At 36.2% G+C, this 121,896-nt stretch overlaps 2 protein-coding genes, 5 non-coding genes and 2 pseudogenes across 9 annotated transcripts; 5 read left to right on the forward strand and 4 right to left on the reverse strand.

Moving 5' to 3' along the window:
- The first annotated feature begins 11,605 nt into the window (after positions 1–11,605).
- Positions 11,606–82,836, forward strand: LOC124359072 (N-acetyl-D-glucosamine kinase). Of its 3 annotated transcripts, XM_046811482.1 has the most exons (9): positions 11,606–12,005; positions 40,732–40,816; positions 46,353–46,451; positions 59,009–59,150; positions 71,043–71,153; positions 74,362–74,491; positions 77,517–77,691; positions 78,524–78,799; positions 82,546–82,836. In XM_046811482.1, exons 1-8 carry the CDS (start codon positions 11,974–11,976, stop codon positions 78,788–78,790), a joined length of 1,041 nt encoding a protein of 346 aa, XP_046667438.1. In that variant the 5' UTR covers positions 11,606–11,973; the 3' UTR covers positions 78,791–78,799; positions 82,546–82,836. The 3 variants fall into 3 exon arrangements, with proteins under 3 accessions (XP_046667438.1, XP_046667437.1, XP_046667439.1); XM_046811481.1 differs by lacking the exon at positions 82,546–82,836 and having other exon boundaries at positions 78,524–79,411; XM_046811483.1 differs by lacking the exons at positions 11,606–12,005; positions 82,546–82,836 and adding an exon at positions 32,827–33,118 and having other exon boundaries at positions 78,524–79,411.
- A 17,859-nt stretch (positions 82,837–100,695) lies between these two features.
- LOC124361560 lies at positions 100,696–100,814 on the forward strand. The gene has a single exon (XR_006922319.1). It is a non-coding gene; the product is annotated as a 5S ribosomal RNA (ribosomal RNA).
- A 433-nt stretch (positions 100,815–101,247) lies between these two features.
- Positions 101,248–101,453, reverse strand: LOC124361613 (annotated as a pseudogene).
- A 552-nt stretch (positions 101,454–102,005) lies between these two features.
- Positions 102,006–102,566, reverse strand: LOC124360969. The gene has a single exon (XM_046815005.1). The coding sequence runs from the start codon at positions 102,564–102,566 to the stop codon at positions 102,006–102,008; it is 561 nt and encodes a 186-aa protein (XP_046670961.1).
- Positions 102,567–112,691: 10,125 nt separating this feature from the next.
- On the forward strand, positions 112,692–112,814 carry LOC124361644. Its single transcript, XR_006922386.1, has one exon. It is a non-coding gene; the product is annotated as a U5 spliceosomal RNA (small nuclear RNA).
- A 174-nt stretch (positions 112,815–112,988) lies between these two features.
- Positions 112,989–113,205, reverse strand: LOC124361624. The gene has a single exon (XR_006922369.1). It is a non-coding gene; the product is annotated as a small nucleolar RNA U3 (small nucleolar RNA).
- Positions 113,206–113,714: 509 nt separating this feature from the next.
- LOC124361599 lies at positions 113,715–113,876 on the forward strand. Its single transcript, XR_006922351.1, has one exon. It is a non-coding gene; the product is annotated as a U1 spliceosomal RNA (small nuclear RNA).
- Positions 113,877–114,243: 367 nt separating this feature from the next.
- Positions 114,244–114,362, forward strand: LOC124361606. The gene has a single exon (XR_006922358.1). It is a non-coding gene; the product is annotated as a 5S ribosomal RNA (ribosomal RNA).
- Positions 114,363–114,795: 433 nt separating this feature from the next.
- LOC124361610 lies at positions 114,796–114,978 on the reverse strand (annotated as a pseudogene).
- Positions 114,979–121,896: the final 6,918 nt, after the last annotated feature.

Raw genomic sequence — 121,896 nt, forward strand, 5'->3', positions numbered from 1 at the left:
TTCCAATTTTAATGTCAATGCGACATTCCATGATTTTTTGAACTGATGTTCTAAAGTAATTAAAATCACGATCCCTCCTTTCCTAAAGTACTGTAGGTAATAAAAGATTTATGATCCACATTTGAAAATAGGGGTTACTCATAAAAAGGAGCAACAAAACATATATGTGGGAATACTTTACATGTAATAGTTGATATCACTTAATATGAAAGTCCCAATATGAATTCTATTATTCATTCTCGTAATATTACTCTAATTATCATCGATACCGTTAGAAAAAGTAATATAATCGAGGGTATAATCCTTTACCAGAGGGATATATCTGCTAGAAGTAAGATGGACAGAAGTCGACCAAACATTTTTTTACATTAACTAGTTAGGAAGAAACCTTTGCGGATTAATATACTTCATCCTTAGCTACCAATGCCTCATCCATAAGTTGTTTATCACAGTGTTAAGTTCATAAACTAATAATGTATCTTCAAGTTGTAGCCTCATGTGAAATGTATTTGATGTTTCTATAATATATTCCTTTAATCATGAAAAAATAGTTAGGCATGATTCTATAGAGGATATTTTACACGTAAGCAATAGTAATACTTATGGGCGTAACCTTGAGATATTTTTGTGAGTACCATTCTACGGATTTTTGTGTAGTGTTAAGTATATGTAGCTGTTCCATTGTGCAGATGATTTTACTATACGCCTAATAGTGCATACGATAAAAAATTATAATCTAGTTTCTTACTGCAGATGGTTACGAGTAATTATTTAAGGGCAGGTACTGAAAAATTATTTTCTGTAATAAATGACAAGTCAAAAACTGTAATTTTCATACTTCATCTGTTTCATTTCTATAAACCTAATTTTGAAATTTAATTAAAATTAAATATGAAACAAAAATGCCGCAGAGAAAAATTCTATACTGTGTGACAGTGAACTATTTTTGCCTAAAATACGAGCCTAAATTGTTTACAAAATTATTTGTTGTAATTGTTTTTTACATTTGAGTTAATTAAACTAAAAAAAAGAAGATTCCATTTCCGTGAAGCTATTAAATGAAAATAAATGCTTTTAATTATGGATTCATATACAAATAATATAGTTTTAATTATATGTAGAAACATGTTTCATTGAGTTTTTCACGATTGGGTTAAGTTTGAACTGTTAATGCTCAGTGAATACCCTTAACTAGACTATGAGTAGACTAGATCTTTCATTGGTATGGACGCCCAGTACTCAATACCTGTACAAATAAAAATGACACAGCAAAGATACTAGGACTAATTGTGTATAAAAACCATAATTACATTTTACCTTCCGTAATATTCCAAAAATCGACTCAGAATCGACGAGAATTTTATGTTTTTTTAAATATATATTTAGCAGTGCGTTAATTAAATTTACAAACATATTAACTGAAAGAATAAACTGAAATAGAATAAATGAAGGATATGATTTAATTTATTATTTTAATAGGTGATATATAGAACAAATTAAGAAGCAAAGTCATGAGTGAAAATTATTACACAAATATGACAATGCGTATGAGAGGGAGGAGTTCTAAGTCTATTAGCCTTGTTAGTCGGGAGCATTATTATGTAATATTAAGTCTATGGTAATTTTTAAGAGAAAAGTAGCCATATTTGATTATTATATTATTTAATCGTTCATTGGAAATTGCAAAACAATCGTAGATAGTAGCTTATAAGAGGCAGCGTCACAAAAATCCAGATAACAACTATTATATTTATGATTGAATTGAATATGTAAAAGATAAATACCCTTTTTTGCTGGTTGAATGCTAGGGGGTGCTAATTCAGTGACTGAGCCATGTCCATGCGCTGAATAAGCAACCCCCTTGGAACAGAGGGGGGTGTTAATTCAGGGCCTCGACCATGTTCATGCGCTGATTTAAGCACCCCTTGTAGCCGGGGGGTGCTAATTCCGTGCCTGGTCCGTGTCCGTGCGCTGAATTAGCACCCCCTGCCGTGACGTCAGAGCCCGAGGGGGTGCTTATTCCAGGGGGTGCTAAAGCAGCGTCCCCATCAGGGTTGGGCAATACTTAGCTAAGGACCTCAAAACATAAACACCTGAGGATAATTTGGCGCAACCATTGTCACTGTGGCATTTCCATGTCAACCCTCGATCTAGGTGTATTTCTCTGAATGTAGTGTTGTAAACTCCTTCCAGAAATGAATCTGCTAACATGACGGCAGGGCCACGTTCTGAGTCAGCCGTCCGCAGAGCAAAGTTCATGACATTCGATTTGTTGTGTTTGTTTTGAGATCGAGGCTGTTAAAATGTTGACGAACGCAATTGACGATTTCAACAAAAGCCTGTTCTACCGAAAGATATTTTGATTTGCCACTGAAACAGAGTCGTATCATCAGCATACTGCCCGATTTCTCCAAGCAGTATTGATGAACCAATGTCATTGACATATATGAGAAACAGAATTGGGCGGAGAATAGATCCCTGCGGGACCCCATAGATCAACTAAATTGTATTTGAAAATTGAATTCAAATTTGGTTAACTTGAGTTCTGTCATTAGAAATTATCTAAGCCACAAGTATGGCACGCCTCGAATGCCTTGTGATTCTAGTTTTTCAAGCAGAGTTTTGTGGTCAACACATTCGAATGCCTTTGAAAAGTCGAGAAACGCACCTAAGGTGATATTTCGATTTTCTAATCCCTCTACAACCAAGTCGGCCATACTAACAACAATGTGTATAGTAGATTTACATTTCCTGGACCCAAACTAATCATTTGAAAGTTATGTTTATTCAAATACTGCAGCGTTCTTGTCAAAAATATATTTTTTTCAAAATTTGGATAAAAAGTAGCAAAATTGAGAAATACCTATAGTTGTTTGTTGAACTGGGATCATCCTTTTTAGAAATTGGAGTATTTTCGCTGTTTCAAGGAGTGAGGGAAAACTCCTTATTGAAAAGGTCGAGGACTTGGCTCACAGGCCACAGACGCGAAGAATCTGAACTCGTTTGTCATCAAAGTCATCACCCATAAGTTTATAGCCTTTTTTAATTTTAATTTCTTTACAATGATTTTCTTTATCGTTGATGATGCCCGATACAGCTTTAGAAACTTGTTTTAAAGAATTTATTGATTTAGAGACATCATACGTTTTCGCTGCTTGGATAATTTTTTCGTAGGTTTATTATACTTTAAAAAAATTTGAAATTTTCTTTAGAGGTATTTTTGTTGATTCTGGAGAAAATTTGAGTTTTTCTCTCGAAACCAAAATGCCTTTAGTGATCCACAGATTCACTGTGATTCACCTTTTTGGACAGCATATATTTAGATGAAAAAGCAGGACATCGTGAAACGTTTTAATCGTTGTTCTACGGATTGAGTTAAATTTAGACAGTTCCATTTTTCTTTGGAAACGCAAATGTTGAGAGGAGCAATGTTTTTAGGCGTTATGTCTCTTATTGTTTTGATAATTTTGGGCTCTCTTAATTCGGATCTCTTTTCACTAATTATAACCTCTTGGCCATAGTGGTCCGAGATTGCTGTGTTAACCACGGACACTGCGATATTTGTTAGGTTTGAAATTACATTGTCCATGGCTGTCTTAGTTGTTGCAGTTACTCGCGTGGGAGTCATGATCAACAACTCAAGGCCAAAAGTTGTCAACAAATTGTTAAAATTTTGTGGTTTGATGTTTGTTGTACATTGCGTTAATGTTGAAGTCACTCGTCAGGACGAATTCTTGTCGTTGGTAGGTCAGGTCTGTAAGTAAGGATTCCAATTTTCAAAAAATATTTATTCGTTTCCGCTGGGAGACCTATAGATTCCAATGGTAACAAATTTTGAGTTGCCTGATTGAAGATTGATATCAACTGCTTCGGAATCTCGTTCGACTGTTTCCTGAATTGAAAATATGGAAAATGAAAATTGATTTTTCAAAAATTTTGCTACGCCTGCTCCTTTGGAGTAGTGTCTACAAAATACGTTAGCCAATTTGTAATTTGGAATTTTTCAGAGATGAAGGTTCCAACCGTTTACGGTCACAACAAGAACATCTGTTTTTTTATCTTCACACATCAGTTGGATCACATGGTGGTGGCCGATTGGAAATTTTGGTGAAGCAGTCGTAGTTTTGGAGTAACCATCAATTTATTTCGTCGACTGCAAGCGGGATCCCTAAAAAAGGCGATAAATGTATAATAGTTGGGAATTGCGGTACAATGACGGCCTTCGTATATGTGATATGCTCCTGTCTGGCAGCCGACTCCCCCAGGGCAGCAGCGGGCACTGCAGGAAGTGTGATGGATGAGAGGACTCTCCAAGGTGGCGGCAGCGGCGTGGGTATGGGTCCCGCGGTCATAGGAGGGGAGGGACTATACGCTGCAAGGCTTTCCTTGATCATCCCCGCCAGTAGCCACTTGCCCCGCATAGAAAAATGTTGACCGTGTTTCGTGAAAAACCTCCGGCCGATTCCATCAAAGTTCAGTACCCAGACGTTGTATCGGACAGCCAGTTCTTCAATAAAGGCATTCACGAGCACGGTCTGATCATGAATGGGGTTATCAATCGTGGCGGTAAGCTAGAGTGGAGAGAACGAGGTTCGAGTTCCCCGGTTTGACTTGATATGCAGCGATGTATTCCTCTAGATGGCGGTAGATGTTGCGCTGCTCGCCGACTGCCATGTCGTTGGTGCCGACGATCAGCATCTCGCAGCAGGGGCCGGGCTCCGGTGATGTTTGATCTAGACTCACAACATCAAGCAGACGTGCGCCGGGCATGCACATGCCGTTAACCGAGGTCATAGAGCCGGTTAAAGTTTGTACGGGCCCAGCTATGTCGCGTGTATAGCTGTCACCTCTGACACTAACATATTTAAAGCGGAGGACGAAAGTTCGGGATGTCTTTAGTTTCTTGGGGTTTATGCTTCGTTTTCTGTTAGAGTTGTGATTTTTTGAATTAAGTCGGTTGGGGAGTTTAGGTAGTTGATAAAACAAACACAATTTAACAAAATATTTAAAATAAAGAGTAATCATTTTTACTTATCTTATGAAAACATTGAACAAATCAATGTGCTTTTCAAAGAATACATTAGATTTGTAAGTATCAATACACACATTTATTAAAAGAAGATATTACCTGTTTTTTTTATTATCTGAATATAAAATTTGTTTATGATTTTAAAACAGAAATTTCGATGATTTTATAGTACATTTAGAGAAAAAAGTCCATGAATATCTTGATGAAAATAATTGATACTATTAAAACAGTTGTTTTTCTCCTTAATTATTAACGCTAAGTCGAATTATAGATAATAAAACTTGCTTTTCTGTTAAATATATTAAATTCTCTAATTCAAATTAATAAAAGAATTAACTGAAATAAAATCAATCAGACTGGAACAAAATAATTTTGAAAAATCATGATTCTGAATACATTTAAGAACATGTTTGCTACATTAAATTCCTTTAATAAAACAATTTCCGTATTAAAATAGTCAAAGTTGTCCAATGTAATAAGAGCGTAAAAAAATGAAATCTCTACATTTTTTTTAAATTTCTAGCATACAAGGGATGTGTTCAAAATAATATAAAAGAATTCACTGAATTACTAAAATGTGTTAAACAACAGTTACTACAAACTTCTTTGTAATGAAGAATATTTAGAGCTTATTAGTTCAATTTACGAGGCGTATTCAGAAAGTAAGTACCGTTTTATTCTACTAATATATTAACAAAATAAAGAAGATATGTTAAAAAAATCTAAACTTACGTTATTATTTGTCCAGTGGTCCAAAGTGCTTTGTGATATCTAATTTATGTACTCAGATCTTCGTCATGCCTTTATCGTCCTGGCTGGTAACTAAACTTTTCGATGTCTTTGATTAATAGCTTTTCCTGTAGGATTTTCTGAAAACTGTTAATATTAAATGATTCTCTATAAATGCACGAGTATTTAGATTCTCCACTTCAACTCGATTTCCCGCTACGAAAATTCAAACCATCTGAAGTTCGCTCAGTTATAACTCACAATCTCAATCCCCATAAGTCTCCTGGCTACAACTCTTATTACTGGAAGCATACGGAAAGAACTTCCAAGAAAAGCTATTATATTCTTAACATTATTATTTAATGTCATTAAATAAGAACACATGCCCGTTCAATTTAAAAGAGCCCAGCTAATTGTCATCCCAAAACCAGGGAAGCCCCTCACCCAGCTGACCTCATACAGACCAATAAACCTCTTACATATTATTTCAAAACTGTTTGAAAAGCTTCTTCTGAAGAGACTCAAATACTTAATCGGTGAAGATTCTATAGTTCCTGCTCATCAATTTGGTTTTAGGCGAAAACATGGCACAATACAACAAGTCCATAGAATAGTTGAAATGATACAGGAGTGCTTAGAAAATAAAAGTTATTGTTCGGCTACCTTTTTAGATATCAGTCAAACGTTTAATAAGGTGTGGCATACTGGTCTATTACACACAGTTAAGAAGTTTTTGCCTCACTCTGTTTTTTTCCAATAATAAAATCGTATCTTTCAAACCGATCTTTTCAAATAAAATACCATGATGTTCTTACTCAGCTACATTAAATAGAATCTAGAGTTCCTCAAGGAAGTGTACTTTGGTCCATTTTTATACTTACTATATACTGCTGACCTCCCAGAAAATGAACATACTCGAATTGCAACTGTCGCAGATGATACTGCAATTCTGTCGGTCCATAAAGATTGTGTTCGAGCATCTCATTACTTACAACAGAGCTTAGATGCAATTGCTAATTGGTTTAAGACATGGAGAATCAAAATTAACGAAAATAAATCAGCTCAAATAACGTTTACATTAAATCAAAATTTTTGTCCTCCAATTACATTGAATGACGTTCATTTACCCCAGGTAACTGAAGTAAATTATTTGGGCAGTTGACGAAATATTCCAAGAGAACAGACGTTTCACTATGACAATGCTATCTGACGATATCCAACAAATTTCACGCACTCTTTTGTACGGAATTGTTACATACCGCTTAGGTTATCGCAAGCTGTGTTTGCGATGGGTTCCAAAAATGCTCACTGACGTACACAAAACCAAGAGACTCGAAAGTGCTTTGACTTTTCTTACACGGTACAGTGATGATAGTGAGGATTTTTAAACAATATTGTGATAGATGATGAAACTTGGGTCCAGCATGCCACACTAGAATGCAAACAGCAATCAATGGAGTGGCGACATACGCAATCTCTGAAGAAACTAAAATTCAAGACGACAATGTCTGCAAAACACGTCATGTGCACTGTCTTTTGAGATCGGAAAGGTGTTTTGCTGATTGAATTTCTCCCAAGAAGTGAAACCTGTGGCAAGGTATTGCGAAAATAACCTTAAGAAAACTAAGGCAGGAAATTCTAAATAAACGCAGATGAACGCCCAGAAACGGAATTGTGTTGCTCCATGACAATGCTCGGCCCCATACCACTGGTGACACTCAAACATTGGTTCGACAATTTCGTTAGGAGCAGTTTGATCACCCGCCCTACAGCCCGGACTTGGTACCGTCTGACTACCACTTGTTCCTGCACATGAAGTGCCAGCTAGGCGGCCAACGCTTTGAAAGCGACGATGAAGTGAAAACTGCCGTCTAATCATGGCTACATTTGTTGGCGGGAACTTAAGACAAATTGGTCACCCGGTATGACAAGTGTTTGAACATCGGTGGAAACTATGTCGAAAAATAGTTTAAGGTTTGGGCTTTCATGGAGAAATAAAATTGTGATGAGAAACATTGTTTCACTTATTTTTTAACGGTAATTACGTTCTGAACAAACCTCGTATATGCCAGTAAAAACTGAGTTAAGACGTATGCTTCAAAAATACAATACACTAACAGATGAAAAGGAGCAACTTATTGAAGATATTTCAGAATTCGTTTTGAAAGATAATGGAAGTAAGATAAAAATCCAACAGTTAGAATATTTCCATAAATTATTTATGAATGTTTGTAATGGTGTTGGTACTATGACGTACTTGAGATTTTTGTGAGTATCAGGTTTTGTCAATAAAAGTCTTCTACTCCCAAATGAAACCTTTTTTCCAAAACAGGTATTAATTTATTTAATATTTTATGTGAGTATGAGGAAGAAAGATGGTGTTTATAGTAAGCATATTACTACTATTAATAACAACTCTATTTAATTTTTTACAACCACTTAAATCTTACATGAAATAAAATAAGATAGATTTTTTAATTAAATATATATATATATATATATATATATATATATATATATATATATAAGTAGATATGAATATGCCGATCATGAGACACTTTCGGGGCCATATCAGATCCAAGATTTGTATACATTTTGAGGCAAATTTAACAAGAGATACCAAATTAAGGGGAAATAAAAAATTCCTAAAAAAATGTTGAAAAACAACACATTATTCTTTGGCTAAACAAAAAACTGTTTTCAAGCAACTTTTCAGGCTAATATGTTAAAATACAATCATAACAGCATTGTAACATACTGTACTCGGGTAATTTTCCAAGGAATCATTGGCAAAACTTTTTAAATCTACTAAAAATAATTTTTTTTATCACAAATGCTTGTGTTTATATTTTTACAACTGTGATAAATAGAAACGATTTTAAAACTCCTCTAAAATGCCCAATAATCTTACAAGTTTCTTCTAAATCTCCAAAGGTTAATTTTTGTAATGTTTGATTTCACATAATTCAACGTTTTTTCATCTAATTCACACCCAGTAACATCTTGTAATTATTTATGCAAACAATTAAAAATGTTCCTAACTATAGTGATCACATCTTGTTTTACAATTCGAGCACCTTTTCTAACTTAAGATACAACATTTCTTACAGTTGGGAGATCCAGTAGCGTAGCTACCTTGGGTGGCACCCGGTGCGGAAGTTCGAGGTGTCACCCCATCGAAAGTAAAAAGTAAAAAGTGAGAGTATGGGACGGGGAATCCCCCACGACAGTGTCAGACTCTTTTGCGGGAATCCCCGAATTATACATAGACCTGAGCTAGTGCTAGTGGAAGAATCCCCAAAAAATAAATAGTTGTGCTAGCGATTTATTTTTTGTTTGTTTGTACATTGTTTATTAAAGTTGAAAGACAGGATGGGTGTCACCATGGGGTGCCCCCCCCCGCCCCCTTTGCTACGCCACTGGGTAGATCTTCCCCAAAATCTCAGGGGGAGGGGGAGGGAGAGAGAGGGGGAGGGAGAGGGAGGGAGAGGGAGGGTGAGGGAGGGAGAGGGAGAGAGAGGCCTTTATTGGTCTAAAAACGCAACATCCAGTGGTTGTGTTAGGTGGGTACTGTTTGGCGGGAGACATACGAAACTAATATTGTTTTCTCTACACTTTTCAAAAATACTGACATTTAAGTGGCTCGATAGGTTATCCGCAATCACAACTGTTTTTCCTTGTGATTTCCTAAGCCGTGGCAGGCACAAACTCTCAAACCATTCATTGAAAGCTGGTCCGTCAAACCACCCAGACTTTGTGCTCAAATAACGAGTGTTTTTTGGCCCTCCTTCAGTCCAAACGTCCCACATCTGTGTTCGTTTATACACAAAGAAAGGTGGCAATATTTCACCTGCCGCACTGCCGCAAATCATAAAGAGGTGCTTGATTTGGAAAAATTACAAAGTTTTTCAGGATATTTAGTGCCACGGTGACAAATAACTTTCTTCTTTAAAGGATCATCTCACAAATTGGTCTCAACTAGATTCCAAATATTTTCAAGTGGCACGTCTTTGACAACTTCTTGCAAGTTTTTAATATAATCCTGAAGGATCTCTTCAGTAACTGCAGCTCGGATTCTTTTTATGTTAGATGCCATGCGCTCTTTCAATCTTGGGTAACGTTTCAAGAAATGTTTCATCCACTCAAGGCCAGGCTTGTTCCCTTGAAAATCTTTAATTACACGGCTAGTTCTCTCTAAGTAACTTCTTACGACATACCTGAGATCTTCCGTAGTTATCGGAAAGCCAAAATCACTGAATGTTTCAATGTATGACACAAAGGATTCCTCTTCATCCCTTGAAAATATTGTGGATTTCCCTACTTGTTTGGTATGTTTCTGTTTAAGTTTGTTTAAAATTGTTCGTCTTGGTATATTGAAGTGTTCTGCAGCTCGACGATGGCTGTAAAAACCATCCCTTATTGCTTGCAAACATTCCTCTAACTGCTCTAGTAAATAATATGCATAGCGTCGAGCTCAAAGTTTTCGTTTGTAAGCTCGAACCATCTGAAAAACAAACAAGCTCTAATATAGTAAGCAGAGGGATAAATGTTTTTAAAACTTATCTTGATAATTACACAGAGACTTGTAACAGATATGCATATATACATTTTTTATCATATCCTAAAAATACAAGCTAAACATTGCTGAAAACAAGTGAGATCTTAGTATGCGATAACTTTGCCCCACTCTTGTTGCTGGGGCAAATTTACCCCATTTTCAGCAGAAACATAACCTAGGAAACTAAAAAATGTAAGTTAGAAAACACACTTGGTAGGAAGTGTTTTGCGATGTAATTTTGTTTACAAATAGTTACCCTACATAAATAAACACTTTGGCTTACCTTTTCATGTGTGAAAACGTGTTGAAAACACCACTTTTTATAAAAGTAAAATCACAGCAAATGTTGGTATAACTTTTCCAAACACGTAAATCAACTCCAATATAGCAGAATGGTCTGAAAATGATTTGGCATTGCTAGTGGTGCTACCTACCGGTTAAGCTAGAAACAACGGGCTGCCAGTTCATTGAATTTCCACCAGGTTGTGCGGTAATTATTTTCGTCACTGGGGTAAAGTAACCACCTGAGGTTTACAGTACTTATATATATTTTTTCGGGATAATATATACTGCCGGGATAGTACCAATATGAAATAGAAATAATATACTTCAAACCAATAATGTAGCCTACTATAGTAAAGTGAGCACAAAGGAATTTTGTTAATTAACATTGACAAATACCTTGTTAAAAACTTGAGTATTTTCACTAAAATACATAATTTATACTTCTAAACATACTTTTTTTTATCTTTGGTAGAAAAACTAGCAAGTAAATCTATTCTGAATTAAACTAGTCAATTAGTTTATGGTCTACTATTGTGATATCTTAAGGTTTTCACTATTAGCAAATGAACAAGTTTACATCTTTACTTTAATGTATAAATAACTAGTTGTCAGTTGATTAAATTTAATAGTAGTCCAAAAACTAGCAAGTAAATCTATTCTGAATTAAACTAGTCAATTAGTTTATGGTCTACTATTGTGATATCTTAAGGTTTTCACTACTAGCAAATGAACAAGTTTACATCTTTACTTTAATGTATAAATAACTAGTTGTCAGTTGATCAAATTTAATAGTAGTCCAATGTTACAAGTGTAAGCTATAGCAAAAACGCTATAGATTGTAAACGCAAAGTATTTCATATTACTAACGTTACTAATGGTTCAACTACGACTAGTCAAATCAACCGACTAGTCAACTACTTTGGGCACAAATCGAACAAACAGGTAGTCGACTAGTCGGTTAGCCCAGCACTATATAATAGGATTGAGTATAAGTTGAACTTCAAACTTGTAGTGAACAGTGGACTGTGTGTTTGCTGATAGGTCGATTCTTAGATTGGTTGCTAGAGAACGGTACAACACGTCAGTGACAACAAAACCACGCCGACACCATAGCTGTCAGGACGGTGTCATATTTCTATTGTATATTTTTTCTTGATTGTATTGGAAACGTTCACTATGTTTTAGATTTAGCTACAATGAATATTTAATTTTATTTCGTGTGTATGAGAAAAACTCTGAATATTAAATATCAGTTCTTAACTTATTTTTTACAATATTTTACTCAGATACAGTTCTGTGTTCCTTATCTGGAAATTTCTCTATTGAATCTCGTGTGTTGTTTAATTACAATTATAGCTAAGCACTATACACAATGTCAGATGCAATTTACGGTGGAATCGAAGGGTAAGTATGTCTTTGGTGAATTTTCTCATGTATTCAATATTAGACTACATTTTTACAATATTTTGAAATGCAGAAGATAAGCAAAATAGGCTAAATGTTTCTTTGCCAAAAACTTCAATAGTGCACAACTAAGGGGAGACTTTAATAAGGGGCCTACACTTCTTATTGGAATGTTATTATCGTAGCCTACAATTGTAATGTATTCACAAAATGCATTATAATATTTTGATATTATGTAATAATCGTACGCAACAAGAGTAATATTACATTAAAATTTTAATAACATAAATATAACAATAACATTACAAAATAACAAAACCAACTATGGCCTAGACCTACATATCAGAAAAACATTACAAGGGTAGGGTGCGATAAGCGGACCCGGTATGTTATATATCGAAACTGACAACCGATATTAGATATTACTTAATCATAACCATCGATATAATCAATCAATACTGATTCATTATTTTGAACAATTAACTTAAATAATCTGTATCAACAGCTGTAAACAATTTCAAATAATACACGTAAGGTAATATTTCAATTTTAGATAAGTAACATTTTTGATTATTAAAAATGGCAGTCAATTTTAGAAAACTAAACAAAGTTGCTTTGAAAGATAAGACATGTGTTTCGTGGCTTCAACATGTTGGACTCGTACTGAAAACCCCATTATGTGAAATTTGTGGGAAGGAAACAACTGTAACTGTGAGAGGAGCAAATATGGTCATCTTCAGTTTTCCTAATTTTGGTTATAATAATTTGTTCGATCACTGTAAATATTAAATTCATATTTTAATTTAAAAAATATGATTACTATTGAGGACTATTAATAATATACTTTTATATCGACTGATACTAGGATTTGAGATGCGAATATTAGGTATCGATGATTACATTCTTCAATATAAATAACCGGGTCCGCTTATCGTACCCTACCCCATTACAATATTTGCAACTTGCCCAGATAGCAGTGAGCAACCACTTTTGTGAAATGGAGGTAAAGATTCTCTACATGGTTAACCAGGACCTAAACCCACATGTTCATCTATAAATTAATATTTCACATAATTTCCTCATATTGATCGCCATTTTCAAATTTTCCAAAAATTAGTTATTTCTTGCTGTTTATTGTTTATTTTAAAAATTACTGTAAATATAAATTATATTATGCCAAGTTAAATTATTGTAAAATTGAATTATTCATTTGGATAAAAACAATCCAGTTGATAAAAATAATAATTAGTGTAGGCTACTTATTAAAATCTACCCTAATCTTAAATTTAAAAGATAATATTTAGATTTCTTAAGATTAAAACTATAGTGAAGAATAAAACTCAATCCTATATACTACAATCATGAAGTTGAAGATTTTTATATTTCCATTGATCATGAGAAATTGAAATAGGAAACATCAAATCTAACATATTATTCTACAGAATCGTATGTATATTCGTAATGTATTCTTATAGCATAGCCTAAGTAAAAGCGATCTCTACTTCACAATCTAAAAATTCTTTTAGTGTATAAAAATGGATTAGTTTGTAGCCAATTGAGTATATTAGACTGTTCCAGTCACACATCCCATACAGGATAATTCTGTGGAGACACTCTTCTGCAGTTAGTAGGATCTTGTTGAATCAAAAGATTTTAAGAACAACGTGTAGAGAAGCACCAAGATCGTTGCACACTATTGTTCATACACACTAAAATATTAACCGTCATCTTTATATATAGGCCTTACATATATGTTTTAGCTAAAAAAACTAACTTGCAATTATTTTCCACCAGGCTTGATATCCACGTTATCCTACACTTGTTATTCAGTTCTTTTATTGAATTTTCTACTGTTTTTATCAATTATTAATTTGACATTACAATTTATTTACCTTAACATATGACTTAAAATAAAAAATTATAATCACATTGTAAACAATAAACAGACAAGGAGTAATTAATTTTTGGAAAATTTGAAAATAATGATGAATATGAGATTGAAAGTTCTTGGGAAGTGGTCATAGAAGTTAAGGAGTGGAATACCAACATACTGTTCAGCAAACCATCTTTGTGATTGTATAATATAAGCTAAAGTTGGCCTTATTTTTTATTTTAATGTGTTATTCTTGTTAATATATTATAATTCTTGCCATGTACGATTATTACCTAATGTTGAACTATGATAATATATTGAACTGTTCAATAATAACAATTAAATAATGTGTTTGGCTGCTTATTTGTCTCCCAATTTACCAGGAACATGATTAAACTTGATCTTCCACAACGTATGCTGGCAAAGATAAACTAAACTGGTATCAAATTTTCAATAAACTTCATGAAACTGCCAGAAACAATTCAGTAACAGTTTTTAAACTTCTTTTTAATCTTACTCAGCAGTGATCAATTCTGGCTGGTTTATACCTTCCAGGTGAACCCACCACTGGGTACAGCAAAAACCGATGTGTCACTTCAATCTGGGCAACCTTATGGATGTCCAGGAGCAGCACATCAATCCGGAGTTCATGGACAATTCGATAGGTCTAGTCTACTAACTATGTCATTTAACTATGTCTAACGATGTCATTTAACTAACTAAATGTTTGTATACGCACATACATTTTTGAAATTTCAATTTCAATTCACTTAAGTTGCACATCAGTTTTTTTTTCTCTTAGGACAAGAAACTTATTAATTGCACGTAGTCCTATAAGAACCTTTGCGCTGCTTCTAGAGTGATTATATATTCAGGATGGGTGAGGTTAGGGAGTAGGGGCTGCCTCCTATCGAGATCCATGAGGAAGAATTAGGGCACTACAACTTTAAGTCATATCTCCTCAGAAGATGGGGAGGCCAGCTCTGAACCAGCCTCTCCAGTCAAATTAGTCAAAAAAGGGTTAGCATGCCCTTGTTGAGGCTTGCAAGAACCTCGGAGGTTAGGGAACAAACCCCACCAACTCCAACAGTCATCTCCCATAGTAATTACCTTAATTACCTCCACCTTAGTCGATGACCAGTACAACTGGATAGACAGCGTCAAAGTAAAATGAATTTTAGAATATTTACAATATTTACATTTTTACATGGCGCCAGGGCTTATGATAGTGCATCGAAGAACTCCCCGACTGAATAAAAGGGCCTACACAATAGCCAGCTTTTAAGTTGGGTTTCAAAGTGAGGAGGGTTGAGTTCTTTGAGATTATCTGGAAGGGCATTATACATGCAAAGCGCTAAGCTAGGATAGCAGTTCTTCTTCTTACTAAGCCTACAAAAAGGTACATCCAGATGGTGCTTCTTCCTGGTGTTGTAGGTATGGAGTTCGTTTCTTTCAGCAAAGTCTGAGATGTTAAGTTTTAAATTGGTCAGGCAGGAAAGGATGTACTGACCATAGACTGTGAGAATTTTAAGACTCACAAAGATAGGCCTACAGCTATCCAGAAACCCTGGAGGCGAGATGACACGAAGAGCTTTCTTTTGGAGGAGAAGAATATCCTTACATCCAGCAGCATGGCCCCATATGTGCAGCCCATAGCTGATATGGCTGTGGAACATGGCGAAGTAAACTGTCAAAAGATACTTATTAGTCAGCATAGGTTTCAGTCTCCGCAGTAGATGCAGGGCTCTAGAGAGTCTGATGCATACACTATTCGTATGGCTCCTCCATGTAAGCCCTGGGTCAAGAATAAATCCCAGGAGCTTAACTTCGCTCAGGCCAAAATTGTTGTCAGATCTGGAAAGAGTGCACATCATCTCCTGGGTTTTCCCCTCGTTCAGGCACAAGCCATTCGCGGCAAACCATTCCTTTGCGCTGGTAAATGTTTGTAGAGCAGCGAGCCTGGCGTTTTCTGGTGTGTATCGCTACGAGCAAAGATGGAGGTATCATCTGCAAACAGAAGCATGTCACCCAGCTGGCTGATGTCATTAATTGTAATTAGAAATAGGACTGGGCCAATGACCGAACCCTGAGGAACACCATATTTCACTGCTTGAGGTTGGGAATGCGCTCCGCCGGTGCACAGGATCTGTTTTCTGTCTGTGAAGTAGGACCTAAAAACCTGTAAAACCATTCCATCAACACCATAGGCTCTCAGTTTATCCAGCAGTTGACTATGCGGAACACAATCAAACGCCTTGCTTAAGTCGGCCAGAACAAGTGCAGTTGAATCACCAGCCTCGAAGCTCTCTAGGACCTGGCTAACCAAACTCAGAACCGCTGTCACAGTAGATCTATTCTTCCTGAATCCATGTTGAGATTCAGAGAAGAGATTTTCATGTTCAAAGTAGTTTACAATTTGACCTTTGATCACAGACTCATAAACCTTGGCGAAAACTGGTATCACCGATATCGGCCTATAACTCCCCATAGCCTCCGGGTCACCCTTCTTGAAGACCGGTACGGTTCTAGATACTTTAAGTGACTCAGGGAAAGCTCCACAGCTCATACAGGCGTTAAGAACAAAACTCAAAGGATAGGCTATAGCATCGATGACATGCTTCAACATAACTACATTCATTCCGTAGATGTCCTGGCTCTGAGAGCTCTTAAAGTTTTGTACAATTTGTAATATTTGCTTAGGTGTTACTGGGGACCAGCTCGAGAGATTGGTAGTAGGCCTATTAGACTGTGGTACGGAACCTGTGCACCCAGGCAAAAGCGAATTGGCATTGGTGTTGTTGGTTGCAGCAGAATTTACGATTTTGTCAACTTCGTTTAAGAGAAACAAATTAAATTCATCCGGACTGGCACTGCATTTGGATTCAGATTTTTTCTTATAAGTACTATTTACTAGATTCCATGCTGCCTTACAAGGATTTTTAGCCGTCTCGATTGCTTGCATATTGGAACGTTTCTTTGCTGCATCCACACTACTTCTGTATTGTCCTTTGGTTCTAAGGTACAAGGAGTAAAGCCTATTTTTCTCAGTGATGTCCTGGGTAACCTTAAACCCATCATGAAATGCAATAACCAATTTTCTAAGATTAGCGAGGTCTGCAGTATACCATGATTTATCAGCTTGCTTAGGCCTAAGCTTACCAGCCCTAGATTTAGGCAAGATCTTGCTTGGAAAGTACTTATTGAAAATGTCACTAAAGATCGTGAAAAAGTTAGCAAATGCTTTTTCAGCATCCTCTGTACTTAGCCTAATCACATCATTCCAATCGACCTTCAATAAAGCTTCCCTGAAAACAGGTAAATTCTCATCTTTTATGATTCTAACTGACTTAATATAGTTGTCACACCATGCAGGATTATTATTATCAGCACTCACCCTTCCAGATGAAAGACTCATAACCAGAGGACAGTGATCAGCAATCACAGGGTCTTCAACGCTGACTGAGTAATCCCAGGAACTGATTGTGGTTGCAATCGTATCGAGACAGTTTGTACCTCGGGTTGGCTGACGATTCGCCACAAATAGGCCGTGGCTCTTGAGTACGAAGTCAAAGTTTTTTCCCAGGGCAACATCAGAACCAATGGGGAGATTGAAGTCTCCCCCCAACACTATTTCACTTTGGAATTTTTTAGATATCCACATTAAGCACTTATCTAGCACATTGAAGAAGTTTTCGGAGCATCCATTTGGAGACCTGTAGGCTGAGATAATTATTAGATTTCTTTCTTTTATTTCGACTGCACACAGTTCGATGTCGAGTTCCACACAGAAGTCACTTAGGTCGATAGGGTGTACAGTTAGGCTGCAATTCGAATAGATTGCCACACCACCGTTCTTGTGATCCGTACGATAGTAACCACTGGCCAGGGTCAGCGACTGAACTGAGCTGTAAAACTGGGCTTCGCTTTCAGTCAGCCAATGTTCACTCACACAGAGAATATCTGCACCAACTTTGTCAACAAAAAGAGACACCAAGTTCAATTTAGTCCTTAGGCACTGGACGTTGACATAAACTAACTTTATATTATTAACTAGGCCTATCTTAGCCTGTTTACACTCTAGGCCTGTATTGCTTATTTCTAGGCCTAAACACTGTTTGCTTTTGGAAGAAGGATTTTGTGTTAGGCTCTCACTTCTGGCCTTATTCTTTTGTATCAATATTTTTTGTAATAGCTCAAAAAATGAGCTTACAATGAGGCAGATTCAAAACCTTTGCATCAACGTTCACCAGAGTGGTAGAGTGCACCCTTAATATATTAATATGGTAAAAAAATGTAATTTAGTGACGAAATGTATCCCTAAAAATTTCACAACTTGTGTATTATTACTAAACCCCTTATAAAAATTATCATTTCTTAATTTAAAGCGTAATGTATGAGTTTTATCTCGGTTTAACAACAAACCGTGAGTAAGGAAAGTTTTTTTCTAATTTGTCAATGACATCTTTGTTGTCAAGTACTATAAATCACTTAACATTTTTCACCTAATTAGAGCAGTTGTATCATCTTTATATAAAAAGAGGCTACAAACTTCTTTAGGGAGGTAATTTAACAGATAATTGACAAAGAAAATGAATAATAATGGTCCTAAAATTAATCCTTGGGGTACACCATGTTTACATGTGCCCAATTAGAACAATATTTTCCTGATTTATTAGTAATAACTGGCCTCTGTTTATGGTTAAATAAATAAGAATGTAGTTGTGCAAGAGCTGTATACCTTTGACACCCATTCTTCTTAACTTTGACAGCAACGGTGTATGGTTTACACAGTCAAAAGCCTTAGATAAGTCACAGAAAATGCCTGCAGTATAACAGTGTACTCATCCAAGGTCTCAATGGTAATGTTTACGAAAGAGAACAGAGCTGCTTCTGTACTAAAATCTTTCCTAAAACCATACTGCTCTTCGCATAATTTGTTATTAGATTCTAAAAAGTTAAAAAGTCTACTATGGATAGTTTTTTTATAGATTTTTGAAATGAACTTAGAAGAGAAATTGTTTATTTCACTAAGTGAACCCTTATTATGTATTGGGTGAATTTCTGATAACTTTAATGGATCAGGAAAGCTTCCTTCACATAAGGACTTCTTTACAATTTCACTTAGTACATCAGAGATTGTATCAACAGACCTTTTAAGTACCTTATTAGGGATCTCATCCCATCCACTTGCATTTCTGTTGCTCAGATTTAAAATTATATCTTTTACCTCAGTTTTGTTAGTGGGTGAAAAAACTTGTAGCTCAATGTCATCTTGTTCACATGTAAGATATTGTGAAGGGGATAACGTGGCAGGAACTTTTAATATCTTAACTATATTTTTATATTGATTATTAAAAAGTTTAGCTGTATATATAGGATCATCTATCCCCTAACATTAATCTTTAATTTAATATAATTGTTACTGATTTTATTAAGACATAGTTCATCTTTAATTACATTCCACATTGTATTAGTTTTGTTTTTAGAATCTATTATATCAGAACTATTACAAGATTTCTTCGCTTCCATAACCACCTTATTGAACACTTTTTTAATATTTTTTTACATAACTTAGAAATAAAGAATCTCTACAGTACTTCGATTGATATGAAGCCTTTTTTTATGTTCAGAGGATTTTATGATTCCCTAAGTAATCCATTCCTTTGTTTTTCTCCTTTGCTTGGAAGAAATAGCCCTGTCAGGAAAACATACATCAAGAGAAAGCTTGATTACAGATAAAAATCTTTTATGATTCTCAAAACAGACTTGTCAAGAATCAAGTATTCCATATATCAGGGTAGTCTATCCTCAAATGAGGGAACTTTTTTATTGGAAATAATCTTTTTTTAAGATATAAGTTATTTTTTATATTGTTGCCTTTAGGCCACTGAACAACTAAAGCATTACTATCAGACAAACCTCAACCTCAGATCAATATTTATATAGCCCTTGTGCGTATAGTTTATACTTGTTAACATATTATCAATACATGTTTTAGAGGTCTTAGTAATTCTTGTAGGTTGCCTTACATTTAGTGAAAAACCTGAATTAATGATTAGGTTCTCAAAGTACTTTTCAGTATAGTCAACCAGCAATACATTTATATTGATATCTGCTGGAATAATTACTTGTTTTTGAAGAGTTTCATTTTGTAAACAATTTAAAAGGGCCCTGAATTTACTTAAAAAACAATTTAGTGTCACAATTCCTAGGGATTATATGTAGAAACTAATAGTAGATTTAAACTTTCTATTTCTACAAAAGGTCCTTCAAAACTTAATTGTTCAATAAAAATATTTAAATCATTCCTTACTTTTATAAGAGGGAAAGATTTATGGACGAAACTGCAAGAACTACCCCATTTCTAAAAAAGACCATCCCCCAATCTAAAGTTGGATATTTTGTTTAACTTAGACAAAAATATTCACAAAGTACAAACAGAATCCAAAGATGGATTTTTTTTCTGTGTTGTAACATTCAACGTATTAAAAGTAAGTTTGAAAGTTTGTAAATAATAATTAAAAGCTTTAGTGCAATCAAAATTATTTGTTTGAATGAGCGTAATGTTGATGAGGAAAATAAATGTGTTTTAAAAAGGCTGTTGCAGAATCTTTTAAGTTTTTTGAAAGATTAATTTTGCAACTACTATTTACAGGAATATAAAACCTAAGAAATAATGATCCATTATTATCACTATTACTACTATCACAAGAAGATAATACAGAAATGTTACAATCTTCATCATAACTATCATTTACACAATGAGCTATTGAGAGATTTAGTGCTTCAACAATACTTGGACCATTAATCCTTAACCTTTTGAGAGCAAAGACTGACTTTCAACACTGACACTAGACATTTGGGGTATCTGTAAAGTTAAATCATCTTGAGTTGAACTGCTATCTGCCGCTATCTCCTCCAGTTGAACTCTCCTTCAGTTTTTAGCTGTAAGTAGTGGAGGAAATGCACTCATCTGTTCAAAGTCCTGAGCAAGATTTGCAAAACTGAAACTACTAAAATCTTCTTGAAGATTCTTAATGAATTGTGAGTTGAAATCTTACAATGTTTTCAGTAAAAACCTCAGTAGGAATCATATTTTGTACACATCCCATCGGTGTGCATTTGAGTACTTTAAACTTCCTTGCCTTGAAGTCATCTGTCAGCTGTATGAAGGTCTCTTTATAAGCAGTTTTTACAGTTCACTGTAGTAATTAGGCTTAGTTACAAGACTATTAATAATCAGCAGCCTTGTCCACAGAAGCCTGGTATGTCAAATTTTCACTGAGTAGGTCCAAAGAAAATGGTGTACCAAAATGCTTTCTGAACAAAAGAGCAACTATAGCACTCATGTGTCTATCATTATTAAAGTCTCTGGATGTAGAGTGAGTAAAAGCATGACACTCATTATATTTTGAGTTGTTAATAGTCCATATCCCCCTCAACAATGTTACAGTTTTTAGGATGGCTTTCAAATCCATCAAAGTTTGAAGGTTGTTTCCTACATTTTTCATGTTTGGAATTTGTAGTCATAATCTTTTCTAAATTTCGAGATTTTTCCTATACTACCACTAGGAAAGAGCATTTAAAATTACATATTACGCTAATTTTGATTTGCCTCTTTTGTTTAAGTGGAGGCCATGAGCAGTATAATAAAACCTCTTGAAACTACTCAAATTCATTAGGAAGACATCATCTAGCATGTTTGTTAACTCAGTAATGTAGCTTTTGACAAGTCTCAAATCTTTTTTTCTGCGCTCCTTAGATCTTTGTTATATCTAATTGAAACTGTAGTGGTAAAGACAGGCCTGGTGTTACTAAGATGTTGCAGTTTGATTTCCAAGTTATATCCTGAAAATGTCCACTTAGAATATCATTACTTTCTCCTAAGAGAATTACTGCACCAGTATCATCCCATAAAGAAGAAGCTTCAACACCATGCTCCAAATTTTTACCTGCCACTGCACCACACTGAACTATTTGAAAGGAAACCATCCTACATGGGCAGAAAAGTCTTCCAACTATCTTTCTGAAGATATAAAAATGCTACATTGTCAGAGACTGAAGACAGCACTGATCAAATGGCTCCTTTACCAGATATAATGTTAAATATAAGTTCTTTAGCAATATCCTCTTTCAACTCCTTGTATTGTTTATTATATGTTAAGTAGGTAATAACACTTCCGAATTACTTCTGAGTCCCTTATTTCAAGAGCACCAAAGCATCCTTCAAAATCAAAGGTCTTACAATCTGTCCGAGCCGATATCTCTCTCACCAACCATTCCACAAATATAAGGAAGTATATACCGCATTCAATGCCATTTCTCTGCTGTGGACAGTTCACTACATTGAAAGAACATGGCCCAAATGAACAAATATAATACTACTACAGCTTTGTGAATACAACTTAAGCCTGACTCAGATTATAGTTCTTGATTGAATCAATATAATAAAATGTTTTGTCTGCCCTGATATAAAACAGTAAGCTCCATTGAGAACCACTGACCTACATTGCTCCTTTAGAATAATTAATTGGACTAAAAATGTAAGATTTACTTATCATTTCAGGTTCATGAAATAGGTTTTTTTATTACATTATTTGGAAGGAGGAATCGAAATACAATAAAATTGAGTCATCAAGAAATTGACTTAAATCCATTTATTTGCCAAGAGTGTATTGTGTAAATTAAAATTTACACAATTTTCATGTAGGCTTAGATTACAGTTCTTTGTATTAAAGTTTTTGTTAACATTATTCAATTGTGCTATTTGTAGTTTTAGGGCAGTTTCCAAGGACTTGAAGTTATTTATTTGGCTCGTATAATTGATCTTTTCTTTATCTGCAATTTGTTTTAGTTGATCAATCCTGTTGTTAAAAATACTATTTTCCTTCCTTAACTGGCTTACTTCATTGTTTAAAGTAATCATACTGTCATTGAGTTAATTGATTGTATTTTATTTATCTTTAACATCTTCAATATAATTGCCTTAATAGTGTCCTTGTATTTTTTACATCCACCTCAACATCTGCCTCCAGACAGACAGACAGTTCAAGTCTCTAACCGCAGTGATTTTTTTTTGTAAAGCCTTTTCGATGTCACTACACTTAGTTCCTAATTCTTTATTCTGTGTTTGTAATCATCAATTATTTGTTATTACTGTGTCATTGTATTCTTCAAGAATGTTAGTAATTGTAAAATATTTAACTGCCAAAACATACTGTGCAACTCACAGCCACTCTTACCTCCAGCTGACTACCAAATCATTTTTATCAACAATGAAAAGCTCTGTCTACCGTTTAAGGGAATTTCATTGGAACATTCAGCCATGGATTATTAAATTTCCTGCAATGCTTTATTAAATTTAAATTTGTTTGTTTCAGGTTTTCTAAACTTAGCTTTATTTTTGAGATAAAAACACAGGTCAGATGATTTTAGTTTTGCCAATTCATGAGTGCCATAAAATTCAACATTGTAAAATGTGTTTTTATCTTGGTCTGTAATATCTGTTATTTTAGCAGGTTTAGGTGGAAACCCCTTTACTTTTGCAAATACCCTGTCTCCAGCAACAAAAACGATTTCATTGTCATTTTTCATTTTTAATGTGATTTTCAGTGGTTTTTTAATTTCCAAAAAGAATTAAATAAAAAGCACTCCATGTTTGAAATAGGCATTAAAATATGGTTTTATGTATAATTTTAAATTTATTTATTTGTTTTTTATTATTGTTATTATTATTTTTTATTTATTTTTTAAATTTCCCAACTGAACAAAAAGTTATTGCTCTCTCTGAGGATCGTGAACTGGGGATCCCAGTGCCAGTAAATATGCACTCAACCAGTTCAGCTGTCACACTGATGATATGAGATTAGAAATAAGAATGTCTTTGGGCTCAACCATGTCTGTTCATATATACATGTATAGTGTCAGTTTATACTACCTCAATGAAATTTACTAAATTACTGTTGTAAACTTTCAAAAAAACAACTACAAAAAAAAAAATAAAAAAAAAAAATAAAATAAAAACTAATGGATCCAGTATGATCAATTTCTTATTTACAAAACAATTATGTGGAATTGTGTATACTATTTTGAACAGCAGTAGTGAACAGACACAGATGTAAGTAGTCCTATGTTTTCACTGATTTAGTTTAAAACAGTTTATTTTCAAATATGTGGCACTTTGAGAACTTTCATTTTATGTGATTTAGTTTCTAAAGAAAGGCAAAGTTTCATATTAAGCATAATTAAAAATTAGCAAAAAATGAACCTAACTGCAGAGTTTTGCACTTTTTGAATTTTACAAGCATCACCCCCCCCCCCCCCCCCCCGAGATACTATTTTTGTATGTAGGGTAACAGTAGTAAAACACTGACAATATAAGTAACTGCATGATCTGCAGCTTTGCGGAATCTAGAGGCATATTTCTAAATCTGTACAGACCTCTCAGTCTACCCAAGGCACACTGTGTTACATATGTTACATGGTCACTAAAAGTGAGGTCTGAATCCAGTATGACACCCAAAGTTTTCACTTTGTCACACACTGCCAGATTACTGCCACACAGCCTGATCTGTAGATCAGTCTCGCCGAGGGTCTGTAAAATAGTGTTTGAGGGCACGTGAAGAACTGTGCACTTGTCTGTGTTCAGCTTAAGGCCATTAGTCACTGACCACAGCCTCACACTGAGTAAATCAGAGTTTATTTGACCAACCTGTCCGGGTCATATGACAAGTGCAACTGACAATCATCTGCGAATAAATGAGGAATACAATTATACTGCACACACCTGGGAAAGTCAGAAGTGTACAGATTGAACAAAATTGGACCAGTACAGCAGCCTTGGGTATCACCTTGCTGTCTGGCAAGCAGCAATGATGAATTACTAACAATTCTGGTTATCAGCTGTCTGCCACTAAGGTATAAACAAGTATTCAGTTTAAGATATTTTGTCCAAAACCATAGTAATTCATCTTAGCCACCAGCGTATCATGACTGATAAGAGTCAAAAGCTCGTGAATAGTCAAGCAAAACAACAGACCTTACTCTACCTCTGTCCTTTTCATCCACCAGATCAGTAAACATGTTTGTGAGGGCAGTGCAGGTACTATGGTTTTAAAAAAAATTCAGATTGCAATGATGGCAATATATCATTCGTTTTTATATGTGTGCTTATCTGGTGAACTACTATTTTCTCTAGAACTTTTGGTATAGCTGGAAGGATTGATATAGGCCTCCGATGCTTGACACTTGTAGGGGTCGACACTTTAGGCAACGGGTGTGAATAATACTGGTTTTCCAATTTGTAGGAAAACTCCCAGTTTTAAGAGATGTATTGATTAAATGGGTCACCGCTTCAGAATAAAAGGTCGCAGCTTTTAACATATTTGTTGAAATACCGTCAATGCCGCAGTAGATTTTATCTCATTCATTGCTAATTTTACTTCATTGTTCGTCATTAAACATGGAATTCTTTATCAATACTATCCATTTTAGTTGTAATCCTAGGTTTCGTTGCTGACTTCACCGTTATTCACCATTCTAACAAAAAACTCGTTTTTTTTTTTTTTTTTTGCGTTGGGGTATTGGGGTGGATTCACAGATCCTCACACGTCAACCTGAGCTTACTGTGTGCCCCTTTGATGTTAGAGGGGTAAGCCTATCTTTGTGCCCTTAATTAGGCTAAGAAGCTTTTCCCCGATACTAGCATCTGGTTCGTCGCCTGGTTGTTTATCACCGAAAAGAGCCCTTCTCCTTGCTCCCAGTCTCTCACAGTCCAGTATTATGTGTTTTGCAGTCTCTTCAGACTTATTGCAGAGTCTACACTCCGAGTCCTCATTTCGTAAACCTAGAGTGTTTAGGTGTTTCCTGAAGTGGCCGTGTCCAGTGATCAAGGCAATCACTTGCTTAACCTGATCCCTGCCCAGCCCCATCAGCCATCTGGTGAAGCTGGAGCTAGAATCAGCAAGCAGTCTTTTGCCGAGTGCTTGTCCTTGGTGACTCTGCCACCGCAAGCGTTGTGTCTTCCTGGACCATTTGTTTATACTTTGATAAGCAGCTGACTTGCTTATACCACAACTCGGTTCTGGACCGGTGTATGGCATGCTTGCTCCGCTTTTGGCAAGCCTATCGGCGCATTCGTTGCCACCTATGCCTGTATGGCCCGGTACCCAACCAAGACGTACAAAGTTGCGTGATCCAAGCTTGCAGAGAGTGTTGAAGCACTCCCACACAAGCCTGGATGAAATGCTGTTGGAGTCAAGAGCTTTAAGAGCTGCCTGACTGTCTGACATTATGCAGATGTTCTTTCCCTGGTACCCCCTGGTGAGGCCTAGGTTGGCACAGGCCAGGATACCATAGATTTCGGCTTGAAATATGGAGCAGTTCCGTCCCAAACTGCCGCAAAGGGCAGTTCTAGGGGATTGACTAAACACTCCATATCCGATTCTGCCCTTAATAAGCGAGCCATCCGTGTACCAGACAAAGCTCTTTCTTATTGTTGTGATGTTATCTTGCGATTTCCACTCATCTCTGGAGTAGAAGTCAACAGAGAATGGCTTATTGAATACGAACTCCGTTCTCATTATGTCTGAGACCATTTCGAGAGTAGCGTTTGGGTTTACAGCTTCAGTGATGGTGCCGTGGCCCGTTTTAGACGTTCCATTCCTCCACAAGTCAGCAACCATCAGCCGATAAGCTGACTTACGCGCTTCAGCTTTTATATAGACATCAAGAGGCAGAAAACCTAAAGACACCTCGAGGGTCGCTGAGGGACTGCTCCTAAATGCTCCGGTTGCAAAGATTGTGCCAAGCCTTTGTAAGCTTTCGAGCTTGGCTTTAGCAGTTACCTGATTCACCTTTGTCCACCAGACTAATGAACCATAAGTGATTTGAGGCCTTACAACTGCTTTGTAAAGCCATAGTGCTATATGGGGTTTTATGCCCCATGAAATTCCTGCAAGTCTCCTGGACGTCATGAGCGCCAATTTGCTTTGTGCAGGATATTGTTAAGATGATCATTCCACGTAAGCTTATGGTCTAGAGTCAGTCCTAAATATTTGACTGTCTTTGACCACTCAAGCTGCGTGGATGCGAGTTTCAGCCTGGAAAGAGACTCTAGGTTCTTTTTCCTAGTGAATGGTACAACTACTGTCTTAGAGGGATTTACTTTCAGTCCCTCTCCATGACACCAGTTGTGTACATGTTGAAGGTTGGTATTCATGATATCAACAACAACATTTGTATGTTTTCCCTGTACCGTAAGGACTATGTCGTCTGCATATCCTTGGACATAGATTCCATTGTTAGTAAGGTCCTCAAGTAGACCATCTACTACTAGATTCCACAGTAGAGGTGACAGGATGCCTCCTTGAGGGCATCCCCTTGTGGGTGCGATCACAAGGGATTCTTCATTGAGATCGGCCCTGATCCGTCTGGAGCACAGCATGGCCCTAAGCCACCTGCACAGAGCTGGCTCGAGGCCACGTCGCTGTGCTCCACTTACCATCGCAGTGAATTTAGCATTGTCAAAAGCTCCTTCAATGTCTATAAAGGTGCACAATGCCAATTCCTTGGCGGACAGGCTATCCTCAATCCTACTGACTAGTTGGTGCAGTGATGATTCACAGGATTTGCCTTGCTGGTATGCGTGTTGGTTGCGATGAAGGGGAGTGTCTGAGAGAACTCCCTTTCTCAGGTGCCTCTCAACCAGTCTTTCTAATGTTTTCAGTAGAAACGAAGATAAACTGATGGGACGAAAAGATTTAGGGACAGAATAGTCCGCTCTCCCTTTTTTAGGGATAAAGACCACCCTGTTGAGACGCCAGACTTGTGGTATGTACCCATAAGCTAGGCTCACCCTGAATAGTTCACATAGAAGGGTGAGGAGATTCCCCGGCCCTTGTTGAAGCAGGGCCGGAAAGATTCCATCCCCTCCTGCAGATTTGAAAGGGGCAAATTTGGAAATTGCCCATTTGGCTTTAGAGAGAGTGACAATCCTTCTGGCAATGGCCCAGCTACCACGATAAGCTCTTGGCCATGAGCCTGCCTCATGGTTACCAGACGTTCCAGTGTCGTCATTCTCAAAGATGCAATCAGGGAAGTGAGTCTCAAGGAGAAGTTTGAGGCTGTCACTAGACCCGGAAGTATATTGACCTCCCTGGGACCTTAAAGATCCCAAGTGACCGGTTGGACCTGAGGCTAGTAAACGTTGCAGTCTAGCTGCCGCGCTTAATTCATTTACCTCCTGTGTAAACTGCCTCCAGGAACTTTGTTTTGCCTTTTTGATTGCTAGGCTGTATTCTGTTAGAGCTCTATGATAGGACTCCCAGATACGGCTCCTTTTGCATTGATTGTGCAGCTTCCTAATGTTAGCCCTTTTGCGAGCGAGGTCTGCAGTCCACCACTTAGTATTAGTTCGACTCTTCCCCCATCGCAATGGACAATTGTCGTGGAAGCTATTGATTATAGCATTCTGCAGGTCAGAAGCTATCTGATCTATGTCTGTGAAGCATCGCACCCTTCCGCCTACTGATCCCAACTGTGACTGAAGGTCAGACTTATATCCCAACCAGTCAGTCCTCCTGGGATTGCGATAGAGGACTTCTGCAGCTTCATCTTGCAAGTTGAAGCGGATATACCTGTGATCTCATAATGAGGCCTCTTCGCTTACGTGCCAATTATCAACCATTCCAAGTATACCTTGTGTGCAGATTGTTATATCAATAACTTCCTGTCTAATTCGTGTTACGAACTAGACAGGAGGTGGTTACCAATATTACATATAAATAGGTCCCTACTTAGAAGAAATTGTAAAAGTGCCTCACCTCTGGGGTTAGTGTTGGTGCTGCCCCATCCAGCAGAGTGATGGGTGTTGGCGTCACAACCTAGAAGTAGTTGTTGATGTCTGGCTTGTGCTTCTTCCACCAGGAGCTCTAGGTCTCTTGATGGAGGGAGTTCCCTGGCATCATATGGCAAGTATACGGAGCCTACAATTGTGCTCTGTACTATGCCTCCATTCTTCCAGGTCAGTGTGCCCACAGTGAGATCTCTGGAGCAGAATTCGTTGAGGGTTAGAAAATCCAAGCCTCTCTTCAACAGGATGCAGGTCCTGACATTCCTTAGAGAGGTACAGTAAATTAACTTACCTTTGGTTTCATTTAGGCCCGCCACTCTCCCTTGGTGAAGCCATGGTTCTTGAATTAATGCCAGATCAAATCCCTCCTGGAGGAAGAACTGGCAGAAGGCTGCCGAAGCAGCCCTACTGTGCTGTAGGTTGATTTGTAGGACTCGTGGCATTGTACTTGACTGTCGAGGAGACAATTGAGACCTGCCAGAGTCCTAGGTTGGCTCTACAGTTGGAAGCCTTCACAGCCTTGTAGCAGACCTCGTCCAGGAAACAGACGAATCCGTAATCTTTCGGATTTGGCTTGGATGGAAGGATTTTCCACTCGTTTACATTTAGGTTGGGATTCTGCTTTTTAAACATTTCAAGTACCTTTTCAGGTGTCTTCTTCAGAAGCTTCGGGTGAGCTCTGAAAAACACCCTAGTGGACCTCAAGATGTCCTTACGCAGACCCACTCTCAGAGAGATGTCGTCTCCCAGAGGTTTTATTCTTAGAACTACTTCTTCCAGCCAACATTTGGTGTGCTCGTTGATGCAGGAAGCAATTAAAACACCTTTCTCTAGGTAGGTGCCCGCAAACGATGGAACGGAACCATCCTCCAGGGGTTGGATTTCTTCCATAATTGTGTCCTCGATGGCTTCTCCTTGCTCTGCACTAAGCTTCGCCTCCGAGTAGCCTTCGAGGGCTATGGCCATTTTGATCGCCGCGACCTCTCTGTAGGTAGCCTTGGATGTGCTACCAGAGGCCTCGGGATCGTGGGCCTCCGGCTTTTGGGTTACCCTCCTAGCCTTCTTTGCGGGCCCCTCCCCCGCCTTGGTGCCCGGAGTTCAGACCTCCAGCCGTTCTAGGTTATTTTTCTTCTTTTTCCCCCTCCTCCACTTGGAAGGGTCAAAAGCTTCACCCTTTTCAAGAAGTTTAGCCTTTAGTGCTTCTCTCCTTTGAGCAGTGGTGAGATTAGGCCTCTTCATTCTGAGGTTGCCGAGTTGCTCTGTGGCATCATCCAGCGTACCTGTAGACATGGGAGTGCTTGGGTTGTTGAGGAGCTGATCTTCTACATCTTGAAAGGCTTTTGCTTCCTCAGCGCTTGTACTACCTTCCTCAGATAAAGCCTTGCCATGTATGGGAGCTTCAGTGTGCATTGGAACCTCCTCTGTTCCTGAGGCACTTCGTTGAGGAGAAGGTAGGGATGTTGGCATAACAACCTCTTGAGTTGTGTTACCAGGTGATGGTGTATGCGAGGTAGCTTCAGGAGCTACCTCAGCAGGAAGAGGTAGGTTAGAAACAGCTTCAGGAGCTGTTTCTAGGGTTGGTTGGTTTTGGTTTTTGTTTTTGTTTTTCATCATGATGTTCCCACGAGTAGCTAGGGAATGGAAGGTCGACCCAGACAGAGCCCCGCATGCCTGGGTAAGCTGCTTTAAACTGGAGGGTCGCCGGTATCCAGAGTCCGCATAGTACAAACTGGTTTGCCACCAGCCATTCAGCCCTGGCCTATGCTGTTCCACCGTGGCTTGGCCCCTAGTGGGAGAACTGAAAGGAGAACTAAATCGAAGGGTTAAGGAAGTTTACCTCAGATAGAAGAGAGTGAAGAAGAAAGATAGGCTGACACAAAGAAAAGTGTGCCAGCCATAGGCCTCCAGAACAAGAAGCGAAGGGATCTGGAGCATTAGCTAGGGTACCTCGGGGTCGCCACTACCCGTACGGCCTTATTTTACTCGTTTATTTTACCAATTGTCATTAGGAGATAGGAAACTTCCATTGCCAACGATATCACATTCTTTTAAACACTTCCAAAAGTGTCAGGGGCTTTTAGAATAAGTCCATTCAACTCATTTCTAATGCACTTGTAGTTTTGCCAGTCTTTAACATCTCTTGTTTTCCAATACTTGTTTCCTAATTTATTTTTCAATTTGGTCAGCCGTACAATTTCACTGTTTCTTCAAGGTGCTCTTCTATTGTCACTCTCTTGCGAACGATTGGAGCATTTTCGTCAAAAACCTTATTTATGTAATAAATGTATGAAAGTAATAAATATTTATATGCAATCGATAACCTGCATCTGCCCGACACTGCTCCATTGCATTTCTTTTATTTTAGATATCGTTTTGTTAACATAAAACCTGGAGAAATCTCTATAAGAAATCAATTTAGGACCAATCTTATCTTTCCTTATGTTAACTACACAATACACTAGCTTGTTGTCCACTATCTTCACACCTCTGAGGTTGGTAATGTCTGATGCATCAATAATACCATTCCTCTCGATTTCAACTGACCTGTCCACTATGATGTGCTCTAACAAAGTGGCTCTTTTGGGCTCATTCATGTATTAATTGAGTTGCATTCGATTCTCTCAAGAGTCACCTTAAAAACTTAGTCTTGATGTCTGACCGCATATCTAATATTAGTGTCACCCAAAAATAAGACATTGTTCACCTCGACTGCAAGAACAACAAAAATATACTGAAAAAAGGCTGCAAGAGGGACAACACAAATATACTCCATATCAGGGTCGATATCGCCTGATAAGAAATATTGCTCAAACACAACAACTCACTTGATATAGATAATGACACCACCGCATATCCTGTCACCATCACAATCAGCATAGTAATTGCGGTCGGATCGCAGCATAGTATAACGTGGCATAGCGTAGTTGTCAGAAGGAGTGAGAATTGGTATAGAAGATATTAAAGATAGCTAGATATAGGAATATTTTCTAAACTGTTTAGAAAATCGGTGGCTTATTAGGAACTAGCTTATCTTCTGCATAGTGAAAGTTAATTTTGTAAGTATTGTATTTTGGGAATTTTAATTATTGTATTCTTATATTAAAAATAAATAGTAATTAGATTATTTGATAAATTGATTTATAAAAATGACATTAACCATAGATTTGAATTAAGTTAGATATTTTTTAACAAACGAGAACATATCTTTACTATAAAACTAGACTAAAAAACACCAGTATTGCTTTAATATGATCACCATCTGAAAATTAAATCTATGTAGACTATTGTTCCAAAACTACGTATAGTTTTTGGACAGTGAGTTTTAAAATTTAAACTAATTTAAATACAACTTGTGTACAGTATTTGATGAGTATTTGCTTTAAGATATATGAACCAATTGAACTTAAAATATCCTTGCAGTCAAGATAGAAAAATGTTAAAGTGTTGATTTAAAATTATGTAGGCACCACTTATAAAGGTTAAAACTAGAGAGAAACACATTTTTTATTTATAATTGGGATGTGGTTATATATGCCATCATGTATCAGACATCAAATTATAGGGTAAGATAAAAATTTGATGCATAACAATACCTTTAGAATACGTTTCTCTTTGATATGTGAGATCCAAATTCTTTGTATGACTGTTATTGTTGTGTAAGTCATAGAAAGTGTGTCTAATTGTCAATGGTTCAGATTTTTGTCAGTTTTTGTAAGTGAAAGTGAAAGTGTCAGCCTGTGTGAAATAGGTTAGATAGTAGACTAAAGTGTGACATTAGTTTAGTACTAGTTGACATCAAGTCTTTAAGGTTGATTTCTTAAATGCTGTAAAGTTGATTTCTTAAATGACAGTTACATTTCAATACTACTTAAATGACAGTTAAATTATCTCAATACCACTTGCTTGAAATATTTGTTATTGCTAAAGAAATAATCAGTCTCATCTGTTAAAAGAAATGGTTTTAATTTTTAATCACTATTTGCGTTTATATCTTTGTCCTGTTTTTAAGCAAGACCAGGTTACAAAGGGTTATCTGGTTCATGACATGGTTTTGATTATTTAGCCTAACTAGCATTTGAACAATAAACATTACATCAGCTTTCACTATTGTTTAATTTTATCTGTAGTGTACTTAATAATATTATTACATTTTGAGAAATGATTAGAATGCTATTATTTCTATGTAATGTGAATGGTTTGGGATAATTTGTTTATGGTGGTTTACTTCAAATCTTTACTTGGAAATCAAAATTTATATAAGAATATTGATAAGTTTCCTTGTGGTAATTGTTTCACCACTATACTGTCAAATTACAATTACAAGCAGGTCTGAACTGGACCAAGAGTTGTGGTTTGGAATGTGAGAGGAATGCAGTGGCCAAGGCCGTTGTAAGTTGATTACTTAAGGACATAATTCACAATATTAATAGCTGTTAAACCCAGTATATCCTGGAAAATTGACAAGTCTTCATCAAAATATTAGTACTGCATGGCTTATTTATATTGCTCTAGATATTTATTGTGAGAAATATTATTATCCAGCCTATCCAGCTGAACAGTTCTAAAATAAATTTAATTAAATTTGTGATGTTGCTCTAAAAATTTCAAAAGAGTACCATGTTGTACTTAGTGATGGGAGAATCAAATACAGAATTGAATAGTATTCGAATTTCTCCCGGGGTATTCACATATTAGAATATCTCAAAAATAAATTCAAATATTTTTTAAATGAATACAATTTTTCTGGAAGAATTGAATTCAAAATATACTTGTATTTACAGGGTGTTCACAAAAGGGTGTCACAAACTTCTGTGCGTGATAGTAAAACTGAATCACAAAATGTGTTGCTAAGCGCAAATCTTGATAATGGCTGGGCCGATTCGGTTCATTCTTTTTGTAAAATGTCCATTGAAATCCAAGGAAGGTTTTAATGAAGAAAAAGTTAAGAAAAGTTACCTGGAATATTTTGGAATTCAGAAAAAATTTTAGTTTTTACGTTTCATAATTCAAATTAAACTGGCACTAAACAGCTGTTGACAGCTATAGTTCGACAAACTTTCTGAAACATCTGTTTACATTTAAATTATATCAATAATAAGTAAACAGTGTTTGATCGGCAGATTGTAAATAAAACATTAATATATAAATTTTACTCCAGATTACGCCAGTGACAAATTAAAATCATCTAATGCATTAAATACTGTTATAAAACTAACTGTAATGAACTAAGTTATGGATGTTATCACATAAGTTACCTTAAACTGGTGGGCTTCCTTGACATTATGATATTACATTTTAACAATGGCTTATGGAAAAACAGAGAAATGTACACTAACATGCTTCAACGATTCATTCTTTCCCTGGCTACAGTCCAAAACATAAGTGTAGCGCAAAACTTTAATAACGTTTATTTTGGAATATTGCAAAACCTTAATAAGGTTTCACTCTTATACCGAAAGTACATAGTAAGTAGGTAGGACTTCCCCCTAGGTTGTAATAGGCTTTTCAGTCCTACTTATGTGTGTATTTTCTTCATCAGGATAAGGCAGACACAACTATGTCAACACGATTTTTACCAAAATAGATTTCCAAGAACTAGATAATCGAACGTATATAGTATTTTGATCGAGGCAATGTGGCAAACTAAACTGTAACATAGTACGTAAGTGAATTTAAACGGTCTTAAGTAGGCACTTTTTAGCCGAAGTAGACATCTCGGTCCTACGTAAGTATATATATTTTTTCTTCGTCAGAACAACAAGACAAACTCTACTATGGTACTGGAAATATGTTAGACCTGAAATATATGACAAGGACTGGAAACATACACTTTTTGACCAAAGTAAGTTTCCGAGACCTGTGTGATCCGAGATTTGTGTTTTCTTGATCGGGATGACAAGGCAGATTCAGCTGTGATATTATGTATATAATTAATTAGAACCAGAAATGCTCCTACACGTGCCAAACATGATATAATAATTAAGTTAAACTCCGATACTATTTTCCATGAACTTAAAATAATATCTACCTGATGTGTGCCTACTAACGTTTTAAAATTTTTATATGACTCCCATCATATTACATCATAATTGCTTTTACTAAGTAATATAAGGATTTTCGGTTCTAAAGATTGCGTGCGAAGCCGCGGGTAACAGCTAGTTTCAAATAAAAATGTCATAAAAATATAGGTTGAGAAATTTTTTTGTTTAGCAGCTAGCTGCCATTTTTCTGTAAAAAAAAAAATTAATATCTCGAGTAAATTATTTTAATTAAAAATGTTCCCTCCTTTTCAAAGGGGGGATAGAAGGGGGTAAATTTACATTTTCAAATTGAAACCCCATTATGTCCTTTTATATTTAAATAAAAAAAAAACACATTGACAATAAGAAAACATCTCTATGACGTCTTTAGCAAATGTTATGGGCAAATAACACAAATAATAATCTGTTGGGACAATGCTAATATCTTGTGAATATCAACACAATGCATGCGTGATATATTTCAGGAAGACTTGGTGGTGCCCTTTTCAAAAGCGGGAGGAGGTTAAATTTTTTATACTTCCAAAAGGTAATAAGTATGGTGAAGGTTATACATCGATATCTCAATCCGTTTGGAATATATCCAGGTGTATCAGGACGTAATTTACACCCTTTATATGGACTCTGAACAGAATAATTAAGTGGAGACTTATAATTTGAAATAAATAATCACAAATTTTCAAACTTGAAAAATGTATAATTGTAAAGTTCTTCAATTAATAAATATTTGTAAACAATAAAGTAAAAGAGAACGTTTTTTTTCATGTTGTTGTGTAAAAACAATATGTGTGAGGTTTTTAGCTTTTATATATTTCTTCTATCATTGGTGACAAGACCTGCAGTAGAAAAGAATCTTTCAGGTGGGACTGAAATAGCAGGTAAACAAATATATTTTTTTCTGAAGTTCATAAATCATTGGTATGACATATTTGTAGAAGGCACAAAAAGCAAAGGATTTCTCACATTTTTGCCACGGGCAGTTCAAAATAACCAAGAAACAACAGATTGGGGAAAGGAAGTATTACAAGTCTAGACTTGTCTGTTAGAAGTTCTCAACACAAATAAAGTATTCGTATACAAGTATTCGAATGCAAGGGTGTTTTTGAGTACACAGTATTCGGTTCTCCCATCACTAGCTGTACTAATCTCTTATTAACTTTAAAATGTCCTGTTCTTTTATTCACTATACGTGTTAGCCTAATATAATTAACTGATATCAAAATGCAACCACAATTCTATTTTGATATTATCATAATCATTAAATTATAAAAATATTTAATAAAATTAAAATTAACTTATGTTTTTATAAGTTGGCTCAGTATATTTTATTATTTTTTATTTTGTTAATTATCAAAATAAAAAATAAAGTTAAAATTAGCTCTTATGTGTTTTTTTTAAATTATATTAGTATGTTTTTCCCCCTAAGACATTTGAATTCCTACAGTCTTCTCCCTCCATAAAGTTCTTGGGTGTTTGGTTTGAACGAACCCTTTCTTGGCAACTTCATGTAACGAACCTGTTGCTTAACACCAATTCTGCTCTTTTTGCTATAAGAATTTTAAAACCAACCTGTAGCAGAGAGGTTCTTATTGATGTATACCGAGGCTGCTGTGGGAGCCTACTTTGTTATGGCATCACAATATGGAGGGTCATCTATTCTACTGGAAAAGTTACTCGAAAGTCTAGAAAAAGAATCTGAGAGTATTTTTTGGTTTAAGTCCTTGACGTTCTTGCAATATCATTTTTCAACCAAACAGTATTCTTACCGTGTTTTCGTTTTACATTCCTATTGGGCTCTATAGTTGGTTGGGTCTCATGGTCATTAACAGTACTACTGGTCGGACATTATTGGTCAGTGGTTGAAGGGGTGTGAGTAAATGGAAGTAGTAATATGATTGGGGCTGGGAATTCTAATGTTAAATAAGAGGATCGGAGGGGTTTGATGGTATCTGTGTACTGGAGCTGAAAGGTCTCCTTGTTAGACGTTATTGGTTAATTGGTGAACCAGTTAGGTATAAAGGTGATGGGACCACCTGTATGCTTTGAGCTGTAAGTGTTATTGAATGAGTGTCATTAGTTAAATGGTAAAGCAGGTAGGTGTAGAGGTGATCAGACCACCTGTATGCTTTGAGCTGTGAGTGTTATTGAGTGAGTGTCATTAGTTAAATGGTAAAGCAGGTAGGTGTAGAGGTGATCAGACCACCTGTATGCTTTGAGCTGTGAGTGTTATTGAGTGAGTGTCATTAGTTAAATGGTAAAGCAGGTAGGTGTAGAGGTGATCAGACCACCTGTATGCTTTGAGCTGTGAGTGTTATTGAGTGAATGTCATTAGTTAAATGGTAAAGCAGGTAGGTGTAGAGGTGATCAGACCACCTGTATGCTTTGAGCTGTGAGTGTTATTGAGTGAGTGTCATTAGTTAAATGGTAAAGCAGGTAGGTGTAGAGGTGATCAGACCACCTGTATGCTTTGAGCTGTGAGTGTTATTGAGTGAGTGTCATTAGTTAAATGGTAAAGCAGGTAGGTGTAGAGGTGATCAGACCACCTGTATGCTTTGAGCTGTGAGTGTTATTGAGTGAGTGTCATTAGTTAAATGGTAAAGCAGGTAGGTGTAGAGGTGATCAGACCACCTGTATGCTTGAGCTGTGAGTGTTATTGAGTGAGTGTCATTAGTTAAATGGTAAAGCAGGTAGGTGTAGAGGTGATCAGACCACCTGCATGTTTGGAACTTTTGAGTTTTACTGAGTAGTTGTCATTGGCCAAGGCTAAATATACAGGAAAATTTTCCAAAATTACCTGATGGGTGGCACCTTTTCTATGGTCAAAACTGTTTTCTTCTGCTTTTTCCTTTAATTTTCAATAAATTTTAATGTAGAAAACTAATCTATAAACTAGATGATAGGATTTGGTGTATTGAAGCAGAACATTTTATTTAAAATATCAAAATTATTGTACACCTATTTAAAATGTGAAAATTGCAGATAATCATTTTGTGGACAGTAAATTTTTACGCATTTTTAAATTTTATCTTTTAAAATATTTTGATCAGAATCCATTTTTTCATTATTTTCAGTATATCTCTTACCAGCTATGCGTAAATACTGCACCACGCCTCTCGGCAGTTCTTGATTCTTGTGTAGCACAAACTTTACAAATGCAATAAATAGCAATCTTTATCGGTACATATTAGGCATCTACCTTGACACTCGGTTAGAGATAGCAGCCTAATAGCCAAAAAATGTCCGAGGCCTTTCATTTACATAACAAAATATTATACAGGAAGAATAAGTGATCAACATTACAAGCAGTACAATAAGTAGTGCTTGTGAGTTCTATTTTTAATTTTTGGTCTGAGGAATCGACATGTACTGATGTACTTATGTTCTTATGAGGAGGTGTACAGACCTAGGTTATATAAGGGATGTTTCTGTATCGAACTTGAACAGTACACAAGTACATAAATTACAATTAATGAAGCTGTAGTCTTGGGCTTTAACAACAACAAAATTGTTGTAATTAGGGTCAGTTAGTGGTAATGTTATAGTGATTTGAAATTGTTTCTTATCATATATTGCTGGAACTAGAATGTTACAGTTATTGAGGTGGTAGGGTGGGGACAGGAGACAGGAGTTCGAAAGCTAAACCGTACCATGTGCTATTGAGAGAAATAATTTTATTGTCATGAAATGCGATTCTGATTGAACTGTAAAATCAATCTTAATTTTAAATATCTATGGAGGTTTTGGGTTCTGGAGACCGTGATTGGAGAAAATGTAAAAATATCCCAGATATTTCCATCATTTCAATAATTGCAATAAGCAGATTTCGACAAAATTGACATAAAATTTTATATATTTTTATAATACAATATTTAGTTGTGAAATTATACTAATTTTTATTACAACAATCTAATTTTGTCATTCAGGCAGACATACTTTCTACATTATAAAGTGCTCAAGATTTGATTAGTCTGAATATACTAAGTTGAAGATTAATGATGATTCTAAAGTGACCTTATAGAGCTCAGTAGCAATCATGGATATTTTGAAGGCAACTGAACCAAATCTACTTATGATAGTTGTATATTTACTTAGCATGTAATTTGCAGTCTATTGGGATTCTTTTCATATAAATGAAAATAAATTATTTACTATACATTTTTCAGAAACAATATTGCAGGTTAAAGAAATTATTTCATAGTGGGAATTAAAAATACAGGTATGTAGAAAAATAATTAAAGAGATAAGGTCAATAAAACAGAAAAGAAATGTTACTTTTAGCATTATTGCATTTTGCCAAAACCCATTTCTCATAGAACATACCTTGATTCACAGACTAACAGCCCAAATCTACCTGTTCAATTAAAAAGTAACAGCTTTAAGAACAACAACACTCCACTGTCTAGCTTCAGTTTGATGTAGCGTTATCATTAATAATGCTTTAACTTACTAATTGTAATATTTACATGTCTAATATTTAAATTATTGGTTAAATGTAATGAAACCTATAACTCAAGGACTGGAAAAATGTATCTTCTGTCTGTCTATCTGCCTAAGCAAAGAATATATTTATAGTATAAAATTTAAATAAAAAATTAACTTAACTTAAAACATTTTTTACACTTATAATTTTGACTCTTAGTCCAGATGTCACATGTCATAGTATGTCTAATACAGAGCCAGTCATGTCATCAAAGCATTCAATATCATGTTGTTTACTAATTTATAAAACTATATATAACTGAAAATGGAAAGTTGTTTGATATAAAATGTAAAATAATTTGAGTCAAAAATATTTTGTGTGAACAAAAACATCAAGCTGCTGTGTGAGCATATACACCGTTACTATCAACGAAAAATCAAAATCATTTATTTGTTTTTTGTTTTTGGTTAGATAGTTTTTTTATCAATAACAATATTTTGCATTTCACATTCAGTACTGAAGGGACAGGTAGCGTAAAGTGATGACACTAGTAATATCAGACACTGCGCCATGCTGCTTGGTCGCTAAAGTAACCTAGCTAGATGACCTAACAGTTGTGAAAAAGTGTAAGTGAAAAATCATTTACTAATCAAATAGAATACTTTTATTTCAAATTTCAAAGTTACCATACAATGTGAATTGCCATAGCTAACAATAAAAAATTATGAGATGGATAATGTAATTTCAATAATAAGAGAGTTTCCTGGTTCTTGGACAGGCGTGCAATGGAACAGTCAACTGCATTTCACCAGTATTTAAGTAATGTGCTATGTGACTTTCAAGAACTGTTGATGCCAGAATATGTTGTGTGGCTGCGGTGGTGTGGCAATGACACACAGTTAAGCGATAAATACAGGAAATAACAAAAAAAGGATTCTGATTGTTCTGTTCAACCGATTTCAAAAGTAAAATTTCAAAATTTACAGTTCACAAAATGGACTACCTGCAAATTTCTATTTTCAAATTTAAATAGAAGTACCGCACAATAATAGAGTTTTACTGAGTAGTTTGCCATTGGTTAATTGGTGGACTAGTTAGGTAATAGAGGTGATCGGATCACCTTTATGCTTGGATCTAAGAGTTTTACTTAGTGGTTGTTATTGGATATTTGGTGGATCAATTAATCAGAAATCAGAAGAAATCAGAAGTTTTAAGTACAGAGTTGAGGCACATATATGATTGGAGCTGTTCTATTGTTCTATTCAGTTTTACTCTGTGTTTCATCATTGAAATTATACGTTGTAATTTAGCCATGTATTACTAGTATTAGAATCAAGTCTATTTATGTTAGTAGGTCCATATTAGCAAAGACATGTCAGAGTATAAATTACTTGTTAGTGGTTTGTATTATTACAAAAAGTTATAATGTTTATGAAGGACTGTACTCTTCTCACTACCACACAAGCTAAATCCTTTAAAAAAATTAAATATAGCTAGTATTCAGAATATATTGTATTATCTAATCCTAGCGTTGAATATTGCAGAGGTGCCAGCAATTCCTGTGCCGTCCTTTACAATGCCCAAGGAGAGGAATTGGCACTTGTTAGAGGACCACACACTAACCACTGGGTAAAATTTATTAAATACTCTTAGTCTTAGTTTATTGGATCTAATATTGTTTCAAATTCAAATATTTTTATATTATTGATAAAAATGTTTGTTTATATTTCTAAAAACACATATCCCTACTACTCCCATTGTTTACATAGTGAGTGACTATGCCACCAAATACATGAATCTTCTACTAAGAGAGTTATTAGTAAGTACCATTGATATGTGTAGAGTGAATTGATGACCTACTCACATCGCTTCATTGGGTTTTGTCCGAAGAGATAATTACTATTAACTTTTAAAGAGTTAGTGGGATACCATGTCACTTCCTGCTGCTTTTGAGGATCTGATAAGAAATTTATTTCTGTAACAGTTTCACAACATGAAGATTTGTTTGACTTTTATGTTCATGAGCTAAATAAAATTTGATATTTTGTATTATTTTTGTAAAAGATAACACAATTTTCCAGTAATTAAAATTTATCATTAGGTGTAAAGTAACAACACTTTGAAATAGTATAAATACTTCACAATTTAAAACAATTATCAGCTGAATACAAGATTTGTATGATTAAAAGTGAAAGAAATAATTATTAATATATGTATAAAAGTTTAGGTCAAAAAGAATTATATTCTAAAGGAAGTGTGAATTTTAATTGATCCAAAATCATTGTTTAATATTTTATCTTTATGTTTTTTATGTACTGTATAATGTTTCATAAGCGTTGGGTTCTTCTTGTTTATGTACTTGTTTTAATAATGTGAAGTTTTTAAAGGTATGAATTGTTTCTAATGCATGTTTGGCAATAGCTTATTTTTGAGTTTGTCCGTATTTATTATATCTTTCGTGTCCTTTAAATTTTTTTTAATGGTTCTTTAGGACCTGGCCAATGTAAAGCTTATCACAATGTTCACAGTTAATTTTGTTAATTCCACATTTTTTCATCTAAAATTTTATCTTTTGGATTTCCAATTAGATTATTTATCTTATTAATTGTTGTGCACAAAGTTATGTTCAACATTTTTTATAAATACTTTTTTTATTTCTTTAAAAAATGGATCATAACTCATGGATTGCCAGTTTTGCTTTCTTTCTTGTTCACTTTTTAAAGTAGTTCTTTATGTTTTTGATAAATTCTTCTTTAGTTTTTTTAATAAGCAGTCACTTAATTTAGTTGAGTATCCATTGAAAACTGCAACACTTTTTATATTCCTTAGTACTTTCATATACTTATCGTTTTTAAAGGTGTAAGTAATCTATTAATCATGGTGTGGAAAGCAGCTCTTTTTTGGGAGGGTGGATGGTTCAAATCGTGTGGTAGGTATCTGTTGTTTTGCAAATGAGTTTCCTGTAAATGTCACATTTTATGTCGCCATTATTGCTTTTTACTAATACATCTAAAAATGGCAATGATGAATTTGTTTCAATTTCACAAGTAAATTTTAGTCATGTTTTTTGTGTGTTTAATTCAGAATTTTCTAGGACAATGTTTGCAATAAAACATGATAAAGGGTTTCTCCTGTTGTTTCTTCAATCTGTTGATAAAACTGATTTTCAAATTGAAAAGTGGATTGAGACATGCATAAATCAGTTAACATTATGTATTCCTTAATTTCATCTTGTTTTAAATCGATTGATATTAATCATTCCTTGATAATATTTAATGTATATTTCATAGGGACATTAGGATACAAAGAAGTAATGTCAAATGAAACTAAATATTCTTCACTGGTAATTTTAATAAATTTTGTCATGTTGATAAACTGATTTCTGTCTCTAACAGTAAAACTTGGAGGTGCTGAGGCCCTCCTCTCCCCCACTTACCGTTACCAATGAAAACAACGAAATCATTGCTTATTACTAACTTTACCGATACAGTCATTAACTTCCACTCATCACTGTCATCCGTGCGTCATCGTCTCTGAGATAATGTATTTTTTGTTTGTCCATCTTCATTTGTTTTTACCGTGTTTGATTTAAATGCGTGCTAAGACAGCTTATTCTAGAATTTTTGTGTGATTCTGATTAAATGTTATACTTTAAATTATGTATAGACTGTCAAGTTTTTATTTTTTAGTTAAAGTTTCCTTTAGTTCATTTCTGTTTTTATTTATTTATTTTTCATTAACATATAGCATTTCTTATTTTATTATTAATACTTTGTACATTCTAGATTTGAACTGGACAGCACGCACAGACTTTGTTCTATGTGCTGTCAATTTTCATGCTTTAACATGTACAAGTGTTGGAAATTTGTTTTTGAAAATAAAATTTATTTGAGTTTGAGTTTGAGTTTGTGCAAATTTTTTAAATGACCATTTGTATAATAAGTAAGTGGGAGAGTTAATACATGATACTATTGGTCTCATTTTTTTTCTTGGCTTATGGATCTTAGGTAAGCAATATAAACGTGGTAAACATGAATTTGAAACTGTTCGTTTTCTGCATAATACTTCGTTCATGAGCAATTTGATATTCTTTACAAGTAATGATCATCAGTTTAACGAATTAATTAAGAGGATTTTTAGTGGTTTTAATATGAAGACCTTCTGAAAGCATTTCTTGACCTTGACTGTTCTGCATATTTGATGTTGAAAGTTGTGTGAAAAAATTAAAATTATTGGACAATAATGTGTTTTCTTTTATAAAAATAATAGAAAATAATTTTTCCAATAAGAAGAGCTACTCTTTCAATAACATTTAATAGTTTATGTTTTCAAAATTTAATAAAAGAAAGTAAAATATAAAATACACCAATACAATCATACTTTGAATGTCAGAAATTAGTCGAATTGTTAACACATATACAGGCAAGAACACCAATGTTCAAACATATGGACAATGCACAGGGGAATTAAACTATAATAAAGACTTACATGTATTACACATCCAGTACAAACATATATTCATAATTTAATATATCTTAAAAAAGGTTTACTTGCAATTGTAAGAGAAGTTTAAGGATTTATTTGTAAGTGTATTGGCATAAGAAGCTTATGTTATCTAGTGAAATTGTCAATATTGTTGTTATACCACAACAATGTTATTATTAGGATTTAATGATCTGCTGTTCTATGGTTATCAGTTGAGCCAGGTGATATCTTATCAGTGCTTCATGTTTAACCAATTGAAGTTGAACACTGTAATTCATGCACTGCCAACACTAAACACAAAATATTGGTGTTGGTTATAAAAGAGTAGAGAAACTTTATTCGTGAACATCAAGTTCAGAACAGGGGCCATTCAAAAAATAAATTACAAGCAATGACCAATATGTTGTGGAATCACAAAGGATGCATGTCTTGTTTGGTACCCATGGATATTGTTATCCTTTGTGAATTTGTCTTGTAAGATTGTAAGATTACATCTCATATCCAAATTAACAATAGTCATGATCCTTGATAACTAGTCCCAGGAGGTTTGGACTTTACTTTATGTTTTGTGCTTTGTTTTTTCCATTAAAACTTTACTTTATGTGTCATTTCTTACTTATTTTGATCTTATAAATCAAATAGTGAAGTTTAAGTAATTTTTGGATACCCAGTATATAAAAATCATTTGAAACAAAAATACCATAGACAAAAATGTACTGTTGGGATTTTGGGAAAATTGAAATAAAAAAATCATTAGTATTAGTCATATATGTGTGTGTTTTTTAATATATGTATATTTATAAATGTAAGGAGTGCATATGTTTTTCGTTAGAACATTTGAGTATTGCATTTGAGTATGACCATTAGAAGTAAGAATTAGATATTTTAATCCTGTAATCTTCTTGTAAATAAAAATGAATCACTAAATGTGTACAGCTCCTCGTGGGCCACCCACATGGAGCCCAATCCTTGTGGGCAACCCATTTAGGTGGCCCACAAGGAGCTTGTCTAAATATGTTTGCTAAGCATAAAACTCTTAGTAAAATTCTGCTAGTTAAAAGTAGTATAAACATTCACTGAAGATTAATTCTTATGAAAAAGAAAATTGGAAAATTTTATGAAATATTTTTAAATTTGGGAAAAAATAATAATATTTATTAAAATAATTAAAATATAACTGACACTAAACACCAGCTGTTGACACTTTTAGTCGTAGTTCATCAAAGGGACTGAAATATTTTATTGACATTTATAGTCTTCAAAATAACAAGATTTTCTTAATACATTTTTTATATTTATTGTTGTGCTCATAGTCTATCCAGATAAGAAAATTTTAGGTCATAGTTAAAATATATTTTTAGCTTGTAAATTTTAGAACATATTAAATATACAGAGCTCAATCAGTAATACAGGGTAAGTCAGAAATATGGTAAAATATTTTAAGACGTGATTGTAGAGCTAAAAATAAGAAAAACATGTAATATAAAGGTAGGTCCGGAAACGCTTCATTAGTGAGTAATGGCTGGCGAAAGATTTTGCTTTGTTTTCAGTTAACCTGGTGAAATTAAGTGATTCTGAAATGTTTTGTTCTTACTTTTTAACTCAAATAAGGTGGATTTATAAGGAAAATCACCTGAAAAATCAAATAAAAAGTATGAAATTTTCCAAAAATCTAATAACAAAAATACCGTTTTAAATGTTTGATGTTAAATAACATTGTTAAATGGCCAATAACAAATTGTTTTTCCTAATACAGATTGTAGAGAATTTAATTTAATTAGTATGACTTTTTCTCAAAAACTGTTCACACTACAACCTCTAGAGTGGTTTTATTTGATTTTTCAGGTGATTTTCTTAAAAATCCACCTTATTTGAGTTAAAAAGTAAGAACGAAACATTTCAGAATCACTTAATTTCACCAGAAAACAAAGCAGAATCTTTCGCCAGCCATTACTCACTAATGGAGCATTTCCGGACCTACCTTTATATAAAATTTTTTCTTATTTTTATCTCTACAATCACGTCTTAAAATATTTTACCATATTTCTAACTCACCCTGTATAATACACATAGCAAAGACAAAGTTACTATCAAACTTTAATTTTTTGTATTGCCCCAGTAGTAAATAAATTAATAATAAATTAAAACCACCAAATAATGCATTGCAAATACTATTTTATCAGTGTTATACAATCCACAAAGCTTAATGCTTAAAGTTTAATAAACAAAACTGTTAATGCTTGCATATAAGATATTTGAAACTGATTGGTATTGGTGACATTGTGATATGGCATTTTTACAGTGGTTTAAGGAAAAAAACAGAAGAATGGACACTGACAAGCCTCAATGAGTCATTCTTTTCCAAACTGCAGTCTGAAAAACAGTAAGACTTTTATCATGCAAAACATATTATAAACAGAGGGTAAATTTCTCTACCCTAGAGCGAACTGCCTTTCTATTTTTGTAGGAGGCTGGCTACTGCACTAACAGGAGGCCCATTGAGATAAGATAAACTGACACAACAATACAACAAGGAGAAGGTTACTCTTGTTGAGTAAGTGTTTCTCTAATAATCCTATCGAAAACATACAAAAGAGTAAGTGATATTAGGTATGATGCATAAGGACAAAAAAACTTGCAGCATAAAAATATGTTTGTTATACTTTGTATTATCTTTTAGCTTCTGGGTATGGACGGGTGCCATGAAAGGATCCATAACCTGATTGTTGCTGCTCTCAAACAAGCCAACCTGCCTCCAGACACAACTTTAAGAACTTTAGTAGGTAAAATTTATATTTTCTTGAATATATTAATTTATTAATACATAATTATTAGTTTACTGCTCTTAACTCAAGCTCAACCAAAGAATTTTTGTAAAATATGAATGACATTTAAATTACACTAAGGTAATTGTCTTCAAAAAATATTTACCCCTCCCCAAAACATGAATGTCGTAAGAGATAAGTGATAGATCTTTAACCCCTTCACTGCGGCTCTATACTGAGTGATCGGAAGTAGTCTAAAACCGGCAGAGCTGATACAACAAACGATTTTTGTATAAATAAGTCATCCGAATGAACAAAGATTTCAGAGTAACTATAATTTTTTTTTTAACTTTTAAATATGGTGTACTCTTTTACTGCTATCTTAAACATATATCACAGCTTGAGGGTAACAGTGAATTAGTTTTTAATGCGGATGATTGAAATTTTAACCCTTTACTCCTCTGACGTCCTCCTTTGATAGGCTAAAATGAGTAATGGATGAAATAAAAAAAATTACCAAAAGGAGTAAAAAATTAAAATCTTTAAAATCTCTGACAACAATTTTTATATACATTTGAAAGCTTAATAAAAAAGGACTACGTGTTCTTAAGTCAATATTTCAGTACTTTTTAAAATCAATTGTCTTATTTCCTCACTATGGCAGACTCAATATTGTCTGCCATTTGGACAACAGTAACAAACTAGATGGTTGCTCAACAAATATGCCCCTCTCACAAGATAAATATGACCACAGTATGCAGTATACAAGGAATGGCCAGTATAATGTGGCGGCATATTCTGACAGCAAAGCGATGCGTGTGCGACGCGACCTTGAGCCAGTGGCTTCTAACAGGTGGCTACTGCGATCTGGTTGTAAAATCAGATTACAAGTGAATGCGAGCACAAGTCTGGTAAACAATGTTACAGACTACCTTGGTAAACATTGTCACAAAATTAACAAATCATTTTATAAACAAGGATATCAATTGGCATTTAAAACATCGAACAACCTTGGACTTTTAATCAAAAACAAAAGCAATTCAACAAACCAAAATCAAAATTTAAAATTCAACAATAGTGGAGTATACAAATTAAATTGCAACGATTGTCAATCCCACTATATTGGACAAACCGGCCGATCATTCAAAATTAGATTTAATGAACACATAAAAGCATTGAAAACATCATCAAGTTCAAAATATGCAGACCATTTAAATAACACCGGCCATACATACACTAACATCGAAAACAATCTTGAAATTTTACACACAAGCAAAAAAAGTTGCTTATTATCCACTTTGGAACATTTTAAAATTTACAAAAGTGCCAAAATTAATCATAATATATTATTAAATGACAAAGACTTTCTAACAAAAAATTTATTATTCGATAGACTCTTAAACAATATACAATGATCTCACATAAAATTAAATACAACAAATTTAGCCACCAAGGTAGTAAAAAACACATGACAAATTGATTTTAATTATTTATTTTATAATTAACTTAACCTCATTCGTACCTGAAGATGGAATCAATGATTCCGAAATGTACATAGTGTAATAAAAATAAAAAGTTAAAAAGTGTTAAAAGTTTATTTATATTATGTTAATTATAACAATACTGACGTTGACAAAATGTTTTTTTTTTAAATACACAATCTCTTATTGTCACGGTCAATATACCCTCCTTCTCTATGCCTACAAGGCTCCATGCGAATTTTCCATTGTTGGAAACAGTGCTGGATGTCATCTTCTGTCAGCTCCTTCAGTACACATGGTGCTTTGTCTTTTACAATTTCCACAGACTCAAATCTTGTCCCTTTTAATGCAGATTTCACCTTAGGGAACAGGTAGAAGTCACATGGTGCAAGATCTGGTGAATAAGATGGATTTTCTAACATTGGAATGCTGTACTTGGATAGGAAACTCTTGACAGATAACGCAGAATGAGCTGAGGCGTTGTCTTGGTTTATCCTTCCACACTTAAGTGTTTTTTTTTTTCTTATTCTTTGATGTTGTTTAGAAAGTAACTCAAGGTAGTAATATTGATTAATTTTTTGACCTTCAGGAACCCAGTGAGGGTACACATCCCCAAGGATATATATAAAAAAACCATCATTGCTTTAAATTTTGACTTGCTCATTCAAGCTTTTTTGGCTCTCGGTGAAGTTGGACTCTTTGAGTGCATGGATTGGTGTTTTGTTTCCGAATCATAAGTTAAAAAACCACGTTTAGTCACATGTTATTATTGTTTGTAAAAAGTTTGGGTTGTTATCAATTGCGTACAAAGTTTTAATACAAACATTTTTGTAAGCTTCTTGTTCTTTAAATGTTAGAATATTAGGCATCATTTTGGCACACACTTTTTTAATGTCAAAATTGTTATGTAAAATTTGCCATACACATTCTTTATCAATACGGTACCTACAGTTTGACCAATTGCACGAATAGTTAATCGATGGTCTGACCGAATCAAATTACCGACTTTTTCAACATTTTCCTTCATTTTTAATGTTTAAGGGTGACCCGGCCGCAAATCTTCAACGTCTTCTCTGCCTTTCTTTAAAATGCTTAAACCATTCAAAATCGGGTGCCCGCAATAAACATTCACCGCCATACACTTCTTTTAGTAAATTGTAAGTTTCAGTAGCAGTTTTTCCAATTTTAAAGTGAAATTTCACAATAATTTGTTGCTGTACTATTACACTAATTATTTTATCTGGCAAAACAAAAACCAGCAATAACACAAATGTAGGTCCTGACTAAACAGTGTTTTTTACAGAAGCAAGACTAGCTGCATACTAAAGAGAAAAGTTTACACTAAACAGCGGTTGATACTTGCCTCCTTAATCCGCAGCAGCATCAGTCTCTTATTTAATATCCACACCTTGTATAACACAAGAAAAAATTATACTAAAAACAATCTTGAATTTTATGTTAAAAAGCCCTTTTACATAGTCTAACTAATAATGGCTAACCTTTAGCACTAAAAATATGCCTTTGACACATTAAACGTTATTTGTTATAAATAATGTTCTGTAGTAAATATAAGATGAAAAGCGGTGTAGTGGCAAATTTTCCAGTGTTTGAATGTTAGGTACATTTGAATAATTATAAGGAAATTTGAATTTATATGACTTACCAGAAATCCTACAATTGCTATGAGCATAATTTGGATGTATGTAAGCTCATGGAATAACACTGAGCCTTCAGGAAGTTTACATTAACTAATACTGAAAATTATAGGAAAAATTAAATTAAGAAGTAGTGATCTTATTTTTATGGATTTAAATAATTTATTTTACAATACAGGTTCATCAAAAAATAATGCCTAAATTTTACATAACTGTCATAAAAAAACTATTAAAGGTAATTTAAAGGTTGTAGTCTTAAAATGTGCGGAAAGAAATAATTTTTTTTTCATACCTTAGTATGTTTCAATGTGAGCACCGTTCAGCACCCTGCAGATATCAAGTCTGTAGTCAACTTCCTGCCACGTGCGTCCAATCATATCTGGCGTAACAGTTAAGATTGCGGAAGAAATTCGCTCCCGAAGGTGGTCCAAATCCCGAATCTTTTCTGCGTAAACTGTATTTTTTATGTACCCCCAGAAAAAGAAATCCAAAGGGGTAAGATCAGGACTTCTAGGAGGCCATGAAATGGGGGCTGCTCTACCAATCCAACCGTTTGGGAAGCGTGCGTTTAGTGCAGCGCGTACCTCGCGATGGTAGTGAGGTGGAGCCCCATCTTGCATAAAAATGATTCGCTGTCCAGTCTGTTGTTCGATATCGTCTAATTGGGGGAACACAAACAGTTCAAGCATGTCCAGGTAAACTAGACCTGTAATGGTTTTTTCTACAAAAAAGAAAGGTCCAATAACTTTGTCATGAAATAACGCGCACCACACATTGAGTTTGGAAGAATCACGCACATACTCGTGGATTTCGTTTGGCTTTTGCGATCCCCATACACGGCAATTGTGACGATTTACACATCCATTTATGTGAAACGTAGCTTCATCACTAAACAACACTCTCTGTAGAAAATTTGGATTATCATCAATTTCATTTAACATAAAACTTGCAAATTCAGTTCGTTTAGGGCGGTCGGTAGGTTTTATTTGCTGTTTTATCTGAATTTTATACGCATGAAGTCTTAGCCGTTTGTGCAGTACATTTTGTATTGTTGTTTTTGGAATGTTTAGTTGAAGACTTCGTCGAGCAATGGATTTTTTTGGGCTCCTAACACAAGATTGCCGGATACGCTCAACATTCTCTTCTGATGTTCTTGGTCGGCCTGGTCTAGATTTTTTGCCGACGGTCCCTGTTTCCCTAAACTGGCTAAACCATCGAACGATAGCTTTGTTATCAGGTGCTGTTTGACCCGGATATGTTCTCCGAAAGAGCCGCTGTACACTGACAATTGACTGACTCTGCGTACCAAATCACGCACTGTGCTTTTTGTTGCACGGTCAACATCGTACTGAGCGGCGGTGCGTCTGTGGCCGGCTGACCTTGACGATTGCACAGCTTGTCTGCGCATCACAAAGACAGGGAAACACAATCAGACGAACTAAAAACAAAACTTGCATTCACCAGTTATCGTCCAGTGAAAGAATTACTCATTTAACAGGAAAGGTTTTGATGTTGTAATTTTATTAAATTTAGGCATTATTTTTCGATGACACTGTACATTATTAAACATTATTAAGAAATGTTATGAAAGTTCAACTAACTTTGTTATCATAACCTCTTTTTTAAAATTAAACATATATTCCAAAAATCACCAGGAGAGAAATAAAACAAAAATATAATTCAAAGTCAAATTGTTTATTGCAAAAACATACTTATACTTATACAAATGTATTTTAAATAAAGACATAATTTAATTGAACTACATGTGCACACTATATGATATCTGCCGCATTCAACAAGTTAACACTCGGCTTAATCCTGTCTTGCACCACCAATTTTTGAAGGTTGCAATCAAAGAAGATTAGTGACAAAGTCTCTAAATTGACTGTATCTAACATAAAATCAAATTAAAGTTAGAAGTTTGCCTTGGTTGAATTGATTTTAAAAATAGTGGTCAAATATTTCATTCAAGTGGTTTTCTTGGTGTCACTAGTTTCTTCTCATCAATGCCTTTAATTTGAAATGTTGAGAAATTCCATTTGAAATTATTGTCCATTTTTGAGTGGAGGATTAACTTTAAAATCCATCATGACGTCTTCAAGGTATATTATTAGATATTACAAAATGTGACTGTAAAATCTGGAGGTGGATTTTAAGGATACCTGGTATATTTATTTATTTCCAACGGCAGCAGCCAATACTACAATTGATTACAATAAGTACATGCATAATACAAGTTAGCAAAATGACAATACTTATATAAATATTAATTAATAAATATGCTAACTTATAAATGATACAAATTTGCAAGTTTGAAGAAGACATGCAGTTGCTATTAAGTGACTACATTGTGCAACACAGTATATAGATATAAGTTCAAGTTCAATTAATCATCTTTATTCAGGAATAACACACAATACATTTTTCTAAAGTTCCCATGCAGCTCATAGGTTGCGTGTGGGATTGAAGTAATTATTATACATGTACTATATAAACTATTAATTTATACAATGTCCTTACGACAGTAATGACGTGATTTACCACAGCTATAGCATGATATACAAATAATTATTATATGATATAAAAAATATAACATGGTAACAGCAATTATAAACTTCATAATCGATAACAAATAACAATAAGGTTTAGCAACAAATATATCTTTATCGATAGTGCAACAAATAACAACAACTACAATAAACTTCCTCAAGTAGCCTATACAAAAATAAATATTATATAATCCATAAAATATATCTATAAAAAAAACAGTATAACAAATAAAACAACAAGGCCAAAGTGAACAACGCAACAACTTTGACTAGAACCGCAAATATGCAAAGAAAATAATTCACATATAATTTTGTATCAAGTATTGTAAGTTTGAAAAAAAAACCAGTTTGCTCTCAAAAAACCCATATTTATATCATTAAATTGTGTTAACTACAAAAGATATTACCTTCATTTTCACTTTAGGCTTAGCTTAAAATATTATGCTGTTTCCATAATACTGCACTATTGAATTTAACAATCTAGGTCCCTGATAACATAGTTGTTTTCTACAAACTTCCTTTACAAAAAATGGTGTTTCAAGAAACATGTATTGTGTACTGCGAGTTACTCTATTCATTTCTCTAAACTTATATTGTTGTAAATATTTGTAAACATGCATTACAACACTATAAACATGTAACGGTTCAAATTTCAAAATATTATGTTCATAAAACAAATAACCCATGGTCTCCATCCGCCTTAACCCATAAACTGTGCGCAGTGCATGTCTCATTATGATATTCCTGATTATGGTTGGGTAGGTTCCTCCATAATGAATTAAACCATACCTCAGGGTACTCTCAAACCACGACAAGTAGAGTTCGTAAATGGTCACCACCAACAAAATTTGTTATATGGTACAACCCGTAGTTAATCTTATTTAGTTTTTTTGACAGGTAATTAGCGTGCTGATCCCATTTTAAGTATTGGTCAACATGAAGCCCTAGATACTTAACAGATGCAACTATTTCAATATTTTCACATGTACAAGATTACAAACATTGGTGTTAATGGCAAACCAAATCAAAGGTATTTTTTAGGTTTCCCTTAGAAATATCACAGTAAAAAAACATGCACTTCGATTTTGATAAGTTAATGAGTAACTTATTTTGAATTAGCCAAGCAGAGATTTGTTCTAAATCTTTATGAATTTTGTATTTTAATGAGTCTCTGTTATAAGTTGAGCACACCAAAGCTGTGTCATCGGTATAAGCAATTAAAATTCGGACTTAACATATCATTTATGTGTACTAAAAACATTATAGGCCCTAAAACCCACCCTTGTGGTGTGCCATAGCACAAGTACATTGTATCAATCAAAACATTGTTCACCTTGACATCCTGTCTATGATAACAAAAGAATTCCAACCACTTTAGTGTGTTACCTACTATACCATACAATCTTAATTAATTTATTAATATATTAATATCCAAAGCATCAAATGCCTTCTGCATATCCAAGTAAATTGCAAGTGTGTACTTATTTTTATTGATATTGAGTTAGTAATGCAACTTATATGTTTATCTATGGCTATATCTGTCCCCCTCTCCTTCAGAATGCCAAACTGATTTCTGGAGAACAGGCACCTCTCAAAAAAGTAATCTAGTAACTTGGTTTTTATTACTAGTTCAAATACTTTGCTATTGTGTTTATTATAGAGATCAGATGGTATGATGAAACACTAGAGACAACACCTGTCTTATAAATTGGTACTACAATAGCTACCTTAAAACTATCAGGAAAAATTCCTAAATTTAAAGATTCCCTAAAAATATGTAAAAAATATCCATATTTTCCTTATTTGTTCCGCTACTTATACCATCAACCCCACTACTAACTTTATTTTTTAGTGATTTAATGGTATTTACCACTTTATCAAGGCCTTCAAGGTGCACATTACATTCTGAAATATTATCATTAAATCACAACCAAAAGCTTCAGATCTCAGACTCGGAATAATACTTGTAAAATATGAGTTAAACTCATTAGCTACAATTATTTTGTTACCATTAACATTCAACACCACATCCTCCCACTTGGATATTATTTAAAGAATTTTTGTTTCCCTTTACAATTTTTTTTATTACATCCCAGTACTTTTTTGAGTCACCATTACAGTTGCTAATCAATTTTGAAAAGTAAGTAAACTTGGCTCTCTTTAACTGCCTTGCTACATGTCGTGAATAACTTTTATATGAATTTCTTTTCTCTAAATTGTCCCTGTCTTTTTTTTAAATTTCAAATAGTCGGTTCTTTTCATGTACTAAGTTAATAACGTAATCTGTAAACCATTCTTTCTTTTCCTATTATTGCTATTTATTTTTTTCAAAGTACTTGATGCATTGACACAATCGCCAAAGACTTTATAAAAGTTCGAGACAGTGAAATTTACATCATTATTACCAAAAATTGAACTCCAGTCAGTCAAATGCAATTGTCTTTTGAGCATTTTACTATCCAAAACGGAACAAAATATTATTTTTGATCTTTGCTTGTCAACTCCCAACAACCTTAAATCCAAAGCGTAATGATCTGTTATATCCAGCTCATTATAACAGATGACACAACTGTCAAATTTGATTTCTTTTGAGTTTCTCACAAGTATATGATCTATACAGGATATACAGTTATTAAATATTCTAGTAGGTTTATTTATTAAACTTTCAAAGCCATAACACGAGATTAAGTTTAAATAATCCCTCCAAGAGCCTTTATCCTTCAATAAGCAAATATTAATATCACCTATTATAATAGTAGGATTACAGGATATACTTAAAATAACCTCAAAATCATTTTTAAACTGATTAAAACTAAATTTACATTGCCTATACATTGCAAAAAGTGAAAATTGAACAAGATGATTATCAACAGAGAAGTAAAAGGTAACGTTGAGCTCCGATGTAGTGAACAGATAACAGCTGTGAGTGTGGCGACGGTCAACATCCATGCACACCACAACGCCGCCCGCCTGGTTGTTTGGCATGGGTTGGAATATCATGTCGTATCCTGGCAGCTGATAACGATGTTCTTCGAACGCCGTTACCTCTGTTAAGAATATAATGTTATATGAAAAAGCCAACTGTTCAAGTAGACAATTAGTTTGTCAAAGTGTTTCCTTAAACTTCTCATATTTAAATTAAACATCTTGAAATCATTCCCTGAAACAGGATAAACCATTTTATTTTAAGATCACAACACTTTTGCATTATTTAACACCCCCCAAATTTTACGGTAGCAACATAAAAAAATTCCATAAAAAATTGTACGGTAACAACAATGCAGCCTGTCTAGGACAACAAATTTTAACTTTCATATAAAAATATAATTGATTAATAAAAATAAATATCTAAAACGTAAAATAGCATAAAACATAACCATGCATTCTATCCAAGGAACTAACATGAAGTATTTAAATTAAATACTATTCAAATTAGGTAAAGAGTTAACATAATAGGCCAACTAGAAATGCACTTAGAGGAAAACGCAGTTAAAGTATGGTGACGGATACAATGGATATTGTCCCAGAAAATATTGCATTCACATACAATTCGATTACCCGATCGAGCAAATCTTGCCAAAGGAGTATTGTAATCAAAGTTGGTAGAGTGATGCCTGCGACGAAGAAGTCCTCGAGATGTAGTGTTAGCGGAGGGAACTCTAAAGTCAATCTCGGCAAGGAGATCTGGGCACTGCACCTGGCCATTAACAATCTTCAAAGAAGCAGAACATCAGCCACTTCACGTCGCCGGGGGAGAGATGGTAGGTGGAGATCTCTGGCGATGTCGTCAACGGGAACATACAGGTAGCCATATCCAAGTCCAACCCCAACCAGCCGAATGAATCTGCGCCTTTTAAGTCTCTAATCTCATCTGGGAGCCGATAGTGTAGGGGGACCACACTGGACTTGCGTATTCTGCGATGGGTCTTACAAGGGAGCAGTACAGAGAGAAGAGCAGCCGGACTGTGTATGCCTTTAGACAATCTAGAGATGAATCCAAACATTCGGTTTGCTTGGTTGCAGACATGATCTATGTGAAGGGAAAGCTCCAGATCCTTGTCAAATCGAACGCCCAAGTCCTTTATGCTGTTAGATCTTGTAACAAGAGTGTTAGCCTTGCGATAAGGATGAAAAGCCGGAAATTTGATTCTATGGAAGGTAACGGCAGAGTATTTGCTTGGATTTATAGACTTATTATTTCCAGTACACTGTTCTTCAATAGAAGATAAACTTTCTTGAATCTTCAGAAAGTCACCAGGTGATACTATCTCTGTAAATATCTTCAGGTCGTCAGCAAACTGCAGGGCGTTCACACTCACCACCCCAAGAAGATCGTTCACAAAAACGTTGAAGAAACGAGGACCTAGTAAAGAACCTTGCGGGACCCCTGAAGTTGGAGAAAATTGAGAAGAAGAATAGGAGCCAACTTTGACGATGAGCGAATGGTCACATAAGTAGCTAGAGATCCATGACAGTAACGGGTTAGATATACCGTAACTCTTCAACTTCGACGTAGGAATGGAGTGATCAACCTTGTTGAATGCCTTCCCCATGTCAATATACACTGCGTCGACTTGTTTGCTCTTGCGGAAGGCGGTTAGAACATATTCTTGAAAAATCAGAAGATTAGTTACAGTCGATTTTCCACTAATGAAGCCACGCTGAGATGGATGGACTACTTTTGATATGAGAGGATTAAGCTTATCGACGACGAAGCTCTCAGACAATTTACAAATAGCAGATAGAATAGTTATGGGCCTGTAATTTCTTATATTGCAGGGATCGTTGGCCTCGTGAAGAGGAATAATAAAGCCCTTCTTCAGAGTCCTAGGAAAAATACCTTTTTCAATAGATTCGTTTAAAAAAGCTAACAGAGGCTTTGCAAGGAGAGTACGGCAGTACTTAAGTAAAGACGGAGGAATATTGTCAGGGCCAGCTCCCTTTGCAGCATCCAATCGTTCAAGCTTGAATATAACTTCCTCCTCGGTTACTCTGAAGCTGCTTAAGCAGTCGTAACTGGCGAAGAGGTGAACTGGATCAATGAGAGAAGGTGGAGAGAAGACGGAGCAGAAGAAATCAGAAAATAGTTGACTTATACTTGAAGACATCTTCACTTCCCTCTCATCTAAATGCTTGATTGGTGGAATTTCAGGTGACCTTACTTACTCTCATACTTTCTCTCTTTCTCAATTGTTTAATTGCAAACATTTTAGGTTAGCATAGGTCAAAAAATGTTTTTATAGATGTAGCATGTATTAGGATTTACATAAGTATAAAATAGTAATAGTTTTATTAAAATTTTAACCTACATTTACCAGCTAAAATTCTTGAAATTATTCTTCCATAAGTTCACGTAGCATAAGATAGTTTTGTTACATTGCTATTTAAGTTTATAATTTTCTAATGATAAAAAATTGATAAAAATCAAGAAATGTAGGCCTAATTAATTTTATTTTATTTCTTTATTTTAATTTTTTAATATTTAAAATTACAATATAAATATAAACATGTATGAATATAAATAAATGAATAAAATTCAAATGTATAACAAAGTATAATAACAAACTGAAATGAAGTTGAGAGTGTAGGCATAGTTGTGCTGTATGAGTGTTGCTTCACTCCCCTCCATCTTCACTCTGTGTTTGTGTGTTTTTTAATCATTATAAGGCCACACATTATTTTATACAGTCCAATACACATTTCAAGATGGCAAACATTGCATGTTGTTGAAAAACCAGCTTTATTATAGTTTCACGGGTTTAATCTTATATTATTCCTCTATGATGAAATTTTACTAACTTTTGAATGTTATTTAACCACAACATTCAATAATTTATTAGTAATTGTGAATTTATTTTGGAATTAAGGCTCAGTAATGTATGTGCTGACTGTCTAATTAAAAATGAGATAATAAGGCTCCAGAGTGAGATAACTGGCCTAGAGCATTGACCTATATCAAATAACTAACCAAATATCAATGAGTTATTGTTTAGCGTGTACACGATATCTGCCTTAAAAATTTATTACATTTTTCTCCTAACATTATATTGTTAGAGTTAATTGTACTAATTTTAAACTTTATAGTATTGTTTCAAGTTAAATTGTTAGGCCCAATTGCACAATGTATCAGGCTTAAAAACATGAAGATCTTTAGATAAAGAAACATTCTATTTCAATAAAAATATGAAGAAATTTATGGACTACTATTACTGAACACAAGGCCTATTGTAGTGTTAGAGAATTATGACATTACTCTGTTGAAATCATATGTATTTTAATGAAGCAAATGGCCTTTTATAGTTTATGTGACATTGTTATGTGTATTTTTATTCATATTACAATACACTAGTCTGTAATGTTGTTGAAGGCTGAGTGAGTTAAGAGGGTGGGAGACCTGTGAAGTGATGGAGGCAGACATAACAGCCAAGTATCCCTACATATCCGACTCCTATGTTGTGTGACACAGTGGTACCTGACATAGTGGCCCTTGAGGAGACTATGGCTTTCTGTATGTGTTTATCTATTGTACTGTTATTGAAGGAACTGAGCTTGAGTGGGTCTGAGGGTGAGGAGACCTGTGAAGTGATAAAGGCAGACATGACAGCCAAGTATCCCTACATATCCGACTCCTATGTTGTGTGACACAGTGGTACCTGACATAGTGGCCCTTGAGGAGACTATGGCTTTCTGTATTTGTTTATATATTGTACTGTTATTGAATGAACTGAGCTTGAGTGGGTCTGAGGGTGAGGAGATGAAGTCAGACATGGCAGCCAAATATCCACATATGAGTAACCACTACATTTTGTTGAGTGGCATCTGTCATGGTGGCTGATGAGGAGGGTATGGCTTTTTTATTTGCTTATTTGTTGTAATGTTGTTGAAGGGACTGAGCTTGAGTGGGTGTGAAGGTGAGGAGACCTGTGAGGAGATGAAGGCAGGCATGGCAGCCAAATATCCACATATGAGTAACCATTATGTTGTATGGAGTGATACAGTTGCACCTGTCATAGTGGCCCACGAAGAGGGTATGACTCTTATTTCACTCATTTATTAGTAGTAATTTAGTTGTATTATATAACAGGTAATATGCCAGTGGAATATTGTGTGTGTGTGTGTGTGCGCGCACGCGTGTGTGCGTGCGTGCGTGTGTGTGTGTGTATGAATTTTGCTTGCATGATTGCCCCAGGTTAACATGCTGGTCTGCTGATTGACTTATTCCCAGTACTTTATCTCATCTTATATATCTTTAGTTAATTTTGGAAATCAGAAATTTATTGGCCATAATTCATAAAAATATTACAGTGGAATTTGTTAAAATAATATTTTACCTAGATTTGTTATATAGATGTTGCTAGTCATACAAAGTATGTGAAACAAATTAAAAATCCAGAATATTGCACAGAAACAAGAAATTTAAAATTGAAATAAACTGTGGAGTATTCTTAATTTCTTCTTTGCAGGTATTCATATGTACTTCTCTAATAATATAGAATTCTTTAAGCTTTTGCCACTTCGACATGGTCAATTTAAACCTTAAACCTTGCCGAAGGAGCCTGCTTTTTAAATAATTTTAGTTGCCAGTATTTATGGCTGTTGTAATATTAATAAAGGTTATTTGGCCTAGTGCCATATTCATTGTGTGTACAATGTGTTTCAAATTGAGTTTCTTTTTCTTTTATGTATAATAGGATATATAAATTAAAGGTATTTATAAAAATATAAAAAAATCCAACCAGTGGAGAACAGTTTTAGTTTTTATAATGTGTAGTTGCCCCATGTGATGCTGCTTAGATTTTGAATTGGTTGTGACATATGCTCCGGTTCAGTTAAAGTGTAGTGCCCCACGTTGGTTACAGAATGTGTCGTGGGCCAAGTAGGCTAAATCCTTGAGTAGATCAAAAACTCACTGTGTTGAATTTTGAAGATAAAGATGATTGGTTAATTGTATGTTTAAAAGTGTTCACAGTACTTTCTGGATTGTCACTGATTTAATACAAATTTTAATTGTACCAAAATGGCATTTTAATGTACGTCATTGACTAATTTATTTAAAAGGTTTTAAATTTTGCGAGTATAATGTTTCCTGGCTATAACTTATATTGAAACTTACCAATTTTCTCGGCTGATGGGATAGATATGAAGTAAAAGAAACTCACTTTGTTATTTAGATTTATTTGCACACCATTTATAACTTAATTTCACTGATTTTGCTTTGTTTTTTATGTAAATTTATTTAATAAATGCTATATCCCTCCCTGTATTAAACTCCCCCCTTGTAATTTTAGTAAATTTTTACTTTAAATGAACAATTTGTCCACGTCACTATCGGGAGCATCTCTCCTATGTCTGTTTCGCTTAAGATATCTTGTCAGAATAAGGAATACCAGATTGCAGCGTAGTGTCTAGGACAATGCCCCCCTCCACTCTCGTTCAAATCAGTGTCTTCATGCTTTAATTTAATCTAATTTATTGTTAATAAATACGGAACTCCATCACGTCCACTATAATTTAACAATTTAAGTTTTCTATTTACCCATTTATCTATCAATTTTTTATTTAAATTTTCACAACATGTGGTTTCTGAGGTCATTGTTCCTTTAACACTCAATTTGTCTCAACCTCCCAAATTAGCTTGTTTGCCTCATTATATTTAGTACTTTTAATAAAAATGAATTTTACTTGTGTTTGACCCAATTTAATTATATGAATTTGTTCCCGTGTAAAGTTAATTTATTTTTCTACTATTAATTAAATAAAGCACAACTCCGACAACACATGTTTTTTCACTTCACTGTTTCCCAATTCTCCGTGAATATTTGAATATCGTAATTTGATCTGTCACAGTGGACTATCAATGATCTACAACATTATTGCTAGGTAGTCCAACTACTTCCAAGATCCACAACACTTGGTAAGATAGTTCAACTAGTGGACTATTACCAGTGATCTGCAACATTCTTGATAAGATAGTCCAACCAGTGGACTATCAGTGGGTTCCAGACCATAATAGGTTTTTTTGACAAAGTTTAATCTCCTAATAATATTTTCAATACATTTTTTCCAAGAAAATGTTTATGTCCAGATCATACCTAAGATTTTGCACTATCAATAGTTTTATTTGCTGGCCCTGGGAAATCACGTCTTTATTACAACCCTCCTTCAATTGTACCATTCGAAAATTCAGTAGTTGAGTTTTTTCTTGATTTAATTTTAATCCGTTTACCTCAAACCAGTATGCCAATTCATAAAAAGCTTGATTTAATTTATTTTCCGTTTTAAAGTGAGAGTCGGCTTTAACAACTGCGGTTTTGTCATCAGTGTATAATATAATTTTTGGTGAAACATTTTCAGGAAAATTATTAATGTATAGAAGAATAAGTAGAGGTCCCAAAAAAGATCCTTGAGGGATGCCAAGCAGCTTTATTTGTATTTTCAGAATCTTTTATGAAATTAAAATTAAACATTTGCTTGGATTTATTACAGACACTTTTGAAAATTTTTATAATTATTTTGGGATTGTTTGGTTTTATTAGCTGGGAATTTTGGTGAAAACAATTCTTCAAATATATTTTGAAAGTAATTAAATAAATTTGAACAGTTGTCAACAAAAGTAAAATAATTTGAAACATTCCAATTAGTGTCTTTTAATCTACTGCTAAATCTATAAAGAGCTTTTTTAGAAAAATCCGTCTTTTTAGTCTAGTTTTGTATTGTTATTGTTGGAAATTAAATCTTTAGAAATATCTGAAAAGAATGCCCTGTGATCTAACAAATCTAATTCATTGTCTGAGATTCAAAGGATGGTTTAAATTTAAGAGTTAAAATATTATCAATGCATGAATTTGTATTAAATGTAACCCTTGTTGGTGATACAAAGTTTGTTTTAAAACCTTAAGAATCAGAGAAAGGAATTCAGATTTCTGTTGTAGTTTATTTTTTGTTTCCATTATATCTACATTAAAATCTGATGCAATATAAACGTTGTTTATATGGGTTTCTTTACCTAGTTTTAACAAAGCCTCAAGCTTATTTAAAAATAGTTAGAAATTTGAATTTTCTGGCACTATATAAATAGAAATGACAATTATAGGTATTTTGAATTTAATTATTTCTATGCATGAAGCTTCAAAACCTGAATCCAAATTATAAATGGACACATCTTTGGATTTAAATTGAAAATTATTTTTCAAAAGAATACATGAGCTGATTATAACTGAAATGATTTGATCATGTGTTACCAGGTTGGTAGGCCTGGTCCTACACTAATTGCTGTATGGTATTTCGCTGCTTATTTAATTTTATATATTTAAATAATACGATCCGAGTGCGGAGTTTAAACGAGTGCAGTGTTTACTCGAACTGTGCACGCGGCCGTCCGGCGCCACTACATACTCTGGACTACCGTAAGTAGTAATGCTTGTCGTCTTGGACACAGGATTGGCGTTATCAGTGGTGTCTATTCTTGGAAATATCAGCAAGAATACCTGCAGACACGCAACGCTCAGTCGGCGCATGCGCACTAGAGTCTTCCAGCAGGCTGCCGCCGCACGAAATTCCCCTGCCGTACCTGCAGCTACAGCGCGATAGCCTAGCCACCTGTCCGACTACGGCGCGGTTTCACTTACACCTGCAATTTATGGACGGCAACCTCACTACATATCTACAGTGCTGATTGCCAATGTCCTTTTTCAGGAGTACTTGGAAATCCGGTACTCCTTCCTGACTGTAATAATAGTGTTTTTAATAGGCAAATTTATCTTTTTGTTTTCTTCTGATTTCGTTTTACAATAAATTGACAATGGTGGTAACTCGTGCAAAGTTAGCTTGTGAAAATTTGGAAAGTGTAATAATACTACAAACAATCTTGATGACATCTCTGCAAACATTGTCTCCGAACTGCCTAAATTGGAAAAAATTGCAAGCTAATTGTTCGGACCCTAGACTGCAAGAATTGTAAACGGGTGTCTCCCAACTTATTAAAAAACTTGACGAAACTTCGGGCATTGCCTCACATCTCGAATCTTTGGTTTAAACCGGCAAATCAGACATTTTATCTCTCGAAAATAAACTGTTGGAGGTGAAAAATAATAGTCGAGCTGCAATGAACGACTCTTTACACGCCCAAGATGTCATCACTGAAGAAAGAGACTCTATTTTAAGAGATAATATGTTATTGAAAAATAGTTTATATTAATGAAAAGGTACTTTAAATCAAATTATAGAGGAAAATCATTCTCTCCAATCTCTAATTATGGAGAAAAATGCCACGGCTGATGCTTTTATTCAGAAATTAAATACTTGTGAACAAGAGAATTTAGAGTTAAATAAGAAGGTAGTTAAGTTAAGAGCGCAACTCAATAATGCTAATGACTCTGTATGGAAAGCTGGACGTTGGCTGGATGACAAGATTCTGGATTCTTATTTTGATGCGTTTAATGACAACAATAAGGCAAAAGCCTTGTTTTTAGGTCCGTCTGTAACACAAATTATTAACCATGGTAGCCCTGATGTTGTAAAGCAACAATTGAAAGATATTTCTTTTTACTCATTTGACTTTGCTTTTCTTTGTATAAATAATAATGGAGCTGAACTCAAGTCTGACAATAGTACTCATTGGAGTTTACTTTTTATTGATATTAATGCTATAATGCTAAGTCTGGTCACTGTCTTAACTCTCTTTCAAACACTAATTTGAACATTGCTAAAAAGATTTTTGTGCATAAATTGAATTTTGAGGAAAACATGTTTTTTGTAACTAAATGTAGTCAACAGAGCAAGGATTTTGAATGTGGTATACATGTCCTTGTGAATACCAAGCTTGTCTATGACGGATATTGTAGTGCTGTTAGGATAAGTAACACTTCTTTCAATGAGTGGTGTATTTCTTCTCATATATTTGTGCCTCACCCAAGTGGTGTCAATGTAAATAGTAATAAGGGGATTCAAATTCAAATTCAAAAATCCTTTATTCAATAAAATGAACATTGTACAATGAATAGCATCAACCTACAATAAGTATAATTACTAATAATTAATAATATTGAATAATAGTTAAATAATAACTAAAATTTGCATATAATAATTAAATTAATACGAGCAACAGCTGACATATAACTTAAACCAAACTAATATAATAATTAGTAAAAATTTAAAAACAAATAACAATTCAACATTTAACAGGTCACCAAACAGAAAAAAAAAACACACACACACATACACACACACACACACATATATATATATATATATATATATATACACATATTTTCCAAGACGTAGTTAGTTTCTAACATAAATTCTTATATAGAAAAAGGATCTTATCACAAAATTTTCTTAAGTTTATGGCACTACGTGTATACATAAACTACAACTTAAATAATAGCTTATAAGTAAATAAATAGACAAAGTGTATACACAAATTTTAATTATAGTTTCTTTCCCAAAACTCCTCAATGGAATATGGTGCTATTTTAATCAAAAATTCTTTTAGTTCTTTTTTAAATTTAATCAAATTTTGTTCCAACAAAAACTTCCGGGGAAGGTGATAGAGCATTTTAGTGCCTACAAATTTTGTTTTTTTAGTATAAAATTTCAAATTATGAGGTTCTACTTGCCTGTTTGTACGAGTGTTATAATTATGCCTATTTGTTTCTTGGACAAAATTTATATTTACTTTAGCATATGCTACAGTTTCCAGAATGTATAATCCAAAAACAGTTGGAATGCCTAATTCTACAAAAATATGTTTCACTGATTGGTCTCTTTTTAAGTTAAACATTATTCTAAGTGCCCTTTTTTGTTGAAGTAGTATTCTATCAAGATTTCTTTTTGTTTTAGCGCCATACACACTAATCCTGTAGGCTAGGTGAGAATGGACCATAGCATAATAAATTTGTGTTTGAGTTTTTAAATTACTCATTTTAGACATTTGTCTTAGGGCATACAATCCAGATGACATTTTACTAACAACATAGTCGATATGTTTATCCCATGAAAGATTTTTATCTATCATTAGGCCAAGGAATTTGGTATGATCAACTTGTTCTAATAAAGTGTTGTCCAAAAAAATATTTGGTTGATCATTTTCTCTATTTTGTTTAGTATTAAAAGATATAAAATTAGTTTTACTTGAATTTATGAAAAGATTTTTACTGTCAAAAAAGTCTTTAATGATTGAAAGGCAAATAAAAGATGATTCCTCAATACATTCCATGGTCTTCCCAGAGATTGTTACATTAGAGTCATCGGCATACAAGCAAATATTATTGCCCCTAGGGATCAGCCCAGGCAAACCTTTTATGTAGCAAAGGAACAATAATGGATCTAAAATAGATCCTTGTGGTACTCTGTGTGGTATTTCTAACCTATGAGAATTAAACTTTCTCAAATATATGTATTTATCATTAACTTCTGACTCAAGATGTACAATTTCCACATATTGTTTACGATTAGCTAAATAGGACTTAAACCATTTTAATTCTTTACCAGAAATACCCAAAATGGTTAACGATTTTAACAACTCTTTGTGAGAAACGCTGTCAAAAGCTCTACTGAGATCTAAGAAAATACCTACTACCTTTTCTCCTCTATCAATTGATTCAATTATTGAACTAATAAAGTCTATTCCAGCTGTTATTGTAGATTTTCCTGATTGAAATCCATGTTGCTCCTTATCTAATAATCTATTCTTATCTAGATAGCTAACTAATTGCGTGTAAACTGTCTTTTCATAGATTTTTGAGAAAATTGGGAGCAATGAGACAGGGCGGTAACATGAGGGATCATTTACCTGCCCCTTTTTTAATATTGGTATTACTTTTGCAATTTTAAGTTCATCTGGAAAATAACCAGTAATTAAAGATGAATTAATTAGATGAGTTAAGGGTTTTATAATAGATGGTAGGACCTTTTTAATTATATTTATTGAAATATCATCGTACCCAGTAGACAGTTTATTTTGAAAAGAATTAACTATTTTTCCCAGATCTTGCTCTGTTATTGAGCTGAATTTAAAATTTGTATTTATAGTATTGATATTACTCTCATTATAATCTTTACTTTTAACAATCTTGGGTAGTACTGATTGGTCAAATACTGAGACAAAGAATTTGTTAAATACATTGCTAACTTCAATAGGACCACTTGTTTCCTCCCCATTACTGTCAATACTTTTACTTGAAATTGCATTTGAGGTCTTTTTAACTTGTGATTTTATTATACTCCATGTGACTTTTGAGCAATTTCCAGAGTTTTTAATCTTATTGTCAAAGAATATTTTCTTATCCCTAGCCATACAAGTTTTTAGATCCTTCTTCAGATTCTTTATAATTGTCTTTAAATTTTGGTCTTTACTTTGTCTAAAACAAATTTCTAATTCATGAATTTCATTTTTCCTAAATCTTATTTTTTCAGTCATCCAACTATGATCATCACCCTCCCGCAGTGAGGTAAAGTGTTTGGGAAAACAAATATTGAAGTGATAAGAAAAAAAATCCCTAAAAATATATTATACTTTAGATTTACTGGGGCTTGATATACATCCAACCAAGATTCTTTAAACAGGTTTTGTAGAAAAATGCATTTGTTATTTTGTGTAAATTTCCTAGAATATTTTTTATTTATTTTCTTACTGTTATTTTTTATACCAAATATTTCCAAAAGTTGTGCATCATGATCAGAAATGTGTGTTATTAAACCTGTTACTTTACATTCTTTATCTTCAATATTACTTATAATGTTATCAATAGCACTCTCCGACCCTAATTGAACTCTAGTTGGGAAATTTACTCTGTAAGTTAAATTGTATAGTTTTAAAATGCTAATAAATTTATGATAAAGTCTGTCTTTTTTTAAAACATTGATATTAAAATCTCCAGTTAAAATAATATACTTATGTTTGTTACTTAAAATACTACATAAAGCTTCAAATTTTAATAAGAAACCATCCATTAAACCTGGCATTGGTGACCTGTAATTACAACCTAAAACAAAAGTGAACTTAGATACTGAAATTTCGGACAGACAGCACTCAAATTCTTTTTCAACTAATAGATTTTGTATAGCCGGCATTAGGATTCTTTTACTTGTGATGCTATCTCGTGTGAGGATCATGACACCACCGCCTATAAAAGTAGATCTAGTGTAATAGGAGCTTAAATGATACCCTGGAATGTGCAACAATGTAAGCTCAGATTCTAACATTTTATGCTCTGACAACGTCAAAATATCTGGATCAATTTCCATTAAGTTAAGTTTTAAAATTTCTAGCTTTGAGCTTAAATGTTGAAAATTTTGGTGAAAAATTGAACATTTACTATTTTGAGTGCTATCTGGTTTATGATTAATTTTATTTACAGTGGTGGGAACAGGCTTAGGTTCTCTAAAAAAGATTGGTTAGTGTCAACTTCAGGTGTCTGGTTAGTTTGTGTAGACTGTTGAGGATGAGGAGAGGGACCTCCTCTGACATTCCTGTTGTAGGCCTGGAACGAAATGAGGCTGTAAACTGTAGCTCAGTTGAAAGCATTAGTAATAGTAAATGTAACTCTGTAATAGACAAAACAAAGGTTAAGGATAATCTTTGGACAAGGGTGGGTCCCAATCATAGCAAACAATTAAAGTCCAATAGAATACAAGCTCAAATAAAATCTAGTTTTGTCCACAAAAATCCGTATGATGTATTATTAGATTCTGGTGACCAGGAGGAAGTAAACTCTGGCGTAGTTGGTGTAATAAGAAATGTATCTGGTAAATGGAATGTTAAACGGAAGAGAAATACCAAAAATAATAAGTACAGAAAGTCCTCCAAAGGTAATGTTACCTCAGTTACACAAGGTGCTAAACATAAGCCTAGTTGTATGAATTTGAAATCTTGCAGTAATGTTACTGAGATAGTTGCTAGTCAGACTGACTTGGGGGTTTGTTGTACTTCTGGAGAGGCCGGCTCTGATTCATACTCAATTGGGTGTCTTTATCCGCGGGGGTGTTGGTGATTGGGGACTCTTTGTTGAGGTACGCGGGTACCCCTTGTGCTGAGAATGGGGCAACCGTTGATGTCTGTCCCGGGGCAAAAATAGTACATATTAAGCAAAAGCTTTTGAGGTATGTGGCTTCCCAGCCAAAACTTATCTTCATTCATGCTGGGACAAATAATTTGGTAAATGGGTACAATGGAGGTGCTGGATATAATGGAGGCTGGGGAAAGAAGGCTGCTCTCCACAGCATGGCTGATCTGCTAAGTGTTGCTAAGGGTCAGTTCCCTAAATCTAAGATTATCTTGAGTGGAGTCCTGAAGCGAGGAGACATCAGCAACTCATCCATTTATCTTTTTAACGAGCAATTAGATCTCATGTGCAATAACTTCGGTGTGGTTTTTGTTGACGCCAATGATTCAATAAAAAGATATCACTTGGCTCGTGATGGTCGTCATCTTAACAGAACGGGGAACCATCTTCTCGGCAAGTTTATTTCCTCTCATATTCAGGGGGGAGTGGATGTAGTGCCTTCGGCGATTAGCTCTGTACCTCTTCCTCTAGCGCCTACTTCTTCGGAGACCGCAGCCTTAGACGGTCACCCCTCTTTGAATGTTTTGGCCCCAGTGGCCACCTCTGTACAACCACCTCTATCTCCCACTTTGTCGGGAAACGCAGTCATAGGCCGCCATCTCTCTGCAGATTAGCCCATGTGAACATTCGTTCAATTAACCTCCTCCATTGCAGTCTTCCTTGGCAATGCAGCAGATTAATGCTAATTTGTTGAGGGTCAGGCTCTGGGCTGACAATCACGGGCTTCAGTTGAATCCAAGAAAGTGTTTACTTGTTAATTTTTACCCCTCTTCAAATGCAGTCTTTCTTGGTAATGGACCCTTGGGAGGTGTTCCTTTGCAGGTTTCGGACACAGTAAAAATCCTTGGCGTTACTTTCGACAAGCAGTTAACCTTCTTGAACCATGTTCAAAATATCAATCGTGGTGTAATGAATAGGTTAAGAGTATTGTTTAGTTTAAGGGGTTACTCCAGGAGGAAGTGAAACTTAAGATTGTCAAGGCTGTGGTTTTCCCAGTTATTGTTTATGCTCTTCCTGTATTTGGGGGAAGATTGACCCTTGAGGGTACGGTCCTGATTGATAGGTTACAGAACTCTGCTGTAAGAAGGTTATTTTTGACAATGGAAGGATTGTGAAGGAAACAGGATTTTTTCGGACATTTGCCATCGTTCAGTGAAACAGGAAATCAGTAACACTATGTTTCGAGATCTGCAATCTGATCTCTTCTTCAGTATTCCGTAGTTCAGTTATAATGATTAGTGTTTTGTATAGTTTTTTATTAAGTGCATGGTTATAGAGTTAGTGAAGTTGACAAACAACATGGTGGTTGTGATTCCTGCCCTAGGCGTGCCACAACGCTTTGATAAGATTTGTTTATTTTAACCTAGTTTGTAATTATGTATTAGGTTAGTTCTTTACCTCAAGAAAAGATCAGATTGCAGATCTCGAAACGTAGTGTTACTGATTTCCTGTTTCGCTGAACGATGGCAAATGTCCGGAAAAATCCTGTTTCCTTCTGTTGTAAGATTTATGTATGGCCTGAGAAAATTTGATCATGTTAGCCAGTATCGCCGTACAGCAGGGATCCTTCTGATAAAGTGCATTTTCAAACTTCAGGTGGCTTGCCTTGTTCACAAGGTGTTGCTGACGGGAAAGCCCTCTTACCTCAGGGGGTTGCTACAGACCCAGGTTGAGATTAGGGACTGTCACACTCGGCAGGACGCCATGCTGGAGGTGCCCAGGGTCAGGCTGGAGATGGGGAGGAATGGATTTAGATACTTTGGCCCCCAGTTATACAACAGTGTCCCTCACAGTCTAAAGGATTATGGATATTCCTCGTTTAAAAACAATCTCAGACTGGCTTTGGAGGAGGAGTGTTTCACCCCTAAATAGCTGTTTAATGTAATGTTTTATCAGTTTTATTAGTTTAATTTTGTATTTCTCGGATGATGATAGATAGATTCGTATGTGCCTCATAGAAATGTATGACTTGAGTTAATTTGAAAAACAAAAATTTAATGTTGAAAATCGCTTCAAATAAAGACGTTATTATTATTATTAACGTGATGCTATCAAGTTGTTAATGGAAGCCGTATGTAGGATGTTAACATGATGTATGATACACAAGGTTTTGTCACATAAGGAGTGAGAGATTGTTGTTTCTGAAGGAGGACTCACAATGCAGCACCCACATTGGCTATCTGCTAAATTTTTGAGAAGTAAAACATAAAATTGGAAGGAGAAGCTTTTCATACTTTGGCCCAGCATTGTAAAACGACCTCCCTATTGACTGTGCACTCTTACTATGGTTGTACTAATTTGATTATAATATTTTAAGTTAGATAAACGAGTATTTGTGACTAAACAGAATAATTAATGAAAGAGCATTAAGTTGTTGATGCTTTAATTGTGTTTTGTTGTATTATACCTTTGATCTTTTACTTAGTTTTTAGTTAGACCATCAATCGACTTTAGTTAGACCATCAAGTTGTTCTGGGAAACAGTATATTATTGAGAAACACTTGCAAATAAAGGCATTTTTATTCTATTTTATTTCAAATCAATATCATAAATAACTATTATTTATACATATTGTGTATACAATTTTAAAAGGATAATCTACAGAAATTGTTAGTTGTTATTTTGTGATAAAATGCAGTTTGGAACTTTAAACTAATTGGGAAAAGTTGTGTATATTTGATAATTTGAAATGTATCAAATAGCCCAGACTAGCTTGGTCTAATCTCAGTGGTCTATTGCTGATAAATAATGATGTTGACAATGTTGATGTACCACTAAATCAGTACAATTCGACTTTAAAAGTTCAGTATTACAATATTTAGTTTATATTGTAAATATTAAATAATGTATTTTTAGGAGGTGTTGTACTGATATCTGGAACTGGTACGAATGCTCTGCTCATCAATCCGGATGGAAGCCAAAGCAGATGTGGAGGATGGGGATTCCTGCTGGGGGATGAGGGAGGGGGTAAGTATCTCCCCTATCACTACCTAATAATACCTCATTTTTAATTCAACATTTTACTAGAGCACAGAATGAAAACTCAAATTTACTTGTATGTATAATTTTCATCAAGTATAAGATTTTATTTACATATTGAATTTTAAAAGTGTATCAATTTCTGTGTTGTCATCAGACAGTATATTATATTCCACAAAACCAGCACATCAGTAAGTGAAGATGAGACTAAGTCGACCAACAATCAGAGTATCCATTGGAACAGCACATCTCTACAAAGGGCATCTGAAGTAAACCCCACAACAATTCATTATCTATACGTAATTCATTAGTCTGCTTCAAGTTTTCTACTATTCTTTACTTAACCCTTTCTGGATGAGACACAGACACTGTATGGCTGGTGTACTACGTCTCACTTCACTGTCGTATGAGATTAGCTCGGTGGGTCCTACTGGCTCTACATTGTGCTGCTATTTCTCAGGAGCGGTTAGAAATATTTGAAACAATATTGCACCCTGTTTTTCGCAGTACAATTACTGGTTTTTTTGACAAAATTTCTAGCTGAGTGAATTGTCTGTCGATGTAAACAATCTAGTCGAGTCCCTGTGAATCGGTTTCTTTTGACTTTTATTGTTGTTTTCATTGTAATACAAGTTGTTTGAGTTTTTAATTTATTGTAAATGTGAGGGTAAAGTGCAATGAAATATTATAATCAGTTTTAGGCCTCATTTTCAAGTGAAAATGTGTAACTTTCATTACTTTGGATTGAGTTGCTAGGTTATAGTGTTGAAAAAATGTGTGGATTATTCATTTGGTGCTATTTATTTTTTTATGGCTGCAAGTACAAGTAGATTACAAATTAATGGCATTAGTGTTAAACTAGATTACGATTTAACATTCAATGATGAAGAGACTGATTTGACTCCTCCACCTGATCTAGGCGTAGATAGCTCTAACAATAGGGATTTGCATACATTTTATTTTACAGTTTATTAGAGTAGTAATAATATTACAAAACAAAATAAATAAGTTAAGATGCACATATTCAATAAAACAAATATGTTTTGATGCACCAAAAGCTTTAAAATATACATTAAACTTGAGATTTTGGTTTAAAAATAACAAAATATTTGTTTTAAGTATTACATTATAAAGTAAAAATATAATGGTGCATCAAAAACCATTGTTTTATTCCTTGTTTAAATCTACATTTAAAACCGAATCATAAAAAAATTATGCATTACTCTATATTTTTCAAAATAAAAAGTGTTTGTAAATAAAATACAACACTGTACTTTAACTGAACATTTAAATACAACCAGATAAAAAAATCATCACTTTTTAATGAGTCCTGAAAGAGTTAAACTGGCAGCTCATTTTATTTTAATTTGTAACTAAGATAAATATATGGCATTTTATTAATTTACTGTGGCTCTTTCCATTTTCTTGAACTATATTTATTATTTTGACAACATCAAAAACCTCTCATGGAGAACCTCATGCAAACGGTGATTTACATGGTGGTGTTTGTTAAGTACTAAAGCTGTAGTGATCTCCAATGCCGATCTAACTAATATTATTGAGATGTGAAGTTGCCATGCTAGCAAAAATCCTGTAGTGGTGATATCTCTCAATGCATCATCTGTTGAGTCGCCCAAACAGCCCTTTTAGAAATTGGAAGTAAACAATGGTTATTTTTTAAATCGAAATCTATGCACTATATTCTGTCTTACTGTTCTCGGATGGATTCCATACATCATCTGATGTCACCATACAGCACTTCTGAAAATGGTTATTTCTAAAATTCCAGTCTCTGCATATTGTCTTGCCCCATTGCTTAGGGGCTGATTCCACATCGCTTTCAAGAGAGATGTCACTTGCAACACTTGATTGAACAAAAAAATGATCATTTGTATCCAAGTCAAGGGATGGTTATTGAAGAGAACTACAATAATGTATCTCGTTGTTCCATATTATATCTCAAAGTTAGGATAGCATATTGGAGCACAGACATGATCAGAAAATTTTCTCACAGCTCCTCTGAAGTAACTTATGGTTATTTAATAAATTATAATCTATGCACTTATGCTGTCTGTTGCTACAGACTGATTCTGTATTGCCTCCAACAGGAACATCATCCTGGAGCCAAACTGAAAAGTTATGTTTCCTAGCTTTACTGAGGTGTAATATCCAAAATGAATTTCTGGTTATAGCCTTTATGTATTGAAGTGGGACCATTGGAGGGAAGTTGTCTTTAGTTTAAAAATAAATCCTCAAGTTGGTCAGTAGTTTTGAAAAATTGTTGGACTAAAAAATCTTTTAGAAATTGCTCAAATCGTATATGATCTCATTTCTCACACACATATATATATATATATATATATATATATATATATATATATATATATATATATTAAATATTTAAAAAATAGTTAAGTAATCAGTATTATAAACTAGCAGCTACCAATTTTTTACTTCAGCCGCAATATCGGCTTTGCACTTGCAGGTTCTTTTCTGGTTCAAATAAGTTATATGAAATGAAATGAAATATGCCTTTATTTAAGAGGCGGAGTTAGGGCTATTTAGCCCTCTCTACCACTCAACCTCAACCATATATATCCGACACCATTATTGATTTTGCTTTGTTTTCTTGATCAAGAAAAAATATATACAGGTCTGAGAAGGCTACTTCTGTCTCATGACAGCTAAGATGGGTTTTTAACAATCTTTAAATTTGTTGTAAAATTTATATAGTAACTTTGTATTTAATATCTGCATTACAGTACTGATATACTTAATATTTGCTCAAATGTTGAGTTAAAAGTATGTTTTTACTAAAACTTTAAATTCTAATATTTCCTTTCTCTGTGCTCAACAATAGTTGCAGAAAAGGTTAAAATAAGAAGTTGTGTTATTATAAGCTTACTATATGTTTTCAAGACCACAAATTTAAACAAATTGAAAATAGTTAATTAATAATAAATTAATTAAATAATGGTTGAGCTGGCATAAAACAATGTATATACAGAATAATTTATTACATAATTAATAATATTTGTATGATGTAATGTAACGAACACACAGACAGACATCATTAGATTTTGATATAATTGTATAGATAGATGACAGGTAATCCATATCCTTTACTCTTAAAAAGTGCAATAATTATTATTAGTAATTGCAATGTATTATTTTATAGAAACCTTTTTGTTTTTAGCTTTTTGGATTGCTCACAAACTGATAAAAGTTTACATAGACGAGCAAGACAACTTTGAACAACCTCCACACAACTATAGCACAGAGAAAGCATGGGAATGTGTCAAAAAGTATCTTAAAATTGAAAACAGGTATGAATACGTTTTTATCTAGTCACTATGAGTCTTCTGTCTAGTTACTTTATTATTACCAAAATTGCACATTGAATTCTAGAGGTCTTATTTCATTGCACAGCAACTTATCACTGTGATACATAACTGTTATATGTAAAAGTTATTTCATAAAATTACAAATAGTTTTATATGTAGTTTTAGCGGTTTTGTTGTTGTTATCTATCAAATTTAGGTGACAATTTTAAATTAATTAATGGTAAAATATTCTTGTACCATTAGCTCTTGTTTTTCCTTATTCTGCATAATCTACTGTAGATTATTTCGTACTAATATATGGAATTTCTTTATTAAAATAAAAGTAAATGATTAATTTGAACAGATTTACTAGCCTTTTGTTTAAATGCCCACAAATAACTTTTGCTTACCGAGTTTGTATATTCTGTTTAGAATACTAATTTGAGAGCTTGTAGAAATGTCTCTAGGACTATATGTTGAACTTAGAATCAAATCCTTTTTTAACCTGAAACCTTCAGTTTTGGTTTCAATTAACTTGTAATCTAATCTTATGTTGTCAAGAAAATAAAATTAGTACATCCTGGATTTGATGTTTGAACTTCTCAATGGAGTAGTCTTTAGGGATCAGTGTACATGACATTACTTTGTTTTGATTCCATTTATAGTATAAAGTAGGAGTAAGCCTCAGATATCTTTCTCGAGATAACTTGGCAATAATGTATTCTCATTTTTGTTCATTATTAGGTTTAATAGCTCTCAGTGTTCAAATAATAAAAGCTCTAAAGCTTTAGTGTTTTGTGTTTTAATGATTCTGATGCCTTTTTTAATAGGTTCTTTAGAGTATTTATGTATATCTTTGATAATATTTTCCTCTTAAGGAATTAAGTTGTGTGCCCAATAATAAAACTAAAAACAGGGGTAACTGGTTTAATGATGATTTAAAATATCTTAGATTGTGACAGGTCAAATTACGACATTTGAATATTCGCGGGGAATTGGCAGACTGTGACATCTGTGAATCGGCAGACTGTGACGTCAGTGAATCACATGTTGTCGGAATTGAGATTTATTTAAATAATAACGGAGAAATATATTAAACTTTATACGGGAACAAATTTAATTAATTAAAATAAGTTAAACATAACCAAAATTCGTGTTTTACAAAAGTACTAAATAAAATTACGCAGGAAAGCCAATTGTGGGATAAAATGACTTGCGTATTGATGATGTCAGAAAGCACATGTTGCTAAAAATTTAAATAAAAAAGCTTTAGAAAAATAATAAAAGAAAATAGAAAGACTTAAATTGATCAATTATTGTGAACGTGATAAATTTCGACAATTATAAGAAAAGAATCATTTGGGATACTAAACCTTTTCAAAATGTTCCATAGACTACTTCTAGAGATACTATCGTATGCTTTTTGAAAGTCTATAAATATTATATACATATCCTTATTGTATTCATAGTACTTAGAAGCTAGCTCTTTCATTATAAATATCTGGTCTATTGTAGATCTTTCTTTCATGAAGCCTTCTTGATGATCTTCAATGTTTCTATCCGCATACTCTTTGAGTCTATTCAATATTAGCTTGGATAATATTTTGTAGGTTGTGTTGAGTAGAGATATACCTCTATAGTTTTTACAGTCCAGTTTGTCGCCTTTTTTGTGAATAGGTACAATAACTGCCTCTTTCCATTCTTTCGGTGTTAATTCTGTTCTCCATATTTTTATTATCATTTTGTGGAGGTATTCTAAAAGTGAGTCTACTAATGAAGTGATATGCACCATCATTAAACTTGTGTTGCTATTATATAAAAGACGCTTCATGCAAAATTTCAAGTCTATTGATCAGTTCATTTTCCTGATATTGTCCAGACAGACTGAAGGACAGAAGTGACATTTTTGCAGCTCCACTTCGCTAAAGCTTAATTAAAATAAATTAAACCAATACTTCTTATCCATATGGTGTAATGATGCCAACAACGACACAGTTATTTTATAGTGTTAGTGTTATTTTATCCCACGATAAGACATTAATGTTTTGTAGTTATTTAGTACTTACTTAGATATATCATTCATCCTAAAGTTATGTTTAGGATTATATTAATTGCTACATTTACAAAAGATAAAACAGATTAATTTTGAGTAAAATGTAGAATAATATATGTTTTTAATATGTATTTCAAATGATAAGTAAATAGAAGAATACTGTATATTCAAAGATGGTCAAATTTGTAAATAGCCATAAGCATAATTCCAATCTCCTTTTTGTCCATCCAGTAGCATAAAAGTCACTTAAATCGTTCACTGTCCCATAAATATTAATTAAATTGTAAAATAAATCTAACTCTAGATCCTGTTGCAAAAAAATACTATCTATGCCAAAATTTCTAATTTCACTATTAATTTTCTTTCACTCTTCAATCAAGTTCTTTCAATTCATTATATTATAACTCACTAAACCCTCACTATTGTATTAGTAACTTGACAAAAAGTATGACACATACACATCAAAGAAGCATTTTTAAGAAATAACAACAGCTTAGTAAAGTGACTGAAACGACATGCACACAGTTTGCCTAAGAGTGTAAATCAATAGTCCTTTCATAATAAACATAAATCGGACATTCACAATTTTCAATGAGTCAATAATTATTGTAGAATTAACAGTACTCTTTTAATTTTTTCAGTAATGATACTGCCTGACAATATCTGAAGGATTAAATAATAAGATATCCAAAACATGAGTCTTTGCAAAAATATTATTACTTATTCTATTATTTATTTTATTTTATTATGTATAACAACATGTAACTTATAAATCAATTTAAGGTAAAAATTTAAGATTTTCAAACCTTAGAAAAAAAACCTTATCTGTTGCGTGTGTATGTGTGTGTGTGTGTGTGTGTGTGTGTGTGTGTGTGTGTGTGTGTGTGTGTGCGTGCGTGCGTGCATGTATGATTATATGTACAATGACCGTTTACACTCATTCAAATAACTATAAACATTTAATGATTGTTGTAGGTTCGACTTGCTGCCTCACTTTTATCGCAACTTTGAGAAGTCTGAGATTGCAGGATTGACAAAAGAGCTTGCCGAGGTGGCCAAGCAAGGAGACTTGTTATGTCGATGGGTCTTCAGCGAGGCTGGGCGTACTTTGGCCAAGCACTTACTAGCAGTGTCACCTGATGCTCATCCGGTGAGGAAAAATCGTAGTGTATGGATCACAGTCAATATCAATATAACGAGCCTTAAGTAGTAGAGATTCCAAAGCTGATGTAGAGAGCTTGCTGAGGTAGCTTAGCAAGGGGACTTGTTGTTCCGAATGTACTTTAATGAATTTGGGGATACTCTGGCCAATCACTTTCTAGAAGTGTCACCTGATGCTCATCGGGTGAGGACAAATCGCAGTGTATGTCTCACAGTCAATATCAGTATAACGAGCCGTAAGTAGTAGAGATTGCAAAGCTGATGGAAAGAGCTTGCTGAGTTAGCTTAGATGTATAGTACGGAGTAATAGAAAAGTGAGTGGACTTTTTAAATTAAAAACACTGCAATGAAACCCATTATAATCACATGTAGTCTAACTACTTCAACACATTACAACAGAACTTTTGTGACTTGGTGTATAGTACGGAGTAATAGAAAAGTGAGTGGACTTTTTAAATTAAAAACACTGCAATGAAACCCATTATAATGAACAAAAATCTGAATATTATACATAAAATTTAGCATAAAACTTCATTTCTGTATGTACTAAAATGAGTTCTATGAAATGCATGTCCAACCATTAAAATTAGTTGAGCATTATTTAAGCCTTTATAATTCAGCCTATTTCAAATAATCTAATAACATAAAATTGTTCCTATTGGCTTTTAGATTTCCATCATTAGATGGGGAAATTTTGGAGCAGCCACTTTCTAAATTTAGAGAGTCTGGATTATAAGTTTACAAAATGTACCTTATACAATATTATTATGAATATTATGCTTTACCTTCTCCTTTAGTGATCCGCTAATGTTAATGTTTAGAGCCTATTGGAGTTTGAAGGTGGACTGCCAGTGGTGTGTATTGGCTCTGTATGGAACAGCTGGGATCTCCTCAAGCCAGGCTTTGTCGATCAGCTGGATTCTGCAGACCGAAGTTGTCTATCTGAGGCTTCTCTCATACAGCTCAACACCTCAGTAGCGTCTGGCGCCACATACCTGGCAGCTGAATCAATAGGTTTTCGCTTACCCAGAAATCATTCAAACAAGTTCAAGGTATTCTTTCATTATCAACGAAACAAGAAAGTATGAACTGTAAATGTAAGTACAGTCTGAAGTTGCTGTGGAAAGTGATCTTAGCTGAAACTGATCAAAAACTGTCCCAGGAAAGAATAGTTTTGAAAACGTAGTAATGGTTGACAAATTTACATTTTGAGAATATGGCACATATTTGGAATGGGCTACATATTTATGAAGCAATACTGGTTCAGAATCAATTAAAATGTTGGTGGGGAATGAAAACACGTTAAAAGTAGAAGGGTAAAACAAAGTGTATTTCTATAATTTTATTTATTCAAGCCAGTAAGCTTTTTTGATCATTTTTTTGTTTTGATTACTTTTCCAATATTTGTATACTACTTATTTGTGTACTACTTATTTGTGTACTACTTATTTAGCATGTATTAAACTGAAACATTAAAATGTCTCAGGAGATAGAATGACTATTCGGCATATTATTTAGTTAAATTAGTATTATTATTATTATTATTTGCTTTTTAAAGGAATGCTCTATAGTAATAGTGGAAACCTATATGAAGTACTTTTGACAAATTTCTTTACTTTGTCACAAAACACTTATCCAATATAATATAATATTGTAATAGGAGGAGATTTTAATATACATTTTGATGTAACAAAAACTATAAAACTGTTGTGCAGTTGTGTAATCTTTTAAAAGAATACAGTCGACTCTCGATAATTCGAAATTGGCGGGACATGCAAAAAAATTTGAATTAGTGAGAGTTTTGAATTACCGAGAGTTACGATTTATTGAGAGGAAAAGAAAACTATTCGAATTACCAAGAGTTTTTTTATTAAACACACAATGTCATACGGCAAACTAACAAAACTTAAAGAACATTAATTTCTAATGATTAATTGAAAAAATCTGTTATCTTTGATTGCTTTTTCTTGTTGATTCGTGCCTCATCGACGACCTTGTTTAACACAAATAGTGCGTCGAACACTTCCGGCCCAACTTCTGTCTGCAAAGAAAAGAAAGAAAACAACTGTCACAGCGTATTTCGTAACAAATGCCGAAAATTATGTAATTTGTTGGTTGTATTATAACTCATGACATATATTATTTACATTGAAGTTTTAAACTAAACAAACAGCTGATTTTACAGCCCTAAGACCCTAAGGTTAAAAAAAGTCTACGCTACTTTCGGACATCAAATTCAGTAAAAAAATGATGGATAAATTGCAGTGTGGAGAATATGGCATTTTTAAATCAGTTTAACAAATTGATAGGCTAACTACAGTAGTTTATTGCGATGCTTTTACCTGGAGAGAAAAATGGCGCAGCTTTTCTAAGGATGTGCTGGCTTCCTTCAGTGTGACAGGCGGGAACTCCTGGTCTTCCTCATCGTTATCAACATCAGGTTGTTCTTCATCTTTAGCGGCCAAGATGTCAGCATCAGTAAGGGTTCCCCATACTGCAACTTCGTCATCAACTTGCACAAAATCTTCAAATGGAACATCTCCTATTACAGGGTGAGATTCCCAAGGTGTTGGCTGCACAACTTGAAGTTCTTCATCGGGTGTGTTAACACAGAATCCAGACTTACGAAAACAGTTAAATATTGTCATTTGACTCACACTTTTCCACGCTTTTTCAACAATCAACATGGCTGTGAGAATAGAGATGTTTGGAGTTTCATTACTGTCAATTCCATCCAGTACAATCTTGACTATTTCATGTCTGTAAAATGCTTTGAAGTTTTGAATTATGCCTTGGTCTAGAGGCTGCAACTTGGATGTTGTATTTGGTGGAAAAAAGTGAAGTTTCACATTCAAGAGATTTGGAAGGTTGTTATGAACTGAACAGTTATCAAGGAATAAGAGGATTTCACGATTTTGTTTTTTCATGTCGCTGTTCAATGAATTTAACCACTCGTTAAACAACTCTGTTGTCATCCATGTTTTTTTGTTCGAGCGGTAGGTTACGGGAAATGACTGGATACCTTTAAAACACCTAGGTTTTGCTGCTTTCCCGATGAGGAGGGGCTTCAATTTTTCGGAACCATCCATGTTAACAGTCAACAGAAGAGTTAACCTTTCCTTACTATGTTTCCCTCCGTGGCATTTCTTGTCTTTAAATGTAAATGTCTTGTCCGGCATGTATTTAAAGAATAAGGCGGTCTCGTCGGTGTTAAAAATGTTGTGTGGTTCATAACTTTCTGTTAAGCTGGACAACTCTGCACGCCAATCGGAACACACACTGTCGCTAACGCTAGCGCTTTCCCCACAAACCTTTTTAAAAAATATACCATTACGTTTTTTGAAATTAGTCAACCAGCCTTCGTTTGCTGCAAAGCTGGGGTTGCCAAGCTCTTTAGCATATGCCTTTGCCTTTTCTTTTAAAAGCGAACCTCCAACAGGAACATTTTTATCTCTACACTGTCTAAGCCATGTGACTAAACACTCTTCTAATCTAGGATATCCACCTTTTGTCGTTCTTTTTCTTCCTGCTACGGAACTCACTTCAACTATTTTTTGTTTATTTTTTAGAATGGTAGACAAGGTACTCGCAGGGATTTGAAATGTTTTTGCAACTTCCGACTTCGCTTTACCACTTTCTACCACCGCGATCACTTCTTTCTTTTCCGAAAGAGAAAGACATTTATATTTTTGCTTAGTAGCCATCACGACAAATCCTTTCTTGCACACAACAAACACGACTTCCACACAACACGGCGCAAACATAACCAACACTGCAAAGAGTATGCTCTGGGACACAGGATGCAAAGTTTCTTGTTATGACAGGAATAAGTTGAAATGCGTGTTTCCCACCGGCCGACTCTCAATTCGAATTACAAAGAGTTCTGTCGAGTGAACTTCGAATTACTGCGTGTTCTGTATCGGCCTAACCTCAATTCGTTTACGTCATTTTGAATTATAGAGAGTTCCGCCGACAAGACTTCGAATTACTGCGTGTTCAAAATTAGTCTGTCCTCTGCGGTAAGTTCGAAATACCGAGTGTATCAAAATGCATTGAAAAATTTCGAAATAGCGAGAGTTTTTCAAGGGACTGGCCTTTTCGTTCGAATTACCAAGAGTTTTGAATTATCGAGAGTCGGCTGTATATGATTTCTCTTACTTATACCCTACAAGAGGCAACAACTGCCTTGATGTTTTCATACATAATTGATTGGCAATATTTGCTATCTGTATTTGATGACAGCAACCCAGAAATAATGTCCCATTTAATATTTTATTTAACAATTTAAATTATTTTATAACATTGAATAAAGCTAAAGGTAATAAATCCTATGTGAAAAAGAAGCTCACTCCAAAGTGGTACACTAAGGAACTGGAAGAAATGAGAGATGAAATGTTGTTTCTTGATAAATTGCTGAAGGATACAACAAAAAATAATAACAAAGCACTTAAATTTAAATATGATACAGTTCTAAAAATTCAATATTATTAAATGACATTTAGTATATTGAACAAAGTACTAATAAATGCAAAGCAGCTTGGAATGTTATTAGAAATAGTACAGAATATAAAGAAAATGTTATGTCTGATATAGAACCTGATTCTCTTAGTAAGTATTTCATTGATTCTTTAAGGAGTCATCATCATCATCATCATCGTCAGACGTTTCCGTTCTCACGGGTCGTCGTACACAGCCTCCTCCACTTTAGTCTATCCTTCCAGGTCTCCTCTTCATCCACCTGTATTTTCTGTAGTCCCCTTCTCTCTATGTCTTTCCACACTTGGTCCTCCCATTACTCTTTAAGGAGTATAAAACTAAAAACAAATAACTCTACTTGTTGTAGGTGTGAATCTCTTGATGAGAGAAATCATAATGGCCAATTTTAGCTGGAGGAAAATTACACCTAAAGATGTCCTGAATGCTGTAAGAAAACTTAAAAGATCCAAAATTATTGATGTTTATAACATGTCAAATAATTGATTGAAAACCATAGCTTCAAGCCTAGCTGATCCTCTTGCAAAATGTATTAATAGTCTATTAAATAAAGGGAAATTTTCCAGACATTCTCAAAGTTTCTCGGGTTTGTTGAGTCTACAAAAAAAAAAACCGAAAAAACCAACCACAGAGCCAATTTCAATAATTCCTGTGTTAGGCAAATTAATAGAATCAATAGTATATGAACAAATTAGCACTTTTTTGGAATAAAATAATCTCTTAAATCTTACTCAATATTGCTTCAGAAAAGAAAGATAAACTGTTTGTACATTAGATCACTTAGTCATCAAATTTATGTAACTTTCAAAGATAAAACATATTCTCAGGATACTTTGTATGATGTGAGCAAAACCTTTGACTGTGTTGACAGCAAAAACCATTCTTTATGCAGATGACACAACCTTTTTTAATGTTGGTATGAGTCTCTTTGAGCTTGAGGAATGGTTGATAAGACAGTGGGGGGTGCAGTCACCTGGTTCAGTTTGAATGGGCTTTTATTGAACAAAGAGAAAACAACAAATATAATATTTTATTTAAAACGAAGTCCACTAACTCCAATAAACAATAACTGTAAATGTGCAACATTTTTGGGAATTTGTATAGACAGTCGGCTATCTTGGAGCCCACATATCGATTATATAAGTTCTAGATTGTCCCGAGTTATATATCTAATCAGACGTTTGAATGATGTAGTACCCTGAAACTATGTCAGGACATCTTACTTTGCTGCTTATTTCCAGTCTGTTTTTGGATATGGTTTAATTCTGTGGGGAAGCTGTAACAGAACTCGGGACATCTTGATTCTGCAAAAGAAAGTTATTAGAGTCATATCTAAGTCAGGTCCAAGGGATCACTACAAACCACTTTTTGTACAGTTACAAATTCAAACTAAACCTTATTCAATATTTATACATAACTAATATATATATATGTTAGTTGGTGAACGTGACAAACATGTATATATTGACACCATTTCATGTTTGTGTTGAAATAGTTTTTAATGCTTACAGACAAGAATATATTTTCTTTTAAACAGCCGGATTGTGCACATCACAAGTTAAGCTCTCATCTAGTATTAACTGTAAAAATTTAGTTTGATTAACTTTTTGAATGTGAGTATTATGTACTTTAATAATCATTGGCTGTTAATAGTGTTTGTTGTTTTGAGTACAAAATGTCATAAAATTAGCTTTATCAGGGTTAAGTAATAGGTTTTTCTGCTAAAGTAATTATAAATTGAAAATACATTTTGGTTTGATAGATTTTCTATTTAATTTAAAGATTTATGGGACATGATGAGGTTGGAGTCATTGGCATATAGACACATTTTACTGTTTAAATTTCTTACACTATTTGGCAATCCCCTAATATAGTAAAGAAATTATACGGGATCAAGAATGGAGCCTTGACGTACTTCGTATTTTATTTTATTCATTGTTAATTTATCATAACATAGTTGTCTAATATCTATATGGGGTAATTCTATATATTATTTTCTATTTTTTAGGTATGATTTAAACCAGTTTAGCGAAATTCCTACAATCCCTAAATTTTCTAATGTTCCAATAAGAGTAGTATGACAGATACTGTCAAATGCCGTTACTGAGGTCCATAAAGATACCCACAGCATGGTCACCCTGGTCCACGGCATCTAAAATTGACTCTAAAAACCCAATTCCTGTAGTAATGATATATTTGCCCAATCTAAACCCATGCTCTTCTGATCATCATCAAATAAACTATTGGTTTCCAAAAATTCCACTAATTTGAAATACATTACACGCTTATATATTTTAAAAAATGTTAGTAATATAGACAATGGGCGATAATTTGTAGGATCCCACTCACAAAAGAAGAATTAATAATGTGGATTATTGGTTTAATCAATTGATATATTTGGCATTTTTAATGAAAGGCATAGGGACTTTGTCATACCCAGTAGATAATTTATTTTTAAAAGATGATTGATATTACTTTGTCAAGTTCAATGTCGCTTAGAGGTTTTATATGACACTGCTGATTTATTTGATTATATGCAATATAGTTATTAATATTACTGTTTAAAATTTTAGGAAGATTTGGAACTACACAATTATTAACAACGTTTATAAAGTAGTTATTAAATATTTAAAATACTTTAAAGGGATTGGAGCTCACTTGGCCATCCACAACCAATCTAATGTGTTTTGTTGTTTTACTTTCTGTTTGTTTTAGTTTTATTTCTTTATTTATTATCTTCCAAGTTGATTTGAACACAATGTCAAAATTACTGATTTTGTTGTTTATAAATTCCTTTTTTGTATCAATAGCCTTTAATTTTTAAAATTGTTTCTTTTTTGAGCATCTTCTCTGTTTGCTTTGTCCTTGGTTATTGCAATAGTGTGGCTTAATTCAATTAGTTATTTCTTTTCTTTCCTGAGCTTATAATTGATTCAACTTTCCTTCTTAGTAATACTGATCCTGGATTTTACTTGAGGAAAGCATAGATTGAAATAATATATAAAAATATTATAAAATGCATCAAATTTTTTATCTATTGTAAAGGTCTATCCATGTTTCAGAAGGTAATATTTTAATAACTAAATTATTATTTCTTCTAGTAAATTTTTGTTTTAGGTCTTAAATTTGCTAACTTTTATTGTTATTAGGATAGGCTATTTCCATTAGTTGAGCTTCATGATCAGATAGCTCTGTAACTAGTCGAGATATTTTAACTTGTGAAATCAATATTAGTAAAAATATTATCAATAGAGCTCTGAGTATCAATAGTAACCCTTGTAGGAAAATTAACAAGATATTATAGGTTATGTTGAATTAGAATATTTTGTAACCTGTCATGATCTCCAGACCCCTTTAAAACATCTATATTTATATTCCCTGCCAGATTTATGTTATCATATTTGTTACATAATATACTTAAAATTTTATCAAGCTTGTAAAAATATCATACATTGAGCCAGGTGTAGTAAACAGTCCAACTGCAATTAGTGATATTTGATCTAATTTACCATCTACTGCACAGCATTCAAATTCTTTTTCACTTACTAAATCTGTTATTTCCTAAATATTTACAATTTTTAACTGTTCACAATCTTTTTCTCTAGTAAAAATCATAACTCCTCCACCTCTAGGAATTTTCCTGCAAAAGAATGATGTTACTTCATAGTTATTTAATTTGTATTACTTATTTCAAAATCCTGCAGTTTATGTTCAGAAAATTAGAATGTCTGGTTTAATTTCATCAAGGATTATTTCTAAAGCAAGTTTACAGGAGCTAAAATTACAGAGTTCTGAATATTTTTGTGGAAAATGGATAGTTTAGATTCAATTTGAAATTTATTTGATATTTTAGGGAGAGTAGAGGAAATATTTACGTCAAGATGTTTATTTAAGTTTGAGCTATAAGATGAAATAGATTGTCCTAAAAATAAGATTGATAATGTTGAATCGTGACGGACTGGGTTGTGGTCTCTGGAGAGGAAGCTGCTTCTGTTAGTGTTACTGGGGGTGAGTTGTCATCTTTGGGGATGGCCATCAGCTCTGCAATATACTAGACTGCAGTTAGAGAACATGGTATGATTCTTGTAGGGGATACCGATCAATGACTTGGCTAAGACGCTTCACAAAATAATTGAATGGTAAGCCATGAGCCATTGTGTAAGGGCTACACGGTAGTAGTAGCAAACTATGTTGACAGTTGCACCTAGTACATCTTTAAAATTCAGTTAGTTTACTGATGAAGTGATCAGGTCCTTTTCTTGGAACTCCTCTGTTACTTGTAGGAAGGCAGCATCATAGTCAAAGATAGTTGGCTTTTAATGATATCCTTGTTTAGTGATTAAGCTAAAAACTACACCCATCCTTAATCTTCTGATAAGCAAAATGGCTATTAATACAATCAAAGGGTGATGGTTTCCCAAAGGCATCTTTGAAAACTACTGTGACACCTGCTCTCAAACTTCTCTCATTTTCAAGATCGGCAGATATAGTAAAGGCAAATCCCACATCTTCGTTATTTTTAAATTTTTGTACCATCTCTTTCATATTTGTATGATTGATTTGTATAGCAGAGCAATTTAGTTCTTCTAAGGGTGCTGGGATACTTTTCATTTTAAATAACAAACTTCTGTTCTTGTAAGATGTTCTCTTCTATTTAGGTGAAGACCATGAGTCATAAACAGATGTCTGGCATCAGATGTAGAGGAAGTAGTTTGAGTCTTGAATTTTCTCTAGCAGTCATTCTCATTCAGAGTTTACCATAGAGATCTTAGTGTCAAGGTGAAAGACATGCCTCATAGGAATAGTTCCTAAGATTAGGTTGGTATGTTGGGTGTTATTTAAAAGGCTGAGCATATCATTCACTAGGATTTTTCATCAGTATTATCAATGCTATTTGTCCCTGCTTTGACCAAAACGTAGTCGTCACTTCCTAAATGTCTGATTAGCTTGTGCAGACCTATAGACAATAGACAAAATTCTTATTTGTAAACTTGGAGATCAGAATGGTGTCACAATACATTAAGATTTTCAATTTGTTTCTAAATTAACAGATACATCTGGTAAGTAAGTAGTTCTTATATATAAGTTTAAATCTTCTAATTGGTAGGTTTTACAGTCAAGTAATTATTAATGTCAATTTTCTTCTCCACTCCTCCAGTTTAAGAACTCATCCAGTTAGTAAATTGGCTGTTCTGTAAGCCATCGTGTCAAGGCTGACTTCATTCCTTTTCCTTACAGTGCTTTGAGTTCTTTAGGAAGAAGGTTATAAAGTTTCCTGTCTGTGTAAGAAGGTTTCTTTTCAAAGAGTACAGTATGGTGTAATGTAAGATGGAAGTTTGATTCATGACGGGTATTATATGAGTGAATGTCTTGGCCATAGTAGTTGTTCTTTGTCTGCATGGATGATGACTTCTCTGATATACAAGCCAATAATTGTTATCACACACAGACGAGGGAATGCACTCCTGCAGGTCTCTCTTGGACTGAAGCTTGACATTATCCTGACTGCTCTTTTTTGTAATAGAAGATTTTTCGTAAATTTCTTGCTGTTGTATCCCCCCAGATTACTAGACCATATCTTAGATGGGACTCAAATAATGCGTAGTAGGCACATTATCACTCACTGTGTTCTTGTAGTCACAGTATCACTGACTGGCATTATTCTTTTTAAGATGTTTTAGCACTAATTCAATTTCTTGGAGAGTTGGTCAATATGATTGTTCCAGGATAAATTGTTATCTATAGTAATTCCAAGGAATTTCGTCTGGCTTTCCATTGATACATCAGGTAATCCTGGAGTGTCTTCTTGTCTTCTCCCAAAAGCTAATTGTTTAGATTTTGCTGTGTTGACTACTAAGTAATTTTTATTACAATATTGGTAGGCCATATTCAGCGCAATGTAGGAATTATCAGCCAATTTGTTAGATGATATTTCATATGCTATTATAGGATATTATCGCCTAAGTAAAACCTTAAATAGCCAAATTGTGTGTTTCTCAAAATGTGCTGAAACCTATGACTGCTTTGTTCACTGAAAATTATTAAATTTAAAAATAAATTTTATTCTTGGTTTAAAAAAAATCCATTATAATAGCATGGACGAATTTTTAAATATAAATAACATGACCTTTTAAACATAAACTTTTATTAAATATTTATTTTCTTGTCTAAAATTATTTAAAAATTTTTTTACATTTAAAAGTAATTACTGACATTATCAATGATTTATAAAAATTTAAATGAGGAATAAAAATTATTATTATATATGCATATCTAAATATTGTTTTATAATTATAATTATATTAAATCTTAATTTATCTGGTACTAGTTCATTTCAAATACACTGTAAGGTAAAGGTTATAATTAAAAGATAATGATTATAATTAAATTATTTTTATTTTCGTAAGTAATGTACTTGTATTTTGATTTGTTAAAGTAAAGTAATGTAGTTTTTATTTTCAAGTTCAGTACAAATATTTTTGTTATTTATAATTTACATACATAGGTGAACAATGGTTTAATATGGTATAAAACAGCATTAGTTAAGTTTTTCTTTGTTTTTGCATGTAATAATAATGAAGGAAAATCATTCTTTTGATGATTATTGCCCTGAGCCCAACCAAGTTTTATGATCTATGTGTGAATGTATGTAAGTTCACAGTTCACAAACTCTTAATTCATTTTTAATATAAGTCACAATACATTGTCCCAATGCACCCTGCAAGGTGCGTGCGGGAACCAAAACTAAACAATTATATGTCCATTTACTACTGACTTGCTGCATTTTCTTGCTATGGTATTTTTATTTATATAAATATGGCCTGTTTACACTGCAATCAATACATTTCTCTGTTTTATAGTTTTTAAATAATTACATTTGGTTACTCAAACAAAACAAAAAAACTATATTTTTTACCTTAGTTTGCATTGTGCGCATTTGCATATGCATACATATGGCACTACAACAAATAACCATTATATAAACTGTGAGAATGTACAACGATATAAACTGTGACAATGTATAACAATGTAATCTATGAGAATGTATAACAATATAAACTATGAAAATGTATAACAATATAAACATGAAAATGTATAACAAGATAATATAATTAACAATTAAATAATAACCAACAACTCATGTACACAACCAATAAATTAACACGCGCTTGTGTGTGTGTGTGTGTGTGTGTGTGTGTGTGTGTGTGTGTGTGTGTGTGTGTGTGTGTGTGTGTGCGTGTGTATGTGTGTGTGTGCGTGTGTGTTCAACAAAAATTGTAAGGGGGCTAGTTTTAATTGATAAGTACATAATTTTAATCATACATTAAAAATAAGAATGGTATAGTTTAGCGTATGACTATGCAAGTAAAATATAGGACTCTGTTATGCTTGTTTCATAAATAAAGTTAGGAATGCATATTGTAATTTGTTTTCTTTCAATTTTAAAGTATAATGATGTAGAATACTCTTAAGCTAAACTTGATTTTAGTTCGGAACACAGTTGTGTTTATATTAATTGTCATAAACACATATGTATATACCAGATTAGACATAATATTAAGATTAAATAATTTAGTTCAAGGTTTATTATTTTTATCATACACTAAAATAGTTATTGTATAATAATAGTGAGCTTAGCAGAAGACTATGCGCACAAAATTTATCGATTCAGTTCTTATTCTCATATTATAGTGTTTAATAATTGGAGTATATGTTTTTTAGAACTTTTTTGTATTGGTACTATGCCAACTTAGATCTTTTTCATATTATAGTGGTATAACTTAAAACATAAACATGACTATTAAATTAATTTAGTACTGTTCACTGGGCAGGTGGGCGTCGTGGGCTATGGATCCGATAGAGGGCAGCGATAATGATCTAATTGAAATTAACTCATGCATACAAATCCCAGATTTTTCACTTCTCAATAATTTTTTTAGTAGCAACAATGGTCACGACAAACTAAAAATATATCACTGTAATATTAGGAGTTATTCAAAAAACATAGATGAACTGATGATTTATTTAAGCCATTTGAACTTTAATCTGGATATATTAGTTATGACTGAGTGTTGGCTGAGTGATGGGGTGGAGGGGGTGAGCATTGATGGCTTTGACATTTACTTTACAGATAAGCAACGGAACCGGAATGACGGGACAATACTTTATGTAAACAAGCGATTGACTGCCACTGCCACGCAGATTACGTTGGGGGAGGTGTTTGGAATTAGTTTAGATTTTATTTATTTAGGAGAACAGTTCAACTTACTTGCACTTTACAGAACTTTTGATAGCAATTTACACTTATTTATAGATGAGTTAGAAAATTATTATTCGAGAACGTTTAGAAACAAAATGTGTGTATTGATAGGAGACATAAACATAGACTTGCTTAAGAACGAAGTGCTGACGGATAAATACATGAATTGTTTACTTGGAACGGGACTTGTGAAATGTGTAGACAAACCTACTAGAGTAACTGAAAACACTCAGTCTTGTCTCGATCACATTTTTGTACGATATAGAGATATGAGTAGAGTTAGAGCAGCTGTGGTCGAGACAAGCCTCACAGATCATTACAGCACTGTTTTGACAATAACCGGACCTACGGCCACTAACAAGACACAGACTGATACAGCTACGTACGTAGACCGAATGTTACTTGCTGACAACCTGACACGCGCCCACTGGGAACCCGTACTTGAGTCCTTGGAGGCCAATACTTGTTCCACACTATTTAACGATATAGTACAGAAATCAATTGAGAATGCCACAAAGTTAAGTAATAAAATATCTACTAGATCTAAGAAACTTAAGCCTTGGATATCTGCGGGATTGATTTGTTCAATAAGAGCAAGGGATAAGTTAAGTAAAATCATTAAAAAACAACCTTTTAATGTGTCATTAAAACATTATTACCACAACTATAGACAAACTCTAAGCACATCATTAAAACACGCTAAGAGAGAATATTATCGTTCTAAAATTACTGAAAACAGAAAAGACCCTAAAATGTTTTGGGGAATAGTAAACGAATTGGCGGGTAGGGTGCAAACCAGGGATACATTTCCAATACGAAAGTTTCTGCCGACAAATTCAAACATTACTAACGATAAAATTACTCAAGTAGCAAATGATTTCAATAATTATTTTGCGTCTGTTGGGAAAACGTTAGCCGATACAATTAACCCGGTAGGGGACCCAGTGGTGAGCGATAGCGACTATAGACTGGATGCGACATTTACGTTACGTACGGTGACAGAACTGGACATAATACGGCACGTGACAAATTTACGTGGAGGCTCTGCCCCGGGTCATGATGGCGTTTCTGCACGGGTCCTCAAGGACAATTTAAGCACTTTTATGAAACCACTGCTATACTTGATCAATTTAAGTATAACCCAGGGAATATTCCCTGACAATTTTAAGTTGGCTAAAGTGTACCCTTTGCACAAGTCAAACAGCTTTACTGACAAAAACAACTTCCGTCCGATATCCCTCTTGAGTGTCTTTGCTAAGGTACTGGAGAAGGTAGTTAAGGAACAGCTCGTACATTTTCTCCAGGTAAATAATGTACTTTCTCAGTGTCAGTATGGGTTTAGGGACGACAGGAGTATTTCGGATGCATTGTTTGATTTAAATAAAGAATTAAATAGTGCAATCTCAGAAAACAAAAAATCAATGCTAATCTTTTTAGACCTCAAAAAAGCCTTTGACTCTGTTGATAGAAATAAGTTAATGAATAAATTAGAACAATTAGGTGTTAGGGGCAATGCCCTTACCTGGTTTCAAAGTTATTTTACCAATAGAAAACAATATGTCTCAATTTGTAATGTTAGTAGCGATGCAATTAATGTAGACTACGGTGTAGTTCAAGGGAGTACACTTGGGCCAATTCTGTTCTTATTATATATAAATAATATTGCCAAGCTAAATTTAAACGGAAAAATAACATTATTTGCCGACGACACACTTATTTTTCTGAAAGGAAATACATGGGCGGATGTGAGACGAGAAGCATTAAGTGATTTAATGTTATTGAAAAAGTGGTTTGATCAGAATGTCCTTTCCCTAAATATAACTAAAACAAAATTTATGCCAATTTCTTTGAATCCTCAGTCGGATTATGTCTTAGGAAATCTGATCATACATAATTGTGGAAATCACAGTAACAGTACCTGTATTTGTGAAGCAATCGAAAAAATAAACTCGTATAAATATCTTGGCGTTATTTTAGATTTCCGTTTGAAATGGTCAGACCATATTGAATATCTCAAACAAAAGACCCGAAAGTATATCTTTGCCTTTAAGAACCTTAGGGATATTCTTGCTGTTCAAGAAATGAAAATGGTATATTATGCATACGTGCAATCTCTTTTTGCATTTGGGATAATTTCTTGGGGGGCAGCTTATAAATCAAATCTTGATCCTCTTTTTACGGTTCAGAAAACAATTTTGAAAGTAGCTTTTAAAAAATGTCATAGGTTTTCAACATCCATTTTATTTCAAGAAACTAAAATGTTTACAATAAGACAACTTTTTATAAAATCTCTTTTAATACACATGTATAAAAATTTAGATGATTTATTTGTAAGAACTCAACACACCCATAACACACGTTATTCTAGATCAACAGGAATTCTACCACTGCAATTAACTAAATCTTATTCTAACACCAACTCATACTATCTTGCTCACGTGCTTTTTATAAATATGAGTAAACAGTTTCCAAATTTTAGTTTTTTCAGTGAAATTTCTACAATTATTTTTAAAAGGAAGGTTAACCAGTGGTTATTATCATTGTCTATTGAGGAGGCCGAGGCAGTGCTGTCTACGAACTACAGACGGACAGTTTGACATGTAAACAGCTACCACTCCTATCCCATCATCATTCATTATCAATAACCTATTATAATCTGCGGTGACCCTGCTTAATTACCATTGTTGCTAATATGTATATGTTTTAAAATTAATAATATTTAATGCTTTAAAACAGGTACAAAGCAAAATTACGCGGTTTTTTCCTTTTAATATATTCATTGCATATTCGCATGTGTATGTGCATGCATATATATATATATATGTATATATGTATGTGTGTGTGTATGTATGTGTGTGGTGTGTAGTGGTGTATTATTTTGTACTATATTTATATTCATTTTTTTTTTATTAATCCAGTCCGTTATTTCTTCAGGCGTGAACAACTCGAGACTGCGCACAGGCATCATAGCCCATGCAGGCTCATTTCCCGAGGACAATGTTTTTATACATGATGCTATTTTTATGATGTTTATTTTATGTTGTTTATTCTATGATGATTATTTCTTATTCTTTCTTCACATTTCAAAATTGTTCGGTATTGTAACAATCTAGAAATTAATTGTACAGATTGTATTATAATATTGTACATATTTTTGGGAAATAAAAAAATCAATTCATTCATCAATTCATTCATTCATCTGGTACTAGTTCATTTCAAATACACTGTAAGGTAAAGGTTATAATTAAAAGATAATGATGTAATTTAATTGTAAATTAATGCTATGTTTTCACTTTGCTTGTATCTGTATTGTGACATTGTCAATTATTGTAAATATCTGTATGACAAATAAAGATTTATTATTATAATTATTTTATAATTAATCCTATTTTTTGTAATTGATGAAATGAAATACATATATAAGATTATGCAAACATAAAATATATGTAATATTTACATCTAGATCTTTTGTAAATTTTAGCTGTATCTTGGATTGTATTGCATTGTACGGGAATGACTAGTAAGACAATTAATATCAGTTAATGTCTAGCCATGATGTTATAAGTTCTCAAAATAATATTGACAGTTAAAAAATTTTTGTGAACATTTTACAAAATGTAAGTACAAATTCTTTCTGTTCGTTCTTTTTGCTTTTCAGTGAATTGAAAACTCATCTCATTGCCTTAACCGAGGGTTTATAGATCTTGAAAAATAAAACTAGGTCTAAGATACTTTTAAGTAGTTTGTATTTGTTATTAAGTTTTCAATTTAATTCTATTAATTTATTTTATTGTTATTGTTTACTGGATGTTGTTAAACGGTTTGTTTCATTGGTTCTCCAAATTGTTACCTAAGGTTTTTGTATGTTAATTTTTGAAATGTTATTATATTAAATAGAATTTTAATTTTAATGTTACATGCAGACTTTTGATTCATACCCACTTCCTACTCTGTTAACATTGAGTAATAAACTTGGTCAGTTCAGTCATAAAGGTATTGGAAAAAGATTCCCAAAGGCTTGTATGTAAAATAATATAATAGTCATTTTGTCCTGAGTCCTCCTCACATGATGACTAAAATATTAATGTAATAAAATGTGACCTCTTTGTTAGGAATGTTAGATATTGAATTTTTATATTTTTCAAAGTGAGTGATAAGTTTTTGAACAATTTTAACCATTATTATATGTATATGCCAAGAAAGGAAATGTAAGGTTAAATAAAAACAAGAGACAGCAAAAAATATTTTGGGAACAATTGAACAAAACAATTTTAAAATATAATAGACAATAGACAATAGACAAACTTCTTTATTTACATATTCATTAAGAACAGTTATAGAGTCACATAATATTATTACATAAATATGGATGATGAATGTTTATACATTTGTGTTTCAGTTAAAAAAAAAAAAGTCAAGGTACATTTTGAAATCTCCATGTTTCATTGCAGGCGTTGAGGAACTCGTCCAGTGAATAAAATGGTTGATTTACTAGGATGTCATGCAGTTTTCCTTGTAGGGCACTCCTCTTCAATCTTCTCATTGTTTCTGGGAGAGCGTTCCACAACTTCCGGCCGATATAAGATGGTTTTTCTCCATAAATTGCTGTGCGATGTGGAGGCAGAACGTAGTTGGCTGCATGGCGAGTGTTGTATGAATGGATATATTTCCCTGTTTGAAGACCCAGGCTGTGCACATGTAGAATTACTTCTTGGATGTATAGAGCAGTGACGGTCATTATGCCGAGGGTTTGGAAGGCTTGTCTGCAGCTTTGTTGATGTTCAAGGTCAGCGAGGATTCTAATGGCTTTTTTCTGCAGGACAAGCACCTTGTTGAGGTTTCCGACAGAGGATCCGCCCCATACAGCAATCCCATACCTCATATGGGTTTCTACTAATGAATAGTAGGCTGTTTTGGCATTTTCTAGGTTTCCAATCCATTTTATTCGCCGAACAGCATAAATACCTATGCTGATTTTTTTGCAAAGGCCATCCACATGCTCTGTCCAGCCGAGATTTCCATCCAGAATGATTCCAAGGAATTTAACATGGTTTTCAATTTCTACGTCAGGTATTTTTGGAATGTAGTCTTTTCTTTTACTAAAGTTAATCTGTATGGTTTTTGATGGATTTACAGCCAGGTCATTTTTCCTGCAGTATGTCAGTGCTTTGCAGAGGGAGTTGCAGGCGGTTGTATGTACTCCTTCTGCAGTGTCATCCTTTATTAAGAGTGTTGTGTCATCAGCATACATTACACAGTTGGTATTGTGATCTTGGATGTATGCTGGGAAGTCATTGACAAATAAGACAAAGATGACTGGGCCCAGGACTGATCCTTGTGGCACTCCACGTGTGACTGGTTGTGGGTTTGACTGGTAGGTGTTTTTATGGCCAAGTGTAATGTTCTGTATTTCAACTACCTGTGTTCGCCCTGACAGATAGCTCATAAACCAGTTGTTTGTTATGCCAGTAATGCCAAGAGATTTAAGTTTTTCTGATATGAGGTCATGTCCTAAACAGTCAAAAGCTTTGCTATAGTCAAGGAGGAGAGCAGAGATGTACTTTCCTTTGTCTATTTGGTCAATTATGTATTCTACTAAGCTGATGATAGCTGATGCTGTTGATTTACCTTTAAGAAATCCATGTTGGCAGTTAGTAACTATGTTATGCTGCTCTAGGTAGGTCATAAGTCTATTGAGTACTACTTTTTCTATTATTTTTGAAAATGTTGAAAGAAGTGAAATAGGACGGTAATTTTGAACTTCAGTGGTTGGTCCTTTTTTATGTTTTGGATACACTTTAGATTGTTTTAATGCAGTAGGAAATTGGCCAAGTCTAAAAGATTTGTTTATTATGCTGACTAGAGGTGGTATAAGCTCATCAGCACAATACTTTACAATTTTAGCTGAATATTCATCCATTCCACTGGATGGTTTTGATTTAAGGGAATAGATGGCAGCTCTTACTTCTCTGAAATTTGTGGGGCCTAAGTTAAAAACAGTTTGGCAGTTGTCTACTATAGACTGGTCATTTTCATTTTTATCCTGATTTCCAACTGTTTTCTGGTTGCTAAGTTTCAGTGTCGTTTCGGCAACTTGAGAGAAGAAAATGTTAAAATGTTCTGCAACTTCAGATGGGTTATTCACGACTTTGTCATTTATTATAATACTGGATTGAGATGGGATTTTGTGTTGTCCTTTTCTTTCATGGTTAATGACTGTCCATATGGCCTTGGTTTTGTTTGCAGCTGACTCAATGAAGTGTGAGTTTGCATTTTGTCGTAGGGTTCTAAGTTTGTTGTCATAATTTTTTTTCCTTTCCACCATAACTGCTTTATCTTGGATATTTCCTGTCATTTCATATTTGTAAAGTGCCTTTAAGAAAATATCCTTGAGGTATTTTGTCTCATTGTCATAGCACAAAGTTTTTTGGTTTGTTTTCCTGTTGCTTTTCTTCTTGGGGCAAGCAATGTCAAGGGATAATTTCAAGACTTCCAGAAAAATATCGTAAGCTGAGTCAGCATCAGGGGCAAGATTGATAGTATCCCATTTTTTGTTCATCAGAAGAGATTTCAAGTTATCTAGGTTGGTTGGACTGAATTGTCTTTTGAAGGAAGTTTGCGGCAGAGTGTTTATTTCATAGCCGTTTATCTGACATATCTGAGCAGTATGATCAGAAAGTCCTGTTTGTAGAATGACTGTGTCAATGTTATACTCAGGTATGTTATAACTTTTTATTTAACACTTTTAAGAAAATACTCTTATATGTCAAAATAATATTAGAGATGTCTGTTAGTGGCTATAATAAAATAAAAAGGAATTTTGTAAAAATGTTTTGTTTTAAAAAGTGTTGTAAGACACATAGAACGATGTAACTTCTTTCCAACCTTGGAGGATATACTTACTAGTTGTTGGTTCAGGAGGTGAGAGCTAATTTGCATTATACTAAAGCAAAATTTAGGTTTTTGTGAGAACAATTTGTGAACGTTTTCCAAATAATCGACATGAACCGTGCCTCCGTTGTAGTGGGAAGGTAAAGGATTAGAAATGTCAAATAAAGTGTTTTTCCACATTAACATTTCATTAACTTTACACACTTAAAATCAAGTGCTAGACACAAGTAAGCAATGATTATGTCAGCGTGTAAACAATTTGTAGCTGTTAATAAATATTGTTTTGATACTACAAATCATATAAAGAACTAGGATATAAGGTTTGGTACTAATGTTTGCTATGCAAATATGTTACAAATCACATTGAAATAAATTCAATGTGCTCAAATGAGACTAACCTTCTAGAAGATATATAATAATCTGTAACTAAATTTTTTCCAAACATTCGCCTTTTGAAGTAAAATAAGTGAAATGTTACATACTATGATAACACACAAATAACGACTACGTTGTCGAACCGCTAAAAGAATGTATTTGATGAATGTGTTCCTATTGTCTGTAAAAAGATAACTAAAAGAGAAGCTGTCTAGAGGACGCCAGAAATTGCAAAATTGACAAAACTGAAAAATGAAAGAAACGATTATTTGAAATCTGGGAAAGGTTGAAACACAAAGTGGATCGAAATTGAATAATATCATAAGACATGCAAAAAGGCTAAATTTTCTAACCTAAATATTTTTGTAATTGCTTGAAAAAGTGAAATAACAGATAAAAAAAGATTAAGTCATGTGAGAAAAGTTAAATATAGATGGTGTAAATAAGCCCTTAGTTGAAATGGGTGCTAATAATGATACTGATTCAGATATTGTTGGATTCTTCTGGTCAAATAAGAAAAATGAAATGATAGTAGATTTTAAATTAGTAGCTGTGAGTGAAGATGAGGTTAAGTCTGCTATAAATAGAATAAAAAGTAGAGCTGTGGGGATGAAATTTCCAAACAAATGATTAAGGTAGTGAGTCCTTATGTATTAGGGACTATTACTAAATTACTATTTAGTAATAGTATTGTTTGGCCACTGCCTAAAGTTACAATCCCCAAAATCAAGCAGGAACTAAGACTCATATTGCCGGCTATGTCAAAAAATATGGAAACAATAGTAATAAAACAGATTATGACTCAGTCCAAAATCAAAACATTTTACCAAAATTACAGTCTGGATTTAGAAGAAATCACAGCTCATGTACTGTCCTCTAAATCTTGTTTAGTGATTTATTTTTCCAAATAAATCACTAAAGGCATAGGTATGCAGCTCTCTTGTAATGATATATTATTCCCAAAGCCTTTGATTCAATCAATCATGGAATGCTTCTGGCCAAGATGAACTATTATGGCTTTTCTGAGGGTGTGATTTCATGGATAAGATCATATCTGAAAGAAAGACAGTAGGTCACAAAATATGGCAATTATACATCACGGCACCTTTTCAAATTGAATGGTGTACCTCAAGGCAGCTGCCTCAGCCCAATTGTTTTCAACTCGTACACATCAGAATTCCCACTGTGTTTGCAAAGTTGCATCATCCATTTGTATGCAGATGACTGTCAGCTGCATCTCACCTAAGAGCCAGATACGAGTAAGATAGAAACACCCATTGGTCAGATCAATAAATTTAAATTCAGTTTATTTTGTGCAAACGGTAGTGCAATATTTTTTTTATAAAAAAGAAATCCTAACTCAAAATGGTATCATGATGGTCTGGTCTCAATTAAATGTGATCTTGATAAGCTTTATTATCTTCTTAACAACTCTAGTGATCCAAATGGAATGATTAGGGAAATGTATGTCATCTAAAAAAACAGTACAGGTTAGAGATTTAAAGAGTCAAGCTGGCATTCAACAATGACATTGTAAACAGTTCCAATAACAAAACCAAAGCTGCTTGTTCAATTATAAATTAAAAGCATATTACCTCCTGACACTTTTAATAATTATTTTGTTGAATCTGTGCAGGAGATCAACAATAATGTTGCTGTGAGTACTAATTACCATAAGTTTTACTTAAATAAATTTGACTTAAAAAGTGAAATAAATTATTTTTTGTCCAAGCCTAGTTTTACCATTAGAAAATTCACAGTAGAAGAAGTGTATAAAGCTATTAACAATTTAAGCAGTAGTTCAGCAGTTCTTTAATTTTATGGTATAATTCTAAGATTTTAAAACTTTGTTCTGTGTACATTTTTGAGGGGTTAACTTGTCTTTTAAATATGTGTGTTGCTCAAGGGGTATTTCCTGATATTTTAAAAATTGTACCTATTCATAAGAGAGGTCCAAAAAATATTTGTGCTAATTATAGGCCTATTCCAATTATTTCTATAGTGTCAAAGGTCTTTCAACACCCTTGAATTAAATGGACTCTTGTTTAAAAGTCAATTTGGTTTTCGGTCAAAACACAGCACAGTTAATGCAGACTCGTCTTTGATTAGTGATAGTTACAAAGGCCTGGAATTTCATGCAAAAGTATTTTTTAGATCTTTTGGTATGTCCAAGGCCTTTGATACTCTAGACCACTGTGTTTTAGTGAATAAGCTGGTATTTTATTTGTCTGACAACATAGCTTTTAATTTTAAAAAATCATACCTAAAGGGTAGACAGCAGGCTGTATGTACCGATGGAATTTTTCTGAGACTCTCCCAGTCCATTGTGGTGTACCACAGGGATCTATCTTGGGGCCTATGCTGTTTATTTTATATATTAATGACTTAGATGACTTAGGTTTAAATGTCAGGGAGAGTAGTACTATGGAGGCCCATAACACCCTAGAAGGTAAGACAAAAATAGTTGTAGACTGGTGCTGTGCTGATAAGTTAAATCTGAATGCTGGGAAGGTGCAGGACTTAGCTTGTCACAAAAAAAGAAAGAAATCTGTGCTTTGAAGTTCCTGGGCATACAACCAAGTTTAAAAACTGACAAAATGGGGCAATCATATTGACAATGTAGCCAACAAACTAGTAAAGAGACTCTTTTTGTTGAGATCTCTTAAGAGCAGGTGTTGAGTGCTACTCCTGACATCCTTCTGAGCATATACTACGCTTATATTCAAAGCCATCTGAGCTACGGTATCTCCTTATGGGGTAATCCCGGATGGTGTAAAAAAGTCTTTACATTACAAAAGAAGGCAGTCAGGTTAATATGTGGCACTCTGGTTCAAACCCATTGTAACCCTTTATTCATATACCTAGGAGTAATTTCATTACCATCACTGTACGTCTTCTCAATCTTGTTGCTTGTTAAAGAAAATATTAATAAATTTAAGTAACCTATGGATCGTCTAGATCAGTTACTCTCTCGCCAACGGCCATACCACGTTGAATATACCGGTTCTCGTCCGATCACCGAAGTCAAGCAACGTCGGGCGTGGTTAGTACTTGGATGGGTGACCGCTTGGGAACACCACGTGCTGTTGGCATTTTGTTGTAATTGTTTTCTTTTCTAAAATTCAATAATTGTATTTTTACATTAAAATTCTACATTCTTGTACTTTTGAACGATTATTATCGTTATTTTGAGCCCTACAATTTTGTGGTAAATAAATACACTTTTAATGAAAAAACAAACTATCAATACGCGGTTAAGAAAATATTGTAAATTAATAAATTTTTTTATTTTAATACCAACCAGTAAACACTATCAAAATTGTTATGTACTGTGTAATAGTGGCAACAGTGTGTAGGCCTACAGTATATTTTAATTTATATTATTTTCTTCACGCGTTATAAGAATAAACATGGACATATTTTGTTTTTATACAACCATAAAACTTTGACGTGGGGATAACTGTATATACACTGTTTTATAAGTTATGTGCATGATGAAGAATTAGTTTATTGTGTGTATTTATTTGGTGGTGGGCCGGTCCCGGCGGTACTGCAATGCCGGGTCAACCCGTGACAGAGGTGGAGCAAGCTCCTAGCACTCCGTTATTTTCCAAAAATCAGTTTAACAAACTGGTCCCTCGATGAGGGACGTATCAGATGTTAAGCTGATAAGAACAGATATTTTGGGGCCTCATTTTTTTCCTTTATTTATTTTAGCCGGACAAATAGATAGATTTTTAACATGCAAGCAAAGTATAAACATAACAAGATCTTATATAACTAATAACAGGCCATTGACGCTATAAAACTAAAGATGCAGAAAACAATCGGTCATGCATACCTTAACCTAATAAAAAACTATAAAACTTAACAATCAATAAATACAATAAATACTAGTCAACAGTTAAAACATGCAATAAAATATTTTAAATAGTCAATAAATAGTTAATAAATAGACAATCAATAATTAAAACTGGGACAGTTGATGAGACGACTAACCCACGTACTGCCGGATGCCCGTCACGTGTTCTACGTAGATGTCCCGGCTCCATTTGATGGCCTCGGAGACGCAGCGCCGGGCCAGGGCAGCACCCCTGCGGCGGTCAACTCCCAGGCGGCTGAGGGTAGTCCAGTTGGCGGAATCCCAGGCGCCTAGGGACCCCACCACGAAGGCGTCTACAGTTGTCCGGTAGCCCCCAGCAGTAGCCGAGAGCAGTCGCGCCACAGGAGCGTAATTCTCCATCTTCTTCTCCCTGGCCGTCGTCACAGATTGCCAACCGTCTTCATAGGGCACCGTGACGTCGATTACACGTACTATCTTGTTTTACACGTACGATGTCCGGTCGGCAGCTGGCCACCTCCTCCGTGACCTCCACGTCTGGTACCAGCTCCTGGAACGGCACCCTCTTATCCAGACGAGTCTCCATCTCCTGAGGGTGCCCACGGATCTCTGATGACAGTAGTTCCAGGATGGCGTCGTGTCTTCTTGTGATGACGGGCATCATTGGCAGGCAATGACACAGCACGTGGGCAGTCGTCTCATCGAATCTTCCACACCGTCTACATCGGCGGTCCTCATTGCCCCACCTCCTACACCCGTTCAGTGGCAAGGTGTTGAGCCTGGCCCGGTGCATAAACCGCCAGTCGGCGAAACGGGTGTGTCGGCCCCCGCGCATCATGTGATTGGAAGTGGGGCAAGTCGTCACGACTCGAGCCACCCTGCCTTGGTCCGGCTTCGCGGCAAGGGTAGCCCGGCCGTGGAGCTGCAGGGCTCGCCGCAACGCTGACGCCAGGGACTTCCGGCTCCTCCCGTCCACGGTGATTGGCCGTCCCGCACCAGGCATCACCAGCTGGAATGACCGCCGCTCCTCACTCCACCCCCACCGAAGCGTAGGCAGGCGCTTGGAGAGGCGGTTTCTCGCCGTCCGGGCCGCAGAAAAGATGGTGGTGACGTTGGAGTTAGTCGACGAGTAGACCAACGTTGACCCGGCCAGCAGAGCGATGCCCAGCAGATACGGCTAGGCCCTCCAGGGCAAGACGGGAGATTTTCGGGTCAGGTGAAGTCAGGAGCCGGAAAGCATGCCCTACTGCGGATAGATCGGCTTGATCAGAGATTGGGAGCAATCCCGCGCCGCCCCACGATGGTGGGAGCTCGACCAGCTCCACGCTGGCTCGCGAAGGGAGGCCGAGTGTCCTCTTGCTTTCCGCCCTCATCAAAGAGTCCAACCCCTTTAGGGAGGTCTTCTTGATCCTCGCCGTCCTGAGGTTGAACTCCAGCTGGGGGACTATGAATGTCCTGACCGCATCCAATGTCTGCCATAGCGCGAGCCCACTGGCAAAAATTTTAACGGTCTCCTCTTCCAGTCTGGCAATGGTGGCCACTGGGGTCTGGTCACCTCTCATCCCAGTGGGCACACCAAGTTGATCGTAAGTATCTCCGTCCTCAAGGACACGGAGGGGGGAGCCGTAGATGGTGAACGCGGTTGGCCTCACGGTTCTGCCGGCGACATGAAGTGTCGCACACTTCTCAGGCTTGAACCTGAGGCCAACCCAGGTCGCCGCCGAAGAAACGGAGTCCAGCAGGGCCTGGAGTGAGGCCTCTGACCTAGCCACGATGGCCAGGTCATCGGCATAGGCCAACACGCTGACCCGCTCCCCGTGCAGCGACACACCGTGCTCCCCCTCCAAGGCGAGTATTGGGCGGATTAGGTACTCCATAACAAGGTTGAATAGCACCGGAGACAGAGGACAGCCCTGGCGGACTCCAGCCTGGAAGGAGATGGCTGGAGTGACCCCACCAGAGTGCCTGATGGTAGTTGCACTCCCATCGTAGAGGTCTGTGACCAGGGCCAGCTGAGCCTCCGTGAGGCCCGCACTCCGCAATGCCGCCACAACAGCCGAGTGAGGGACACTCCCGAAGGCATTAGCAAGGTCGAGCCACGCTAAACAGAGTTCCCCGCCCCGTCGTCGTGCCTCATCCAGAAGCTCCTGGAGCACAAAATTGTGCTCCAAGCAGCCCTCGGACGCAGTGAACCCCTTCTGCGCCCAGGATAGGAGGCGATTATCAGTCATCCACGATGAAAGGCGATGAGCCAATACACTGCAGAACAGCTTGCCTGCAGTGTCTGACAGCGCGATGGGCCGCCAGTTGGTGATCTCATCGGGGTCCCCCTTCTTGTGGATCACCACCGTGGACGAGACCTTCCACGACGGAGGGAAGCGCCCGGCCGCCAGACAGATAATAATAATAATAATAATATTTTATTCGTTCGTTTTTTACAGATGTTGAAGATGGCGGAACGACGTGACCAGATGAGTCACGGCGGCGCCAGATGCCATACTTGACACCATCCGGGTCCGGAGCGGTATTGGCGGTTCTCCGGAGCATCTTCGCTACTACCCTCGGCTCGATCCGGTCTAGTAGCGGGGGCGGGGAAGTCGCAGCGGGTATCGCGCAGCCAGGGGGAGGCTCAACGGCACAGCCCACCTTCGCCGAGTAAGATGAGGTAAAATAAGCCATAATAGCTTCCTCTGCGATGGAACAAATCGGCGAGGAGGCCTCTAGGACCTTCCTTCATGGCTCGCTTGGGGGCAGTCCGGTATAAGTTCTGGATACGCGCCGCCTCGCGCACGTCGCGGTCGCCGTCGCGGCGCGGACGCCGGGGTCTAGCCGGTCGAATTCCGCCCGGCCGCGGCTGTCGCGAGGGGTTCGGTGCCGGCGACAGTAACGTCACCAGTTCCTCCAGAGTGGCCAAGAAGGCAGCCCACTCCATGCCAGGGGTGAATTTGGCAAGCCACTCTTTCTGCCATGGCGTTAAATTCTCCCTCGGCGGTACGGGAGGGTCCGTTGGCGAGGGGGGGCCCAGGTGGGGACGGCGGAGGGGGGGACCCTGGCAGAGGCCGATCTCTCGGCGATAGGCCGAGTGGTGGAGTTACTGGTGGCAAAAAAGCGCCGGGTGGAGACCGCACTGGGAGCGAAGGTGAAATGCTCTCCACAGAGCTTACCGACCCGCCCATGCGGCCGCGACGCCGCATGGCGCCTCTAGCGACAGCCGCAGCCGCCGCAGCCCGGATCATTGGCGGGCCAACCGGAGACCCAGAAGAAGATGATCCGGGGGGAGCCACGGTCCGCCGGTGCAACGGCATTCAGCGGCACGCGAGGGGGCGTAAATTGCTCCTCCGCGACAGGTCGACGCCGACGCAGCGCATTACGCGCGATAGTCGCAGCAGAGCGATGGCGGACAAATCAAATCAAAATCAAATCAAATCTTTAATTGCTCGTCACAATTACACATTGTATGGCAAACGTCAGAATTAATTATAAATTTAAAACTCGCATACCACATTACCACCACGTCCAAACTTAAATAATTTTCATGCATTCCAGTCTCATTCATTCATCGCCAATCTCAACCCACTTTCAGCGCTGGAGTCAGTCATCGAATTGGGCGGTCTCCCAGTTAAACGCCAGAAACTCGTCAACGCTGTAGAATGCATTTGACACCAGGAAGCGCTTAAGACGAGCTTTTGACGCCTTGGGCGTTTGGGCGTTTGTAATAAAATTTTGCAAACTGTTGATGAAATGAACACCTGCATGCGAAGGCAAGTGCTCATAAACCACCGTTCTGTGTCTTCCAGTACGGTAGTTATCTCTGCCTCTAAGTCTCATACCCGTGTATGTCACGTCCCCTGGTTAGGGCACATTTAGACAAACAGAACCAAGATGTTTCTAAAATGTAGAGACTGGGCAAAGTCAACAGTTGCAAAGTTTTGAATGCTGTCCTGCACGACTCTCTGAAAATCAACTTTGCGATGATACGAATAGCTTTTTTTGCAATTTGAACACCTTCAGGAAATTATTGCCTGTATAGGCCCCCCACAACACCACTCCATAGGAAAGGTGAGAGTGAATTAGCCCATAATATGCCGCAATCAATACCTGACTGGGGCAGTACCGGGCCAAGGACCTCAAAACATATATTCCTGAGGACAGTTTGGCGCACACATGGTCAATGTGATTATTCCATGTCAACCTTCGGTCGAGGAGTATTCCAAGGAATTTTGAGGAGTAGACTTCTTCCAATATGGAATCTGCCAACATGACGGCTGACCCACATTGGGAGTCCGTTGGACGCAGTGTGAAATTCAACACGTTGGATTTCGAAGAATTCGTTTGAAGGTTGAGGCTATTGAAATATTGCACACAATTGTTGATATCTACGAAGGATTGTAGCTCCAAACCTTCTTGTGTGTTATCTCTGAAACACAGAGTCGTGTCATCAGCATACTGCACAATTTTACCATGCAGCAGCGATGAATGTACGTCGTTGACGTATATCAGGAAAAGGATTGGACTGAGTATAGAGCCCTGAGGGACTCCATAACTCAGTTGAATTGGTTTAGAAAATTGGTTTGAGATCTGAACCACTTGACTTCTCTGACTTAAAAATGATTTAAGCCATAAGAGCGGCACACCTCGGATGCCATGAGAATGTAATGTGTCAAGCAGTATTTCATGGTCAACGCAGTCGAATGCTTTAGAAAGGTCCAGGAACACACTTAATGTGTGATCCTGACGTTCTAGACCCTCTACAACCATATCAACCAGACTCACCACTGCGTCTATCGTCGATTTATTTTTCCTGAATCCAAATTGGTGTTCAGAAAGCTGGTTGTTTTTATTTAAGAAATAAAGCATTCTCGTTAGAAAGAGTTTTTCAAATATTTTGCTCAATACAGGCAAAATTGAGACGGGCCGATAGTTATTTATTGAACAGGGGTTTTCTTTCTTGAAAATTGGATGCACTTTTGCAATTTTTAGGAGAGAGGGAAAAACTCCTGAGTTAAAAGACAAATTGACCAATTGAGTCAGTGGTTTCACGATATGCTTAGAGCATTGTTTTATTAACCACATGGATCTCGATTCTAGATCATTCGATTTTTTAGCTGGGAATTGTTGAATGATTTTATCGAGCTCTTCCTCAACTACAGGAGTCAGAGCCATTGAGGCTGTTGGACTCTGTCTACGCGTGGGATTCCCCTGTGGCAGCGATGGACGAGGGCCCCGTCCACAAGCAACAGACGCAAAAAATCCGTTAAACTCGTCGGCAACCCTAGAGGCATCGCTCACAAGGGTGTCCCCAATTTTGACTGTGATTTGCTTGGATTCTTGATGTTTATTGTTAATGATGCCCCATACAGTTTTAGAAACGTTTTTTGAAGAAGTAATTGATTTTGAGACATCATACGATTTTGCAGCTTGGATCACCTTCCTGTAATTTTTTTTTATAATTTCGAAAAAAGATTTTGAACTGTTCATTGGCTGTTTTTCTGTTTATTTCGGAGAAAAATTTGAGTTTTTCTCTCGACACCAGAATGCCTTTAGTGATCCAAGTATTATTTACCTTCTTTGGGCGAGGTTTGATCGTTTTTGTAGGGCAGCAGGTGTTGAGATGGAAATTCAAACATTCATTGAAAATTTGAAAGTGCTGCTCTACTGGGTGTGAAGAATTTAGAAAATTCCACTTTTCTTTTGAAAGGGAAGCGCTGAGGAGAGCAATATTTTCTGGCCTCGTGTCTCTTATTGTTTTGGTAATTCTTGGTTCTCTCTCGATTTGTTTTCCACTAATGATGTTTTCCTCTTGGCCATAGTGGTCTGAGATAGCTGTGTTGACCACCGATACTGTGACATTTTCAACGTTTGTGATGATGTTATCAATAGCCGACTGTGTTGTAGCCGTCACTCTCGTTGGAGTTTTGACCAGCAGTTCAAGGCCAAATGACCTCAGCAGATCGACTAGTCGCTTGGTGGATGGATGGTTGCTGTCCATCGCATCCACGTTGAGATCGCCCATCAAGACGTAATCGTATTGATGGTTAGTCAGGTCAGTGAGTAACACTTCGAATTTTGAAAAAACTGATATTCATTTCCACTGGGAGACCTGTAAATCCCTATCACAATTAATGTTGACCTGTTAGTTTGTACTTTGATCCCAACTGCTTCGAAATCTTTCGCGGTCGTTTCTTTGATTGTAAATTTTGTAAAAACTAAATTTTGTCTCAGAAAAATTGCTACACCACCTCCTTTGGAGGTCTGGCGACAGTACGCTTCTGCCAAGTTGTAATTTGGAATTTTGCATAGTTCAAGGTTTTCGTTGTTAAAACGTACTGGTTTTTGTTGGTTGCGTACTGGGCGTTTTGGTGGAGTAGTCTTAGGGAACCTTGAACATGTAATTTTTGATTTGTCTGATTTTGCCGATTTTGGTCTGTCAATTTAGTCCTTTGCTGTAAAGTGGGCCCCCTAAAAAAACTGGATTTTCTTTTAAGTTAGTAGAGCCTCCTATGATCTGCAGAATGTCTGGACTGGGGGAGCGTCTCACGCGTAGGAGACATCCTGTATGCTAGCTGGCCGTTGAGGGGTGGTCGCCGACTCTTCTCGGGCAGCAGCGGGCGTTGGCATGCTGGAGGTGGAAGCAGCCGCTGCGCGAGGATTCCCCCAGAGTCGCGGCTGCGCCTTCATTTTTGATTCTTGAGTGGCTGGACTCATCGCCGCCACGATCATCCCAGCCAGTAACCGCTTGCCCCGCCAGGAGAGATGTTGGTCGTGTCTCGTGAAATACCTACGGCTGATGTCATCGAAGTTTAACACTCTAATATTGTGTCTAACAGCCAGTTCCTCAATGTAGGCATTCACGAGAACGGTCTGATAGTGGACAGGGTGGGTCGGGTCCAGATCGTGACGATGCGGCAGTGTGGTGAGGATGATCTCGGTGCTGGAAGATCCAGCAGCGATGTACCCCTCCAGATGGCGGTAAATATTTCGCTGCCCGCCGACCGCCAGGTCGTTAGTGCCGGCGATCAGCACCTCGCAGCAGGGCCGGGGCTCAGATGCCGTTCGAGCTGGTCTCACAATATCCAGAAACCGGCCGCCGGGTACACAGACGTCGCTCACCGCGGTTGCAGGGCCGAGCTGTTTCCTCACGAGTCCAGCGATGTGGCGAGCGTGACTGTCCCCTCGAACAGTTATGGACTTAAACTGTACGTTGCGTGTAGGGGTTTTTGGAGCTTGCCATGATTTTTTTGACGTTTTTTGAAAGTTAGTTGGATAATTTTGGTTTTTTTCATTTTAGAAAAAGATTCACTTTTTTGTTGAGTTTCATTTTTGGTTGGGGGGCAAATAAATTTATTTTGAACCGGTACCGGGTATTTGGGCTTCCTCTTCTTCACTTCTGTCCACCTGTAGTTCTCTTTGAGATCAGCGCACTCGCAAGTTTTCAGCTGCTGCTTGAGACTCTGGTTCTCCGCCTCCAAGACCTCTATTGTTGTCCTCAATCTGTCGAGAAGTACAGCTCGCTCACACGTGGCAGCGGATGGCTGTTCCGGCAGGTTGCACTGCACTCCGAACTCCACAGAAACGGGTGGGCTGAGGAGCAGCTCGCACTGCACTCCGCGGTCCACTGCACAAGTGGGGGAGAAGGAGAGGGAGTTGGGGAGGAATCGGAGCTGGGGGGCGCATCAGGAGCAGGAGGCCTAATGGGTGTCACCATCCTGACAATCTTCTCTTGAAGGGTGTTGTAAGATGATGCGCAGACACCCAGCTCGCCATCAGGAAGGAATAATTCCGCCCCAGGATGAACTGTAGCACAATGTGCCTTCACCTGCTTCAACGCGTACTTCTGTTGGCGACACGAGAACTCAATGTCGCAGCAGACGAAGGACATCTCCCATCCTCCTACACTTTGATCTTAGCCAAAAGGCCGAGAAGCGATATAATAGACGTAGGCAGGCAGGCAGGCAGGCGGGATGACGGGGATTGTTGTATCCCCTCTCTGGCAGTATCTGTGAACACACAATGACTGCTGGGCAGCTGTGACACCTTTCTCCTGAATGTTCAGGAGCTTTAGTGTTAATAGTCAGAATATACAAGTGTATATATACAACTTAAAGCTAATCTTAAAACTATTTACTATACTAATATTATTTACAATCAGGTCATTTTATTATTTATTATTTACAATCAGGTCAGTCATTTATTATTTATTATTTACAATTTGGTCATTTATTCTTTACAATTTGGTTATAGTCAGCTTACTATTTTATACAATGTTTGTATTTACAAACAGTCTGTGATTTATATAATTATTGGTAAGTATTTATATGATTATGTTGTTGTTGCTACGGAGGATCCTGTAGCAACATCCTTGGTTTTGGGATTTTCCTGGCCCGCGGCCCTTCTCTGGTCGACCATTCTCTGATGTGTGGCCACTGCGATTCTGCGGCTGCTGCGTACAGTCGGGCTGCTGCGTTCCTGACACACTCCTCCACAGTAGGAAGCCCTGTGGACCGCATGATGACAGTATTCCTGACGAACCACGGTGAGTCCGTCAGGAGCCGGACCGTCTTGTGCTGAAATGCTTCCAGTTTCTTCTTTATTGTTTTTGACGTCCCGGCGTACCATGCGGGCCCGGCGTATGTCAGGACCGGTCGAATGATGGCCCTGTACAGCAGCAGCTTGGTGGTGAGTGGGAGGGCGGCGGCTGGTCGCAATAGTGGGAGAAGGCTTCTGCGTGCGGCCTTGGCTTTCCGCAGTCGGTCTTCTGCAGCTGGAGTGGTGGTCGGTGTCCTGCTTAAGATCATCCCCAGGTATCTCAGCCTCTTTGTCCACGCGAGGCGTTGGCCTTCCAGAAGTAGACTATTTTGTGCGACATGGCCCCACCTCTTCCTGGTGAAGCAGATTGCCGCACATTTGTCGGTGTTGGCCTTCATCCTCCATTTTCGCATCCAGGGCGCTAGGAGATCCAGTTGGCTCTGGATGCGTCTGCAGGAGGCTTGGACAATCTTCGATTTGGTATAGAAGAGCGCGTCGTCTGCGTAGAGAGCGACTGAGACCCCTGGGGTGACGGGGATATCGTTGGTATACCACAGGTACAGGATTGGTCCTAGGACTGAGCCCTGTGGCACACCAGCGGTGATCTGCCTGCTGCTGGACGTTGACGGGCCGACAGCTACAGTGAAGTGCCGGTCTTGGAGATAGGATTTTAAGAGTTGTCTTAGTTTCCTAGGGAGAGGACTCTGAGCCAGCTTGAAGTTTAGCCCTGCGTGCCAAACCCTGTCGAATGCCTTGCTGATGTCTATTGAGACAGCAGTGGTCACTCGACCGAGGTTGGCACTGTCTGCTATTTCCGTAGAGACTCTTGTTAACTGGAGGGTTGTCGAGTGGCCTCGGCGGAATCCATACTGCTCCTCCCTCAGAGCTAGGAAGAATTCCTCCGGAAACCGCGCCAGCACGAGTCGCTCTAGTAGTTTGGAGAGAGCTGGGAGGAGGGATATTGGTCGATAGCTACCTGGGAGCGTTAACTTCTCTTGGGCCTTTGGAAGCATGATTATTTTCGCCTGCTTCCACTGGGACGGGAAGTGGCGAAGTCGCAGGCAGCTGTTGAAGAGGACAGTAAGCCACGTGATTACCCATGGTGGTAGCTTATTCAGAGCAGGTGGGCCCAGGTCATCTGGTCCTGGTGCCTTCCTCGGTTTCAGCTTGGCCAGGGCCCGGGAGACTTCCTGCTCTGAAATGGGTTCCACTTCCTCTTCATCACTGTCCTCTTCTTCACGAGCTTCTGCTTCCAGGTAGGCATCGACCATGTCGGTGTGCCCGGGGTCACTGGTGTTTGGGTGGGGGGAGAACTGCAACTCCATGCAGTCGGCAAAGGCTTCGGCCTTATCTTGTGTGGAGTATACTAGTCCTTGCCTTCCTAGGATGGGCTGCTCGAGCTTTTTTGCCGTTTTCAGGGCTTTGACCAGCCGCCATGCAGACCCATCCTCCGGGCTTATTGTCTCAAGATAAGTTTTCCAAATTTTGTGCGCTGTGGTCCTGCAGGAGTTGCTTAACTCTTTCCGCCTGCCTGTTGAAGGCGGCTTTGTCCCCAGGAAAACGTGTCCTCTGCCAGGTCTTCCTGGACGTGTTTTACAATTACATAGAGTAAAAAGTTACTTGCAATTTGTCGCTCGAGAAAGAAAAACAACAAAAGTCGGAAATTTGGAGAAAAAATTTTTTTAGAAAACCGTGTTTTCGCTATTTTAGAGAAACAGTTTTATTAGATGCGTAATAAATTCCCTCCGGCCAGAGAACAAGAGTGAAATACCGTTATTCTATCAGAAAGACAACGACGGGGCTCGTGTAATCGCCAGCCACGAGCCGGCCGGCCGCACAGAGCCGCACGCACCGTCACCCGTCACTTGACCACCTCCTGCCAACAAACCATCGTGTTCGGTGGTGTTTTACGGGTCGTCAAAGGTCGGAAAAGGCAGCTAAGGCGGCTATATTTTCTAATATAGAATATAACATGACCGCTTATGTAAATTTCCTCAGTAGTTTTCAACAGCGTGAACCTGTTGACAAATTGTTTGTTCGGTACCGACCCGGCGAGCGTTGAACCGTTTTCGTGTCAACTGTGAACTGGTAAAACTATTTTAAACTGGACTCGACGCCAGGACAGAGGATTTTCCCTTGTTAAACTAGTTAAAATCGTAATCGGAATGGTTTCAACTGGACGGACACGGCTACGGCAGGCAGCGTTTTCCCACCGTACCACTCGCCAACGGTTGTCACGAGAACGGCCCCGGCCAATTGACACTAGCGCTCCGCTCGCCGCAACCAAACTGTCCTGTTAGTTGGTCGACTCGCCGCACAGGTGTCGCATCCAGCGCCCGGTACGGTTACCGCGGGACGGCGACCGTCACTTTGCCTTCTCTTGTCGCGCGACCGCTAAAACGACTGCATATCTCTTAAACCGTAATCCGAGCGAGACCGTCTACTGACAAGTGTATTTTAAAATTCACCTGTTCACGGTTGACGACGTTCCTAAAGTGTTCAGCGTCTCGCACACTGCCAGTTGCGGACATTATGTCGGCAAACTCTCGGCGCAGTTTTTAACAAGTAAATTGATCGGTCTCGGCGTATGTACCTCGTCTCTCCACTCTGGTTTCCCTTCAGAACGAATACATCTTTGGCCTTTTACTAAAGAGTTCCGTGGAGGGGAACACATGATGAGTCTGTAACCAATTTTTAGTCAGTGCCCGGCCCTTATGGGGCTGGGCCATCATCAACACACAAACCATATCCATCACCATTACCGTTACATTACACTGTGTTATCGACTTGTATTGGTAACTATACTACATCTCACGTGACGTTCACTTGCCGAGGATCGTACTTTTTTAGCCTACAAACAATTTAATAGTTTCCAATTCTCATTTCATATTTATAATGGGCCACTTTGAACGCTCTCCTCTCGTACCGACCAAGAGTGGTCGGTCTGAACGATCATCGATGGAGCGTAAACCGCGTCATGTTGTGACACGGTCACGCGCCTGCCTCACGCTCAGGGAGTAGAACTTTGTCTCTTCATCGTGGCTGGTAAACACTTCAGTGTTGAAGTGGTTAAATGAAGATCTTACTACAGAAATGATCCTGTGAAGTATGATCTTGGTGCGAACGGAAACAAATCTTGGACTAGGTTATTGTAATAACCAGTTGGACATGCGAGAAACTCTCCAGGAATTGTCTCACCGAGATATTGCCATTGAAATCCAACGGATTTCACCAGTGCACGGTCCAGTGGAGTTCAGTTTGCAATGTGAATAGCCGCAGTACGCTAACCGACTAGTGAAAATCGTAATATTCTAACGGTTAGAGAGTGGTATTGGTGTCGATGCGGCGAGCGCCGTGCCGCACAGACCGTAATGTGGCGGTGCCATCGGCGCGACAGTGTATGCCGCACCGTGGCGTTTAAAACCAGTAAAAACTGATAATTTACAAGCTAATATGTAAAAATGTTGTTTTTAAACACTGATAATACTGTTTGGAACATGAAATGTGTGCATTTTAACGGATACCTTGGCAAAATTACCATAGAAACCAACTCTTGCCGTTTGCCTCTCGGTGGCAGATAAAACTGTCGTTTTGGTCGGTACCAATTGTCTGGGCAAGTACATTCATACTTACCTGGCGTAGGGGTTACCGTGATCACGAAGGCGGTTCCCCCAGGATGAGGCCTTTCCATTGCACTACGGTCGGGCTGACTCCTGCGAATGCCCCAAATGTGGGTATCTCGGGCGCGTAATTTTTGGTAGCGGGGACTGCGTTCGCGCCGTCCCTAATTATCCACTAATGCCTTGTCGAGAAAACAAAATAAGAAGAAGAAAAAGAAGAAAAATATATATCTTACGGTTTTAAAATAATTTCACAAGGACATTTTAAAGTTGTCTCTATAATAAATAAAATTAAATAAGTCAGCTTTCCCACCAAAGTCTATACGTGCAATATTATAATATTGACAACCTAGTATAATAAAATGTCTACATAAATAAATTGGAATAATCAATTAAATGTGTGTATTCCGACAATGAAAACTGTGATTCAAATATAAACACTTGTTTTCGTGTCAATATGTACCACCAATAATGGTTCTTGTTCACTACTGAACGCTTAAGTAACCTATGGTCGTCTAGATCAGTTAGTCTCTCGCCAACGGCCATACCACGTTGAATATACCGGTTCTCGTCCGATCACCGAAGTCAAGCAACGTCGGGCGTGGTTAGTACTTGGATGGGTGACCGCTTGGGAACACCACGTGCTGTTGGCATTTTTTTGTAATTATTTTCTTTTCTAAAATTCAATAATTGTATTTTTACATTAAAATTCTACATTCTTGTACTTTTGAACGATTATTATCGTTATTTTGAGCCCTACAATTTTGTGGCAAATAAATACACTTTTAATGAAAAAACAAACTATCAATACGCGGTTAAGAAAATATTGTAAATTAATAAATTTTTTTATTTTAATACCAACCAGTAAACACTATCAAAATTGTTATTTACTGTGTAATAGTGGCAACAGTGTGTAGGCCTACAGTATATTTTAATTTATATTATTTTCTTCACGCGTTATAAGAATAAACATGGACATATTTTGTTTTTATACAACCATAAAACTTTGACGTGGGGATAACTGTATATACACTGTTTTATAAGTTATGTGCATGATGAAGAATTAGTTTATTGTGTGTATTTATTTGGTGGTGGGCCGGTCCCGGCGGTACTGCAATGCCGGGTCAACCCGTGACAGAGGTGGAGCAAGCTCCTAGCACTCCGTCATTTTCCAAAAATCAGTTTAACAAACTGGTCCCTCGATGAGGGACGTATCAGATGTTAAGCTGATAAGAACAGATATTTTGGGCCTTTCATTTTTTCGGCTATTCTTTTTTCCGTCATCAAAGTCAAACGTTTAATGTGTAAGTATTGCAACATCATATGCAACATGCAAGTTGCTTAGAACTAGTTAAGGTAATAAAACAACAGATAACAATAACAATAAATTAATGTATAACAAATAATAATTTAAACAATAACAATACTTATAAACTTTGATAGGCCTCTGGTAACAATACTAAAAAACTAAAGTTAAAATATTAAAACTAAGTCACATGCAAGTGAATGTAAAAAACATGCGAATTAAAAAGTTAAAATTAAAAAAAAACTACATAAAACTAAGGACCATGTACGACTCCCCTGCTCTATGGGCTATATTGTCGCACACCCGTCACGTACTGCACGTATATGTCTGGCTCCAGCGGATGGCAGTAGAGACACACTTACGGGAGAGGGCCACACCATATTGCCGAGAGACACCTAGTCGAGCCACGGTCCCCCAGTTGGCATTGTCCCATGCGCCCAGAGAGCCGACTACAAAGGCATCCACGGTGACATGGTAGCCGCCGGCTCGGAGAGTCTGAGCGAGGGGATCATATGCGGCGTATTTCCTCTCCCGTGCCTCGACAATGGACTGCCATCCGTCCTCGTACGGCATGGTGACATCGACCAATTTAATCAACTTACGGTCACGGTCGATGACCACCAAGTCAGGCCGGAGGCGAGCCAAGTTGTCTGGGACGTTACGTTCAGGCAGCAGCTGGTCGAGAGGTACCCGCTGTTCTGGTGCACATCAACTCCCGGCGATGGTCGGATGGATGCCGCAAGGAGGCCAAGGACGGCGTCATGACGTTTCGTGACCACGGCCATGGACGGTAGACAGTGACAAAGCACATCGGCAGCAGCGCCGGTCCCCAGCGCCTGCATCCATTCAAGGGGAGAACGTTGAGGCGCGCCCTATGCACAAATCGCCAGTCAGCGAACCTCGTGTGGCGACCTTCATACAAGAAGTGATTCGAAGTGGGGCACGCAGCGGCAACTCTCATCACCCTACCTTGGTCCGGCTTAGCAGACAATGCAGAACGATAAGATATCTGGATAGCCGACCGCAGGCAGGATGACACTCTGGACCGGGAGCCTCTGTCCACAATGGAGGTGGATCTTACACCCGGAACAGTCAGTTGGAAGGAATCCCTCTCCCCGCACCATCCCCAACGGAGATCAGGGAGCAGTTTGGAGAGGCGATTCCGGGCAGCCCGGGCCAGAGAAAAGGTGGTCTCTACATTGGAGTTGCCAGCGAAATCCCCATTCAAATAGGCCACAAGGTACTCTTTGTCTGCTCTAGAAGCAGACCGCTAACCGGCCGACACAGCGAGACCTTCAAGAGCTAGGTGTGCAACCATAGGGTCTGGGCAGGTCAGTAGGCGGAAAGCGTGGGCTACAGTGGCAAGGTCTGAGAGGTCGGCCAATGGCAGAAGGCCAGCTCCCCCCCAGGAGGGAGGGAGTGCGACCAACTCAGCACTCGCTCTAGCAGGGAGGTTCAAAGTCCGCTTACAGCCCGCTTTGACAATGTTATCAAGCCCACGCAAGCACGTCTTCCTGATCCTCGCGGTATGAAGGTTGAAGATCAATTGCGGGATCAGGAACGTGCGCAGGACGTGGAGCTTTTGCCAGGGCACAAGCAGACTCCCAAAGATGGCGGCAGCCTCACCTTCGAGCCTTGAAATCGAGCCTTGAAATGGTGTCCACTGGAGTCTGATCGACTCTCATGCCAGTGGGCACACCAAGGTGATGATAAGGCTCGCCTTCGCCCAGAACCCTAAGCGGGGAGCCGTAGATGGCAAACGCTGTCGGCCTCACCTCACGCCGTGCCACGTGGAGTGTGGCACACTTTTCAGGCTTAAAACTGAGGCCGACCCACGCTGCCGCCGGTACGACGGCCTCAAGCAGCGCCCTAAGCGACGCTTCAGACTTGGCAACCAAGGCCAAGTCATCCGCGTACGCCAGGACACTGACACGCGTGCCATGTAGGTCGGCCCCAAGGATGCCCTCCATAGCGATGATGGGCCGGATCAGCGTCTCCATCACGAGGTTGAAAAGAAGGGGAGACAACGGACAGCCCTGTCTCACACCCGCACCAAAGGGAATCTCGGCCGTCATACTGCCATTGTGCCGGACGGAAGTGGCACTGCCCTGATACAGGTCCTGGATGAGCCGCAGTTGGTCGGCGGTCAGATTGGCAGAGCGCAGGGTGAAGAAGAGAGAGGAGTGGGGCACACTCCCAAATGCGTTGGCTAGGTCTAGCCAAGCAACGCACAGCTCCCCCCCCCACGCCTACGTGCCTCATCCAGGAGCTCCTGCAGCAGAAAATTGTGCTCCAGGCAGCCCTCCGCGGGAGTGAAACCCTTCTGGGCCCCTGATAGGAGCCCATTGGCGGAAGCCCACCCAGAGGGGCGGTTGGCCAGAAGGCTGCAGAAGAGCTTCCCGCAGGTGTTCGACAGAGCTATCGGACGCCAATTGGAAATATCCTCCACCGGACCTTTCTTATGGATCAAAATGGTCGTCGAGACCTTCCAGGCAGGCGGAAACCGCTTGGCCGCCAAGCAGACATTAAAAACCGCGGCAAGTCATGTCCTGACGGGTCCCGACGACGCCATACTCCGTATCTTACCCCATCCGGGCCAGGAGCGGTGTTAGAGGTCCGGCGGAGGAGGGAGAGGACCTCCCCAGGGAACGTGGCCTCCAGAAGCGGTGGTGGAGGCACAGCAGGGAGAAGGGAGTTAGGGGGCGGGGCCCCCACGCACCCATCCCTGGGAGAATAACAGTCCCTGAAGTGGTCCTCAATGGCTGCTCCAGGGATGCTACAAAATGGCGAGGCCGCCTTCAGCACCTCGCGGAACGCCCGTCGTGGAGCACGGCGATACAGCCTCTGAAGGCGCGTGGCTTCCTTGGCATCATGACGTCGTGTAGCCATCGGTGGACGAGCAGTCCGAGCATCCCGGCGATCCCCCCGTTGAGCTTGCTCCGGCCGCGCAGATGCCGACGTCACGGCGGCGACTAGTTGGTCCAGGGCATCTATAAACTCCTCCCATGGCATCTCCGGGATGAACTTGGCCACCCACTCACGCTGCCACGCCGAAAGCTCGAAGGCGGGCTGATCCACCGACGAGGAGGCTGGCGAGTCAGGAGGGGCGGAGCCAACAGATGGTAGTGGGCCAGGAGGCGGCGGAGATGGGGAGGGAGGCCCAGCAACAGGCGCGGCCGGTGAGGCGATGGGCGTGGTTGGAGACACAGGCCGGACTGGAGGCGAGAGTCCATAGGCGTGATGAGGTGGTGGAGTGGGCGGTGACGCAGTGGACAGCACGGGTGACATCATATGGCCGACGGGCAACGGCTCACGAGGCGGGGTCACATTCCGTTCCCGTAGTCGGCGGCGGTGAGCGTTTCGCGCGATGGCAGCCGCAGAGCGGGTGCGGATGAGGGGGTGGGGGGGGGAGAGAGAGTCGGCGATGAGGAGCTTGAGGTGGAGGGTGAAGCAATGGGCGGAGTCATGGGCCGGATGGGGGTGGCAATGCCGATTATCTTCTCCTGAAGAGCGTTATAGGAAGAAGCACATAATCCAATTTCCTCCTCAGGAAGAAGAAAATCGGCCCCCTGATGTTCTTGGGAAAAATGCGCCTTGGCCTGCTTCAGGGCGTAACGATGCTGCCGGCAAGAAAACTCCACATCACAGCAGACAAATGAATAGTCCCATCCCCCCCCGTGATCTTGATTCAAATGGCGCTTCATCCCTTCCCGTTTCCTAATGCATTGTACGCCCTCCTCAAGGCACTCCGGGCATTGGAGGCGCTGTCCTAGAGGGAGGGCACAGAATAATGTTTTGTCCATCGCGCGAAGAAGGAGAATAACGAAGAAGAAGGAAAAAACCGGAAGAAAGTAAGAAAGAAATAAAGATGAGAAAGAAGATGAGAAGAAGTGGGGGTCTCGGGTGCTACAGACGGGGAGTCAGCGAACTCCCCACATTGAACAGCCCCCGGACGAATCCTAGACTCACCGCCTTATTAGGGAAAGTCGGCACGTCAGACCGACCCCACTCGGCTATCCGTTGGCAGGGCGAAGCTGCCAGGGGTGCGTCCCACCACCCCCCCCGGAATCAACTTGTGCAAAACCGGACAACAACCGGATTGTCTGGTTTTGCACGGAAATTTTTATTAAATTTTGATTTTGGACTAAGATCACATTAACCACTTTGATCTTAGCCAAAAGGCCGAGAAGCGATTTTTTCTATTGTTAATTGAAACACGTTTCTTAAAAAACCCCAAACATGCTGATCAGCTATAAATGAGTTAATATAGAACTATACTTTATGTGACGTTTCTTTCTTATTTTGACTTTTAAATTCGGTGAAACTTGAGTAATTTATGGACAACCTATATAATTATGTGTGGCGTATGATTTCTTATGAGTGTGTTGTTTTGTACAAACTTCTAACAAATCTTCATATATTTCCAAAAATTTACTCATAATTTTAAACTATGGGTCACACCACATGATTCACGATTAAGAGCCGGGTGTAGTGTTAAACTTCAAACGTAGAGAGTTTTAGAATAAAATTTATAAAAGCTTAGGGCAGAAAACTGGAAACAGCCCTATACACTTTTGGACATTTTAAGAAAAAACTATTTAGAGATTTTTTTTCGCAATCATGTAATATTTTAAAACATTAGTAAAAGAGGAGCATTCAGGCAATAACTGATGCAAGCTTACAGATTGAATCGACATGCATGTTTCATACATATCGATAATACCTGAACTTTACTGTGATTCAACATCCCAAACAAAGTTACGAATATATATAAGTAGGTAGGAAAGTGCCGATTCTAGGACACTTTCCGAGCCAACAGTAAATCAAGGGAAAATACTGTTTAAAGGACAATAAACGAATCTGTAAAATCAAACAGTAACTCACGAATGAAAAATTACCGATTCTATAGCTGTTTGCTTCTACTTTCTTGAGCTGTCTAGTCAAATCAATCTATTTGAAATGTCTGCTACGAATAAACGAAAAATCTTCTACTCTACAAAATTGATAGTAACACAGTCTTTATCTTTAATAGTCTTCTTTCCAGTAACAACCAAGTGTAATTTATCATGTTTATTCAATTCTTTAATCTTTTTTTCATCCAAAACAGTCAAAAATCTGTTCGGTAAGTGTACTTTATAATCTTCCAACTCGGCAATTATTGTAAACCCGAATTTATCTTTCATTTTCTCCAGATTCAAAATTTTGTATTTCTTATTTTCTTCTAATTCATTCAACTTCTTATATTCTTTAAATCTTAGTTCACCAACTTCATTTAATTCCTTTAGTAGCTCCATTTACATAGGAAAAAATTTGAGTGTGTCAAGTTTCACTATTTAGTAAAATATCTTTTTATTAAGGAAAAGTTATCAACTTTTAAGCTTAAAGTTGGCAATAATTTGAGATAATTCAGTAGATAATGAAGGTTTTTTTAAGGTCCCTACACACTAGTATTAGAGTTTTTTTTAAAAATCCTGAAAATCTACTGAATTATCTCAAATTATTGCCAACTTTAAGCTTAAAAGTTGATAACTTTTCCTTAATAAAAGGATATTTTACTAAATAGTGAAACTTGACACAATCAAATTTTTTCTATATAAATGGCATGTGATAAAATATCATGTCCGTTCTGCAAAAAATAAATTTTGAGAAAAAACTATGATCGACATTATGGTTCCAAAATCCATGCCAAAAACAAAGAAATTTACGAGAAAGAACTGAATTTTTTAAGACAATGGGCTAAAGAGAATCAAATCGATGGTCACGAAAAGATGTATAACATAGAAAAATTGCGTGAATTAAAGAAAAGCTGTAAGGAAGATAAAAAAGATCTCAATCTATTTAATGATGAAAAATTCAATCCATCGCTGAAAAATTGTCCATTGAAACAAACGATAAAACTAAGTCTGAAATGATCGAAGAAATTGACAAAACTCTTAACGAAAAACCTAAAAATATCATTGATGTAGAAGTGTTATCCTCAATACACGGTCTTTTCAAGCAATACATTTTAACAAATTTAAACGATAATTCCATGTCAATTTACAAATATCTATCAATTATGAGGCCAGAAATTAAAAGTTTAATAGAAAAATTTCAAGAGAATGTTAAAAATATGAAGGGTTATCTCTCTTTGGAATGTGAATATGAAAGAACTTTAGTGAACGGTGAAACACAAACGTGTCCAATGTACTTTACTATAAAAGCAGACGAAATCTTTGACGTAAACGACTTTATTACTAAGCAATTTAATAAATTATCACATCGAGAACAGACAAATCATCCAAATAGAGGTTCTGGATGGACATTTAAAAGCTGCAAACAACTAGTTTTGAGCCTCAATAAACACGAATTTATGAACGCAGGATCATATATCGATTTACCACAAGAAATCAAGGTAAAAAAAGCTTGTGAAAATATCAAAAATGAAGATGATTTCTGTTTTATTTACTCTATCCGATGTGCTGTTGAAAAACCAAAATTTCATCCTGAACGAGCAAAGCAATATGAAAAATTTGTAAATGACGAGATATTTTCGGGATTTGAATATCCAATGTCTTTAAAAGATATACAATTATTTGAGAAACGAAGTTACAATTCCAAGTACAAATATCAAAAAATGTCTATCAATGTCTACAGTTTTGATGAAAGTATTAAGGTTGTTCCGTCACAAATTTTTGAAAAATATGATGCAGAATTAAATATTGATCTACTGTATGTAAAACAAGAAGACAAATCTCATTTTGTTTTGATAACCGATTTAAGTAGGTTAGTGAGTTCTCAAACATCCAAACATGGGCATAAAAATTTTCTATGTAGAAGATGTTTAAGCCATTTCTACAAATCTGGAGATTTAACAGATCATTTAGAAATTTGCAAGCAAC

The sequence above is a fragment of the Homalodisca vitripennis genome, chromosome 4, assembly GCF_021130785.1.
Source record: "Homalodisca vitripennis isolate AUS2020 chromosome 4, UT_GWSS_2.1, whole genome shotgun sequence".
NCBI classification, from domain to species: domain Eukaryota; kingdom Metazoa; phylum Arthropoda; class Insecta; order Hemiptera; family Cicadellidae; genus Homalodisca; species Homalodisca vitripennis.

Excerpts from the sequence above, each read along its gene's own strand:
- LOC124359072 (XM_046811482.1), top strand. The coding sequence starts at position 11,974 with ATGTCAGATGCAATTTACGGTGGAATCGAAGG. Across the intron at positions 46,452-59,008 it reads ACACAACTTTAAGAACTTTA|GGACTGAGCTTGAGTGGGTG; the intron begins GTAGGTAAAATT and ends ATGTTGTTGAAG. Across the intron at positions 77,692-78,523 it reads TGTCACCTGATGCTCATCCG|AGCCTATTGGAGTTTGAAGG; the intron begins GTGAGGAAAAAT and ends GTTAATGTTTAG.
- LOC124360969 (XM_046815005.1), bottom strand. The coding sequence starts at position 102,566 with ATGCCTGGTGCGGGACGGCCAATCACCGTGGACGGGAGGAGCCGGAAG.